Raw genomic sequence first — 126,022 nt, forward strand, 5'->3', positions numbered from 1 at the left:
CGGATGCACTATCGTTGATCCTAGTAGCAAATCCCAAAAACGCCCTGCATCAATGCCTGTTTGTCTTCCTGAATATGGTGATTAATTTATCTCAATATCACAGTATTTGAAATGATACAACTTGACATTCTCGATAGCACCCACTCCACACAGGGCACAAGTGTTTCGAATTCTCTTATCACAAATTTTAGGCTCCGTTTTCCAGTGCGTAAACGACGGTACTAATCACGTCAAAAGTGAGAAATATCTAATTGTCACGGGACTAGCTATACTACAAACTTGAACAAAATAAGACCATAGTTAAATATGCTTATAGCAACATGCCATACAAATTCGCCACGGGTTCCTCGAAACTGGTGTTCCAGGTGTTAATTGTATCACGTGGATTTTTGCGAAGAGTGCTTGTCAGTATTGTGCCATAAGAACTACAAACGAATGTAATGAAAGGAGGCAGCGAAATCTTTGCCAGTACCTAGCTTACTACTTTCGTCGAACACCGATGATGTCGCCAACTATAACATCCCAAGCCGCTTAGTGGATCTCCATCAACAGAGTCACGTGGACAGGTTTGGAGTAACTAAGGACGACGGACTTTAGTTGTCTTGACACGAAAAGGTGGCGATAATATTATTTTACACCAGCAGCATTAATATCGATCGGACGTATGACTGAGGTATCAGTGTCTTGACGTTGTTGGATAACAATTTATGAATATTTTTTATTAAATAATGTTATATAACAGACAATACACACTAAACTAACTAAATGTTTCACAGAAATGAGATTACTGTCCACTCGGTTTTTTGTCCATCTTCTGCTGGGCAGCGACTCTGGTTCCTTCTATCGCCGCCGCCAGCGGAGACACGCGAGCTGATCTCGTCAGTGCTGCCAACCACAGGAACAGCCGGTTCTGCAGACTGCGGTGCCTTCTGCGGCCGCTCTCAGCCACCCTGTGGAAACGTGAACATCTCATCATGGACGAATAGCTCAGAAGAAACTGCAGGCTTTCTTGAAAACCTTTTTCTCCGGAATAAATCTTTCACTTCACACCTTGACGCAAGTTACTGACTTTTGAAAAATGTTTGCCGCACTTTGACACGATTCCAGACCGATGCTCTTACCAAGGAAATACCTCCATCAAATCTTGAGTCTACCAGTATTGGACTTGCACAAGGTCGTGGATCACTCCTAGGATATCCCACTGGATATTATTTTTTCTCATTTCCTTGTGTTGCTAAGATAGCTATAAATTTCAGTTGGAAATGGAAATGCCGTGTGGCTAGAGCCTCCTGTCGTGTAGACTGTTCGCCTGGTGCAAGCCTTTCGAGTTGACGCCACTTTGGCGACTTGCGTGTCGATAGCGATGAAACGATGATAAGGACAACACAACAGCCGTGAATCGAACCCGGGCCGTTAGGTATGACATTCCGTCGCGCTGACCACTCAGCTACCATGGGCGGACTAATTGGAGCTCTTCGATTGGCATTGTTTTGCTGAAGACATAGGTATTCTTGAGTGCTGTAGGTGGTGTCGTGAGATTTCCGACCTTGGACTTCGCGACCCATAACTTCAACATGGTGTTTACGATAACAGATACACTAGAGAAGAATTTTACGAATGGGACGTGAATCGGTAAATTTGGTATATATGTACGGACAAATGACTCATCACAATTTCGGAAAAGTTGGACGATTCATTCAAGAGATAGAGGTTCAGAAATTAAACAAGTTATTAAAGCGTTGGTCCAATTCTGACCATTCTACAAGCTGTTACTCGGCTTGGCATTGATTGATAGAGTTGCTGGTCATCGTCCTGAGTGATTTTGTGCCAAATTCTGCCCAACTGGAGCTTTAGATCGTCAACATCAAGAATTTGTTCAAATGGCTCTGAGCACTAAGGGACTAAACTTCTGAGGTCATCAGTCCCCTAGAACTTAGAACTACTTAAACCTAACTTACCTAAGGACACCACAGACATCCATGCCCGAGGCAGGATTCGAACCTGCGACCGTAGCGGTCGCGCGGTTCCAGACTGAAGTGCCTAGAACCGCTCGACCACATCGGCCGGCAATTGGTTTGGGGACCCTTCCCATAACGCTCCAAATGTTATTAATTGAGGGGAGATCCGGCTATCTTGTTGATCATGGTAGGGCTTGGTAAGCACGGAGATAAGAAGAAGAAACTCTCACCGTGTGCGAATGGACATTATCTTGCTGCAATGGAAGCCCAGGATGGCTTGCCATGAATGGCAAGAAACGGAGCGTAGAATATCGTTGACGTACCACTGCCTGTAAGTGTGTCACGGATACTGACGATCTAACGCGTCAGTGGGACAGAATTAGGCACCATATCGCTCAGGAGGGCATGCGACAACTATAATTCAACGTCAAGCCGAATAAGAGCCAGAGGTAGACCAACGCGTTATTAAATTGCTCGATTTGTGAAACTCTTTCTCTTTAATACAGCATCCAATTTTTCTGAAATTGTAATCATATGTATGTATTTACATCTATGTCACAATTATCAATTTCCGTCCCATTCGGATAATTCCTTCGCGGTGGTGCTTTCTTTTTTCTTAGATTGTATTTTAGCCGTGGGTTTTCCGCCGTCAAAGGAAGCAACAACAGTGGGGCAGACTCTGCAGACTGTCGAGTAAAAAGAATATCGCTTCACATTTAACCAGCCGTAGGACTGGCTAAGCACACAGTACATAGGCATGTTTAATTTATATATTTTTTTAATTTTAACATTTTATTTTTAATATTTACCTTTTTTCTACAGCGGTAGTGTAACAAATGATGAAACTTCTTATTTTATGAATTTTAATTTCGCACGCAATTCTGTAAGAAAGCTAAAGATTTAAATGAGCATCGTGATTCCCCGAGACGCTGTATATTGTTATAACACCTTTTAACCCTTTGTCAACATCTGTGTCATTTTTCTTCTTTTTTTAAGAGACAGGGCGATAGAATCTTTTTTAATTTAAAATATAGCATTTACTGCCTACTCCTCCAGCTTATCAGAAAATATATATTCCGATTTCTTTGATTTATTGGGGAATTTAGTATCCCACGCCAGCCTTAGATAACATTCGTGTTCCTGTGCCGATGGTTAAAAATATTCTATTGTCATATGGTATATAAGGATGCTCCAACCATTGATTTAGTATATAGTCTATGAATTTCATGACCCCGCCTCCACTGGGCAATTCCTCCATTATTACTATCCACGTTTCATGGTCACTGGTGGAAGATGTGCCACTGCAACAGGTATGCGGCGCAGCAACTCGACTACTACTCTATCCCTGTATTCCTCTGTTAAGCAAAGTTCTCACTTTTTCTTCCAAAAAAAACATTGATTGATGTGAAAACTGCAACCAAATGGGATCTTTCGGGGAATGTTGTTCTCAAACCTTTAATTGTACTCATTTCAAAGTCTAGCACTGCAGTTTTCGGTGACGACCTAGGCATCTTACTTTTCAATCCAGAAAGAAGTATTTCATATGTATTTTGACTTCTGTCTGGGAGCAAAGCAAATAAAACAGGAACTAACATCGTCTCTTCCTGCGTTGTTCTGATGTCAGCGTGTGTGGTATACAGTTGTTTGAAGTGTTTCGAACTACTGTCAGATTTCCCGTCCATGAGAACCGTTCCTGTTTCTCCGCTTTTTTCAGAATCGAACACCAGGATTCTTTTGTCAGGAACAGAACCGTTGTCGATTTTCAAGAAGCTATTGCCTTCAATTAACTTCAAACGGTCTACGCCAAAGTTCTGGGTCATCTAATAGCTTCCTTCTTGCTGTACACATTGCAGTCTTGAAGTTATCACAATTTGGAATATCTGCTAAGAAATCTTAACCTTTATCTTTAAAAATCTTGAAACTGCTCTTTAAAACTCTAGAAAACGTGCTCTGTTTTTTCTTCGTGAACTCTCTTTCTGCAGTTATGAATTTGTTTCTTTTTCTGCGTGTCTCCTTCGTCAGGTGGGCGAGAAAGTTTCTGTTCAGTTATGATTCTGCCATTTGCAGTTTTTAAACGGCGTCAGCATTTATTCCTTTCGGAATTCACACACAGCCAGTCCGTGTACTCGTCACTTTTTCTGTCCACCTGGTATCGGTGACTATCCTTGGGATGATACTCGTTCCCTTTCGTTGTTGTAATTGGTTCCGTTACTCAAAGTGTATGGAACTCAAGTGGCTTAGGCCTAGATACTGTACGAAATTAAGGCTGTCGACGAGGGCACTGCCTGATTGAAAGTAAGACCACATCCGCTGCTGATGAACGAATGGCATAAATCAGCAGTGGGGCAGACTGTGGTCGGAAAACCCACTGGGCAAACTGGTTGGCCGGAAGTCCCACGGTACCTGCGGCACCTACGAAAGGGTGGGAAACACCGCCGTCGGAAACCCACGTAGCCTTGTAGGCTACCAAACTGATGCCCGTAACTAGACATCATGTTTCTCTGTCGTTTTTATAGTAGTGGCGCTGGTTTTGGGGGGGGGGGACGAGGGGGAAGAGTGTAGATCAGTGGAAGACGTATCAAAGGCTCCATTTCATCATTTCTAAATATTCCACTCACGAGACTACATCCACGTTGCTTTGTTGCCAACTGAGTGTATTGCTCATGTATTCTTAAATGTAGAGATTGGTTTTAATTAAACTTTCGCTAGTTGAGAGGTCCCCATGACAGACTAGTGGTCACAGTTAATAAAACTTGGTGGAAACATTTGTAAGGACATGCAAAAGAGATAACGAATAAACTACTGAAAGAAACACATTTTAATTTACACAGGAGAAGATAACATTGTCAAACACGTACCATGTTTACTATCCACGTTACAAAAGTTGCTCAATGTTACTACGATTTGTGTCCATGGCAGCCTGGAACCAGACTAGAGATTGTTCTGCAGCTGCTCGGAATAACGGTGGACAATGGAATGTTTAGCTGTCGTCACAGAGTTCGTGCACTGCTTGAACATCGCATATTGCTTCCAGCATACTCAGCCATGCCAACAATAATTTCAACTCGTGGTGCAATTGACCGTCAGCCTCTCGCAGGAGGAATTCGCAAATCTGTTAAGTCGAACTTTCGAACCATGTTCTTCCACCCTGGAGTGGATATAGGACCTCTCCCTATTCCTTTAGTGCGTGGATAGTCGTGAAGAGCAGCAGCACTTTGGCTATTGTGTTGAGGAAACAGCTCTACGAGTAAAGCCCTGCCCACATTGTCCAGACTACGTTTGTCTGCAACTGTAATACACACCGATGCTTGTGTTTCGACCCTACGCCACCTACCAGTATTGGCGCCTGATGGTAGGCCACGACACTAGCATTGCTAACAGTGCAAAGCCTGTAGCACACCCTCTGAAATTCATTCCTATAAAGCTGACTGCCCGTACTGCAAATAGTTTTCCGTCTACTCTGGATCAAGTAGTGAACGTTCCCTGCACTCGTACCCTACCTGATGTGTTGGTCTCTCGTTAGCTTCAAGTGTCCAACGGCGACGTTCCAGCTCCCTTGTTAATCTGCGTGCAGTGCGACATGTAGTGGGGAAAGGTAGAGCTCGCCAAAATAACGCCGCATCGGCATAGAAGCCATTCTCGTCTCTAGTGTTGAGCGATTCCAGCCCGTTGTTCTGGTGCGGAGACTGTCTCAGTTGATTGTCGCTTGCCGATCTGCGCACATCAAGCGCTCTCGTTGCTATATCTTTACTAGATACCATAGTACCACGGTCTTCGAGCACCATAGATGCAGTGACATTCTTCATCATCAATCATGTGTGACTATATGCAATAGCATTAATTTTTTGTAGGAAAAGGCAAACGTGGAAATAAGTCTCAAAAATGTTCAAATGTGTGTGAAATCTTATGGGACTTAACTGCTAGGTCATCAGTCCATAAGCTTACACACTACTTAACCTAAATTATCCTAAGGACAAACACACACACCCATACCCGAGGCAGGACTGGAACCTCCGTCGGGATCAGCGGCACAGTCCATGACTGCCGCGCCTCAGACCGCTCGGCTAATCCCGCGAAGCGTAAACAAGTCTCACTAAGAACTGTGCTTTAGAGGCCTACAGAAACAGTTAGCTCCTCCAATCGCTCAGTAAAAAGAATAAAGCAGGAGGTGTGAAAAATAGCTACAAGTACTTTCCAAGGTTTCACTATTTCAGAACAATGTAGAAGGAGAATTTTTTTAGATAATATAGCTAATCAGTCTATAAGAGAACTTTATCTTACTTTGTTAGTACGTAACAAGCAATATTGTCCGCTAAGCTACATATTTTATCCCCTTGTTTGGTGAAATTTCGTTCTAGTAGCACATAGTCTATCTTGTTTTGCTCTGGCTGATCTGTCGTTTATTCTTTTTCGGAACTCTATGCAGAAAATATTAACTTCAAATGTTTATATTTGTCCAGTTATTGGTGGTACTGACATAACCTGTTCATACCTGTAATACCTTACAAATTTTACGAAATATACATTTGTGCCAAAATAGATAGAAATCTAACGTTTGTGCATAGGCTTTGGGTGCAGAACAGCACCTTCAATACCATGTTGTGGACGCTCACAACAGAAGCCTCACCACACTACCGCACCGTCTCCACAGCTATGCGGCAAGATATTTTGAGCACCCTGTATGTGTGGGGCCTTAGCGTGTGCATCCCACAAGAACCATGTGGTTCTGCTCGGTGTTACTGTTCACCGTTTATTATTTTCCAAAGTCGATTTGCGACACAGTGTTACGACTGTTCGTTGTTACAATCCACTATATGCGATGGTGGCCTTTGTCATCAACATGTTTCTGGTTCCAGATGGCAGCGCCTTTCCCTGAACGAAGGTACTCTCTGTATGCCGTTGTCATGGTGGTACGCGATAAGCCCATTTCCGGTACGACCTCTGAGACTGTCTCTTGCATCGGGCATACAAGTTGTGGCAGCGTTCGTATGCACTGAAGTCATTCACATTGTTCATCCCGTGCTTGAACGTCCCATCGACGGCCAGTACAAGCTCTGGTGTGTTCTTAGTCTTTTGCCTCTCCCGCTCCTTCTATGGGGTCGACATTGTTGCATGGGCTGAGGCGGTACGTGACCAGATGCCGTTCCCGAAGCCATCATTTCCTCCTGGAAAAAATTTGTGTTCACCGTATGTCTTTGTCTAGAGTAAACATTTTTCACGTGTAAGAACATTTTCTAAATGTATGGGTAGCTTTTGTCTGAAGCGGGGCGTGGATCCCAGCCCGGTATTTGCCTACATGGATTTGTGAAACCGCCTAAAATCTACAGACAGGCTCGGTACAAAGTATGAAACGTAGAGTAACTTGCAAGTATCTCACAAGGGGAGGTCACGACATTAGAAACACGGATTTACTGCAAACGTCGCACACTCGTAGTACTCCATGAGGACAACAAAATGTGTAAGCAGTAGCGCGTACTTCTCAAGTGTTATTGAGAAAATCACAAGATAATTTCGGTCGTCAAATATATACCTGTGCGTGGCCATTTTACCATGAAGCTGCGGCAGCCGAGTGGTTAGCATTCAAGCCCGGTAATCGCTGGACCGATGAGTCGAGTCCCGTTCGTAAGTTTTTTTTTTATTTCTAACACCGTAATTTTCTTTACTATTTATATTACAATTGATATAATGGGAAAAATACGTGTAATCGGATGACCTCTTATTACATTTACAGTGTTATTTGGCAGTCTACAAATTTTTATTACCACAAATAATATAGTCTGACTTCGGCGGTGCTACGGCACGGACGTCTGTTTACGTCCCTGCCGGAGAAGTTCGCGCTCGCGCAGTTGTTTACCTCTTCGGCGTACTAGTGCGTTTAGACGACTCGATATAGAAAGGCACATGCATACCGAAAGTCGACTCTCAAGATTAGTTTTTCGAATGAATATGCGAGACCGAAAGCCTACGAAATAGAAAGGTTCCTACGAGACGAAGTTAAACTTGACTACAACGAACTTATCGGAATCCACCTCTCCATAGTGAGCAGTGTCGTTTACGTCAAGCTGATTAACGATGCAGTATGTGACAGAATCATCCGAGATACTAAACATGGACTCAAATTTCGTCACTCTGATGGACATGTTGGAGAAGTAACTATTGATCATGCAGGACTGGGCTTACGAAACATACGTATTTTCGAACTTCCCTTCGAGGTTCCGTCTGACTTGGTCGTTGACGCCTTACGCCCGTATGGAAGAGTGCTTAGCCACGTTGAGGAAAAATGGTCCAATTTCACGACTTACCCCGTTCTCAGTGGGGTGCGTCAAATCAGAATAGAACTGACGCAACATGTACCCTCGTACTTGTTCATCGGCGGATGCAGAGCTATAGTCATCTACGATGGACAAGCCAAAACATGCTCAGGCTGCGGGAAAGAGGGCCATGTCCGTTCCGAATGTATGCAGCGGAGGATAGTGCAAGTTCCAAACGGCGAATTATTTGGCAGTCTACAAATTTTTATTATCACAAATAATATAATATTCATAATTATCGACTAGTAAACGACCAAACGCATAAAGTGATACTGAAAATGTATGCTTGTCCGTGTCTTCAAAATTGCTCGTATTTAATCGAAAGAGAACCAGAAATTGCTTCTCGTCAAGGCGCTATGAAAATACAGTCGATACTGCATGACCAATTATCAGCGCCGATATTTAAGGAAACGCTGCGTTATGCATTGTTTACTTCCAGATTATCGTCTGAAAGAGATATTTTGAAAATGTTAGCGAGGTTTGTTTTTCCAAGGAAAACCTCAAAAGACCTTGCGTACGTGGAAAAATATAATTTATTCAGCTGGTGTCGTTTAACTTTGTTTTCCATGTTTTTACGAAAAATACCATCCTGAAACTTGTACTCGTAACGTCGAAAGCGACGATTAATTGTACATCTTTCGAAAGCAGTCTGTGCCGGTCAAAACTTGGAGGTAACAAGTCGTTTAGGGCTCCTTCCAGGTATAAGGGATTTCTCAAATCACGGACAGGCATACATTTTCAGTATCACTTTATGCGTTTGGTCGTTTACTAGTCGATAGTTATGAATATTATATTATTTGTGACGATAAAAATTTTTAGACTGCCAAATAAAATTGTAAATTTAATAAAAGTTTATCCGATTACACGTATTTTTCCCATTATATCAATTGTAATATAAATAGTAAAGAAAATTACTGTGTTAGAAATTTAAAAAAAGCTGACGAACGGGATTGGATCCATCACTCCAGTGACTACGGGGCTTGAACGCTAACCACTTTTTTTTTTCGTTATGGTTCGTTGTATTTGATCGTAGCGGACGTCACATGACATCCGTTGAAGTTCGTTGTTGATCCTTTCACTCAGTTTTTTTTTTTTTTTTTTTTTTTTTTTTTTTTTTTTTTTTTTTTTTTTTTTTTACAGAGGCGTGTTAGCTCTCTGACTGAACACGCTGAGCTACCGTGCCGGCGTGATTATGAAATGATGATGAAAGACACACAACACCCAGTCATCTCGAGGCAGAGAAAAAAATTAACTAGTGAAGGAATGTGATCACTATATGAATAAGGCGGTGGCGTACTACTAAGGAGTGGGTTGGGTTGTTTGGGGAAGGAGACCAGACAGCGAGGTCATCGGTCTCACCGGATTAGGGAAGAAAGTCGGCCGTGCCCTTTGAAAGGAACCATCGCAGCATTCACCTGGAGCGATTTAGGGAAATAACGGGATACCTAAATCAGGATGGCCGGTCGCGGGATTGAACCGTCGTCGTCCCGAATGCGAGTCCAGTGTCTAGACTCTGCGCCACCTCGCTCGGTGACCACTCGGCTGCCGCCGCTTCGTGGTAAAAATGGCAACGTACAGGTATATATTTGACGACCGAGATTATCTTGCGATTTCCTCAATAACGCTTGAGAAGTACGCGCTGCTGCTTACACATTATGTTGTCCTCATGGAGTACTACGAGTGTGCGAAGTTTGCAGTAAATCCGCGTTCCAGACGTCGTGACCTCCTCTTGTCAGATCTTCAACTAAATTACCACTTTGATAAACTGTTGCAGAGTAGTGCAGACAAAGTATGTTCTTCGGCAAAAGACATCTACTGATATCAAATACAGGCCACAATTTGAGAAACATGGATGATAACGTACGTTCATGGTACGCCATTGTATGGACGTGAGTCTGAACAGTGGGAAAAACGGAAAAGTAGAGAATTGAAGAAGCAGAGATGTTTTACAGGCAGATGCTGAAAATGAACCATACTGACAAGAAATGAGGACGTTATCCACAGAATCGGAGAGGAAAAAAATGTATTGAAAACACCTCTTTCATGGCACTAGAGAGCATAGAAGGCCAAAAATTGTAGGAGGAAACTCATTGGAATATATATAAAAATATTTCGTTGTAATTGCTTCTCTGAAATTCTGAAATGTTGAGACATGTCACAAGAGAGGAAACTGGTGGGATGAATCAAACCAGTCAAGGACTGATGATCTCCTCCATTCTCTGCCCCCCCCCCCCCCCCCACACACACACACACACAAAAGTTGCATGATTATTTGGTGTGCCGCCATACCATGGAACTATGTGGGAAAGGAGAAAGCAGTTGGCTGTTCAAAAGGCCAGATTGGTGTGCGCTAATTCATTTCTGCTCTGGCTAATAAGAAAATAGTCTTGTCTTACGAAATCTGTTTTGAATTTTTTTCACTGGTATTCAGTCATCTTTACAAAAACTCATTCTACAGAATTTCAGCCGCCGTTCTGAACCGTAAGTAACTCAAAATTAATTATGAAGTACGACATTTTTCAATGGGTTTCCGCGCATGAAATTACCTGGCATGAAGCCTGAATTCTCCCGTTGCACGGACGGGGTACTCTCGTGTCGGTGTTGCCAAGCGATGCGTGCGCTTAATCATCGATTGAAAGCGATAGAAACTTAATTCGACACTCATTGGGAAATACAGAGTATGTTTTATCCATAGCGTTCTCTTCAATTTGTTGTGGAATATACACAAATGACTGTAGTATCTCCTACACGTCAAAATTAATTTTATATGTCGTAAATAGGGATAAAAGTAGGTCTGTGTAGCAATCCCGTGACTGGACTATTGGCTGGCTACAGGTGGAGTGCAACCTTGCTTCGCCAGGGCGCTAAGAGGGGGAGCGTGTCGAGACCATAGTCCCAGCCGTCTTTTACCCCCAGGAAAAATTCCCGGTACTCATTTGAATGCAAGATGTCTGGACCTGGAGGGAGCTGGAACGAAGAAAAATGTCCACTCCTATCCAGGATTAAACGTGGTTCTTCCAGGGCCAGAGTCTACTGCTTTACCAGCTCGACCAACACGCCCAGATTTCTTGTAATTATCGCAAGGAAATTAAATATTGATACAATGCTCCAACCGTATATTACTCGTACTCCACAAATACAAATTAATGAGGATATTAACTGCCCTTCGTTCATTCAATACCCCAGCGCTCTTTCTTAGATAAGAAAATATTAGTTCATTATTTTCTTTCGGAGAGAGCTGTACGTCAAATGTGTCACTGTCAGTAGCAAATTTTTCATGAAAATAATTATCTTCAGTTCCTTACGGCAGTGAACTTGCACTCTGTCTTATCGAGTTTTTAAGTCATTACTAACCACCTACTTAAACTATTTAAACGTTCGTTTAAAAACTCAACTAGAATTTCACACGTCACAATCTTCTCGACTGTTTCCTGTTGACGGAATCAGTTGGTATCTGTTGTACTCTTCCACAGCAAGTAGCTAAACATTTATGTGATTCCCCCTGGCCTTTGCGGTGGAACAGAATGTATAGAATAATTTTTGGAACCCGAATTACGTTTATAACGATGTGTTCGCAAACTTTTACCAGAAAGTAAACGAAAGAGCTGCAAAAAATTAATGTTAACTTCTGTTTTTAACAAAGCCTTGATTAAAAACTTCAATTGTCGCTGCACCATGACAAAACGGCCATATTTCCCCAATCATGGGCGCTATGCTATGTACAGGGTGCGTCAAAAAAAATGTATACACACTTTGAACTATCACAGACAATTTATTTCCCGTTCTACAAGGTTAAATATCTGTGAGGAAGTAATGTTATGTTTCTTCAACAAGTGGCACCAGTGACAAGGAAGTAACTGCAACATGGCGGACGTGCGTTTGAGCTTTGAAGCGCGGAAGCAGATAATTAAGTGGTACTGGAAGTTTGAGAATGTAGCTGCGGTTCGAAGACAGTGGAGAAGTGAGTATGGTACAGAACCACCTTCAAGGTTAACAATTACACGTCTACGAGACAAATTCGAAATTCATGGAACAGTGTGTGCTGTTCATAAAGGTCAATCAGGGCGACCTCGTACAGCTACAAGTGATGATTCCACAATTGCGGTCTTGGAACTGTTTCAGCGTTCGCCTCAAAAATCTTCAAGGCAAGCGGCACGTGAGAGTAATGTAAGTGCTAGTAGTGTGCTACGCATTCTGAAGAAAGGCAAGTTTCGTGTGTACATTCCAAGGCTGGTGCAACAGCTAAGTGACGACGATCCAGATCGAAGGTTAGAATTTTGTGAATGGGTTCAGGAGATGGTGAGACGTGAATCGGGATTTATGGGTAGCATAATTTGGTCGGATGAAGCCCAGTTCAAACTCCATGGAACTGTCAATAGGAACAATTGTATGTACTAGGCTGAAGATAATCCTCACATTACAGTTGAAAAGGCTGTGAATTTGCGCCGGCCGGAGTGACCGTGCGGTTCTAGGCGCTACAGTCTGGAGCCGAGCCACCGCTACGGTCGCAGGTTCGAATCCTGCCTCGGGCATGGATGTGTGTGATGTCCTTAGGTTAGTTAGGTTTAATTAGTTCTAAGTTCTAGGCGACTAATGACCTCAGAAGTTAAGTCGCATAGTGCTCAGAGCCATTTTTGTGAATTTGCCTGGTGTAAATGTGTGGTGTGGTTTGTCTGCAAGGGGACTCATTGGGTCTTTCCGCTTTGAAGGTACTGTTACTGGAGAAACGTATCTAACAATGCTTGCTGACTCCATATTCTTTGCCATTCGTGGATTATACGGTAATGATGAGTTTTGTTTACAACAAGATGGCGCCCCGCCGCACTATCATAGGGACGTATAAGCATACCTGGATCACAATGTGCCAGGTCAGTAGATAGGACGCAGGGGATCAATCGAGTTTCCTGCACGCTCTCCAGAAGTCACGCCACTGGATTTCTTCTTATGGGCACAGTAAAAGATGAGGTGTACAAACGTAAACCACGTAACCTGGACACACTTTGGAATCAGATTCAGGCTGCGTGCGCAGAAATCTCATTGAACACTTTGGTACTATGTACGGGACCAGTGGTGACTCGTACTCAGAAATGTATTGATGCTGAAGGCCACCAGTTTGAACACTAATCACATTTACAAAGTACATTTATTTTTCGAATTGGACTTTAAGCTTTCCATTTACAGAAATTTAACATTGTAGAACGGGAAATAAATTTTCTATGACGCTTCAAATTGCGTATACATTTTTTGACGCACCCTGTGTAAAAACGAATAGTGAATCCAGGGGTATCCACCTTTAGTTACAACCACCAAGCCAGGAATATGCGATCTTGTGATGTTTTTAGCCGACTTCCGGGATGTATCGGCAGCTGAAATTTGGCATGGGGATTTTAAGTGACGCTAACTACGAGTCGTAAAAAAATCATGGCGAATTTCGACGTGATAAGTCCTATAGTCTCCTGGTACGTAAGGTACCCCATCTGAAGCCCTAGGGCTACAGACGTCACACTATATGAGCGAGTCTGTAACTTCGCTATGTGCAATAACCATCTTGTCTAGTGGAAGGATTCACTGCGAATCGCTAACCTGCGCAGCACGACGCTGCTCTCGTGTTCCCTGGCGTGGGACCGCAGCACGGCGTCGATGACCGCAGCCGCTGTGAAGACGTCCAGCGTGTCTGCTGCGGCTGCCCCCTTCACAGACGCCAGGGCGTCCCTCAGCGCTTCCTCCGGCATCTGCAACAGCCAGCAGACACCACGAGGAACTCCCCTGCACGACGTTTCCCTTGGGCTTTATTCTAAAATTTTCATTGTCTCAATTAGGTTTTTGCCTTGCTGTAAATATCTGACTTATATTAAGCCAATTTACGAGAGCAACTATTTGACCCAGTCGACCACTACTGGCACTTGTGTCTAGTGCAGCGCCCCTAGCGTATTATTCCTGTACTGCAAGGGGAGCTTACGAACTGCTCTTCCCTCTTCATACTAAAACAGTACGATGCAGATCTCATAAAAACTCAAAAATCTTCCTTGAAAGTTAGAAAACTTCCGTGACTCGTGAAGTACAAAATATTACGAGAGTGGTCAGTACGCAGCTATGTCCACCCTCACCCCCCACCCCCAGCTGGAAATCTTTTAAATTCTTTTTATCATCACGTTCTTATTTGGTCTTTTTCTCGTCTGGCTGTCTGTTCAGTAGAAATTCTGCAGTTGATTTTAGCCTTCATAGTGAGCTAGAGACTTGAAATTTTTTTAAAAAGTCAGAATTAGATTACAATGCAATATTAACTCCCTTCCTGTGTGGTGTGTGGTGGAGGGTGGTGTGTGTACCAATTCCACTTCCCTCTTTTCCTGTTCCAGTCGTGAATGAGTCATGGGAAGAACGACTACCGTGTGAGCTCGAATGTCACTCATTTTTACCTTCACGGTCTTTTCGCAAGATATACGTAGAAGGAAGCAAAATATTAGCTGTGTCATGTGAAGTGAACTCCGCTGTTATCTCATCAAGATGTTTGAAATCGATTGAAAAATTTCACGCACGAGACTAATAATCAGAAAATAATTATTGAAATTAAAATGAATTTTAATATACCAAGTTTTTAAGCCCCATACAGATTCCTAATCCCACTGTAGGTGGCCCTGAAAATTTGTGATCATGAATTTTTAGTAGTCAAGAAAATATTTTTTAAATTTAAAACGAAAAACATGGGGGACATGTATCTTAACTTATGCCTGAATAGTCCACTTCCTTATTAATACACTACTTAACTACTAATGCATCAATAGTTCCTCTCCTTACTATTCTCTGTTGCATGTCACCACGTTTTTCGTTTTAAATATTAGAAATATTTCCATAGCTGTTAAAATCACTATTATAAATTTATATGGGGACACCAGTCTGTATGGTGCTAGGAGAAATTATTTTGTACCAATCAACCCAATTTAAAAATTGGTAAATTAAAAATCAATGTATTTAAAACTTACATTTATTTTTAAACAGAAATGTTAACAAATATTGATTTATATTTTAGTACAATTGTCAATACAATAATATTAAATAAAATACCTTTTTATTTCTACTGATTTAACTGTATTAGTATGTATATATTTTTTTAATAATAAGGCATTTTTCATGTTTGTGTCAAATTTTAATTTACTTTCATCTAATTGGTAATTAAAAATAGAAACCATATCACCTTTTATTAAAAAGTATGGTACCATATCATTTAACTGACATTAAAATTTGATAATAAATATAAAATTTAAATAAAAGTTTAAAAAACTGGCACTTACAAGAACTGAACCGGAGACCTTGTGATAATCAGACACTGACACTAGGTGACCCTTGTAATCATATAGAAAAATTTTGTACTTACCAACACTCTGAAATTTTCTTTTCTCCAAAAACGACGTTTTTCTGGTTAGTGTTTTATTCAAATGGCAAGTCCGTAAGATACCCTTGTGAAACTGGCTTGCCACAAGTGTATGTTATCACAAGACGGCGCTAAAATCGCATGTCTGCAGAGAGTGCGAGCTGTGCGATTTGGCACCCACATTTTTTAGTGAAGAACGGTTCATATTGGACGTCGGTAGAAAGAAAGGGAACGACACCGTCAGATGGTGTTTTGCTCACACTAGACAAAACGTCAATATAACGTTACATCACTTAGTCCGGTACTGAATGGTGAAAGGAAAGGTTATGGGGGTCTGTCCGCCTTACTAAAAGCCGGAATACAAAATGGTTCAAATGGCTCTGAGCACTATGGGACTCAACATCTGAGGTCATCAGTCCCCTAGAACTTAGAACTACTTAAACCTATCTAACCTAAGGACATCACCCACATCCAGGCCCGAGGCAGGATTCGAACCTGCGACCGTAGCGGTCGCGCGGTTCCAGACTGATGCGTCTTAGAACCGCTTGGACGCAGGGGCCATGCAATCGTCATCCCCGAATTGCTCTTCAACAGTAGGAAGCAAGAAGGTGCTTAAAACATCAGTGTAGGTCTGTGCTGTGATATTGCAACGCAGAACAAGGGGTGGAAGCTCCCTCCATGAAAAACACGACCACACCATAACACCACCGCCTCCGAATTTTATCGTTGGCACTACACACTCTGGCAGATGGCGTTCATCGGGAATTCACCATATCCACACCCTGTCATCGGATCGCCACATTGTGTACCGTGATTCGTCACTCCACACAACATTTTTCCACTGTTCAATCGTGCAATATTCACGCTGCTTCCACCTAGCGAGGCGTCGTTTGGCATTTACCGGCGTGATGTGTGGCTTATGAGCAGCCGCTTGACCATGAAATCCAAGTTTTCTCACTTCCTGCTAAACTGTCACAGTACTTGCAGTGGATCCTGATGCAGTGTGCAATTCCTGTGTGATGGTCCGGATAGATGTCTGCCCCTTACACATTATGAACCTCTTCAACTGTCGGCGGTCTCTGTCAGTCAACAGACGTGGTCGGCCTGTACGCTTTTGTGCGGTACGTGTCCCTTCACGTTTCCACTTCAGTATCACATCGAAAACAGTGGGCCTAGGGATGTTTAGAAGTGTGGAAATCTCGCGTACAGACGTATGACACAAGTGACATCCAATCACCTGACCACGTTCGAAGTCCGTGAGTTCGGCGGAGCGCCCCATTCTGCTCTCTCTTGATGTCTAATGACTACTGAGGTCGCTGATATGGAGTACCTGGCAGCAGGTGGCAGCACAATGCACCTAATATGAAAAACGTATGTTTTTCGGAGTGGCCGGATACTTTTGAACACATAGTGCAGGTCTGGTGCCGCAGAGTGCAGTTTATCAACAGTTGTGTAAAAACTGTTTTAAACAACTGTTGACAAACTGCAATTTGCGGTGTCAAACCTAAAGACGTTCTGCAACGGAGATTGAAGTCGGTAGTCTAAAAATAAAAAGTTGTGATCCAGACGATTTTTGTTTATTATAAGAAGTTACTAGTTCATGTCGGCAGTTATGAAATTTTCAGTAATTACTTTTCTCCGTTACTACGTACATGGTCAGAATTATATCTAATTTACGGTAACCTTTTTTTTTGCAAACAAAGTGATTTTTAACATGTCTGCACAACTGTCAAATTTTAACCACCGTGATGGCTCATTTTTGGCCCTCTCCATCGCCACTCCGTCCTACATTTGTAGCGTAAAGGTGTTATAATCTGTATTCACAGTTCGGTCGTCATCACTGCGAATCCTCTGCCCACTAATAGACGAAGCGATGTGGTCACGGTTCCTCCTGTGTATCTCGACTCCTAATCTGTTTTGGCCTTAGTTGACCTAGGAGGCACACAAGACGAATCAACACCACAGAAGTCTCCTCGACATGTATTATTTACTCCACAACAGAACGTGTGTACACCTGGTGGGAGTTTGCGAGTATTACCCGGTGCAGAGTACTTTGGTCAACACTTACCTTGCTGGCGACTTCGCGCAGGCGCGCCGTGTCGCTTGCTGAGAACCTCTGGCGGCGGGCCAGCCATGCGTATCTCGGGTCCCGAGAACGGCGCACCATCGCCTCACCCTGCAAAAGGAGGACACTCAGAGCACCAACACGGTTCTGCACTGATAGTAATGGAAAGAATTACGCCAAGAAACACCAGTCCGATATCAAACCTTGTGGAGCTGTTCATTAAAAAAAACGAGTGCTAAATAATCTACCTTTTACCCCATTTTTAACTGATGTCCATTAGCATGACGTGTGACCCACCACGGGCATCAGTACGCTTTTATATTCGATGTGGCATGAAAGCAAACAGCCACCTTATGTGACCTTGAGGCCTGAAACATAGCTTCATTAAGATCGATGGCTGTAGGCTGGTATGAAAGTATACCTCTTCCCATTCTATGGCTGACATATGAGGGGGCTGGGTTTCATTCCTCAAGGCGCTAGTCATGCAAACTGTAGTGTAGCGGCTTGCATTACCCTGCTGGAATAGAAAAAAAAATGGCATCCTGGTCACGAAAGGTGTGACAGCAAAGTCTATCACTCTTGCCACATACTGGCGAGCGTTTAGCTTTCCTTCCAAAATTACCAGAGTATTTCCAATAGCTCCATATACAATGATTACAGGAGTTTTCGAGCTATGGATCACGAGAACTGCTGCTTCCTGAGATCTTCCACCTCATCGTCTGCGGATTTATTGACTTCGAACTGACGGCCACGATCAGAAGCGATATTCATCTGTGAACACTGCGTAATGCCATTCAGTATCCCAGTTCACTCTGGCTCTATGCCACGTAAGTCTCTGTTGACTACGGCGCTGTGTCAGCGGTAGATGACGCAGAGTATCTCGAAATATCCATGTAGTTTCCAGTAATCTGTTCCCTACGGATCGTGGTGACACCCGGCCTCTAACCTCAGCTCAGATTTCAACTGTCGCCATCCATATAGTCGTCAGAGCCGGTCGACCAATCCTACGGCTCCTGGAACGACCCGTTTGCAGTCTTCGCGCCACACTGTTGTCCTGATTTCATCTCGCCACAACTCGCTCTGCAGTCATTACACTGCAGCCAATGGTCTGTGTAGTCTTTCGGACTGATGCTTCCATGTCCCTCTTGCCAATGATTCGACGTTCGTTGAAGACAGAAGAATTTCTGTAAGCTGCTCGTACACCTACTTATAGGCGTGCTGTAATGCTACCACTGGTAAAGTCGCAATAACGTCAGACTTACCGAATGGCCATCACGTACTCACGCCATTATTCATGTGTAGGAATAACTTTTGTACCACTCAAAATAAACTCGTACAGGTATGAAATTTTAATCAACAGATCCCAAATGAATGTAGTAGACTGGCGTATCAGTTTTGTGGCGTTTGCTCAAGGTGTTAAACACGGCTACTTATCGTTGCGATAGAGGGAAGCTAGATTATAAGCCGTACAACCTGTGAGACTGTGAGCAAATCTCAAAAATACCATAACGAGCGATGAAATGATTAAATGGTAAAATCAGGGGCACATGAAGTGCCAAGAAGTTGGCAGACAGTTGTTATTGATGCCAACGACGTGTCGTTTGGTCAGATCGACTTAGGTCCTAAGAAACCACGTCTAGAGTTATGGACGGATTCTGTTAAGGTTATAGAACGCATTATGCACCAATTAATTAGAGATTGATTTTAGTTAGGCCATTCGTTAGGAACCAACTTAATGTCGATATCATTATCTGTTTACATACTAATAATAAAACTGTAAAACTTATGTCTGTATTTGTTGAACAAGCTGATCCGAAAAACCAAAAGACGTATTTTCATGGGATTTTCACAAGTAACTTGAGTGTAGCTTGGAGTAACGTTTCATCAAAATCGGGACACAGCAAAAAGATATCGAAATTTAAAGTTTTATCTGAAATCGTCTGGTCAGCTTACTAATTCGGATATTTAATCATCACAGTGTAGTGCACCAAAGAACCAACAGATGGCGCTGTTAGTTTAATTATCTCAGTCACAGACGTATTTTTTGAAGTTTACGTCAGCCACAGAACTAAGCGCCGCAATCCTTTTTTTATGAATGCAAACTAACAGCGAATTTACTTTGCTGTATTAAAAACTCATTGACATTGCTTTGTTTCTTTCGATAGGTTCGTTGCTAGGAAAAACGAATATTAAGTTTGCTTTGTGATTTTTGTGCCTCCTCATTACATTTTGAATTAGTTTCGTTTACGCATAAGAAGCTTACCTTTTTGAATAAATCATAACGGCTAAAAGGCTGAGGACTATACGCTTTTAAAAATCCATTGAATATCATGAGGCGAGACTTACTGTGGTTCGAGAACAACAGGCTGTAACTCGTTCTTTGGAAATTCCTTCGGAAAGGAAAGTGCGGCGTAACTCTGATCGAAAGCGTCGTATAGAAGCGGAAATTTTGCTTGCAAGTGTCACATGCCGGAGTGTTTTTATACCCTGAATACCACTTGTGCCTGACCATTTACCATTTCCCTTTAAACGCGCACAGTTCATGGTGAGCTTATGTTAGGCCTTGACCATAAACAAAGCACAAGACCAGACGCTGCATATTGCGGACGTGCGCCTCATCGTCAGTTGCTTTTCGCAGTCACCTCCACATTGCTCTCTCCCGTGTTAGCGAAGCAAACAAGCTCTTCACGGCCCCAATCATACTACTTCAAACGTTGTAAACAAACTAACTTTATAAGTCTATCGACAATACAACACTGCGCCGCGACAGTTCAAAGCATTCGAAGAGTGTATCTGGCGTTTTCAAGGCTCGATTCGTTTATGTATACCCGCAGAAGTGCCCCATGTGCCCGTTCAAGATGTAGACCGCATCCAACAGTTCTGCAGGTACTCCATAGACGACTACTCTTTGTGCCAGCCGAAAATTAGCCATTCTTCACGTCTGTATGCGGCGTGTTTTGTGGCGACATTTGAGTTTCGAATAATACAGGGCTCAATTGAAACAGAGAATTTATTCTCGCTGTGGACATCCAGCACAATACACTGAAGAGCCAAAGAAACTGGTAAACCTACTTAGTATCGTGTAGGGCCCCAGCGAGCACGCAGAATTCCCGCAACACGACGTGCCATGGACTCGACTAAGTCTGAAGTAGTGCTGGACGTAACTGACTTCAGGAATCCTGCAGGACTGTCCATAAATCCGTAAGAGTACAAGGGGTGGAGAACTCTTCTGAACAGCACGTTGCAAGGCATTCCAGATATCCTCAATAATGTTCATGTCTGGGGAGTTTGGTGGCCAGTGGAAGAGTTTAAACTCAGAAGAGTGTTCCTGGAGCCACTCTGTAGAAATTCTGGACATGTGGAATGTTACAATGTCCTGCTGGAATTGCCCAAGTTCGTCGAAATGCACATTGGACATGAATTGAGGCAGGTGATCAGACAGGATGCTTACGTACGTGTCACCTAGACGTATCAGAGGTCTCACATCACTCCAGCTGCACACGCCCCACACCATTGCAGAACCTCCACCAGCTTGAAGAGTCCCCTGATGACATATAGAGTCCACGGATTGATGAGGTTGTCTCCATACCCGTACACGTCCATTCGCTCGATACAATTTGAAATGAGATTTGTCCGATCACGCAACATATTTCCAGTCATCAGTATCGGTGTTGACGGGCCCAGGAGAGGGGTAAAGCTTTGTGTCGTGCAGGCATCAAGGGTACATCGATGATGTTTTGTTGAACGGTTCGCACACTGACATTTGTTGATGGCCCAGCATTGAAATCTGCAGGAATTTGCGGAAGGGCTGAACGATTCTCTTCAGTAGTCGTTGATCCCGTTCTTGCAATATTTTTTTCCGGCCGCAGCGATGTCGGAGATTTAATGTTTTACCGGATTCCTGATATTCATGGTGCATTCGTGAAATGGTCATACGGGAAAATCCCCACTTCATCGTTACCTCGCAGATGCTGTGACCCATAGCTCGTGCGCTAATTATGACACCACGTGATCTTGATAACCTGCCATTGTAGCACAGTAACTGATCTAACTGCGCCAGACACTTGTTATATAGGTGTTGCTGACTGCAGTGCCGTCTTCTACCTGTTTAAATATCTCTGTATTTGATCACGCGTGCCTATATGAGTTTCTTTGGCGCTTCAGTGTAGTTGCCTTTCACCTTTGGTGTTTAGTAATACGGCTACGTTTCATTTAAGTGGAAAAATGAAAAAAACATAACAGGGGGAACACAGCGGCCACATATCAATGTAAAACAAGAACCTCTCCAAAACTTCATGTGTTTTGCGCCGCTTCTCGTGGAACGTTTCCAGTCTATTCTATTTTGCGGAAAAGATGCTTACAAGATGGTTACAGGAATGGTATATGCACAAGTTCTGGCATCTTCTACAATTGTGGGAACATGTTGACAATTTTATTTTTCAGCAGGTCGGGGAACTACCGCAGTGACACCTACATGTAATAGCATTTCTTAACAACGAGCTGCTTCAACGGTGCATCGCCGGTAAGGTGTGTACAGATATCACATTCCACCATTGTCTTCCAGTGTCCCCTAATTTTACGATATAGGGTTTTTATGGACTCCCCTCCATCAGTTCTGAGTGCACTGCGGCGCTTCATAGGGTGGTTGTATAAAATCGCATGTAATCAGAGGAAGGAATCAATCTTGAGTTCCAAAATGCCACGAGCAGCCCAGCTAGCACAATGACTGTGCGTATGGAGTTAAAAAGAATGGCGTTCAGTGATCGAGAAGCTCCTCATAATCCTCACAAATGTCTCTAGTCAATGCTAAGCGACACTTGAGGTGGTGTAAAGAGCGAAGCGGCTGGACAGTTGATGACTGGGAACGCATGACTTGAAATGATTAACCACGCTATACGCTGTGGCAATCCGATGGAAGGGTTTGGGTTTGCCGATTTCCTGTAGTACATTACTTGCCACCATGTGTAATGCTGACATTGAAGTACAAGGGATGTGTTGGAGGGTGTTTTTCGTGGTTAGGGTGAGATCCCCTTAAAGCAGTTTATAAAACACAGCATTGTGTGGTTAGTTGGCTGGTTGATTTGGGGGAGTGTGTAACACTTATATCGTTTAGAAGTAGGTTTATGTTACGTAATTGTGTATCTGCAGTTTTGGAGTGTGTATTCTTTGTTATTTAAAGTCGTTGAGCTATGGCAAGAAAATTAGAGTTTTGTAACGCATATATGAAAAAAGCGAAAGGATATGTTAAAATGATAAATTATTATAATATGTGTATGTTCATAAAACGAAAATGTTTATTGAAAGCTGGTTCATACTTGTAACATGTAAAAGCTGTAGGGAAGACCCCTCCTCTCCCCTCTCCCCCTCCCCTCCCCACTCTCCGCTCCCCTCCCCCCCTCGCAATGGAAGTGGAATGGCGCGATGTTAAAGGTGGTTTTGGCGGTCGAACTCAGCGGCGCCTTTGTGTGAACGGTACACAGTGTGTGGCTAGCCGTAGTTCGGTACACTTCAACGGTGCTAAGAGAGGCAATTGGAAGCTGCTTTACAGAGGATTTGCCTCGGATGTGGATCTGGCTATTATTGGGTATTCTCGGCATAAAGGAATGGCTCTAATATGTTGAAAATCCGACCCCAAGAAGAGATTTTATAGAGCATTCGAACATCAAGAGCAGTGATTACAGTTAGCTTCCATGTCGCTTGCCACCAATCTTCGCCACTGCTTCACTAACTTCATACTTTCAGTAATGTATAAGTGAATGGACCAGTTAATTTGTGTGTGGTTTTAATAATAATAAAAACATTAAAAATTAAATTTTCTATCCTGATCACGAACCTATGCAGGGTCTTTACCTAAGTGCTACTAAAACCGTGTTTCCTGATTTAAATGAACAATTCTCGCATTCACGTGTTTAAAAGCGATTTTTTGGTCTAGTGTAAAAGGAGTAGTAGAAGTTAAAGTTAAAACCACAAAAGTGAAATTGGATAGGCTTTTGCTAAAGTATCCTTAGTTTATTACAAAATATTGTTTTGTAGAATTACTGTGCAAGATTTTGTAAATACTATTGTCTAGAATACCTGCTTCGCAGGTGATAAAAAGGCAAATAACTTAAGCTCGTTTTAAAAATAGTGTTGTTTTGATTTCTTTCATGAATGGTTCCTTTTCTGAAGTTAATTAAGCCCACTGCTGTATTTTATTGTCTCGCAAAATAAGTTATAGTCAGAGAGCGTTGACTAGTGAAACTATACTAGTTTCTGGGTCCCCATCATATTCTCCACTTTTTAGAAAGAAAATTGAACTATTACTGTTGCTAAGGAAAACTGACATATGTAGAGGAGCATAAACAGTGTATCTATGAGGTGACTCTTGAGTTTCTTCTGGCGTATTTGATAATCAAAATATCCACGGGTATGCTGCCGGTCTATAGTGTCCAACGGCCACAATATTTCGGCGATCATACATGTCGCCATTATCAGGTGAACTGACGGACTGAGCTCCTGTGAACGTGCCAGCACGGAGATCCGTACGCTATGGCTGCTCAGAGGGAACTGATTTCGGTCCAGCGTGGCTTCTTCGCGAAGAAACTTCAGTCTTCGAGTAAAGCGGAGTTCACAACATATACATGTTTTGCCTCCTATTTATTCTGGTGGTGCGTCTTCTAGAGGTGATTGGCTTCTGGTTGTTTCCACTCTGTCTTCTTCTTCAGTTACAGCCTATGCCGTAAGGAGCTGGGGCTAGCGTGTGTTGGCATTGCGCCGTATCTTCTGCCCCAGAGAGCGTATGTACCGGTTCTCGGATTGCCGCGCCTGTTCGTAGAAGCGGCGGGCAACCATACGGACGTGGTCCTTGACTTTGCGGACCTCAGCGAGGTCGTGCAGTGGTCCAGATGGGAAGTCCCGCGGCAGATGCAGTGCGAGGCGGAGAGCACTGTTCTGCAGAGATTGTAGTTTCTTCAGGTGGTCGTCTGCCGCATTCCCCCAGACGACAGCCGCGTAATCGAAGACAGGGCGGATTAGCGCCCTGTACAACGTGACGCCCAGTCGCGGAGGAAGAGTCGACGTCGGGTTGAGCAGGGGGTAGAGCTGGAGAAGTCGACCCCTTGCTTTGTTTACGACGCCCTTCACGTGTGGGCCCCAGGTGAGGCGGCGATCTATGGTGATCCCAAGATACTGCGCTGTCGGTCGCCAGTTGACAGGACTGCCTCCAACGACGAGTGGGGGCAGAGCGGCTGGGATGACACGACGGGTTGCAATGAAAAATTGCGTCTTGGCGCCATTGAACTGCAGTTTCTACTTGACGGCCCAATCGGCTAGGGTGTCGACAGCGTGCTGCAACCTCTGGCGAAGTGTGTCCGCGCGCATACTTCGAGAGTAGAGCGCAGTGTCGTCGGCGTACAGTGCTAGATGCACACGAGGGACCGTCGGCGTATCAGCCGTGTAGAGCGTGTACAGGATCGGCCCCAAGACCGACCCTTGTGGCACGCCTGCTCTGATGGGACGGACTGTCGACAGGCCAGTTTCTGCACGGACGTGAAAAGTCCGTCCATCGAGGAAGGACCGTAGCAGACGGATGTGGGATCCAGGGACCCCCATTTCGAGAAGTTTGAAGAGCAGCCCATCGTGCCAGACGCTGTCAAAAGCGCGCGAGACATCAAGGAAGACTGCTCCGAAGTATTCGCGCCTCTCCAGGGAATCGAAGGCTTCTTCCACGAGTCGGAGAAGTTGGTGCTCCGTAGAGTGGCCCTTACGGAAGCCGAACTGGGCATCTGGGAGTAGAGCTTCGGCGGTGACGTGTTGCTGTAGCCTCTTCAGGTAGATGCGCTCGAAAACTTTCGAGATGGCAGGCAGCAGACTAATTGGGCGATAGCTCTTCGGCTGCCGGAGATCTTTTCCCATCTTAGGAATAGCCACAATCTCAGCATGCTTCCACTGCAGGGGAAAGTGACCGGTGCGAAAGATCTTGTTGAAGATTGCAGCCAGGTGAGTAGAGGCGTCCTCAGGCAGTTGTTTCAGCATGGCAGTGGAGACGTCGTCAGGGCCTGCAGCTCTCTTTGGATTGAGGGCCTTCAGAGCCGCCGAGACTTCTTCAGGAGTTGTGGCCTCAATGTCATCATCGTCCTCCGTTTCCAGATAGCGAGGGAGCCGGTCAGCGACCATCTCTTCATGTTCTGCGTCCAGTGGATCCTCTACAGGCTTGAAGTTCTCTTCAAAAACGTCGGCGAGGGCATCAGCCTTCGCGTTTGGTTCACAGACAGTTCCGGTTGCAGTTCGGAGAGGCGGCATACGCTGCGTTCGCCGTAGGAAGTGTTTCGCGGTCCTCCAGGCAGACCCGTCGTCAAGCTGAAGAGTCGCCACACGGCTAGCCCACTCCCGGTTGCGGTGATTGTTCACAGCCACCGTGATTTCGCGCCGCATACGGTTGAGTTGCCGTTTGGTGGCGGGGCTCCGTGTACGCTGCCATTCGCGGTACACTCTGTTCTTCTCGGCAATTTGTGCAAGGAGATCGGGGGGCAGCTGTCGAGAGTGGTCCTGGCGCTCGCGTCTGGGCGGAGCCGCTTCAGTGACTGCGGCGAGGGCGGCGTCCGTGAAGTGGAGGAGGGAATCTTCAGCTTCCGCGTCGTCTACAGGTGGCATCCCAGCTAGGGACTCGGTCAGGGTGTGGCGAAAGAGATCCCAGTTGACTCCAGAGAGTGACACCCCACGCCTGGGTAACTGCAGTGGGTCGAGGTCGACGTCAAAAACAACTGGCACATGGTCAGAGGAGAGAACATTCCGTGTCGAGGCGAGGATGCGGTGCGGAATGCCTTTCACGACCGCGAAGTCGACGATGTCCGGTTGTCCATTAGCGGGGAAGATGGTGGGATCATAGGGACCCACTACCACGGCGTCATTGCGATCCACGATTCGGAGGACGCGGCGTCCGTCTCTGTTGGTGAGTCGTGAACGCCGAGCGACGTGCTTGGAGTTATAGTCTCCAGCGATGAACAGCTTGCCTCCGATGGAGAGAAGAGATTCTAAGTCCGCATCTACCCATGGATGCGACGGTGGTTTGTAGATGGCAATGAAGGTTATGGCTCCCGCTGACGTGTGCGCGACAACTCCAATCGCCTCCAGAGTCACGAGCGGCGGCAGTTGAATCTGGTGGTGACGGATCCCATTCCGTATGTAGATGGCCATTCCTCCGCCGGCAGTTGGCCTGTCAGCACGGTAACAGGAGTAGTTCGGCGCTTTGACTGCAATGCCTGGTTTAAGGCGGGTTTCGCTGAGCAGACAGATGTCCACGGCTTCATCACGAAGAAATTGACGAAATTCGCCAGCTTGTGTGCGTAGACAGAGGGTGTTCCACGCGACGACCGTGAGCCCTCTAACACTTCCCATAATGAGTAGTGGAGGAGCGTCTGGTGGCTGCTGGAGCGGCAATCTTCTGTGCAGCGGTCAGGTGCTGCGTGAGGACATCAAGCAGTTTTGTTGTGCTCGCCACAAGTGCGGTGAGTTGAGTAATCAGACTGGCGATGTCCGTGGCGGAGGCGGCAGGAGCCGTATCTTCTCTGGCGCCGATGGAAGTGGCCACCTCTTCGCCATTGTATGTGGCTTCTTCTGGGGCGTTGGTTGTGCGACCCCCCGTCTTGCGCCGGCCGCCGCGGCGTTGGGGGCTTGCACCAGACGTCACGGGTAGAGCAGCAGAGGAGGCGCCCGATTCCGGGTCCGACGAATTCTGCACAGGTGGAGTGGCGCAGTTTAGTAGTGGATGTCGTGCCCCTGCGTCTTCAAAAACGTCGCGGGTGTGGGAGTCTTCATTGCGGCGACGGGCCTGTGGGCCTGCATGGTCGGCGTCATCGCTGTTGGGTCGGCGGGGCGCCAGTCCTCTGGCGACAACCGTGGCGTGGGAGATTGTAGGTTCAGCCTTGGCAGGCTTCTTCTGTTTCGCGGCGACTGGCTGGCCTCGCTGACGAGCACTGGCGCGTCTCCAAGCTTCACAGCCGCGGTAGCTGGCAACGTGAGCGCCCCCACAGAGAGCGCACGTTGGCGGCTGCTTCCGAGGGATGGGGCAGTCCTTCGCCGGGTGTGCACCGGCGCACTTCACACATTTTTCAGGCATGGAGCAATGCCGGGCGACATGGTTGATGCCCTGGCACCGGTAGCACTGAACAGGGCCTCTCTTGGTGCGCAAGTCTTCTGTGGTCACCAAGACGTTGGCGAGTCGGGTGAGCTGGTAGAGCTTCCTGTTCTCGATTGTATCGGTTGCGATGACGAGAAACAGGGGCATGTAGTCACGTGATTTGGGCTGCTTCATCTTGACCACAGTTCTGACACTGAAGTCGAGCTCTTCGAGTTCTTCTTTAATGTGATCCGGCTCCATGTTGAAGGGCAGATGCCGGATGACAATCTTCAGGACGCGGTCCGGTGTGGTGGCGTGAGTGAAGAAAGGAATTGCCCTTTCAGACGCCTCCTGCGTCACGCGTCGGTAGTCGTCTGCTGAGCGCAGCGTAATCTTGTACATGTCTCGTCCGGCGACCTTCACATTTTAGACTGCCGTCGTCCAGCCATTGAGAAGCTGTTGCAGCTGCCAGAAGGTCCCTTCGTATTTCAGAACGATCGGCGGAAGTGGCGCATCCCTCCTTGGCGCCGTGGAAGGGCGCGGTGGTTCCTCTGGGGCATCCTCAAGGGCAGCAAAAGTGTTGGCAGTGGATGCCGGCTCGTGGGTGGACAGCACCCGTCGTCGCGCTGTATGGCGTCGCTTCGGGCGAGTGAATCCGTCAGCATCGTCAGCAGGCGTTCGTTTCGATCGCTTCTCAGCCGGGGAGCTGCGCCCGCCGGTAGGGGCCGTATCGTCTTCTCTTCTGCTTTTGCCGGATTGCCGACGAGGTGGTGGTACGGCAGACGGCTCGTCTTCTTCCGACTCCGGAAGCGGAACTGTAAGCGCATCCATAGCGATATCCATCATGTCCTCATTCGTTGCGTGGTCCGTCATAAGTGGGGGGCCAGATGGGGCCGCCGACGTTGCAAGCTCCGCCGGACGGCGATCTGCCACACCCTTCGCAGTACGTAGCTCCGTTCGCTTCGACATCTCTCGCGCGAAACTTTTGATTTCGGTCGCGGCGGCGGCCGATTTAAATACCCTCCGCACGCGGCGCGCTCCCTCCGCCGTCCGCGCCCCGCGCCACGGTCGCGCGGTGGAACAGATTGCGACGGCGTCTGAGATGACGTCGGTGTGATGGCTCTGTCCGCCGTGGCCGTCACAACTATACGTTTGCTCGATTTACTCTTGATTAATCCGATCGCTGGTTCCCAAGCCTTGCTAAGATTATAGCCACAGTCACGGTTTATGAGGTCGTCATTGGTGCGAATTTCGATGGCCTCTCTAACAACGCTGTCCCTGTATCTCGACGTCTGTACCAGAATCCTCGTGCGGTCATACTCCATGGCGTGATTTTCCGACAAACAATGTTCAGCGACCGCCGACTTGCTCGGATACATCAGTCGAGTGTGCCTCTGGTGTTCACGGCATCGATCCTCGACGGTACGCATCGTCTGACCAATATACGACTTGCCACATTGACACGGAATCTGGTACACGCCGGCCTTCCTCAAACCCAGGTCATCTTTGGCGCTCCCCACCAGTGCACGAGTTTTATTTGGAGGACAAAACACAGTTCCGACCCGTTGTTTCTTCAGAATGCGGGCGATTTTCCCAGAGAGTGCGCCTGTGTATGGGATAAATGCACTGCCTACCTCCTCCCTCGTGACTTCATCCATCTCAACAGGTTGTGCTGCAGTGGTTGGGCGGAGAGCACGTTGAATCTGCCACTCTGAGTACTCATTTTTTCGAAATACAGTTCTCAGATGTTCCAATTCCTGGGGTAGACACTCTGCGTCAGAGATAGTGCGCGCCCTATGTACTAGAGTTTTAGGTACCCCATTCCTCTGTGAAAGGTGGTGGCAGCTGTCTGCGTGCAAATACAGATCAGTGTGCGTAGTCTTCCGATACACCACATGACCTAGGGTGCCGTCAGCCCTTCTCTTGACTAAGACGTCAAGGAAAGGTAATGTACCCTCCGTTTCAGTCTCCATAGTGAATTTGATGTTGGGGTGTATGGAGTTTAGATGTGTAAGGAAGTCAAGGAGTTTATCCACACCATGTGGCCAGATGACGAACGTGTCGTCCACGTAACGTCGTCTTCCCGAATGCAAGTCCAGTGCGCCACCTCGCCCGGTAGTTACGTGCGCTACTTTCAGTGGACGAACAGTTCGGAGATATGGCAATGCATCTTACGATAAAGTGGTATTTGTGAGGCAATGGTCTGTAGACAGTAACATTCCTGAAACGGACTGGTATATCCAGAGTCCCGAGTTGAACCCAATGGAACACCTTTTGGACTACTTAGAACGTAGATTTCACACCAGACCTCTACGTCCAACATCAGTACCTCCTCTGGTTTTGTCCACCAGTAGACATCTCATTGAAATTGCCCCCAGCAAAGACCAAGGCATCATGAGGGCGAAGGGTGGACAGAACACACATTAATGCCCCTCTTAGGCGTCCAAATACTTTTGATCAAGTAGTGTATACATACGCAAGCAACTCCAGACTGTTGACATTACTGTGGATGTGTTTGATGTCAGGTATTACTGTGCCCTTACACTGTGATATTTTTCGCATAATCTATCAACTCAGGACCAGTGATCGAGCAGTTTACTACAGACGCATTCATGCATGCCACAGTGGAAATGTAACCGATGCTACAGGTTTGTGGAGTTATCAGTTCTGGTTAATTAGTTGTTGTCATCTTCGAAGTAGGACTGCTTTGAGTTCACACACATCTATATTCGTACATTTCCCCCCCCCCCCCCCCCCCCCACCCTCCCCACCTCCAACAACTCGACACAGATACGTGTTCCGTTTTCATGAGACTGTGCAGGAGCTCCACTGTTTTTGCCTTCTCACAAAGTGCAAGAGATTTCCACCGAAGGGAGGACGACTAGGCTGTCGGAGACAGATTGATGCCTCTGGTTAGAGAAGGATAAGAAAGAAACTGGACTAGTCATTTTGGAATGAACAATGGCGGAATTTATCTTAAGCGATTTAGGAAGAACTATGGAAAAGCAAGGTCTGCCGTCGGAACAAACGAGATTCAAATCCTCGTTAGGGCTATCCTTTAGGACAGTTGGGATGAATGGCAGGATGGTAACCTAAAGGAAGCAATGGTCGGTAGTCTTCCCAAATCAGCCTTGCCCAAATCAGATCCTGGACTCATATCCAATGTACAACTTATCGAATTTGAGAAGACACTGTAAGCAGCCTGTTTGTATGTTGGCAGCGATATTGACATTGTTAATATCGCTGACAGCGCTCTGCGCCATCAGCAAAAGATTCTGTGGTTGGACGGACTAGCGGTTAGCGAGTGGATAGGGAAGTGTATGGACATGACATTCATAGTGGAGACTCTATGTTGGTAGGACATGCATTGTAAAGTGAGACGAAATGATGTGATTATAAGAAAATACGCAAGAAAATGTATGATGATGTATGTTTGTTTGATAATGTTTGGGCAATGGAATTATTGACTACTACATAATTTTTGGAACCGGATGTCACATGAATAAGGTAAAATTCTCTAAATGAATTGTCTGCTCTTCAACAAAATCTTACCGAGCGAGGTGGCGCAGTGGTTAGACACTGGACTCGCATTCGGGAGGACGACGGTTCAATCCGGCGTCCAGCCATCCTGATTTGGGTTTTCCGTGATTTCCCTAAATCACTCCAGGCAAATGCCGGGACGGTTCCTCTGGAAGGGCACGGCCGACTTCCTTCCCCATCCTTCCCCAATCCGATGAGACCGATGACCACGCTGTCTGGTCTCCTTCCCCAAACCAACCAACCAACCAACAAAATCTTTCTTTCGCAAACCATAAGCCTCCTAGTAGTTGGAGTCCATAGTACTTAGAATCTTTTTATTTAGCTGGCTGTAGGTGCTACTTGCTGTAATTACTGTAATTCTTGTTATGAGGATTTTATGTGAGATAAGTAACTTATGAAAAAGAAACGGGTTTGCACTATTGGGATTCGTGATTGAAATGAGTTTAGTTAATTAACAGAGCTGGAGGTAGTTTCATATTTCTCTCATTTCATATGTTTTGGATTTGTATTATTGTTAAGATTTCTTGCAATTCACGGGCATTCTGTTGTGATAATTATTGGAAGTCATGTTGTTAATGTATAGCAGTCAGACTGCGTTGAACTTGTATATTGTGGTTAATAAATGAATAGGTTAAGTCTGAGTTGTCCTTGTTAGGGAAAATTCTGCAGGTCAGTGTTTAATAAAAAAAATAATAAAACAGGTAGTTTTAACATACAATTATAATCTTCTCCATTTTTCTGTTTCCTGTTGGAATATGACAGTGCCTACAATGAGAACACCCATGAACTAATTTTCCCATCCAAGCTCTACAAATTGAAGACATTAATTGGTGAAATCTTTGCTGAATATCCCGCATTAAACTAAAAACATTTCCTCCTGATGAAGTTTCAGATATACTAAACTATGATAAGTGGATCCATAACAAAAAGAGAAAGATAACAGGTGCTTTCATAATAACTTATTGCTGTCCTATGTGACATGACGGATGATGATAATGAAGGCAAATGCTCTCAGACGAGAACAACCACATGAGACTATACGGATAACAAATGATGAATAGAGAATCAAAAACTTGTTGTTTTCACAAAATAATTGTTCTGTCAATAGCTCATGAGCCACCACCAGCCAGTGAGCAAATGACGGATTGAAATCAAAAAGCCACTGTTTGCATGACCTCTGAATTGCTTGGTTTTTAAGTGTAGGCTACACTAGAGTCTAGGGACAACCAACACATCTGTCACATTAACTCTAAAAAATGCAGACAAGGTCGTATAAACGCGGACAGCAACTTGTAATGAAAATAGTGTTCACTACTCGTTTTAAATTTTAACAAAACTGAGTTTATTTCAAAGTAGAACTTATCATGGTTAATAATTGTTCATCACTGAAATGATGATGATCTGAGTGAGGATTTAAATGAAACAGGACAGCACCTCACGTTTGCATAAACTACAGGAAAAATCATGGAAAAATAATCTTTCAGCAAAGTCTATAATTAAAGCTCTATAATTGCAAAATAACTAAACTCCAAGCACAGATCACACTAAAAATGACCGCAGTAATGTTTTTCAAAATTGACACTAGATCATCTAACGTGAAATATTCTATAGCACCCCATGGATAGTTTTCACAACAAAATATAAAATACACAAACTATGTGGATTTTAGTTAAAACTAAAATATTATTCTGATACTAGAAACAGTGATGAAATCTGTATTTATGTAGGTTCAGTAAATATTTCGTTCGTTACTGCTAAAGACTATGACAAGAATGTATATAGAAGAAGCCAACATGTAATCGCTGGCTGTTATCATTTCATATATATATATAATCATGCGATAAGATTATCGCTCGCGGTTCTGTTCGTTTTTCGCTCTCTTTGCTATTGTCTTGTGTTCGCTCGCTACCGATCTGATGCACTCGATGTGAGTAATAGCGAATTGCTGTACTTACGTTTGTTGTTCTTAAATTTGATTTATTCTGAAACAGACTTAGCAGTAATTGAGGTTACATGTTTTCATTTACGCAAATGTAATTACAATTTGCCTCATTCTTTAGTTTTCCGCATTTTTAGCACACGCTGCTGCGGAGACAACATTGGTATGTCCTTGTTGTCCGCCATTACGGGGCAATTTTAATTTTCAGTAATTATTTATGAAATGGCGCAACCTAAAGCACACATATAGTTATATTATTATTCCACAAGAGTTATGAGATCAGACTTTCTACAGAAGGTATATCTGTAAGTAAAAAGTTCATAATCAGTAACGGTCTGGCTCAAGGCTTAAGGTACCGTAAAATAATTAATTCTCAGTTTATGCTGATATAAAAGTGAAAGATATTAAACCTTGACAACATTACTGACTTACGGGGGTTATTTTCCAGTATTTAAATAGTATTTTTAGGGTGTTTAATTTATACATTATACGCACGCAAGTACAGACGTTTAACGTTGCGAGACTGTTTTTCTTGCATACACAGACTAAATTATTTTCACTTGTACCGGAATACTTTAAAAGACTTAAGCTCCAATTACTTTCAGTATGTAAAGTACTGAGTACAAAAGTGGATAGATATTATTTCTGTACGTACTAACAAGAACCCACGCAATTACTTTCACGTTTATAGACGAAGTATTAAACTTTCTGATCTTAAATACTGTACAGCCTTTAAACATTTTGACGTACACCGCTTGTAAAAACACATTGTGTTCATAACAATAATAATTTCTTCTTACAAAAGACACTAGCTAACTAAAAAATAGTAATATTTTCGAATAAGATATTAAAATTCGAAGATCACACGTTGAAAATATTTTAGAGTATTCTCCAGCTTTTGAGTCCACGACTAAGCCAGTTCACCTGATGCAAAATGTTCTAAGTCCCAAGTTGAAAATATTTCAGAGTGTTCACTATCGACTCACACGAATATCATAAGTCCATTCGACTCACTCAAGCACAATCTACTGTCACTCATACAAACATTCTGTTCCGGATCTCAAAACCAACGACCACGCGAACGAAATGTAAAGTCTTCCTCAGCCAGAAAGCCTCTCGCAAAGATGGCAGCTAGTATTTAAACCCTCGCATCGACGTGAATGAACCACACACAATTTCGACTTCCTTAACATACTGTAACGTTCCCTGGCAAACTCACACATTAACAAACTGAAATTTATTTGTACCATATACGCCACTCTGAGCAATTTGTATATAATGTAATTATTTAACAAAAAATATTATTGAATTTTGTGTAAAAGACATTTGTTATTATTGTAATATTTTTTGTAGTAATATTCTCTCTGTATTTAGGATGGTAATATTTCTATATTAAATATGTAATTGCGAAATGTGTCAATATCTGAGATAACAGAGATGTGAAATTCAGCCAGAGGGAAATAATGTCGTGAAATTACAAAGAAATGTTAATAGTCAGCAATACTATAAAAGCACAATGCACTATGTATTCTTTGGTCTTCCTCGTTTAGAGCTGAAAGCGGTAGGAAGCTGTATCGATGTATTTGGTGAATGGGTAGACGTCATTTGTCTGTATCTAGATTTAGCCGCCATTGAAGGAGAAATTACGAACTAATGTGAGTTGAATTATTGCTTGATCTAAATGTATCAGAATTTATAAAAAGTGTGTATTATTAATGTAAATTAGCTTGCCCATGTCATCTATAATATTTCTTTAAAGAGTTTTCAGCATTTTTTAGCGGTGTTGCTGGGCTGTGCCGCGACCGATCGATTTGCAGCGGCGGCACATTTAAAAAATTGTTCCGCTAAAGGAAAAATCAACCAAACCCGTAAATCGGGAACAGATAGATAAACATTAACAGTGAACTAAGAGAATGTTCTTCTTTTACAGCGATCCAGAGACTGACTGAGATTTAAAAAAAAAAAAAAAATAGTTACACATTTGTGCATTCTTAGACGGATAGTTAACATTGAAATTTAACAATTTTGGTTCTTTCAAATAACTTTAATGTATAGCGAAGTAGGTTTGATCAGTGATAATTAAATGTCAGCTTGGTAATAATTAACCATTTTCTGCTAATAGTGATAATCTTGTGTTCAAAAGCTAACGCCGTGAAAGAATTCAGTAAAAATATTTAACAAAAAATCCACTGCATTTAGAAAATGTGTGCTAAGGCCGAAAGATGTGAAAAATTTAATTTTCAACCAAATATTCTTAATCAGTTAATATGAGTTCGCGTAATTTTTAAATGTACGTAATTCTTTTGAAAGTGAAAATTTTTATTACCACACGTAAATAAGAGAGAGGTTCTACAACGAAGTTCGCACGCAAAGAAAGTAAGGTAAAGAAAATTAACTTAAAAGCAAACAAAATTCTTTAACGAAATTTACACAGCAATTTCGTTAAAATACTTAAAACTATAAGTTTAATGTTAAACACATGTATCATATATGAATTTGCACGTAAATTTCCTTAGCTTTCTAAAGATGTTCTTAGTTTTTCTCTAACTTAAATAGTTTGTTCGCAAATAATTATTCTGCCCATGCAAACTTTCCTTAGAGTTATGTTACTAATAAATACAAATAACTAAGACTAAGTACACTCGTACATCGCTAACTATGCTTAGTAATATTGCCGCTACATTCGAAGTCTCATTTATGCCAAAATTCAGGTATTTACGAGCGGAATGTACATTACGGTCTCTAATTCAAAATGGGTAATGTTTATAAAGAAATCTATAACAGTCCAATAGTATTCAATGAGGCCTATGCGTAGACATTGCATTTGAAAAATCTCTTGGGATCTTGTCGAGATATTAACTCTTTCAAGTTCATTTTATACATAAAAAATTTACCGAGAAGCCACTTAAAAGCTACTTTTCGTATCTAGGGATTGTCTTCACCCCCGTACTCGTCTTAATTTTGCCTTTGTAATCATGTTACTGGGTCCTCCGCTACTATTTGGGTCTAGTTTTTATTATATTTAGTCTTATTTGGTAATCGTTCCGGACAGTCAAGTCTGCCTTGGCGGTTGCCCCACCACGTTGCACGCCAATGGCCTGGTTTTCCTGACCACACGGCCAGAGCCTGCGTTTATCTGACCTGCTGACTAAAATTCTCATACTCACGAGAAGAACATGACAGGCAGCATAACGAGACTTCCCAGAAACTTCGCTCAGTGGAAGGCGAGACAAGATAAGTGAAAACGCGGCTCCACTTATTCCTAGATATTCGACCGTTTTTGAGAAAGCGACTTTCAAAGTTTTCGAGGTAATTTATGTGCGTCATAGTCCATAAGCAGTCCAACCGAAGTGGTAGCTAGCTCGAATCGCGAGTTCACAATTTTGTGCTCCATATTCTAAACCCCGTTATTTTTATTTTCGTTTTTCATTTATCCACCCATGTCCATAGACGGTTACCACAAAAATATTTTCCAACATATATTTAAATAACTTCTTCCTTGTTCGTCTACCACTTCTACGTCTGATGAATGAATTTAAAAAATGAAAGAAAAACAAGAAATGAGTGAAAAAGCTGTTTGAAATTGTTTTCTGTGAATTTCCTATAATGTATCTTGATTTATAATCAACTGTAAGCCCTAGTTTTCGGAAAAGTGATTCGTTAAGTGTGGTTTGCCCTGAAATTATTGCCAACGTGTGAAATCTTCAGTAATGTCAATGACGTTCCTTTCCCGAGTGAGATTCATACGGAGAAATGTTGCTGTGGCAAACACGCCTTCGCGTGATGACGATTGGCATCATCCAAGGAAATGCACCAAATCTTCCTGAAGAATAAACGTAAGACTAAAACATAAGAATGAAGAATTGATATAAGAATGAAATTTAAGAATATGAGAATTTAAAACGATTTTAACCTCAAAATACCATAAAAATACATTATATAAATATATGACACTTACTGTAAAAACCAGTTGTAATTTTACAGTTAATATAAGGTCCTTGTATCCCCTAACCAGATAAACATTTGTGTAGTAACCTTCTATGGACATGGGTAGATAAATGAAAATAAAGGTTTTGAACATAAGACGCAAAAATGAGGCACCGCGACGCTGGCCACTATGGAACCTACGTTAGACTCTACAAGGCCTCTAAATCGTGTTGAAAACTTTGACGTGCGTTTTCTCTGAAACTGTCGAGTATTTACAGACAAACCAAGATACGTTTTCGCTTATTTGGGCTCCTCTACGACTGAGTGAAGCTCCTGGGAAATTAGACTACGGCACTGGTTTTCCTCTTCAGAGCATAAGCCAATCACTGCTCCTCAAGGGTGCCACCATCTATTGATGACAGTCGTGAGTCTATGGCAGTCTCCACACCTCCACACCCTTCTGCGTGTCACGCATCTGTTAATGTTTCTCGCCACAGTACCGGTTTGTAGTGTCTCACACACTTTTACTCAGTATCATCATCATTGCTGTCAGAAAATATTTTTCTGTTTTTTGCCATGCAGAAGTATCAGAGTTTAAGTCAGAGATTATAAGTTCATTACGAAAGAACTAAAGTTTTTTAGTCATTTTAGAAGCCGTTGTCGTTAAATTTACTAAGAAGACATACCTCAGAGATAATGGCGTCGAAGATCTCCCGATGAGCAGCATCCCACACCATGACGGAGCCACAGCCTCCTAGAAACAGTTATCTGTACAATCCTCTTTCCTGACGGTCTGTGATGCCCTGAAAGAGGATCACACGTTATTTTCAGCGAATAGCTTTCACAGACGTTTCAAATGTTGCTGTCGCAGCAAGGAAAGGCGCAGTAACTTCAATCATTACTGATCGAAAATAATCTCGGAACTGTGATTTCTGCATACATTATCCAACAATGGTCGTTTCAGACGCTGACTTAATCTCAAATTGATATCTCGGTATGTTCTTAGAGTGTTTTATTAATGAAACACTAAACAGTCAGAAGTATCCAAGTTACTAAAAGATATGCTGCTACAGTTACTGGAAGACATCTGACTGGATATGAGGTAGTCCATGTGGTACCAGCATGACAAAGTGGAAATTTGTGGGAAGGACTATGGACCCAAATTACTGAGGCCAGCGGTCCCTAGGCTTACACACTAGTTAAACTAGCTGATGCTAAGGACAACACACACACCCATGCCCAAGGGCGGACTCGAACCTCCGACGGGGTGAACCAGCATGACTGATGTCTCACACTTTCTACACAGACAATAACTACAGACCTTAACAGAACAGTTGGAGATTGTTGAATCGGGCGTTCGGGAAACTCAGAATGGTGTTCACACTCAGAGGGCTTGGCACGTCTGGTCTTTTTATCTGTGCAGAAGATTTATATAAAAGGCCTAGGAGGAAACACCGACGATCCCCGAAGACATGGATTGCCGTATATCGCGGAACTGTTCTGCGATAAGCTCGGATGAAATTTAACGTACAGTGCTGTCAGTCTATAATTGGTTTATAGCATATACCAGGCTTCAAGATCAACATTTTGATCACTTGCTAATACAGTTATGATAATAAATACACGATTCGTACCTGAGTTTCGTGTTTACTGATAGCTGGTGTTGTAGATCAGCATCCAAGTTGCTGGTAATAATGTGTACAAAAGAATAGAAAATAAACCTGAGGATCTGTTAGAAGACAATCAGTTTGAAATAGGGAAGTAAGGGCAATAAAGTCCATTCTGATGTAATGGAAGCAATAGTGAAGAAAAAAATCAAGACACACTAATAGGGTTTCTCGACCTTGAAAAATGGTGCAAGATTTTCGATATTCTGAGACACATTGGAGTAAGCTATAGGGAAAGCCACGTTGTATACAATACGTATAAGAACCAACATGGAACAATGAAACTGGGAGACCAAGAACGAAGTGGGTTGCAGTCTTTTGCCCATACTGTTCAATCTATACCTCGAACAAGCAATGACAGAAATAAAAGAAAGGTTTAAGAATGGGATTAATATTCAGTGTGAAAGGATATCAATTATAAGATTCGTTGATGACGCTTCTGTCCTCTATGAACGTGAAGAAGAATTACACTATCTGCAGAATGGAATGAACAGTCTAATGAGTACAGAGTATGTACAGAGTAGATCGAAGAAAGTAATGAGAAGCAGCAGAAATAAGGGAAGCAAGAAACTTATCAGAATTGAGGATCACGAAGTAGACGAAGTTAACGAATTCTGCCACCTAGAAAGTAAAATAATCCATCATGGCTGGAGCAAGGAGTACATAAAAAGCAGAGTGCCTCAGAAAAAGAGGGCATCCCTGGCAAAGAGAAGTCTGCTGGCACCAAACACAGGCCTTCACCTGAGGAAGAAATTTCTGAAAACCTGCGTTTGGAGCATAGTATTGTATAGACGTGAATCACTGACAGTGGGAAAAACAGATGAGAATCGAAGTGTTTGAGATGTGGTGAGAAGAACGGTGAAAATCAGGTGGACTGATAAGGAATGACGAGATTCTCCGCAGAATCGCCGAATAAAGGAACAGGATGATAATATATATGTTACGACTTCAGGAAATAACCTTCATGATACCAGAGGAAGCTGTAGAGCATAAAAACTGTAGAGAAAGACAGAGATTGCAATACATCCAACAAATACCTGAGGACGTAACGTTAAAGTGCTACTCGCAGATGAAGAGGTTGGCTCAGGAAAAGAATTTGTGTCGGGTGGCATCAAACCAGACAGAAGACTGATGGAAAGAAAGTTCCACCCGCATTATGTCTGAAGTCTCTAGAACGGGCTCTTTCCAATCTCCCAGAAAAATTAGAGTGTTCCATTAAAAAATGCCGGTGTCATAATTAGGTAGCTACACACGTTAAAAATTACTTGCATACGTCAGAAAATTTGACATATTGTCCACTATAAGTTGAGATATCCGTGCTACTCATCCTGGATATTTTGCGTGTGGCTTGTCTTAGCTGCTCACCCTGTAGATACAGTCTACTATGCTGTGTAGAATGAAACACGAATTCGTACCATTTTAATTTTCAGCAGTTCGCCTCGGCTGCGTAAAATCATAGCGAACGTATCTACTGCTTGCAAACAAACGACTTATGTAGCTTACAACGAAAAGCTGATGAACTTTTGACACCATAAGTGAAAGGCCCCGGGAATAGACAACATTCCATTAGAACTACTGATAGCCTTGGGAGATCCAGCCCTGACAAAACTCTACAATCTGGTGAGCAAGATGTATGAGACAGGCGAAATACCCTCAGACTTTAAGAAGAATATAATAATTCCAATTCCAAAGAAAGCAGGTGTTGACAGATGTAAAAATTACCGAACTATCAGTTTAATAAGTCACGGCTGCAAAATACTAACACGATTTCCTTACAGACGAATGGAAAAACTGTTAGAAGCCGACCTCGGGGAAGATCAGTTTGGATTCCGTAGAAATGTTGGAACGCGTGAGGCAATACTGACCCTACGACTTACCTTAGAAGACAGACTAAGGAAAGGCAAACCTACGTTTCTAGCATTTGTAGACTTAGAGAAAGCTTTTGACAATGTTGACTGCAATACTCTCTTTCAAATTCTGAAGGTGGCAGGGGTAAAATACAGGGGACGAAAGGCTATTTACAATTTGTACAGAAATCAGATGGCAGATATAAGAGTCGAGGGGGATGAAAGGGAAGCGGTGGTTGGGAAGGGAGTGAGACAGGTTGTAGCCTATCCCCGATGTTATTCAATCAGTACATTGAGCAAGCAGTTAAGGAAACAAAAGAAAAATTCGGAGTAGGAATTAAAATCCATGGAGAAGAAATAAAAACTTTGAGGTTCGCCGATGACATTGTAATTCCGTCAGAGACAGCAAGGGACTTGGAAGAGCAGTTGAACGGAATAGGCAGTGTCTTGAATGAAGGATATAAGATGAACATCAACAAAAGCAAAACGAGGATAATGGAATGTAGTCGAATTAAGTCGGGTGATGCCGAGGGAATTAGATTACGAAATGAGACACTTAAATTAGCAGATGAGTTTTACTATAGGGGAGCAAAATAAGTGATGATGATCAAAGTAGAGAGGATATAAAATGTAGACTGGCAATGGCAAGGAAAGCGTTTTTGAAGAAGAGAAATTTGTTTACATCAAGTATAGATTTGTCAGGAAGTCGTTTCTGAAAGTATTTGTATGGAGTGTAGCCATGTATGTAAGTGAAATATGTTTAGACATAGATTAGACAAGACGAGAATAGAAGCTTTCGAAATGTGGTGCTACAAAAGAATGCTGAAGATTAGATGGGTAGATCGCATAACTAATGAGGAGGTACTGAATATAATTGGGGAGAAGAGAAATTTGTGGCACAACTTGACCAGAAGAAGGGATCGGTTGGTAGCACATGTTCTGAGGCATCAAGGGATCACCAGTTTAATACCGGAGGGCAGCGTGGTGGGTAAAAATCGTAGAGGGATACCAAGAGATGAATACACTAAGCAGATTCAGAAGGATGTAGGTTGCAGTAGGCAGTAGGTACTGGGAGATGAAGAAGCTTGCACAGGATAGAGTAGCATGAAGAGCTGCATCAAACCAGTCTCTTGACTGAAGACCAAAACAACAAGTTGAAAACACCTCTCCCTCCCTCCCCCCTCCACCGAGAAGAAGGTTGCTTTGTGACTATTGTAACATGAACGAACTGGTGTGCCATTTACTCGTATATTATTAAACGGCTAACCCAATTTACGCACCAAACTAAGGTTGCCTATCTAATGGCTTCCAGGGCAACAAAAATTTTATTTTCAGTATTTCATATATTACTGACTGGATTTAAAAATTTAAAATGCTATTACAATCTACTCATTAACAGTATAATCTTATGTTTAAGGTTAACACGGTAAGAAAAGTATTACAGTTATACAGGGTGTTACAAAAAGGTACGGCCAAACTTTCAGGGAACATTCCTCACACACAAAGAAAGAAAATATGTTATGTGGACATGTGTCCGGAAACGCTTACTTTCCATGTTAGAGCTCATTTTATTACTTCTCTTCAAATAACATTAATCATGGAATGGAAACACACAGCAACAGAACGTACCAGCGTGACGTCAAACACTTTGTTACAGGAAATGTTCAAAATGTCCTCCGTTAGCGACGATACATGCATCCACCCTCCGACGCATGGAATCGCTGATGCGCTGATGCAGCCCTGGAGAATGGCGTATTGTATCACAGCCGTCCACAATACGAGCACGAAGAGTCTCTACATTTGGTACCGGGGTTGCGTAGACAAGAGCTTTCAAATGCCCCCATAAATGAAAGTCAAGAGGGTTGAGGTCAGGAGAGCGTGGAGGCCATGGAATTGGTCCGCCTCTACCAATCCATCGGTCACCGAATCTGTTGTTGAGAAGCGTACGAACACTTCCACTGAAATGTGCAGGAGCTACATCGTGCATGAACCACATGTTGTGTCGTACTTGTAAAGGCACATGTTCTAGCAGCACAAGTAGAGTATCCCGTATGAAATCATGATAACGTGCTCCATTGAGCATAGGTGGGAGAACATGGGGCCCAATCAAGACATCACCAACAATGCCTGCCCAAACGTTCACAGAAAATCTGTGTTGATGACGTGAAGTCAACATTACCTTCCTTCAATTGGGCCAACTGGCGGTGAATCGAGGAAGTACAGTACATACTGACGAAACTAAAATGAGCTGTAACATGGAAATTAAGCGTTTCCGGACATATTTCCACATAACAGCTTTTCTTTATTTGTGTGCGAGGAATGTTTCCTGAAAGTTTGGCCACACTCTTTTGTAACACCCTGTATATTGTGCATACCGTATTTTATGGACTATAAGACGCACTTTTTCTTCGAAAAATTGCCTCCAAAATTCAGGTGCTTTTTGTACTCTAGTGAAAAATGTCCATTGTTTGATTAAAATTCCCGGCAGTTTTAAAAATGGCTATATATTCGATGCCGCGGGAGATCTTTCTCTATGTGGCAACATAGGGTTCGACTGGCAGCAGCAGTGCACCGATGTGACGATCATGAATTTCGGGGACTTACAAGCTTACTAACATTGTCTCCCTCCCGCCCCGCCATCACAAACCCAGAACACTGTCTAACCTACGAGGCGCCATTGCAGTCTACGGCGCCAGTGAACTTTAACTGAAAGTGATTTGTGTCATCGGTAAGAGTACAATACTTTCCTTACGACTAGTAGCTAATTTCGTAATGGAAAAAAATAAGAGGTATCCATACGATGCGGGCTATAAGTTGAAAGTAATAGCATGTGCAGAAGAACATGGAAACAGAGTAGCTGAGCAGCATTTCGGCCCTCCACCAACACGTGCGGTTCTAGGCGCTACAGTCTGGAACCGAGCGACCGCTACGGCCGCAGGTTCGAATCCTGCCTCGGGCATGGATGTGTTTGATGTCCTTAGATTAGTTAGGTTTAAATAGTTCTAAGCTCTAGGCGACTGATTACCTCAGAAGTTAAGTCGCATAGTGCTCACAGCCATTTGAACCCTCCAGCAACAGAAAAAACCATTCGCGATTGGCTGCCTAGTAAAGAAGAACTGAAGAAAATAAGGGAAACTAAACGTGCAGTTAGAGCGCTGAATGCTAAACGGCCAAAAGTAGAAGATGACGTATTGAAGTGAATTCAAGGGCACTGTCAAATACACGCTCATAAGCTAGCGCTGCTGTGGAAATTTATAAAGCGTCATGGACTTAACATGCGAACCAAAACCAAAATCTCAGAAAATGCTACAAGTACATGAAGAGAAAATATCTTTCCATCGCTTTGTCATCCATCATCGAAAGGAAACCAGTGTGGAACTAAGCCAAATAGCGAATATGGACGAAACTCTCTGACATTTGATGTGCCGCATTATAGAACTGTTGCCATGAAAGGTGCTAAGACAGTGACTGTAAAAAGAAGTGGACATGGAAAAATGCATTACACTGTTGTCCTGTCAAGTTGAGCTGAAGGTACCAAACTTAATCCAATGATCATTTTCAAGCGCAAAACAGTGTCAAAACCTTCTGAAGTATCGCCTGTTGATGGTGTTCACGTACATGACAACGGTTGGAAGGACGAGGTTGGTATGAAGTTGTGGATTAACATAGTGCGAGAAAGAAGGAAAAGTGCTTTATTGAAGAAGAGCTCTCTTGTGGTACAACAATTTAGTAGTCAACAGTATCTCGTCTCCTACCTTCCAAACTTTACAGAAGCTCTCCTGCGAACCTTGCAGAACTAGCAGTCCTTGATATTGCGATAGTGCGGAGACAATCCTTTCTTTCAGAAGTGCTAGTTCTGCAAGGTTCGCAGGAGAGCTGCTGTAAAGTTTGGAAGGTAGGAGACGAGATACTGGCAGAAATGAAGCTGTGAAGACGGGGCGTGAGTCGTGCTTGGGTAGCTCAGATGGTGGAGCACTTGCCCGCGAAAGGTAAAGGTCCCGAGTTCGAGTTTCGGTCCGGCACACAGTTTTAAATGGTTCAAATGGCTCTGGTCACTAGGGGAATTAACTTTTGAGGTGATCAGTCCCTTAGAACTTAGAACTACTTAAACCTAACCAACCTAAGGACATCACACACATCCATGCCCGAGGCGGGATTCGAACCCGCGACCGTAGCGGTCGCGCGGTTCCAGACTGAAGCGCCTAGAACCTCTCGGCCTCTCTGGCCGGCCACACTTTTAATCTGTCAGGAAGTTTCATATCAGCGCACACTCCGCTGCAGAGTGAAAATCTCATTCTGGGATTTAGTAGTTTGATAAATGCTGTGAAAGATAAATTGAGACCGGGAAATACAGGGCCTGCTGTTATTCTGGGATGACTTACTTCAAAATTACAACCTCTTGATGTCTCGATAAATAAATTATTTAAAGTTTATGAGGGAAGAATAGAACAAATGCATGATGGATGAAACCCAACATGAAGTCATGCCGAAACGATCTTTAAATCAACTTACAACGAAGTGTGTCAGTGGATAAAACTGTCGTGGTCTAGAGTGAGAGAAGATATTACCGTTAAATCGTTCAAGAAGTGCGGAGTAAGAAACGCTCTCGATGGCAGTTAAGTTCATCTTATATATGAAGAGACAATGATGATGACGAAGAAGAAGAAGAAAGTTAAAGTTCAGACGACGATTTTCAGGGATTTTAAAGGTTAGTGCGGTTTTATATACCAATAATTTTCTTTGGTCTGGCTTTTCAGTCTAATAATAAAAATGGTAAAAATGTAATTTTTTAAAATGCCTATAAATTAAGGTGTGTCTTATAGTCCGTAGCGTCTTATAGTCAATAAACTACGTTATGTATTGAGGCGGAATAACTCACAGTGCACAATTTACTCAAAGTATGATCATCGAGTACTTGAGAATGTGAGCACTTAGCTACTTCTATCATACTCTAAACACAACCGTAAACCTTTTCGAAAATTAAATGAAAGGAAAAAAGTTTATCGTTTGCGCATTTTCACTGCTCATGCAGTAAGACTTCAGCATCAACTATGACGTTTTAACTTACATTTATTCACTACTAACTCTACTGGCAACGCTTCTTGTACACAGTATCCACATATACCACTGAATGTACCAGCAAAATTATATCATTGTGCGACATATAGTTCGGGAAGTATGGGTCATAAACACTGAGATGCGTGAAAAACTAGCTTTTGCTTAAAACGGAGCTCAAATTACCCAGATTGTACTCAGCCTCTGTTTGATAATGAGGGAACTTTGCGACTTCCACAAACTTTCAACAATATTTCAAGCCTTTTCTAAACTTTTTCCTCTTTCGTGCTTAACGATAAATGTTTAATGCAGAAACTGATTTGTAATGAGACGTTTGAAGCTTTGTACATGAGAGTTCGATTCTTTAAAAAATCGACTTTGGGAATTATGCGGGTAGTTTAAGGAGCAAGTAAAGAACCGAAGCTAGTAGTAGCGATATAGCAGTACGCAACGAGCAACACCGATATGATTTCGTTATTTTTTATGTGGCTGACTGTGCTTGGACAATCTTTTTCTCTTTAAGCACATTTACACAGCTTCTTATTATTTCACGAATGACACTGTCAACCACAAAAAACTGCTGAAAGGATACTTTCTCACTATCGGGACGAGTTTCGATCAAAAGATCATCTTCAGTCGACCTAAACATAAACACAAATTGTAAGTTAATCTTACCTGAAGGCTCTAAAAATAATTTTTGAAAGTAAAGAATACTTACGGATATTATTGTTGCAACAGACTCTCACAAGAAATGTTCTTTAGAGTCAAAAATCATGAAAAACATACTCTGTGAACACGAAACCTTGTCATATCTTATGTTATAGGTTTCCCTCATAGCGTCAGCAGTTGCAAACGTCATCACATTAATAAATGTGTTAAGTGTGTACTGACACTAGCCGCTGTCACAAGGAAACTAACGACTCGATCAGATGATCTCAGTTTACACAATACATCCAGCGATAATCATTCAGGGATGTCAAAGAAATCAGGTAATCGATCATAACGGAAGATGGAAGTCAGCGCAAACACATACATGTTACATCTGTGTACGATATTGTAGATATTTAGCAGAATTCTTGTAAATTGCTGTATTCCCATATGGGTCTTTAAAAACTGTGCGTAATAATCAAGGTCACTTGTCAGAGCATATTAGCTGAAAAATAATTTATAAAAGTGAAACTTTTTACGCGTTTTAATACAAATGAGAATTTGCATGTACCGTCTTTTAGATAACGCAGTAGCTCTCTGGAGGTTCATAATGAGATTTTAAATGAATGGACCGATAGGCCTATCTCAAAATATCGAGACATACAAAGATGGACCACATAATTCCTGACGTTTCATAAATGGATCGACGGTTACAAATGACACTACAGTCAAATGGAAAATGTGAATAAAATGACGGAAGTCTTACCATTCGTAACTTTTTACCTGTGATGATTAAAGCAGTTATGCGTGAAACATAAAACAACTTAATTCCTCAATGGTATTTGATAATTTCTGAAAGAAAAGGCACAGAGATAGCACACTGGTGGAAATCATGCCAGATATATGTAAAGTATCTCCTAAAGCATCGGAAAGTGTCCTTAACAGCGGTACTGTCGTACTGTGTTATCTGTTATTTCTGACTGTAGCATGCATACAAAAGTTTGAAACTCCAATTCTGTAGATTTCGACATCACCTAGCGACGATATCTATTTAGTTAACAAGAAAGTTTTGTCGGGCTAAGGAATTTGGCGTGTAACCATTTCCATCTACAGGGCTTTTCATTCAGTCCACTCCGTAACGTTTAACAATGTTTCCCATAAAGACAACAATCTTTTTTTCACAAGATACAGTGGCCACTCTAGGGTTTGGTGAATGATAAGTTTACGTTATGGCTTGGTATCTCTAACGACTGGTTTCTGCCACACGCATGTTGAAGCGACCCTCTACCTATTAGAGGTCCCAAGTTAAGAATGCAGTAATTACTTCATCAACCAAATATCTGTCAGAAATTTCCTATCACTGAATACATGTTCCTTTGGAGTAGGGGTAGTGTGGGACTTTAAACATCACGTGTCACACTGTTACATAATCATCCAAGAAAAAAATTGTGTGTATACAAGAAAATTGACTATCGTACAACTGATGGGCAATGTCCCACTAGACAGTTGGTTTTATGCAAGGCCTGAATTTGTACTTCAATCTACTTATGACGTGATGGTGTTGGTTAAAATTCTATAAAAATCTGAAAAGTGTTCTACCTCCATAACAGGTTCATTACACGGAGTCTAGTGTTGTAACAACGACCTGTAGATGCCTGGTTCGAATTGATATGGACTAAATTTTTGTTTCCAGTATTTTCATAGCAAGGGAGAAGAAGTAGTAGCGTTATATTCCTTATCATTAGAAAGGCCAACAATGTCCCGCCTTAAATCGCAAAACTGTGCCACACAGTGATGACGTGCGACATTGTCGGTAGTAGGATTGGGTGTCCTTAGTTGTAGCCGAGAAGAATGAACTGTGTATCGGACCCGATTTTTGCCCTCTCACTTCTTTCCCTGTCACAAGCATTAGTAACAGTGCAAACTCAAGACAACATTTCACAAGAACTCATCATTCACACGACACAGATGGACACTTATCACAGTAAGCTGACAAGGGAATATGGACTCTAGCTCAATGTTTCACTGTGACACTAAAACACTCGTGAAAATAGATGAACGCGTTCGGGTTCTAACTAATGACATTCCATTGAGGTCAGAAATACAGAAATACTTACGCAATGTGTACCGATGATGTGGAATTTTATTTCTCAGAACCGTGGTCCCTGGAGCGAAGAGCCAGAAATAGAATCAGTTTGAAGCGGACTACTTTACATGATATAGGATAGACCTATCAACGTAAGTGCATATCGGTGCCGAATGTCAGAACACTTGGGGCACAAATACTATCAACGCAAGGTCTCCACGTTGTACACTAGTTGGAAAGAAAGAAGGCTGTTTGCCTTAGGACTCGCTTTACCGCCGTCCTCTGCTCTAGCCACGCGGGAAACTACACGCGCGCGACCCATCTGATCCCGAATCTCCGCTGCCCGATGCCCATGACCGCTCAATTTAATCACAACGGCGCCTTCCCCTCTTCTGCTCCCCCTCTTTCCGGCAGAGCCATATGGCACCAGTCGATATATTGCTTTAATTTACACATCTAGTTCATCCGCGTATTTGTTCAGCTAGAGATAACTGCGTTTGTCAATGCACCCGTCAGAGAACAAAATTAAAGTCTGATTGAGTCGTCGAAATGCGGAAATGAGTACTGTGACGTTTCAGTTGTGTACCATATTCTACAACACCGTCAAAAATAAAAGCTTTTACTTGTAAGATCGTGGCGATATTGAGAGGTAATAGCATTATCGAAAATACACTACTGGCCATTAAAATTGCTACTCCAAGAAGAAATGCAGATGAGAAACGGGTATTCATTGGACAAATATGTTATACTAGAACTGACATGTGATTACATTTTCACGCAATTTGGATGCATAGATGCTGAGAAATGAGTACCCAGAACAACCACCTGTGGCTGTAATAACGGCCTTGATACGCCTGGGCATTGAGTCAAACAGTGCTTGGATGGCGTGTACAGGTACAGCTGCCCATGTAGCTTCAACACGATACCACAGTTCATCAAGAGTAGTGACTGGAGTATTGTGACGAGCCAGTTGCTCGGCCACCATTGACCAGAAGTTTTCAATTGGTGAGAGATCTGGAGAACGTGCTGGCCAGGGCAGCAGTCGAACATTTTCGGTATCCACAAAGGCCCGTACAGGACCTGCAATATGCGGTCGTGCATTGTCCTGATGAATTGTATGGTTTCGCAGGGATCGAATGAACGGTAGAGCCACGGGTCGGAACACATCTGAAATGTAACGTCCACTATTCAAAATGTCGTCAATGCGAACAAGAGGTGACCGAGATGTGTAACCAATGGCACCCCATACCATCACGCCGGGTGATACGCCAGTATGGCGATGACGAATACACGCTTCCAATGTGCGTTCACCGCGTTGTCGCCAAACACGGTTGCGACCATCTTGATGCTGTAAACAGAACCTGGATTCATCCGAATGACGTTTTGCCATTCGTGCACCCAGGTTCGTCGTTGAGTACACCATCGCAGGCTCTCCTGTCTGTGATGCAGCGTGAAGGGTAACCACAGCCATGGTCCTCCGAGCTGATAGTCCATGCTGCTGCAAACGTCGTCGAACTGTTGGTGCAGATGGTTGTTGTCTTGCAAACGTCCCCATCTGTTGACTCAGGGATCGAGACGTGACTGCACGATCCGTTACAGCCATGCGGATAAGATGCCTGTCATCTCGACTGCTAGTGATACTAGGCTATTGGGATCCAGCACGGCGTTACATATTACCCTCCTGAGCACACCGATTCCATATTCTGCTAACAGTCATTGGATCTCGACCAACGCGAGCAGCAATGTCGCGATACAATAAACCGCTATCGCGATAGACTACAATCCGACCTTTATCAAAGTCGGAAACGTGATGGTTCGTATTTCTCCTTCTTACACGGGGCATCACGACAACAATTCACCAGGCAACGCCGGTCAACTGGTGTTTGTGTATGAGAAATCGGTTGGAAACTTTCCTCGTGTCAGCACGTTGTAGGTGTCGCCACCTGCGCCAACCTTGTGTGAATGCCCTGAAAAGCTAATCATTTGCATATCACAGCATCTTCTTCCTGTCGGTTAAATTTCGAGTCTGCAGCACGTAATCTTCGTGGTGTAGCAATTATACTGGCCAGTAGTGTATAAGAAACCTTCCAAAAGATAAAAATCGAAGTAGTTGATAGGTTAAATCCAGTCACCAGAAGAGGTTACTAGTAGGTTGAGTTATAAACGCGAGATGTGGCTATAATATAACTAAACTGTTGCTATAAAACATTTTATCTCAATATTTAGTTATTCACCCTCAGTATACTCACCTCCTCTGTTCCTACAACGCTCCGTGCGAGTTTACCATTAATGGAAACAGTGCTGGAACTCATGTGTGAGCTGCTTGATGATGAGAGCTGCTTTTTCTTTGACTGCCTCAACAGATCGTAAACTTGTTCCTTTTAGTGCAAATTTGACCTTGGGTAACAGACAAGAGTCACATGGTGCTACAGGTCAGGCGAATAAGGTGGCTAATCTAACACTGGGATGCTGTACTTCACCAGAAACCTGTATCACACATTGCAGTATCAGCCGGGGCGTAATCTTTGTGCAGAATCCATGACTTGTTCTTCCACAATTCATGTCTTTGCTTTTTCTTGTTTTCTCACACTTTTGAGCAAGAACCACAATGTAATAACGGTGCTTAATAGTCTGGCCTTCAGGAACCCAGTGAAGATACACAGTTTCACGAATACTGAAAACGACGATCATGATTATAGTCTGGCCTTCAGGAACCCAGTGAAGATACACAGTTTCACGAATACTGAAAACGAGGATCATGATTTTGAATCTTGATTTGCTCGTTGGAGCTTTTTTCGCTCTTGGAGAACTTCGGCCATTCCAAAGCATTGATTGCTGCTTAGTTTCTGGATCAGAAGTGAAAAAGCAAGATTCATCACATTTTACCATGCTTTTAGTAGTATTCGAAATGTCAGTACAAACATTTTCACGAACTTCTTTTTATTCGTGAGGATTTTCGGCACCAGTTTCGTACACACTTTCGTTAAATCGGGAGTGTAAAATTAGCCTCAAGCATTCTTTGTAAATTTCTATTGTTTCAGGAATTGACCTGATACTCAACCGATGGTCAGACCGAATCAGATTACCTACTCTTTCGATATCTTCATCCAATTTTTGTGTCGAAGGGTGTCGCGGGTGTGAGTCATCTTCAACGTCATCTTCTGGAGCATCTCTGACACACTTGAACCACTCAAAAACTCGCGTACGTGATAAACTGTCTTCGCCATTCACTTCTTTTATTAACAGATAGGTTTCAGCAGCAGTTTTTCCAAGTTTCATGACGAACTTCACAACAATTCGTCGCTCCATCATTTTTCCGAGAAAACAAAGTAACAGCTCTCACACAAACTAAGGCCAAGGCCACACTGATTTGTCTGCAGACACCAGAGACGCCATATACGAGTGAGAAGGCTTCACACTTAACGCAGTTGGTCGTTCATCTTTGCTCCATGCGTACTTACTCTGTGACAGCACCAGTTTTATAGCCACATCTCGTATCTCAGATTAGTACAGCACAGGAACACACTTCATTTCCTGGTATAATTTATGACTTCTCGAGATAAAACCACCCCAACCGTGGAAAGAATTATAAATCAGATCAGCTGCCACTTCCACTACCGTGGATTTTATCCTCCTGTTAATGAATAATCCACCACAATATCTCATACTTTGACACTAAACTTACCCGCATCCTAGCACTTACCAAAAACAAGATCGTCTGCAACAGACTGAAACTACTACCTGACTGAACTTGAGAATTACGTTAGTTCATCACCTATAGCTGTAAAACCATAAACTATTTTGTTCACATTTTTGTCAACGTCAGCAGGACATCTACAGTAAATCTATAAATTTCATCTCAAATTTGAATGTTTAACATTATGTTCTGTTTTCTGCGTGCAGTTACTCACTGCAACACGAGGCCACCGGCAGCTCATCAGATTCCTCCGTCTCCTCACCCACGTGGCACGCGTATGTGTTTACCTTACTATTCGGCTTCCTAAAGCTTAATCCTAGTACTTAGCTGCACTGTATCACCACAACCCTCCCACTAGCATCCTCACAATCCCCATACTTTCTACCAATAAAACTACCACCTTCCACGAACACAGCACACTAAATGTCACGACATTTACTCATACTACCAGATATAACGGAACCTCCATTCCTTTTTCCTCATTATGACAGACACCGCTTCTCTCTTTACAAATGCCATTGCTGAACTTTGTGTCACTGCAGAACTATCCAATCCCATACATACGTAACCCTGCGTAGCATCCACACCTCCATCCGATACACTCACTCTACTTTTATTCCATACCTTAGCCTCCAAATTATTGTAAACTATCTCTCTGGTGCCGACTGTCCATATAAAAAGGAAAGGAGCTCCTTTCCTGACTGCAGGTGGGAGGCAGCCGCGGTACTAGGAGGGGGAAGGGGACGAACCGATCGCTCCCGCCGCCTTTTACCCTCGGGAAAAATCCCCAGTACTCAATGCTATAGCAAGACAAGTGGACCTGGGGCCGCCCTGGAGGGACTGTAACGAGGAAAATTGCACGTTCCTTCCTGGGACTGAACCAGGTATCTCCAGAGCATGGGTCTAACGCTCTACCTGCTAGTACACCACGGCCACGGGTTTTCCATATAATAACAAAAAGCCCCGGATAAGTGAGAGTAAGTTTCGTGCACCAAGGGTTCTTTACAAAGTTCATTATGTGTGTATATAGTTCACCCAGACCGGGAATCGAGAATTTCAACTTTTGCGTGTTATCGAAATCAGTATTGGCAAGATATCAAAATATGTGACGTAAATGGGCGTATCTTTTGATTTCGTTGATATAGAAGCTTATATGTTTTACATCGTCAAGAGATGGTGGACTTTAGTGACATAAATTTCAACTTGATACGTCCACCCAATCCTGCGAAAAGGGGGCTTCAATAGACAGACAGGTTCTTGTTGTTGTTGTGGTCTTCAGTCCTGAGACTGGTTTGATGCTGCTCTCCATGCTACTCTATCCTGTGCAAGCTTCTTCATCTCCCAGTACCTACTGCCTACTGCAACCTACATCCTTCTGAATCTTCTTAGTGTATTCACCTCTTGGTCTCCCTCTACGATTTTTACCCTCCATGCTGCCCTCCAGTACTAAATTTGTGATCCCTTGATGCCTCAGAACATGTCCTACCAATCGATCCCTTCTTCTTGTCAAGATGTGCTACAAACTCCTCTTCTCCCCAATTCTATTCAATACCTCCTCATTAGTTATGTGATCTGCCCACCTAATCTTCAGCATTCTTCTGTAGCACCACATTTCGAAAGCTTCTATTCTCTTCTTGTCTAAGCTATTTATCGTCCATGTTTCACTTCCATACATGGCTTGAATTCTAGTCAAGTTGTGCTACAAACTCCTCTTCTCCCCAATTCTATTCAATACCTCCTCATTCGTTATGTGATCTAACCCATCTAATCTTCAGCATTCTTCTGTAGCACCACATTTCGAAAGCTTCTATTCTCTTCTTGCCTAAGCTATTTATCGTCTATGTTTCACTTCCATACATGGCTACACTCCATACAAATACTTTCAGAAACGACTTCCTGACACTTAAATCAATACTCGATGTTAACAAATTTCTCTTCTTCAGAAACGCTTTCCTTACCATTGCCAGTCTACATTTTATATCCTCTCTACTTCGACCATCATCAGTTATTTTGCTCCCCAAATAGCAAAACTCCGTTACTACTTTAAGTGTCTCATTTCCTAATCTAATTCCCGCGTCATCACCCGACTTAATTCGACTACTTTCCATTATCCTCGTTTTGCTTTTGTTGAATTTCATCTTATATCCTCCTTTCAAGACACTGTCCATTTCGTTCAACTGCTCCTCCAAGTCCTTTGCTGTCTCTGACAGAATTACAATGTCATCGGCGAAACTCAAAGTTTTTATTTCTTCTCCATGGATTTTAATACCTACTCCAAATATTTCTTTCGTTTCCTTTACTGCTTGCTCAATATACAGATTGAATAGCATCGGGGAGAGGCTACAACCCTGTCTCACTCCCTTCCCAACCACTGCTTCCCTTTCATGTCTCTCGACTCTTATAACTGCCATTTGCTTTCTTTACAAATTGTAAATAGCCTTCCGCTCCCTGTATTTTACCCCTGCCACCTTCAGAATTTGAAAGAGAGTATTCCAGTCAACATTGTCAAAAGCGTTCTCTAAGTCTACAAATGCTAGAAACGTAGGTTTGCCTTTCCTTAATCTTTCTTCTAAGATAAGTCGTAAGGTCAGTATTGCCTCACGCGTTCCAACATTTCTACGGAATCCAAACTGATCTTCCCCGAGGTCGGCTTCTACCAGTTTTTCCATTCGTCTGTAAAGAATTCGCGTTAGTATTTTGCAGCCGTGACTTATTAAACTGATAGTTCGGTAATTTTCACATCTGTCAACACCTGCTTTCTTTGGGATTGAAATTATTATATTCTTCTTGAAGTCTGAGGGAATTTCGCCTGTCTCATACATCTTGCTCACCAGATTGTAGAGTTTTTTCAGGACTGGCTCTCCCAAGGCTGTCAGTAGTGCTAATGGAATGTTGTCTACTCTCGGGGCCTTGTTTCGACTTAGGTCTTTCAGTGCTCTGTCAAACTCTTCACGCAGTATCAAATCTCCCATTTCATCTTCATCTACCTCCTGTCTTACAGACAGGTTGTAAGACGGATAAAATGACAAAAAATGATACAATTAAAAATTAACAAATTTCTGGTTTTTTTCTTTACTTACGCTCTAAAGCCTTGTTTCTTCCCCGATTTTACGATTCTGGTTCAACGGGAAGTGTCCTGTAGGTTTTGATGACTGAGTTTACAGGTGTCAAAATATGTGACGTAAACTATCGTATCTTTCGACAACATTGACGCAGAAGCTTAAAATTTTACATCGCAAACGGACCGTAGACGTTAGTCTGTGACATAAATTTCAGTTTGATACGTCTATCCGTTCCTGAGAAAGATTGTTCTTAACAGTCTAACAGATGGATAGACGACAACAAATGATTCTATAAGAGTTCCTTTTTTACGTACTGACGTACGGAAACCTAAAAAGGAGACATTTCCTTCTTTTTCTGCGGATCAGATATCAAGGAAGTGTTTACTTTTTTGTTATTATTATCATATCCTGCCAGAAACTAATGTAGAATTCAGCTGATTTTCCATACAAAACAAACAAATCAACGAATCAAGTCTTAATTCTACACAGAAGTATGATAACTACCATCTTCTAATAATATAGCCCTTCAAGTAAATGTTTTCATCTGACATTTAAATAAGACGTACATAATTAATTGTGTTTACATTATTAAAAAGACGTACAGTGAAAAATTTTAAATTTTTAGCACTTTTATGTTTTTGGTAAAACGCTTTAGTCAAAATCCGGTGTCATATTATCACTAACACGTCTATTTTACTCAAATACCAGCCCATATTGGTTTGGACACTTATCTTCTTAGGCTTCGTTTACGGCATCGAATTGCGGATACAACACACTGTAGATATTATGAAGATGAGACTGCTTGAATTGGAGCGCTAGAGGAGAAATCTCAAAACTCTTATAGGCCAGGTATCCGTTTACAGAAACTAACATCAGGTTTCATCGCCAAAAATTTGTAACACTGCAGCCAGAGAGCAATCATGCGAGTAGAATTCTAGTGAAATCACACTACTGATAAGGTCTTGACAGATCTTAACAGATTACAAATTATGACAAACTACATTAGAATCCGATTGATTCTATGCCACGGAGACCGTGGGAATCTTAGTATTCACATGTACAGAATTTATTCATTGATGAAGATAAATCCTCAAACCCTACTATGAACCTTGCTGAGGTGAGGTGGCTCGCGTGCATTAACGATACATGTAGCTGTACCGCTGGTGCAACCACACTGGAGAGATCAGACAAACCTGTGGTTCCTGAGTTGGAGCAGCAGCCTTTTCAGTAGTTGCAGGAGCAATAGGGAGGGTGACGATTCTTTCATTTGTCCTTGTACTATAGCTTTTCCTATGTTTGTACTGTAAATGGCTGGAAGCAGGTGCAAACTGTATTCATTCTATTTCCTGATGACTTGTAACGCTACTGTATGGGTTAAAGATGAAGAAATCCTCTTGAGCGCAGAATGTTAGATGTTTTAATCGGGTAGGTAGATCAGAGAATTTAAAGAGGGAAGTGGAAAGGTTGTAGTTAGATGTAGAAGGAATTAGTGAAGTGTGGTGGAAGGAAGAACAGGACTTCTGTTCAAGTCAGCACAGGGTTATTAACACAAAATCGATCAGGGACAATGCAAAATTGATTCTAATAATGAATTAGGAAATAGGAGGGCTGGTAAGTCACCATGAACAGCACAGGGAACGCATTATCGTTTCCAGGATAGACATGAAGCAAACACTCACCACAGCAGCACAAGTTTATACACTGTCGGCAAGTGATGAAGAGAAAAATATGTGATGACATAAACTATTAAAATACTAAGGGAGACGGAAATTTCATTGTGATAGTGAGCTGGAACGCGATAATAGGGAAACGAAGAGACCAAAATGTAGGAGGAGAACCTGAACCGCGGGAAAGGAATAAAAAGGGAAGCTGTGTGCTAGAACTTCGCACTAATCGTAGTTTAATCGTTGCTATTACTTGGTTTAAGAATCATGAAAGCAGGATGTTTACGTCGAAGAGATCTGGAGACAACTGCAAGCTTCAAAGATATTATACAGGACGCTTGAATATTTTCGGTACAAAGGAAAAAAGCGAGTGGAGAACAATGAAACAAGCAAAGAATCTTAAAAAACATTGCCCCGGAAGCCAATCGTTTCCCCGATACGACGTATTACGACTGAGCACATGGACACCTTGTAACAGAGTTCCCTAGGATCAAAAGTGCAGATATGCACCTGAGGACAAATACATTACAACAAATTCAAAAATGGTTCAAATGGCTCTGAGCACTATGGGACTTAACATCAGAGGTCATCAGTCCCCTAGAACTTAGAACCACTTAAACCTAACTAACCTAAAGACATCACACGCATCCATGCCCGAGGCAGGATTCGAACCTGCGACCGTAGCGGTCGCGCGGTTCCAGACTGAAGCGCCTAGAACCGTTCGGCCACTCTGGCCGGCCATTACAACAAATGTTCCACATGCCACTGTTCATGTGAAAGCTGATTTCAGTACGTTTCCTCATCGATACTTGCACACGTTCAAGAAACTCAATCCGGTTCTGAATGCTTTGACAGCCATCCGCACATCCGCAGTGTGTTTCCGGAGTTCATCGACCCTTTCATCAGGGCTGGAAAACACACAAACTTTTAAATATTCTCACAAAGAAAAACTCCAACAGTTCAAGTCCAGTGTCCTGGGAAGCTATGCTGTTGGCGATCCACGACCGATTCACTTGTCGAAGATTCGTGCTACATATTCCAGAACAGCTACATTAAATTGTGCCTATGCATCATCATGCATGTCCAACATAAGAATCCTTCCACCACAAGGAACGTCATCCAGAACGTGGCCTCAGACATTAACAGTGTTGTAACTTTGATATGACTGCACTTGTGTATACTTCGTGTCAGGAAAAGCATTGGACCCGGACCTACGTTTAATAGGATTATTTGTTCGTTTCATTGTCCTTTACCGCCCCCTTTCGTTTGTTCCTATAATAACTGTAACATATAAAACATTTAGAGGGACAGAAATGGGTTCTCTCTATTATTTAGTGGTTATAAACTGCAGATCAGAATTCAAGAAATTGCAGAAAGGTTGGAAACTGAGGCGATGGGATCCGGATGAATTTAGAGAACCAGAGGTTGTTGAGAGTTTCAAATGGAAAACCAGGCAACAATAAATTAAAATGGAGGAAAGGAATACAATAGGAGAGGAATGGGTGGCCGGCCGATGTGGCCGAGCGGTTCTAGGCGCTTCAGTCTGGATCCGCGCGGCCTTTACGGTCGCAGGTTCGAATCCTGCCTCGGGCATGGATGTGTGTGATGTCCTTAAGTTAGTTAGGTTTAAGTAGTTCTAAGTTCTAGGGGACTGATGAAAAATGGTTCAAATGGCTCTGAGCACTATGCGACTTAACTTCTGAGGTCATCAGTCGCCTAGAACTTAGAACTGATTAAACCTAACTAACCTAAGGACATCACACACATCCATGCCCGAGGCAGGATTCGAACCTGCGACCGTAGCGGTCGCTCGGTTCCAGACTGTAGCGCTCAGAACCGCTCGGCCACTCTGGCCGGCGGGACTGATGACCTCAGATGTTAAGTCCCATAGTGCTCACAGCCATTTGAACGAATGGGTGACTTTCAGAGATGAAATAGAGAAAGCTGCAGAGGATCCAAGAGGCAAAAAGTTTATGAACACCATAAATCTATGGATAACGCACCGTGAGAGGTGGCGCAGTGGTTAACACACTGGACTTGCATTCAGGAGGACGACGCTTCAAACCCATGTCCGGACATCCGGATTTAAGTTTTCCATGATTTCCCTAAATCGCTTAAGGCAAATGTTGGGATGGTTCCTTCGAAAGGACTCCGCCGCTTACCCTCTCCATTCTTCCCTAATCCGAGCTTGTGCTCCGTCTCTAATGACTTCGTCGTCGACGAGGCGTTAACCTTTAATCCCGTCCTCCTTTTCCTCCTTTGGATAACATGCAACGTACTAATGAAACGATAAAATACAAAAATTCAGCAAATGTAGCAGGCAAAAGAGAATTCAAACGCGTAAAAAAATGAGAATGACAGAAAGTGAAAAATTAGAGAGCACTAACACACTAGAAGCATGGATGGCTAGGGGAAAAGAAGATGCCGCATAGAGAAAAATTAAAGAGACCTTAGAGAAAAGTGAAGTAACTGAATATCGAATTCAGATGGCAAGCCAGTACTAAGCAAGAAGGTAAAGTTGAGAGATTGGGGGAAATATATACAAGGAAATGAACACGAACAGTGTTATAGCAACTAAAGATAAGACGAAAAGTATGATACTGCGAGGAGAACTTGACAGATCACAGAACGACGTAAGTCGAAACAAAGTCCCTAGAATAGACGACATTCCCTCAAAATTACTGAGATTCAAGGGAGAGCCAGCCATGACCAAACTATTGCAAGATACATGAAATAGGTGACTTCAGACTTCAACAATGGTGCCAGAATTACAATGCCAAAGAGTTAGGTTCTGAAAGGAGTGAATATTACCTAGCAGATCAATAAGTCATGAATGCAAAACACTGGCAAGAAATGCGTCCAGAAGAATGGAAGAATAGTAGAGGACAACCTCGGGGAAGATCAGATTGGATTCTAGAGGAATGTAGCGACGCTACGACATACATAAGAAGATTAACTAAAGAAAGGTAAAGCTACGTTTGAAATATTGGAGACTTAGAGAAAGCTGTTGAGAAGGTTGCCTAGGATACGCTCTTCGAAATTCTCTGTTAGAGATTAAAAAAGAACAGATAAAGATTATTCACAATTTGTACAGAAACGAGACTGCAGTTACACTTATAAAGAGTCGAACATCATACTACGAATTGTTCTATACGAACAGGAAGTGTGGTCGTTAAGCGTTTCACAGTATGAAGATGTACACACGACGATCTGTATACTGCAAAGATCTACGTCATTTTTAACCTGCACGAAGATTTTATACTTGACGGATCCGTTGTTTGATATAGACACTCGCAGTGTATGCCACCGATGGTGGACTATATGATCGAATACCTGTCTGTCAAATAAACACTTTTGAAGTGCAGCTAATGATGTGCATCCAGATTTCCATTATCAAGTACGCTAAAGTAATATTATTTGTACTTGTAGTGGTAATTTGGTAAGCAACACAGTAAAATTTTTCACAAAGTAGACCAAACACATGAAGTCACAAACCATGTTTTTTCGCATGTCATGTGGAGCTGTGTTTAACTCTTGGACGAATTAACTGTACACCAAGGCTCAGGGATGACCCACAACCTATGTTTAAGCGTGTAAAATGTTCATGTCATAAAAGATAAGTCAGTACTGTACAACACTGGAACCACGCGATATTTCGTTAGGAGTCGCGAATGCAGGGTGATCAGAAACAGTCTGAAAAGCTTCTAAGGGTGTTGCAGGATAGGATGTGTTGGAAATAATTTTAAGAAATAAATTCGATACTTTGCTCCGTTTCCGAGACTGTTGATACTGAAGTTAGCCGATGAGGCCGTTGCGCGAGCAAATTCAAGTGGCTCACCTGACACATTAGTGTCAGTCGGTCTCAGTAGCGTAGATGATGGCGTACGAAGCTACTTAACCTCTGGCTTGGGTTCAGTCCTTGCTCCTCTCCCATATCCAATTGTTGCATCTCTCTGTAGTTCGGTTTTAGAAAGCCAAACGAAGAACACGTTTAGCGACACCGTCTCAGGCGTGCCGCTTGAATTTGCGAGCACAACGGTCTGATTGGCTAACTTCTACATCTACATCTACATTTATACTCCGCAAGCCACCCAACGGCATGTGGCGGAGGGCACTTAACGTGCCACTATCATTACCTCCCTTTCCTGTTCCAGTCGCGTATGGTTCGCGGGAAGAACGACTGCTGGAAAGCCTCCGTGCGCGCTCGAATCTCTCTAATTTTACATTCGTGATCTCCTCGGGAGGTATAAGGAGGGGGAAGCAATATATTCGATACCTCATCCAGAAATGCACCCTCAACTTCAATGCTAATTAACTCGGATATTGCGCAACGTATTGAATTTTTCCTTAATAATTGTTTCTCAACTCAACCAACCCTGCAACACACTTACAAGCTTTTTAGACTGTTTCTGACCACTCTGTATTTCTAGTTAGTTCGCAATATCTGTTTATATAATACAGGCCATCGTACAAGCATAAATGGAGGATTATTAGGAAGTGTGAAAAGGGGATAACAGTTAACAGAAATGTCTGCAACCAGTTGTCCTTTATATTGGTAAAAAACTTTTATTTTGTCATTATCGGCTTCGAATGGCTTAGCGAGTCATCGTTATCAGGTGATACACAGTTCTTAATGGTTGTAGCATTGCAGAGGTCGATATGTGGCTGTGGCAAGACACAAAAATTGAAACAAGTAAGCACTGAATGTGGTGAATTTTCTATAATTATTTACAGAATAATGTCGACTTTGTGGTATCGCTTACAGTTATTCGAAGTTGTATAAGAAGCTGTATAAGAAGGAAGTTAATGAAGGAACTCTTCCAAACTCGATTTCGCTGCCTCGCTCTACTGCTCGACAGAGCGGCTTGAGAAAGCGTGCTGACCGCCTTGTGGAGTAGCCAGTGACGTCAGCAAGTAGTCCACATTCCTCGTCTCGTGGTCACCGCTGGGACGGTTGCTGTTTCATGGCACCGATGACTGCCAGCCGTGATAGTCTAGTGGTTAGGACATTGCGTTGTGGCCGCAAGAACCCAGGTTCGAATCCTGGTCACGGCAAACAGGCTGATTTTTTTTATTCCACAAAAATCTTTGTTGATCATCCTCTTATACGAATTCTTGAATATGACAGTGATTTATCTTCTTCCCAGTACTGAAACTTTTATCTAAATCAACGGAGTAAGAGCAGCAATTTAATGCATTATTTTATCGTAAACAGCACATAAAATGGAGTCCCTCGAAGGTGTTCGGAAAAATAAATTTCTTTATATGGGGGCATACCTAACGTTGGGAAAAGGCTTATTATTATTATAATATCTATAATCCATTGTAAAACTTGTCTAATAATTTCTAACTTGTTTTTACCAGAGCGTCATAAAATTTTCCTACTGTGTATGGTAAGATTGCTATGGAAAGTCCGCCTCCATCTATGGGCCGGCTCGATTTCTCTGTGGATATTTACGATAGATGCGTTCTTGCGAGCACTGAGTGTACCCCATGTTGCCAAAAATTCGCCATCTTAGTTGTGAGCTATTCCACGAAGGCACAAAGTAACAGTGAAAAAAATCTGGCTAGTATTAATGATTGAAACGTCGAAGTAATACTGTAATAGTGATTAAATTTCTGGAGCTGTCATTGGAAAGTACAAGCAATCCACACCATTTTGTTTTAGTTGCAATAAAAGGTTACCTGCTGTGAGCGGAGACTAAGTGTTGTTAAACGATGCGGTCCAAGTTGCCTTAAACGAGCCACCTCGAATTTTGTCTCATCTTAGGCCTAAGTGGACCACAGTGTACAAAATTTAAGTAATAATTTTCCTTATATGTTTTCTAATAATTCGCGTTTTGTTAATCAGTCGATGTTTTTCCTTTATGCCGTTTCAGATGCCATTAGAAAACTCCTAAAACTAAAAAATATGCAATGTATTGACACTTATGTAGATGTTTGTAGTACAGTGTGATTATAATTTAAACTTTCGCTGTCTGCGAGTTCCCCCATGAAAACCGAGTGATCGTAAGACAATGAAACTTTGTGTAAACATTTGCAAGGAAATGAGGAAGAGAAATAACGAATAAACCGCTGAATAAAACAAAATGTTATTTTCCATCTGAGAGGGTAACATTCGTTGATCGCGTATCACGCTAACGTTCAACGTTACAAACGTCGCTCAATGTGGCGACTGTCTGCACCCGCGACAGCCCGGAAGTTTGTACGGCTTTTCACAATTATTGTTCACACCACTTTTCTAACGGTACACCATCGAACGTTCATTTGTCGAGACACCGCCCGTGTACTGCTTGAAGATCACACATTGTGTCCAGCATTCTCAACCATGGCAACAGTGACTTCTTCAACAATTTGTGGCGCAATTGAACGTCGACATCTAAGAGGAGCCATTCCCAAATCGCCAGACAATTCGAAGTTCCTAATCATGTTCTTCGAGCCCGTGTGGAAGGAGCACCTCTTCATATTATCTTAATCCGTCAATACTCGCAAAGAGCAGTAGCCCCAATGTTGTTTTGATATGAGAGCTTTACGTGTAAAGCACTGCGCACCTCGCTCAAACCCATGTTGACTGTCAGCAATCGTATTGGATATGGATGCCTGTGTGTGTGTGTGTGTGTGTGTGTGTGTGTGTGTGTGTGTGTGTGTGTGTGTGAATTCCTAAGGAACCAAATTGCTTAGGTCATCGGTCCCTAGAGGTAATGGTAGTGGTAGTGGAAAAGATGCACAGAACTGCCGCAACGAGCCACACGTACCAAGAGTTTTATGACACATTTCTGGAGAGCTACTGATCTCAGCAGACACAAGAACAAACAAAATACGAGATGAGCGCCACAAAAGATTATTAAGGATCGATATTCAAGAGCCTAGTAAAATTTTTAGAGAACGTTATCGAGAAAAATCAGTTTCTGGACAAACCATGCATGCAAGGGGAGATAATTAGGCACTGCTACACGAAACTGCTGCCTCACTACCAACAGATATTAGCAGGAAGATGCAATGAGGATATCAGTACTTTCCGAAATACGCTCCACAAACTGGAGTTTGCGTTTAATGTGTGGCACAGCTGCGTAGGGAGTCATGAACACAAACGACACTTTGGCTTACTGTCGCATCGTGGAAAGCATGAAAGTTACAGTAGAAATGGACATTCAGGAAATGTGTACCATTCGTCGAATATATCAGGAGTAATGATTTTAGAAACAATCATGGACCAAATAATGGAGACTGAAGTGGGGGAGAGTGAAATAGTCACGGTCCTCGAAATGGAAGATGTAACAACCAAAAAAATTACAAAAAAGGACCACAAAGCGGTTGATTCCACAATTCAGGGGATATTCAGCATGGAGAATCTGTCAGAGCTGACGAATGAGGTGATGAAGTGAACCAAGACAGGGCTGAGATCGTGGAAATCCGTAAGCCAGATCCACAACCCCATCAGTGCAGACATAGCCCTCCTCGGCTTCGACGTTCAGAAGGCAGGATGGAAGCACGTATAAGACTTGCGTCATCAGTCAGATCCAGTCTCATCAATGTTATTCAGAATGACGACATTTTAGAAGCCTTATTTGATGAAAAGGAACCTAGTACGACAAGGGACATCCATCCAGTAATAAATATCGTGGAAAAATTCGGAATAGTGGAAGCAAAATTTTGGCGGTAGCAGAAACAGCATTCAACAGGTGAAGAATAGACATACTTGGCCTGAGCTGTCATTAAGAAATTTTAGGATTAAGGGTGCAATCACCGGAGAAATCGCTGATGTATACAGACAAGTGAGATTTGGATTAGTATGTCAAAACACATGTTAATAGGAAACTCCCTGGTAGTTCAAAAATTGGCAGCTGATATTATAATAGGGGTGGACCTACTGAGTGACTACGGCGCCATGAAAAGAGAACAAAAGATGCAACTTACATTTGAGGATCAAGTAATTTGGGCGCAGATACTGGAGAGCTGCTTGTGAGTGTATGTGGACCACGAAAATAGGCAAAATGAGAATGAAGATGGTGATGATTCTCAAGAAATAAATAAGAGGAAGGAGGAGGTAGTCAACAAGGAGTGTGGGAATACCATGTGGGACAAAAGGTTCTGGTCAAGTCTTTCAGTCTGTCCAATAATCAGAAGAAACTGTCCACAAGCTCTTTTCTGTCTATAATGGACCGTTGTATATACACAGGACTGCACATACAAATGCACATGAATTGAAAACTACAAAGTCCAAAAAGTTGATCGGTGTGCGTAAATCTGCCAAATCAAACCCTTCATTGAATAAGCATTCCAGATCGTTGTAGCGAAAGCGAGAATGGAACTGTGGACCGGGGATAGGAAACCATGTAGTAGGGGTACACGCTATACAAGAAGAACTACTCATAAAACATCAGCAGCCATCACAGAAAAGGGAATCCATCAGTGCATGGTGGAGGTAATGGTGATAATCACAAGTACAAACAGTGTACATTACAGAGGAAGTGGTCAGTCACGAAATGCATTATACGTCTGGAATATGACAGCGTTGGATGGGTGTTGTGGGGTATGTAACACTGGGACCGTTCCTCTTGTGGAGCACAAATTTTTCTGGGGTCATTAATATCTTCTAGTTGTCAGTTTATTGCTGTGGCAGTTGTGCTCTTGTTTATCCTGTCACTGCAGACCCGTGTCATAGACAACGATTATTCCATTTATTGTAGTTCTCAAAGTAATGTGACTCGGCACATTTGCAGATGTTTGTACGTTATATTGGCTTGATGTCAGGGACTTATCCTTTCTTAATTTGAACAGCAATTGACAAACTTTTGTCGCCTACAGCAGCGCAGTGTGCTAAATTCACATAATAATCAAGATTGTTGAAGATATTCTGGTTGAGGATTTTAAAACTGGTCAATACTTGAAATTAAATTCACCTTAAATTTCCTTTGTCTGATTAAGCAATTCCATCATAGAAAACATTGAGGAAAACATTTATTAACATGTATAAGATAATAAGACACTCCACGTATTGAGCCCATGTTGCAAAGAATTGTGCAGGATCACATAGTGATGAGAAGCAGGGACACTTGCATTGTGGCGTCTGCTGGCAGCGCAACACAACTAAAGGGGGAAGGTAATGACACCACAAATAGCAGCAGGAAAGCTGGGGTCACAGCCGGGTGATATGTGTCGCGGCCAACGTCAGCCGGTTCCAGCTGCCGTGCATTCTACAGCGGGGCCCTGAAACGAACGAGCTAGCGCAAAGCCCAATGGAGCAATCACTTAGAACGCACTGGCGACCAGCTGGTGTCGGACATGGCTGCTGAGTCAAACACAGGTTTGCTATGGCGGAGTGTGTTGTCGAATGGGCGCAACCTGCAAGAGCTGTTGTGACTAGTTTTCTGGTACATTGACACACACGACCCTTCTACAGTCAGCAATTCATAACAGAACGAGGCAGCTACAACTTGATATCCTAAATATCCGTTTCTCCTGGTGAAACTCAGTCTCGTGTAGCCAAATGGCACCACCAAACATTTTTGTGCTAGCCACCTTCGATCAATATAACCTCGATTCGCATGCAGAGAACTTCCTATCTGCTATCTGCCACAGCTAATGGTACAGATTACCTTATCCTGTTTTCATAACAAAAGCTTTTGGCTAGTGGGTTGTCAGCCAGCTAGTCCATAAAATTCCTGTTGTGCTCGGGCGAGCACAATCATCTCTGTGAAAGCATAGCTGAAGCGAAATCAGCGACTGATACCAGTTGCATCCGCACGCACCTTGGAGACACTGATGACTGCTGTTCCGGATCACACGCTTGTGACCCAGAAACTATGATACTGGAAAACGTTAGCCATGATCAGTCGCACACGGAGGTGTCACTGTACAACACTCATCCCTCTGAATTTTCAAGGACGAGCAGGAGGCCCACGTGCTGTCCTCTGCCATGCCTGTCCCAGTATAGCGAGATGCACTTACTGCAAAGGTTCGTGAGGAGGCTGCATTCGACTATTCTGTGTACTCTATCCGAATTCTGAGTAAATTAAGTGACTACCACAATGCTCGTGTGTCTGTGAGCCAGTGGACAAGTGACGTTTAACGAATTTTTTTTTATTCTAAAAAGGCAGATCAGGCCCACTTTTTTAATTGAATACTTGTAAATAAATTTTCATTTTGCTTATTCACCTTGTTTTGTTACGAACTTCATGTATTGATTCTGCCCAACTACACCGTCTGCAGCTCGTGGTCGTGCGGTAGCGATCTCGATTCCCACGCCCGGGTTCCCGGGTTCGATTCCCGGCGGGGTCAGGGATTTTCTCTGCCTCGTGATGACTGGGTGTTGTGTGATATCCTTAGGTTAATTAGGTTTAAGTAATTCTAAGTTCTAGGGGACTGATGACCATAGATGTTAAGTCCCATAGTGCTCAGAGCCATTTGAACCATTTTGAACTTAAGAATACCATCAAAACACGACCTTGATTATATTTGTGCTGTTGTTGTAACTGTTACAAATACTCACCATTTTTTCACACACTATGTAGATAAAGTATACCTAATAGATAGGATGCACTGCATACGGTACTCACAGAATTATTTAAGAGCCCGCATCTCGTGGTCGTGCGGTAGCGTTCTCGCTTCCCACGCCCAGGTTCCCGGGTTCGATTCCCGGCGGGGTCAGGGATTTTCTCTGCCTCGTGATGGCTGGGTGTTGTGTGCTGTCCTTAGGTTAGTTAGGTTTAAGTAATTCTAAGTTCTAGGGGACTGATGACCATAGATGTTAAGTCCCATAGTGCTCAGAGCCATTTGAACCAATTATTTAAGAAATCTGGAAACATGGATAGTTATAAGAAACTGCTCTGACGATTTATTAATAATTTTTCAATGTTTAACAAGCCTAAAGTCATATTGTTCGAATTTGGTTTTCTTTGTTTTACACTGATGGTAAAAAATTGCAACATCAAAAAATAATTAATGTAGCGCAACGAAATTTTCGAAATACATTTTTCTAGGTTACTATATTTAGATGATTAACATCGCAAGATCACAGGTTAAAGTAAGTGTGCGATAAGCCATTGACCATTTGAAATGATGGTACATTAATAACCGGTCTTTCCGGCATACTGTTGAATGCTAACATACAAATGTGCATGTATTGTGTTGTACAGGTAGTGGGTGTCAGTTTGTGGGCTGGAGTTCCATGCCTGTTGCGCTTGGTTGATCAATGCAAGAACGGTTAATGCTGTTCGTGGATGACGCTGGAGATGTCGTCCGATGATGCCCCACACGTGCTGGGCTGGAGACGACTCTGGTGATCGAGCAAGCCAAGAAAGCATGTCGACACTCTGTAGAGCATGATGGGTTACAGCAGTGGCACGTGGGCAAGCGTTATCCTGTCGGAAAACACCCCTTGGAATGCTATTCGTGTACGGCAGCACAAAAACTTTAATCAACAGATTGACGTACAATTTTGCAATCATAATGCATGAGACAAGCACGAGTGTGCTCTTGCTGTTGTACAAAATCGCACCCCAAACCATAACTCCAGGTGTAGGTCCAGTGTGTCTAGCACGCATACAGGTAGTTTGCAGGCCCTCAACTGGCCTCCTTGTAACCAACGCACGGCCATCTCTGGCAGATGGAAACCACAGTAGCAAATGGCGGTGGCTTGGGGTCTGTTTAATGCGCACTACAGGGCGTCTGGCTCAGAACTATCCTTGAAGTAACCGATATGTAACAGTTCGTTGTGTCACTGTGGTGCCAACTGATGCTGATATTGCTACCGCAGATGCAGTATCGTGTATTAGAGCCGTACGCCGAACAAGATGGTCTTCCCTCTCGGTAGTGTCACGTGGCTGTCTGAGGCGCTGTCTTATTGCGACCGAACATTCTCGTGACCACCGCCGCCAGCAATCGTGAACAGTGGCTACATTCCTGCCAAGTATTTCTACAGTATCGCAGAAGGTACATCCAGCATCTCAAAGTCCTATTACACGGCCTCGTCCAAACTCAGTGAGGTTTTCATAATGGCTTCATCTTCGTTTTGAAGGCATTCTTGACCATCATAAACTCATCGTATCCAGTCGAAAAGATAACTAACACTCACATCCGTTACGGCATGCATTTAAAGGAAACCTTATTTGCTTACAAGTACGCTACTAACGCCACTCTTATGCAATTGGAGCGAAATCAGAAGAGACATTATCTTACAGATGTAGAAACACGCCTACCAAATTTTGTTTATGTCGAACAACTTCTTCTTGCTGTTACCATTTTTTCATCAGCGTATTTTTGATCAGTGTCACGATAAATTAAACCACATCTAAGGTGCTAATGTTCAGTTTTTCATTTAAGATGTTATCAGTGTCAATCCAGAAATTACAATTTACACACTACACTTTCTTAGATAAGTATCAATGACCTTTAGTCAGATGATCTTGTAATGTTAATGGCAAGGAGCCAATGTAAATGTCACGAAGAGTAAATTTTCGCAATATAATGTTCAAAGTAATATTAACTCTCACCTGTAAGTTGAAATTTGATTTGCGTTTGCCTGCTGGACCATCTGCCTTCCTTTGTTAGGATGGCATCATCTCGAATGACGTGACTTCTGCACACAGTTCAATAATAAATATAAGTTTGGGAGGTCTCCTTGGATTTGAGTCTGACTGAGTGAGTGTGGTACTAGTAATGGCGATACACTAAGGATAGAAGCGTATATTGAAACTTCATAATCTGGACTGTCCTTCAGACAGACCAGAGGTTGAACAAAATAGTCGATATATTGACACACAGTTAACGGCTATGAGGATGAACAGACACATTTTTATGCATATACAGCTAGTAGTAATAATGGTACTGAAAACTGATATTCAAGGGAAGGCAAGATTCGCTTACGATTGTAGAAGGGGCCGTAATGAGTTACTATTGATTGCCTTTTACAGTTACACACGTTTATTTTTGAAACAGTAATTCCAGACTCAACAATAAATAAAAAAAATACTACACATTATTAATGAAGAAAGAAACAACCATGTAAATAGTAGTGTTTTCATGCGTTACAATTTAACAAATCACCATAAATTACAGATACAGATAACGTTTAAAAAAAAGAAGAAGAAAAGCCACTTCGAACACGGTTCAAGTTATTACACGCCCAGAATCGCAATAAGCCGGCCGCGGTGGTCTCGCGGTTAAGGCGCTCAGTCCGGAACCGCGCGACTGCTACGGTCGCAGGTTCGAATCCTGCCTCGGGCATGGATGTGTGTGCTGTCCTTAGGTTAGTTAGGTTTAAGTAGTTCTAAGTTCTAGGGGACTGATGACCACAGCTGTTAAGTCCCATAGTGCTCAGAGCCATTTGAACCATTTTTTTTTGAATCGCAATAAATTAAGAATGTTTAAGAACTCGCTGCAATTACAACTTACAGGTATTGAAATATTAAAAGTCAAGTGGTCACAAACACAGCAGAAGGTATCAGACGCCAGGAATGGCAGTCAATAAGGTTTTAAGGCTTACTGATAAAATACAAATATCGAATTATTTTTCAAAATGGTTCAAATGGCTCTGAGCACTATGCGACTTAACTTCTGAGGTCATCAGTCGCCTAGAACTTAGAACTAATTAAACCTAACTAACCTACGGACATCACACACATCCATGCCCGAGGCAGGATTCGAACCTGCGACCGTAGCGGTCACGCGGTTCCAGACTGAAGCGCCTTTAATATTTTTCAAAGCAAATGACCACAATCACGGCCGAAGGCCTTACACGCCAGGAACGGCAATTATATAAAAAATTTAAAAACCTGCTGTAAAACAACAAACACAAGCAAAGGTTAATTAAAAGAAACAAGCAACTGCCCACCAAATGGGTGAAATAAGATGATGGTAACCTTTTAACAAAACCCTTACATTGCTAGATTTATTCCAGAAGGCAACCGGAATTATTAACTAGATATACATAACCTTTAATGTAGGCATTACGAGGTATGGTAATACATAATACAATAATAAAACACAAGGACCAGTCACAGACGGAACTCCAGGAATCGACCTCTGAGAAGGTCCGGCAACAAACACTTTCACGAGCGATGAGATAGGCAGCCAAGAGTTGCATTCACTTCCAAGATGGTAACTCAGACTAGTGGCAGTCTAACGAATGACTAATGATAATCTTGCTGAAGCTACCTGACGTCCAATAAACCAAATTCAAGAATAGAACAACTCGTCGAAGCCGGAACCGGCGGACTGCACTACGCCCCCAGCATACTATGCTTAGAACGCCCGCAACGATAAAGGAATCACTACCATCAGAGTAGAAGAATCACAAACGGCCTACAATCAAGAAAGCTGTCAAAACTACACACCTTCCCGGACAGCAGTGGCAAGGCGAGGAAACGTACTCTGCCATTACATACACTAACCCCAGGGCAGGTAACTGGGGCGTTAGCGGCCACCAGGTGGGAAAAATACTGCTGGTTGAACTTAACAAATTGTAACAAGCTGAACGCAGTAAATAGTAATAAGAAGTCGAGGAAAGCTAATCAGATCGCCTTCCCCAAGCACTTCACTCGCTGCTCTTCGCCTCGGCGACACTACGGGCAACAACACGAACCCAAACCACTGGTGAATCGTGAGATGTCACGTCACAATGATAGAGGTTTCTCAACTTGAATTGAAATGCACTCATCTTAAAGCCTGCAAGATTTGGTTTACGACGACTTCGTGCACCCTCGTGACCACAGCACTGCCATCCGGCAGTCCATGCGCGCCACCAGTAGTCCCAGCGTGTTATCGCATTGCGTGGACCTGGCTCCTCTTGAGTTCCCAACCGAACTTCCACGCTCACACGACACGGAAAAACAACCACGTCGCCCCAAAGATAGCGCAACAGTTACTACATATCGATAACTGCCGCTGCTGCCACTAGCGGACAGGCAACGCTTGTGAAAAGAGTGTCGCCAGTCAAGATGAGGAGAAGACAAACAACAGCAACAGTGTCAACTAAAGGATACGGTCTGGACTCTAACGGAGGGCGGAAACCTACAAACAGCACCAACGCGAGCTGCAGCACGGCTCGGGTACATTGTACATCTGGTAACTGGTACGATAATTACACATTTCCGTAGCTGAGACGGTTTTTGGACCCGATGACGGTCTGATCTTAGAACGAAATCGATCGTCTGTAACAAAACATACTGCAAGAACTGTGTATTGCATAATGCTGTTCTTGAGATAATATTCTTAGGACACATCATCAACGTGGACGGCCTCTGTCCGTGAAGTATGAAATTTACGAGCAATCGAGGAATTTCCTAGGCCGAAAACTTGGAAGATTTGAAGGCCACGTGCGGTCTCTTTGGTATCTATAGGCGTTTCGTATCCTCAAGGCCTTCAAAAATCCACATCGGAGCCAATTGCTCAAGAAAAACGCGGTATGGTTAGGGACTGAGGAATGGGAAGTGGCGTTCCGAAAACTCAAACCCCACTGTTCAATAGAAAATTTCGTACCCTCCCAGCTTCACGAAGCCTTCGTGCATATCCTCGGATGCGCGTTTCTTTGGAACTGGAGTAGAAATCTTCCAATTGCAAGTTTCGGAAGGAAAGGATGAACATCACACGGTGTCGTTTGCACATTAGAACATCGTCGGCGGCCGATCGGAATTGCTGCGTCATCACTATCCATTGAGTATGCATTTCAAAAGTTTCCTCTTTGGGAATCATACTGTGGTCGTTAACTGATCGTAAGGTGGTAACCTGTATGAAGGGGCCCCACCTTAGACATCCTAGATTAGCTCGGTGGGCCATGTACTATATCTTCAACATTTCGACGTAGCGGTCAGATACATCAGAGGACGGGATAATATTGTTGCCAATGCTTCATCCAGACTACATACAGAGGGAAAGCAAGGAAAGACAGGGAAAATTTCAGAAAGGATACGGATGTTCTTCATGAAAGATACCAAAATCGAGGCAGCAATTCGGCGAATATGACGTGAAATGAGTCACGGGCAAAAGAGAGATGATCACCTGACAAACTTATAGCAGATTTTGGGGTCGCGTAAACACCATAAAGTGGAAGTGTACTATAAGATCCATCAAGGTGTACCATTTTTCAGAAAGATGAAGGACAGGGAATATGGAAATTGTGCTTTCCCACTCAGGAATTAGACACCCTGATGGATCTAATCTACGACAGCTATGATCATTATGGCACATGCGCTCAGACTACATCGATTTTGCTCCTAAAACTTATAGAATTCGACTGTATATTCTCGTGGAATCATGAATGTTTATTATTATCGTCGCAATTGTATGTTTAAAAATATGTGTTACTTCAAGTCCTGCATTATTTCATACTTCATAACCTATAATTATAAAGTAGACACCACTTGAATTATAGCATGTTATGGAATCTAGAAATGATAATGTTGTTCCCGACATGTGAGTAGATTGGATGATTGAGTGAGGCCCTCCAGTCAGCGGCGGCGGCCTCAATACATGCTGTCGAGAGAGCGTTGCCAGCATGTTGCTCGTGCATTTGTGTCTGGCCTCTCTCGTGATGGCCGCGCTTGAGCCAGCACCTATTAATCGATCTTTGCGCTACGTTTTTGCCCACCGGTGTGCTGTGTGCTGGCGACAGCTTACACCAGCACACGGTGAACCTACTGTTGTGGGTAGTTAAGATGACGGACGTCGTCATCAAGTTTGTGACGTAATGACAATTCCTTTCTTTCACCTCCATGTACACCACGATACAACAACAACGTTGCATAACCTGAATACCAATGTATTAATTCGTCTAAAAATTCTCAACCTCATAACAATAACTAAACTAACTTTCTTTCAAAAATTAACCATCTTTCCCTTTAAACAAAAGCCTGGAGATAACTTCTCTCCTTTGTAACTTAACAGATGAAATAATTTCTCTTTGGAAATTGACAAATCTGAACTAATACTCCTATTTCTTTGGGAATTAATATCTTTGCTTTTTATAACATCGCACAGTTTTTCGTTATCTAATTTTTGACTTCGTCCTACCACTTTTTTTAACGACATTTGCAAATTGTTCATTAGGTACAAAATTGAATTTTACTTCTTAAATATCTTTGAATATTAAATATAGTGCAAATAAGACTCGGGACACTATATTTATTTTTAAAACAGAAACTGTTCTGTCTTTACTGACTGTTTTCTTTCATGTACAGGTACAAGTCAGCTTTGATTTTTCGAGTGCTGGCGAATCAAACAAACTCCTCTAAGTGGAAAAGTGGAAAATAATTAAACAAATAACCTGGGTGTCATTGGCACTTTTTACACTGTTTGAAATTTGAAATAGATACGGAATAATCCACTTTCCGCGCACCCGTTACTATCGAAGTTATTTAAAACACAGCACTCTCACTACAGGAGATACAAGTAGCGTGTCCTCAGTAGCAGTGGTTCTTGCTTTGTCGTTTAGCATTTTATAGGAAAAGCTACTAAATTCGAGACTGCGCGTGCAAATCTCCTAGTAACTTATACTGCTTCTCACCATATCACATACAAGCTTAGGACGTCCATTCTGCTAATTACACTCACGTTCAGAAAAACAGAACACCTTGAACTAATAGTGATAGGACGTTCATATTCACAGGACAAATACATCAGTAAGTTCGCCGGCCGCGGTGGTCTAGCGGTTCTAGGAGCTCAGTCCGGAACCGCGCGACTGCTACGGTCGCAGGTTCGAATCCTGCCTCGGGCATGGATATGTGTGATATCCTTAGGTTAGTTAGATTTCAGTAGCTCTAAGTTCTAGGGGACTGATGACCACAGATGTTAAGTCCCATAGTGCTCAGAGCCATTTGAACCATCAGTAAGTTCTGCGGAAATGATTAGCATCTCAACTGAGTCAGCCCGCGTGTTCAATGTCAACATTAATGTCGCTGCACAACAGCACCTACTGGTAAAATCTGCCAGCGACTCTCTTTGGCGCTAGAAACCGAATGTAATTGACCAGTGTGACTTGAGCAGAGGTGCAGGATGCCTCACACACGAATGCGCGAACCGCACCGTCAAATCAGCGAGGACGCCTTGTTGGCATGGGAGAATGTGATGCATCCATCCGGGAAATTGCTGCTCATGTGGGACGAGCTGTTTCGGCGGTGCAACGAGTGTGTGCAGAATGGTTCACGGAAGACCGTAGAACACGACGAGATGAGTCGCACGACCCCGCGAGGAGACCGACACCTCATCCGAATGGGATTGCAGGACAGATCTGCTTCCTCCTCGGCTCTGGCGCAATAGAGGAATACTGTAACAGATCATACACTATCAGGAGTGACAGTCCCTCGCCGTTTATTGCGGCGTAAGTTACGTGCATGTCTTTCACTTCTCCGCCTACCTTTGACGAATGTGCAGGAACACGCTAGACGGCTGTTGTGTAAGGAACGACATCAAGGAGGACAGGAATGGCATCAGGTTGTGTTTTCGCAGGAATCCAGATTCTGTTTTTTGAAAATGATGGCCACATTTTGGTCCGCCGCAGACAGGGGAAATAGCATCACACTGACTGATCCGCACAAGACATACAGCGACAGCTCAAATGCCTTATGGTGTGGGGTGCTCCTGGGTACAACCACAAACCACAGCTGGTGCGTGTCCAGCGCACTGTGATCAGTGAGACCTACGTAAATGACACCTTGCGACCCGTAGCCGCAACATTTTTGCGCAACACCCCAGACGATATTTTTCGGCCAGCCATACCGAGCGAGGTGGCGCAGTGGTTAGCACACTGGACTCGCATTCGGGAGGACGACGGTTCAATCCCGTCTCCGGCCATCCTGATTTAGGTTTTCCGTGATTTCCCTAAATCGTTTCAGGCAAATGCCGGGATGGTTTCTTTGAAAGGGCACGGCCGATTTCCTTCTCAATCCTTCCCTAACCCGAGCTTGCGCTCCGTCTCTAATGACATCGTTGTCGACGGGACGTTAAACACTAACCACCACCACCACCATCGGTAAGCCATGCAAGGCCACTTGTTGCTGCACAAACATGTTCCTTCTTGGTACCACAGGATGTCAACCTTTTGTCCTGGCATGCCAGAACACCAATCGAAAATTTGTGTTATATGGTGAAACAACGGGTGCAGCGCTGTGACCCAATGCCAACCACCACAGATGAACTTTGGAACCTGGTGAATACAGCATGGCTGGCTATACCACAGGCAACCATTCGCGCCTTCCACGCGTCGATGCCACCGAGCATGGAACAAGTTATCAGAGCCCATGGCGGACACTGCCTACTAGGCAACAGGACACGTGCTGAACTGAGGTGAGTGTAATGCTAACCATTTCTGCAGAATACACTACTGTACATGATCTGTGAATATGAACGTCCGATTTCTAGTCGTTCAAGGCATTCTGTTTTTCCTGAGCATAAACGTAAAAAGGTAATACAGTCCATGCATCTATATAGTGACTTCCAAACATTAACTACAATACATTAGGCTGAAGTCACAAAATAATCCCTTACACAATATCGCAAAGGCGCCATTTCCTAAGTGCTTGCTTTCACCTTAAAATCCATCAGTATACTAACGCAGAGGCACTATTTCCTTAGTGCGTGCTTTCTCCATCTTCAAATAAAGACTTCACGTGATATATTTACTTATCTTCTACAACATAATGCAAAGTCTACAATCTATCCGAAATACGTATCGCCTACAAACGAGTGGCTTTCAAGCTAAAGCTCATTCAGTAACTGATTTGGGATAAACTCACCAACCACTGAAACCAATCCTGAACTACAATATACCGTGGCCGTTACTGCTATCATACACAAAATTCTAAGTTCCCACACAAGTCAGTCACTTGGTCACTTACACCCTTACAGGGTGAGATCAAAATTATCATAGATCGGTGCAAATATATTTCAAACAAACCTATAACAATCTCAGGGGATTCTCTTAAACGACTATGGCATTTGACTCAAGCACTCCCCAGTTTAGCCCCGATTAGGACAGACCTTAAGCCGGCTACCAACCAACAACGACTAACTGAATTTCTCATGGGACAAACCAAGAACCATTTACAACGAACAAGCATAGCACGTTAATTCTCCCTTTTAACAATAACTGGTGTTTCTCTGCGGCTGTCGTTGTGTAAGTACGCTGTTTAGGTTTTTTTATTGGTAACGCCACGTAGCGCTCTGTATGAAAATCACTGGCTGTGCTGTGTGCAGTCTGTGGCTGGGTAGCATTGCTGTAATATTCGCTATTGTAGTGTTGGGCTGTTAACAGCGCGTAGCGTTGCGCAGTTGGGGTGAGCCGCCAGCAGTGGTGGATGTGGGGAGAGAAATGGCGGAGTTTTGAAATTTGTAAGACTGGATGTCATGAACTGCTATGTATATTATGATTTTTCAACACTATTAAGGTAAATACATTGTTTGTTCTCTATTAAAATCTTTCATTTGCTAACTATGCCTATCAGTAGTTAGTGCATTCCGTAGTTTGAATCTTTTATTGAGCTGGCAGTAGTGGCGCTCGCTATATTGCAGTAGTTCGAGTAACGAAGATTTTGTGAGGTAAGTGATTTGCGAAAGGTATAGGTTATTGTTAGTCAGAGCCATTCATTTGTAGGGATTATTGAAAGTCAGATTGCGTTGCGCTAAAAACATTGTGTGTCAGTTTAAGCCCAGTCACGTATATAATTGTTCTAAGGGGACGTTTCATATGTCGACCCTTAGCCGAGGATACCTCACTGGAATCTTCTGATTTTTTTCTTGTAGTTTGTGTAATTAGTGTAGCCTTTGTTTATTGCTAGCGCGTAATCATAGAGAGAATTTCCTTTGTAATTGTAATTTTTCATTGTTGTACAGTAAAACAGTTGTGACATGCATGTAGATTTGCACCAAGTATTTCGCAGCTGCGCTTGCAATTAAGTAGACATTATTTCCATTGCTATGTTATCTTATTTTGCTCCTCAAATTGTGCTTTTCTGTGTTATCGTGTGAAATATTGTGACAATTATGGCGTGTGAAAAACGTAATACTAGGCTCCAAAGTAAACTGAGAAATGACAGTGAAGACGAAAGCAGTGTGTTAGCACCACTGCGTAATGAATTAACTAATGTTCAACACAGTAATTTGGTAATTGTGCATAGGGAAATGGAACAGGCGGCAAACAATGGCGTAGGCAGTGAAACAATTAGTGAACAGGGAAGCATTATCGATCGATCGCTCGGCAACAGCTCGCCTCAGGAATCCGAAATGACAGGACACAATTTTGCAAATACTGTAGATTCAGGTTTTGCGTCCTCACCGTTTTCTCAAATAAGTCAAGACACATTTTCTGCTTGTCAAAATGTGAATGTTGCTGGTGCAAATGCACTGCCGAAAAGCGTAGAGGAACAGGTTCCAGACACTAATGCATTATTATTACAGCTAATGCAACAAATGGAACAAAATCAGAGACAAACACAGCAAAAGCTTCAAGAATTAGACACCACACTCGAACAAACACGTGAAGATTTAACTACTGAGTTACATAACATTGAATCGAAATGTCAAAAAGTCTGTAATGACGTAAAAACACAAATTTGTGAGCATTTTGAACCTATTTTTTCGCGGCATGAAAATGCATTACAGAATCACGAAGCAGCCATAAAAGAACTGCAAACTATTGTTCATGAAAATCATGAGACCTTGCAAGCTAAAATTGACTCAGTTGCATCTACCGATTCGGTTACGCAACTTGCAAAAACTCAGGAAAACTTAAAGGACACAGTAGATACTCTGAAACTTGGTTCAGAAAAACACACTGAGGAAATAAGTACACTATCGGAGAAAGTAGCCAAACTTTCTGATCAGTTCACTAACTTATCTACAAAGGTAGATGATGATCTGAATGACACAAGATCTGTAGCCATCACAGACACAGAAGAGTATGAACAAATTAAGAAATTCAAAAAAAAATCAGAATCAAATTAATACGCAACACAAAAGAGAAATCCGGGAAGTACAAGATCAGTTGGCACAAGTAATACAAAAATTACATATTTCAGAGGACACTCGCGCTCCAACACGGGAAGACGGACTTAGAAATACAGAACAACCACAAAATAATAACACAGGACACATCGGAAATTATGAAAGAAATTGGCAAGGCACACCGAATTTTGAGATGGAACTGCCGAAATGACGTAACAATGACCGACATGTGACTCGCCGACATGATGATTTTGACTATAAGCTGTTGACTATTACACGTAAATTCAAAACATTTAAGAATTTTGGCAACGGCATTCATCCACAGTCATGGCTCCATCAATTCTCTCATTGTTTTCCTCCCAACTGGTCGTTAGAACACAGATTAGAATTTATGTGTGGCTACTTAGAGAATGAACCAGCTGTAAGAATGCGATCGGTCATTCACGATTGTCACAGTGAAGGAGAATTTTATCATGCCTTCCTCTCAGCATATTGGTCTCAGGCTACACAAGACCGAGTAAAACATAGCATCATAATGATGAAACATTTCGAACAATCTAAATTTTCCAGTCTTGTAAAATATTTTGAAGACATGTTGCATTAGAATCAGTATCTTTCAAACCCATACAGCCCCTCAGAACTCATCCGCATTTGCTTAATCAAATTGCCTGAACATTTATGACATATTATTTTGGCAGGACGTTGCAAAGACGACATTGAAGCTTTTCAGGGACTGTTACAAGAATTGGAAATTGACACTGACAATCGCGGGACGCGAAAGCAGGAGCACAACAATTACAGGTCACATTCGTCACAATTCTGCGATGAAAGAAATAATAACTGTACACGACAAGGCTATTCTTACAATGTAAATCGTGACCAAAACAGACACCACCCATAAGACAACCACTGGCACAGCAATAGTTACAGAGAAAGATCGCATTTCCGTAGTAATGAATATAACAGAGACAACCATAGAAACAGACAATATGGTAACCAAAACAATTATTATCATGGGAGACAGAATAACTTCAGGCAGAGCAGTTCAGAGCGCAGTTACGATTCAGGGAAATATTCTAGACCATGTGACCAACAAGGAAGGAATTACGGAATCTACTGTTATGACGACAGACGATATAATCGTAACAACAGGCCAGAATTTAATCAGAACTGGCGGGTTTCAAACAGGGCAGGGCTTCCTCGACAAGGTGAATTTGTAGAAGTTAGACCTCCAAATTCCAGTAACGACGCGCGGCAACAAAAAGACAGACTGAGTCGCACCGCAGGCAGACACGTGCGCCGGCTGGCTCCGAGAAAAATGGCGTAGACGCTAACCTTGGGAAAAATTTTAGCATTCTTTACCGATGTACCATATACCACATGATAATTCCACTGAAGCTGAAACTCTGCGTACTAGGAAGAGTAAAGGTTTACACCACATTTCACATGTAAAACCGTTTATTGAAAGATAATCTGCTTTTTAACTTTGTCTTTGCCATAAAACTTTTCACTTCACATTTCTAGTATGGATTGTCAGACTTAGAAACTGTTACCATGCAACAATGTTTGAAGTTAAATATCCAATTAAGAACCAATAGAACTTATTTAAACAGAAATTACGAACGCATTGTTATTGTGAACAGACGACACAGTGTTATTGTGTGTGTACATTCTTGCTTGTTAGTTGCACGATTACTTAATGACTATAAGGCTCACATACTTAGAACATTTACCGGTACTGCTAATGAGATTTTAATGCAACATTTTGGTTTACTTGAAAATACATTCTGGATTTTAAGTACTTTCTGAGAGATATCAGATAACAATGTGTTTAGTTTATTTGACAGCTACACAATTATATCACGACGCTACTAATGAGTGACACAATTTATATTATTGCTTTTGCGCTGTATCTGTTTTATATCTGCACAGTTTTTCAGTATTATTCTGGAAGGTAAAACATGTTTTAGTAGTAACTTTAGTGGTATAGCTACAATGAGACAGCCTTTTTCGTAGTACAACAATACGTTACATTATAGTACTTTCTTGATCACGGTAAGGTACGTAATAACTACGGTATCTATACGCAAAGCATTTCACTTTCGTTTATGATGAGGTAAGTACATTGACTTCAGCAGAACTTTGCTTACAGAGGACGATAACTACGACAGTTCCACAGAATTATCTTATGGCAAGACGCACATTTAGCGCTACAGGACACGCATTTGAGTGATTAATTTTGTACTTAAACCATTTATTTTTCAAGATTCTTGAATGACAATGGAAGTTTTCCATGATACATTTCATTCCATTGCTGTAATCTGTAACACCTGAGGGTATAATTACATTAATCCTCAGGGGGTACACGCTTACTTTGTGTACCATGTGTGTGGCACGCACAAGGAGCCCTAGCTAATATGGTATTTGCTTATACAACTTTACACATTGGTACCATATTTGTCCAACACAGAATTACACAGCTACCTCATTATTTAACAGAGAAACAAACATTTTTTTACTACATCAGTGACACATGTTTATGCAATTACACATTTGGATAATTTCATACTTATGAAATTGTATTTTGTCTGTACTTTGTGAACTGTTCATATTTTTTCGGAACCATTGTGATACTATGACAGCTTTGAATGATATATTTGATATGGGATCATGATTTTTATAGTACGTTTGAAGCAGATGACACTTTTGACATGAGCAGAGAATTTTTTTAGGTTTTGAAATTATTGGAGGAAGCTACGACGATTTTGAGAGTTGACTGAGGTGTTATGATGATATTATTACGATGACTATGTGTATTATGCTGTTGCGGTATGTTTATGATCAATAAGCTGATGCTATATGAGTTATTTGATTATGCTACATATCTGTTATGATGAAATATTGAAGAAGTGTCGACGAATAAGGTAAGGAATAATGAGTAGCGGTTAGGGACTCTGGTTTGTGAAGAAGGTTGTTGGAAACCAAGAATAGTACTTTAAGAGTTATGAAATGTATGTAAATGTGTGAATGTATTACAATGCCGACGAAAATTTTTTGGACACTGTTATATCAATAGGATTTTGTTTCCACAGATCTGTAACGCAAATTCTTGACCTGTGAAATATTTTTATATGAGACTGTCACTGCAGCACAAACTGCTGTCGTAAATATTTCGGTAAGGAAGCTAAGTGACCCAGGTGGCGCCCAGGTGAGCCAGTCGCCTGGAGAAAAAGCCATTAGTGTGTGCCTTTCAGAGGCACAGGTGGAGAAAAAAAGGAAGTCATTATCCTAGCTATTGACATTCCTTTGTAGAAAGCATCGCAAATACGACACGCTCATTACTTGGAAAGATACTTACATCTGCGCACCCGATTATGACAAGCGTCTTACTACGAGAGTTGAGAGAATTTCTACTAACTTATGAAATGTCACATGACTATTGAATGATATTTTTATGCTTTGCTTTTCATAGTTGCTTATTTCATTTGATATCTAGTTTCCAGCTGTGTTGCAGCATTGGTTTTATAAAATAAACTTAAATGCATTTGCTAATGTGAACACTTTCTGGCAACAGATCTATTAAATAATTATGTTCTGATCCACATTCTTTGAAAAAGGAGCTCTTGGAATGGAAAGAACAATAAGAAGGGACTAATAACAGTAACTGCATAAATAACTTTCTTTTCAAGTACTTGGTAATTTTTTGCAGAATTACTTTTTGTGGTGCACCATTTTGATTATGTAGACATTAACATGTGATTATTCATTTCCCTTATCTGCATTGTTGTCTTTAGTGTGCTATTTTTTCTGCTTGAGCTTTGTCATGTTTAGGTATAAGTTATTTCATTTGCTGCTGCTGTTTGCCAGGCATAATGTTACTGAATTTGACTTTGTATTACTCTATTAAGCCAGTTTTACTACGGATTTATTTTTCTTGTTTGCTGCACATTGCCTTATATTAGTTATAATATTGCAATTGCTTTGCTAATTTTTATATACTGCAGCTTGCTTTGCCAATTTGAATTCTTTGTCATTGCTGTTTGTGTTAATTGTTTTGTGCTGCTGCATTGCCTCATCCCTTAGTATATATAGCTGAGCTCAGTAGATTTAAGTTAGCTTAAGATGGGGTAGTCTATATAAGAAAGCGAGTTGTGATGAATTGGAAGAAATGCATCGAGAAGCTATAAGAAAATGGTTTTGGCCAAAAAAGTATTTTGAAAGAATATATGAACAAAAAAGTAGGGTTTAGGGACAGCAGGTTTAGGTAGGATTTTCTTGGAAATAAATGATGAGATAAGATAACGGAAAATAAATAATGAGGTAAGAAATATGTGAACATATAAATACAGAAAGCATGGTTGGATAGAATTTTTTTGGGGGAAACAAATGTTGAAGTAAGAGTAAAGATATATGGAATGAAGTTTTTCGGTGGACTGCAGTACCAAATGTCACACTGAAAACAAACCCTGTCCCGTATTTTTGTGTTATTGCACTATGTGAATTTGTGTTTTTCCTGTCTTAATGTGTTTAGCTAATAAGAGTTATGTTGTAGAATTGTTTTGATAATATGTTATTTTCTTTGTAAAGATGTTTAGACATTATTTATTCTGTTCTGTTTTAATGCTCATGTGTGAAGTTGATGTTTCGAAAGTTATTCTGATCTTTTATGTATGTACTCATGTCATAATTCCTGTAACACTGATGTATATGTTTATTTCTATTCTTTTCTAAATCCTGTGTTACTACAAATGTTATCTGTATTGTTATGTTCTTTAAGGATGTATTTTGTACCTTTGTAATTGTATTCTTATGTTACAAATTGTAATTGACACCAGTTCATCATATTATTAACTTGTAAGTTCCATTTCACTGCATACGTTTCTGTTGGTCATAGTATATGGACAATATGTGAGAAGTAGGGACTGTTAGTGTTTGCACATGTGTTAATAATTCAGCAAGGGACTGGATAACAATATTGCTGGTTCTAAGGACAATTCCAAAAACTTTGTGAGTACACAAGTTGTGGTGTCACCGCCAGACACCACACTTGCTAGGTGGTAGCCTTTAAATCGGCCGCGGTCCGTTAGTATACGTCGGACCCGCGTGTCGCCACTGTCAGTGATTGCAGACCGAGCGCCGCCACACGTCAGGTCTAGAGAGACTTCCTAGCACTCGCCCCAGTTGTACAGCCGACTTTGCTAGCGATGGTTCACTGACAAATTACGCTCTCATTTGCCGAGACGATAGTTAGCATAGCCTTCAGCTACGTCATTTGCTACGACCTAGCAAGGCGCCATTATCGTTTGCTGTTAATCTTGTGATGCATGTACAGTCAGACCGATGTTCACCAATTATGGATTGAAGTTAAGTATTCCTGAAGCTACGTACTTTTCTTGATAGTATAATTACTTTACCAGTTCCAGACCTCATGCCAGCCTGCGTGAGCTTAAATGCGTGCCTATCGACTTCCTCCAAACCCCGTGAATTGGTTCCTGCCAATTCACAACACAAGTGGTGGTTATGGACTTGTCCGCAAGACTCTTCGATGGTGATTGTGCACCTGCACAGTCGCAGTAGATGGCTGCTGGCCATCTCTACAAGGACTACAGTGGGTCTGCATCTTTGATGACCCACCATTATTTCTACAAGGACTGCAGTGGGTCTGTACCTCTGGTGGCCCACCAACACCGTAATCTCTACCAGGACTACAGTGGGTCTGCTCTGTGATGACCTACCTACCTATATTCTTCAAAATGTCGAATGACTCTGCTGTGGGTTTGCTCTGTTGTGGCCCATTACCTGTCAGCATTTCAAGAGTCAGCACTGTCTTTCCGTTGGAAGGACTACACTACTTCTTCAAGACTGCATGGAAATCCACTACTTCCGTGTGCATTGTCTTCTACTGCTCAGACTTTGAGAAAAGAAACGGCAGTTTTACTGCGATGAATGATCAGGACTGTCTTTATGGACTGTGAGAAAATTTTAGCTTATGACCAACATTGTATTAATAAGTGTGTGCATTTGATATCTTTCTTACTGTAATTATGAAAAAATTTTTCAAATCTGTATTGGCCAGGGCCCAAAACAATTTGTAAAATTTTTTGTGCGGAGCATGGGGGCTATGTAAGTACGCTGTTTAGGTTTTTATATTGGTAACACCACGTAGCGCTCTGTATGAAAATCACTGGCTGTGCTGTGTGCAGTCTGTGGCTGGGTGGCATTGTTGTAATATTCGCTATTGTAGTGTTGGGCTGTTAACAGCGCGTAGCGTTGCGCAGTTGGAGGTGAGCTGCCAGCAGTGGTGGATGTGGGGAGAGAAATGGCGGAGTTTTTAAATTTGTTAAGACTGGATGTCATGAACTGCTATGTATATTATGATTTTTCAACACTATTAAGGTAAATACATTGTTTGTTCTCTATTAAAACCTATCATTTGCTAACTATGCCTATCAGTAGTTAGTGCCTTCCGTAGTTTGAATCTTTTATTTAGCTGGCAGTAGTGGCGCTCGCTATATTGCAGTAGTTCGAGTAACGAAGATTTTGTGAGGTAAGTGATTTGTGAAAGGTATAGGTTAATGTTAGTCAGGGCCATTCTTTTGTAGGGATTATTGAAAGTCAGATTGCGTTGTGCTACAAACATTGTGTGTCAGTTTAAGCCCATTCACGTACATAATTTTTCTAAGGGGACGTTTCATAGTTGGAGTCTTGCGGTGGCCAACTGCCTCGTAGATGTTATTCTCGCCGCAGGCCGCAACTCTGCAGTCATCCATGCTTCGTAAACTCGTTGACTTTGACGGGATTCTACTGCTCAGGTATTTTCAGGCGACATTCCCTGCATCATTTAAAAAAAACGCATATAATAATAACATTTTCCAATTAACTCATTACAACCTCGTTTCTTTTCATGCCAGCAAATTCTGTTAATAATATTAGGTGACACCTACTAGTAATGCTGATTTAACGCTATACAAATTTTGGCGCATTACTCGGTACACTATGTAATTCTTATACAGTGCAGGAACGCGTAAAGGCAGGGCAGAGTCGTACATGAAGAGTATTAACGAATTTTGTCGTTATATATGGTTTAATTAAATAAATAAATAAAAAATAAAATATTTATTTATTTATTATGTAAAAATGAATGAAAATAAATTTGAAAATGGGGAGAAGAAAATGTCGCTTTAAATATTTTTGATATTTGCTCTTTCAGTACGAACTTTGTTGTAGAACCCCTTATTTACGTGTGGTAATAAAAACTCATTTAGACAGAATTAAGCACATTTAAAATTACGTGAACCTTAGCAACCCTCTCATGCTGATAAATTCATATTACCTGATTAAAAACATTTAGTTGAAAATTGTATAAATTAAATTTTTTTTACGTATTTCGGCCTTGGCACACATTTTCTAAATGCAGTGGTTTTTTAAATATTTGCTGAATTCTTTCCCGGCGTTAGCTATGGAACACAAGACTGTCTCTGTTAGCAGAAAATGGTTAAATATTGCCAAGCCGACCTGAACGTTTAATTATCATTGACAAAACACACTTCACTATACGTTTAAGTTATTTGCTTTAGAAATTGAAAGAACCAACAGATTAACAACTTCAACGTTAATTATCCGCCTATGAATGCACAAATGTAAAACCAGTAATAAATTCCGTCAGCCTCAGGATCGCTGTAAAAGAAAAATATTTTGTAATTCACTGCTAATTTCATCTGCTCCCGATTTACGGGTTTGGTTAATGTTTTTAGCGGAACAATTTTTTAAATGTGCCGCCGCTGCAAATCGTTCGGTCGCGGCACAGCCCAGCAACACCAACGATAATCGCTAAAAATGCTGAAAATTCTTTAAAGAAGTATTATAGATGACATGGGCAAGCTAATTTACGTTAGTAATACACAATTTTGATAAATTATAGTGTATTTAGACCACAACAATAATTAAACTTACATTACTTTGTAATTTCTCCTCTAATGGCGGCTAAAGATAGATACAGACAAAAGAAGTCTACTCATTCATAAAATGCTACGTCGCAGGTTCCTCTCTCTCTCAGCTCTCGAGGAAGACGACAAAGAATGCATGTTATGTATCCCCATTTATACTATTGCTGCTTGTTAATTTCTCTTTGTAATCTTACAACATTATTTTCCTCTGTGGCTGTATTTTATATTTTTTTTATCGCAGATATTAACATATTTCGTAATTACTATATGAGTATTCAAATATAACAATCATAAATACATCGAGAATATTATTACAGAAAATATTACAATAATAACGAATGTCCTTTATACAAAATTAAATAATATTTTTTTTGTTAAACAATTACAGTACATACGAATTGCTTCATAGTGGCGTACATAGTACAATTAAATATCATTTGATTTTATTAATAGTGTGTGTGCTGCCAGGGAACGTGGTCATGATTCCTACACAAAAATGTACGTATTTGTTCTGTAAACGTTTCACCTACCTTTGTTTTATTACGGCACTTGAGATTAGTCACAAGTACCGAAACGTATGGACTGTAAAAAATAAACTAATGAACAGGAATATAGGGAACTTGTTTCCTAATGATGAGCCTATTGCGTTAGTGAGTTTGTGACGAAAATATGGGACAGTGATGAACACATATCGAAATCAGTTATAACACAGTCATCCTTTCACTGTGTTAGGATGTGTTGAGGTGGATTATAAAACTAAACTATTAACGCACTGCACTATTCCGCTCCTCCTGTGGGTGCCTGTGACGAGTTATGTAATGGAAAAGGAAGCTTTATTTCTTGTATTTTTGTTGTTGTGACCGTGTGTCACCTAGCCACAGGTGGCTATCGTGGTTTAATCAGGAATTAAGTGAATCCGCATCAGTCTTCATTCATTTGAAATCTTCTTCTATTAAATACTATTCTTCAATAGCTTAACCTTCTTGTCAACAAAACGGAAACCCAGGGATTATATTGGACGTAGAATATTGAAATTCGTCGTGAGAAAAGTTTATAAATCTTGTGAAACAAACGAAGTGTCAATACATCAGTGTCCCAACAGTTCGATAATCTCTGCTGTCACTGTCTTCTTTCATATACCTTTATAACAAAAGTATCTTACGATAAGTTTTTCTTGAATACATAAGCATTTGAATCACTCCTTTGATTGATATCACTAGCTCCACTTCGTTGCCGGACGCTTTGGCCGAGCGGTTCTAGGCCCTTCAGTCCAGAACAGCGCTGCTGCTGCGGTCGCAGGTTCGAATCCTGCTTCGGGCATGGATTTGTGTAATGTCCTTAGGTTAGTTAGGTTTAAGTAGTTATAACTCTAGGGGACTAATGCCCTCAGATGTTAAGTCCCATAGTGCTTAGAGCCATTTGAACATCCACTTCGTTATCATAGTTTAAATGTCAATATTCACGTCAGCTATGAATCGCAGTCAGAGATTAACGCTCTCACCAAGAATCAGAATAAGGTGTGACAAAATATCACTCCGATATTCGTTACAACGGACATGTAAGACACGAGTAAATATATAATAGTCCATACTGGATCGTATAAGTTTTTTGAAAAATCCTAACTGACGTTAATAGATCTGTTTAGCTCATTTGGCGTAGCTCAGATGCACTGAATTCGCTACCTCTCGTAATGTAGTTCATTGATTTCTATTCAACTATCAAATCATTATCTGTGCTGGTTAAAAGAGCACTAACATTTCGCAAAGCTTCATCAAAGATCACTGCTTGTCTGAATAGTGAAATGCAAAATAAAATCAGTCAGAATCTTCTCAATATTAACCGTCAGAGATATTCTTGTACTTCCGATCCTACACATTACAGAAGAACATTTACTGCCCTTTAAACTTCCATTAACTATCTGAGCAATGAGAATTTCCATTAACATTGCTAGCGCATCTTCCTGCAACTCGAAGCTCTCAAGATGAAACATCTTCTTATTATTTCTCCCAGCTCTGCTATCGTAATATTTCTTCCGGTTACTTCTTATATATGATGAGTCGCCAACAGACACATACATCTACATCTACATCTACATTTATACTCCGCAAGCCACCCAACGGTGTGTGGCGGAGGGCACTTTACGTGCCACTGTCATTACCTCCCTTTCCTGTTCCAATCGCGTATGGTTCGCGGGAAGAACGACTGTCTGAAAGCCTCCGTGCGCGCTCTAATCTCTCTAATTTTACATTCGTGATCTCCTCGGGAGGTGTAAGTAGGGGGAAGCAATATATTCGATACCTCATCCAGAAACGCACCCTCTCGAAACCTGGCGAGCAAGCTACACCGCGATGCAGAGCGCCTCTCTTGCAGAGTCTGCCACTTGAGTTTATTAAACATCTCCGTAACGCTATCACAGTTACCAAATAACCCTGTGACGAAACGCGCCGCTCTTCTTTGGATCTTCTCTATCTCCTCCGTCAGACCGATCTGGTACGGATCCCACACTGATGAGCAATACTCAAGTATAGGTCGAACGAGTGTTTTGTAAGCCACCTCCTTTGTTGATGGACTACATTTTCTAAGCACTCTCCCAATGAATCTCAACCTGGTACCCGCCTTACCAACAATTAATTTTATATGATCATTCCACTTCAAATCGTTCCGCACGCGTACTCCCAGATATTTTACAGAAGTAACTGCTACCAGTCTTTGTTCCGCTATCATATAATCATACAATAAAGGATCCTTCTTTCTACGTATGTTAAGGGTCAGTTGCCACTCCCTGCACCAAGTGCTTATCCGCTGCAGATCTTCCTGCAGTTCGCTACAATTTTCTAATGCTGCAACTTCTCTGTATACTACAGCATCATCCGCGAAAAGCCGCATGGAACTTCCGACACTATCTACTAGGTCATTTATATATATTGTGAAAAGCAATGGTCTCATAACACTCCCCTGTGGCACGCCAGAGGTTACTTTAACGTCTGTAGACGTCTCTCCATTGATAACAACATACTGTGTTCTGTTTGCTAAAAACTCTTCGATCCAGCCACATAGCTGGTCTGATATTCCGTAGGCTCTTACTTTGTTTATCAGGCGACAGTGCGGAACTGTATCGAACGCCTTCCGGAAGTCAAGAAAAATAGCATCTACCTGGGAGCCTGTATCTAATATTTTCTGGGTCTCATGAACAAATAAAGCGAGTTGGGTCTCACACGATCGCTGTTTCCGGAATCCATGTTGATTCCTACATAGTAGATTCTGGGTTTCCAAAAACGACATGATACTCGAGCAAAAAACATGTTCTAAAATTCTACAACATATCGACGTCAGAGATATAGGTCTATAGTTTTGCGCATCTGCTCGACGACCCTTCTTGAAGACTGGGACTATCTGTGCTCTTTTCCAATCATTTGGAACCCTCCGTTCCTCTAGCGACTTGCGGTACACGGCTGTTAGAAGGGGGGCAAGTTCTTTCGCGTACTCTGTGTAGAATCGAATTGGTATCCCGTCAGGTCCAGTGGACTTTCCTCTGTTGAGTGATTCCACTTGCTTTTCTATTCCTTGGACACTTATTTCGATGTCAGCCATTTTTTCGTTTGTGCGAGGATTTAGAGAAGGAACTGCAGTGCGGTCTTCCTCTGTGAAACAGCTTTGGAAAAAGGTGTTTAGTATTTCAGCTTTACGCGTGTCATCCTCTGTTTCAATGCCATCATCATCCCGTAGTGTCTGGATATGCTGTTTCGAGCCACTTACTGATTTAACGTAAGACCAGAACTTCCTAGTATTTTCTGTCAAGTCGGTACATAGAATTTTACTTTCGAATTCACTGAACGCTTCACGCATAGCCCTCCTTACGCTAACTTTGACATCGTTTAGCTTCTGTTTGTCTGAGGGGTTTTGGCTGCGTTTAAACTTGGAGTGGAGCTCTCTTTGCTTTCGCAGTAGTTTCCTAACTTTGTTGTTGTACCACAGTGGGTTTTTCCCGTCCCTCACAGTTTTACTCGGCACGTACCTGTCTAAAACGCATTTTACGATTGCCTTGAACTTTTTCCATAAACACTCAACATTGTCAGTGTCGGAACAGAAATTTTCGTTTTGATCTGTTAGGAAGTCTGAAATCTGCCTTCTATTACTCTTGCTAAACAGATAAACCTTCCTCCCTTTTTTTATATTCCTATTAACTTCCATATTCAGGGATGCTGCAACGGCCTTATGATCACTGATTCCCTGTTCTGTACATACAGAGTCGAAAAGTTCGGGTCTGTTTGTTATCAGTAGGTCCAAGATGTTATCTCCACGAGTCGGTTCTCTGTTTAATTGCTCGAGGTAATTTTCGGATAGTGCACTCAGTATAATGTCACTCGATGCTCTGTCCCTACCACCGGTCCTAAACATCTGAGTGTCCCAGTCTATATCTGGTAAATTGAAATCTCCACCTAAGATTATAACATGCTGAGAAAATTTATGTGAAATGTATTCCAAATTTTCTCTCAGTTGTTCTGCCACTAATGCTGCTGAGTCGGGAGGTCGGTAAAAGGAGCCAATTATTAACCTAGTTCGGTTATTGAGTGTAACCTCCACCCATAATAATTCACAGGAACTATCCACTTCTACTTCACTACAGGATAAACTACTACTAACAGCGACGAACACTCCACCACCGGTTGCATGCAATCTATCCTTTCTAAACACCGTCTGTACCTTTGTAAATATTTCGGCAGAATTTATCTCTGGCTTAAGCCAGCTTTCTGTACCTATAACGATTTCAGCTTCGGTGCTTTCTATCAGCGCTTGAAGTTCTGGTACTTTACCAACGCAGCTTCGACAGTTGACAATTACAATACCGATTGCTGCTTGGTCCCCGCATGTCCTGACTTTGCCCCGCACCCGTTGAGGCTGTTGCCCTTTCTGTACTTGCCCAAGGCCATCTAACCTAAAAAACCGCCCAGCCCACGCCACACAACCCCTGCTACCCGTGTAGCCGCTTGTTGCGTGTAGTGGACTCCTGACCTATCCAGCGGAACCCGAAACCCCACCACCCTATGGCGCAAGTCGATACAACACAACTTTTAATGTTCAAAAACGAACATCAGATACAATAGTGTTACAATTCATCATTCCACTTTTTACAAAACATTTTTAATAACTAAAAGTTAGTCTCGACAATGTCCTCCAGGTCGTCTACCACCCACTAGCAATCGGTTGGATTCCACAGCGCCCAGTATACCTGCCGCCACATCGTCAGAACAGCACTGGAACACGTTGCCTGGACTTGTTCATGGTCAAGGAACAAATAATAAACAAATATTTTTAGTACATCAGTTCACATAAAATCTATATTTCAAAATTATAACACCTATTTATACTTTCCTGCCGTCGCTCAGCGGAATCTATCAGTGTCTGCCACGATTTATCGTAAACATTACATATTCCTGTCAGTAACTGAGCGACTCCAGTGTTAAACTAAACAGCAATTAACAGTTTATGTTGGCTGCTCAAGCATTTTGTTCCGTTTTATGAATTGATTTGACTGCACAGGTTATGTCATCTTGTATGTTACATCCATTTGGTTCAGTCTATCTTAACCATTTTAGTTTATCCAACAATGGTCCTTTCAGTTCTACACTCATACATAAAGTTATACCACTGGTGTTCATGGCATTTATCTCCATATGGCTATCATTTCATTGTTATATTAACTAAAATTCTATTTTAGGCACTGATTTTAATAAAAGGTTTTTCACAAGTAGCTTATTCACATATACCTTCTTAATTAAACTGACCATGTTACTTTTATTTGAATCAGCTGTATTATATTTTGCTACCTCATTATCATTAAGGCAGATTATAGCTTTGAGCTATATTAGTATGCATTTTCATATCACTTTCTCTACAGTACTATAGATAGTTACGATCTATGCTGACTTATGAACTATGCAAGCACTCATGATAATAAATCTAGGTTCGTAATTTTCTTTTTGTTTTTGATAAAAAAAGTGGCATCTAAGATATCGTTCCTAAATTTACAAACTTATCAAATTTTAGCGGTCTTCACACTGATTGAAGTTCCCTCGAAAACAATCTGTCTTCTTAGTGGGTATGTATTACATGGTTACTGCACATTTTCATTTTCTTCTAGTCAGAGATCATCTTATACCTCTAGAAGTAGGTGGTGAAACAGTTGACTTGATATATTATCTATTACGTGACTATATTTCTTACTGTTTTAGACAGCTTGAATTAAATAACTTTAACTTAACAAGTATCACAAAGTGCAGTTAAACATTTTTTTGTTTTTTCAGGATCAAAATTTAAATTTCAACCTTTCTTATAAACAGGTATTTACTGGTGTACTGTTATTGTCAATAACCGTATGCTACCACTTTCATTGGAAGAATCTCTCCCGAGCAATGCTATTACTTCCAAACTGAGAAATAACGTTGTGACCTCACTTGCCTTTTCCTGAGAAGATGCAGAAGACATTACTTCCCCTCGTATGGTCTGCCTCAAACTATTACTTCAACATTTATCCCCTTCATGTTAGTAGTGCTCTATTTCTTGTCGAATGCTGGGTACATTGGATCTTTCAATAAGACATGCTGTGGGATATGCGACCTCTTTGAAGTGTATTACTAACACTTCTATGTGAGCATAAGGGCCCACTGGCAACACTACATAAGTGCATGTGCCAGTCAGGGTCTGTTTACTATATAACCCTGGGCACTAAGTACCTAAATTCAGAGACAACAATTCATTTAGATCAGTAACACTGTGCCACCCATGGGGTAATAGAATGCTTTTAGATCACTTCCCTGTACCATTTAATTTGACAAATACTTATTAATGGACTACTTAACATAAGAGTGCTACTAATCTAAGATTATTGATTTCTGTGTCTTTCTCCCTATTACTATGGATGCTCATAACATCACTATATTTTTATTATTGATGACATCTATTAATGATTATTATCTCTATGCTTATGATCTTACTCTTATTTACAATTTCTTGTTTCTCTTTAGATTTCTCCTTGATTCCTTAATCATTATGTACTGGCTAGTTCACCATATTGTGCACAGGTAAATCTACTACGTCTCTATTTATCTTTCCCTCCTCATTAGCTACCTCTAGTACCATCTGATTTTAAGGCAGTTAGATTAGGTTATTGTTTCCTCAAGGCAAACATTAATTATTGCTCACTGCAATATTTATGTACCTGTGATATATTACACAGACCATTAATTATGCCACTGGTTGGATACCACAGCACTACAGTTTTGGGATGGGGTATTTCTGACACCTCCTATGGCCCTTGGAGAAATGAAAAGAACTTCCCAATTTCTTTACGAAAATAGAAACCTTATCCACGAGTTTCAACCATTACTTTATCTTCTGCTTTAAAACTAACACTAATGCTATTTCATTAGTTTTCTTAATTGCTGAACAGCACTACACTTCAACTTATTCTCTGGCATCACTGAACTTACATTCGCTAAGGCTATTTGCGCCCCCAGGCCAGTCCAACAAAGACCACAATTGTTCTCCAATCGGCCGGCCGGTGTGGCCGTGCGGTTCTAAGCGTGTCAGTTTGGAACCGCGTGACCGCTACGGTCGCAGGTTCGAATCCTGCCTCGGGCATGGATGTGTGTGATGTCCTTAGGTTCGTTAGGTTTAAGTAGTTCTAAGTTCTAGGGGACTGATGACCTCAGTAGTTAAGTCCCATAGTGCTCAGAGCCATTTGAACCATTTGTTCTCCAATCAGTTCCTCTTCTATAATGTCCATTGGTACTAACCCTGTACTGATGAGGTATGTCATTTAATAAAATCTCCAACTTAGCGACAAAATCTTCCCATTGTGAGCAATACATCCTACAAAGCCATCCCAACTCTCACATAATACATTTGTGGGATTACTTTGTGTGTAACATTTGGAAATTATTGATATCATAATTTTCCAACAATAAGAGTCCTTAAATAACAAACTGACTACATTAGCAGGCAAAATTCGTTTGGAGACTCCTACATGAATTAAGTAATCCTTTTCTATACATTATCCGCACTTTTGGCGGGAGCTACTTTTAACGGATATAACCACATATATTTAGACCAACATTCACTCCATGACAAACATATATTGTAGTTCTCTTTTTATCTTTTAAATTGGTCCAAAGAAACAGACACCAGTTCGTGTAGCCCTTTAGATATGGAAGAATACATTTCACTCATTATTGGTGATACAGTTTCCTTCACTCACTGGCAGACTGGGCATGACCTAATAACTTTCTGTACTCACTTACTCATCTTCTTGAAATAATAATGTTTAATTATATGTTGGAGACATTTCCAAACACCAAAAAGACCATAATCTTGCCAAATATATTATATTATCTTAACAACAGGAGAACAGTATGGATAGCCTCCAGTTCACTCTATTTTCATTAGAACAACATAAAATGTTGTTGTGCCAAAACCAATTATTTTTCTCATCTTCTGTAGCATCAGTGGTCTAAGAAAGGCTATGATCTTATCCAAAACCAGATTCCATATATTTTGCTTCATAATCATCTGGACTGATTTCTTAATACCTTTGTTGTATGCACTGACCTTCAAAAAGTATACCATAAATTTAATTCTAGTTCCTAGTGAACTGTATTCTCTATTGTAGCATAGTGATAATCCAGATAGTACATCTGGTACTACATTTTCTATTCCTATTTATCTTACTTCAAAAACAAATTCTTGTGAATATAGCATCCATCTCATAGCCTATGAGGCGTGGGTTTTCTGTTCATAAGGAACATTATTAATCACTGATCTGTGCAGACTTTGGTTTTGTTACCAGATAATAAATAGCAAAAACGTTTAAAACTCCATGTAACTTCCAATCCCTTTTCCATTTTTGAATAGTTTTGTTCAGAGATTTTCTACCAGCAAATGCCAAACTTTAATGGTTGTCAGTTTCAACAGTTAAATCCCATTGGAAACTTCACATAATCCATACTTGAATGCATGTGGTGATAACTTAAAGATGTATTTAAAGTTTGTGTGGTACAACTGTTTAGCTTGTGTACTAAATCACCTTTAATTTTATCTAACAGTACATGATCTTTTTCTCCTCGTTTTTAAGATGACTTTTGTTTTAGAAAATACAGCAGTATTGTTGACATTGTCTTCATAAAAAATTCACCATTCAGAAAAAGGATTTCAATTGTTTCTTACTCACTGGATATGGAGAGTTAGTGATAGCCTCCACCCATTGGGAACCTGGTCATCGACTGTTAGGGGTTAACAATATGCCCCAGGAAAGTGTCGTCTTTCTTACGAAAAGAAGACTTAGACGACTTCACTGTGATACCCCTCTGCCCAATTTTTTTTTGAATACTTACTTCCTCTAATTCTAATAATTGGTCTGTCCATACCTTCAAAATATTGAGAATGCCACTCACATACAAGATGATCTTATTCAGTTGTTCACTGCCCAAAGCCATGTCTAAAGCATGAATAAATACAGATACTGATATCTTCAAACCAAACAGTAACACTCGGAACTGAAATGATAGTCCCTCAAATAGAAATGCAGTATATTTATGAGCTTTTGAATTAAGGCGTACATGCCAGTGGCCAGCAGTCTGGTCCACACTGCTTGTATACTCAATATCATTACATTTAGCCAGTTTTCTTCCATGGGAATATGCGATCCCTTTCCATTTCTATAGTTTGATTGAGGGTTCTGGCATCCAGAACCAAACCGACCCCACCATGACGTTTTTTGACGATGAGAACTGGATTATTGGGCACTTTCCTATCTTTCAATAACATTTTGCTCTGAATCTCAACAGTAGTGGCAGGCTTTAAAGCTAAAGGTATTGGATAAGATCTCTTGAAGAACGGCTTATCTGTTTCAATTTTAAGCTCATAATCTTTAATGCGACCTGGTTTTTCAAAAAATATATATTATATTTAGTTACTAACATTATTAATTGACCTCTTTCTTTCGAAAATAGGCAATCGTTTTCGTTGATTTCAGTCTCTACTTGCTCTATACTACTCCCAACCCTTAGTTCGTTTTCATCATTTCCATATTCCTTAAGATTATTCTGGAGAGCATACGAGTGTACTACTTGCAGTTTGCCTACCTTATTTACCTCTTGGTTCACAAAAGGAACGTTTATTAGTAGTTGACGAATTTCACATAACGACCTGTTTGAGTTTGAGAATTATTTACAGGCTTATGTCTAGTTCACTATTCCAGTCTTAACAATAAGGATATACTCATGTGAGGCACAGCCAGAAACTATGTTTAACAAATACAGTAGCGAAGGTAAAGGTTAAGAGCACTTCTTCCTGAACAATCTTTCCTTTGCAACCTGTAATACCCCCAGTTTGTACTTCAGTTATTGGTAGTACAGAATACATTCCTTTTTCTTGTAAATTTCCAAAATAACATCGGTTGACCGCCGAAATCTCGCTTCCTGAGTTTAAAATAATATTAGTTAGTTCCCCTTCAATCGTTCCTTGTATTATAGGCCTTATTATACTTCGTTCCACTGAGAATGTCGGCTCCTCTAACAGTTCCTCTCTCAATGAACAGCCTTCCTGTATATTAATTACACGTAATGCTTTGGACTAGATAATGGTCCATCGCTGAGGGACATTTCTAATAATTGAAATTTAGTCTCGACAACGTCATCCAGGTCGTCCGCCGCCCGCTAGCCGCCAGTTGGACTCCAATAGCAACCAGTGTACCCACTGCTGCATCATCAGAACAAGATTGGACACTTTTTCTGGACTCGTTCATGGATCATGAAGCAAATAACGTAGAACCATTTTAGTTCATCAGTTCATATAAAATCTATAATTCTAAATTATAACACCTATGTATTCGTGCCTTGCATTTTTCAGTGGTACCTATCAGTGATTGCCTCTACTTATGGTATACACTACAGCCTACTTTATGACGAAGTTGCAGCTACCGGGATGAACTCAGCAAAAGCACGTCTGCTCCTGGTGCAGTGTGGAATGATTGTGATGCTATCCAGGTGTGAGATGCAGTGTCTGATCCCACACTTCACAAACATTCACAATAAAGACTAAATAGTTTTAATGTGTAAGAGTCAATGAGCCACTACCATGCTGTAACAGTCTGCAATTCAGCGTGCCGTCATTATTGAATTTAGCTATGTGTTTAAGGAACAATAAAATTTTCCCAGCACAGACACTACAAATTTTGCATTTTGTGGATATTGATTGAATAACTGGTTCTGGCTCTATGAACTTTTTCATCACGAATTTCAGCGTGTGTTGGATAATGAATGATGCTTTATAAATGAAATTGGAAAAGTTCCTACGTTCCCCATGCTGAACATAGAGCCATCTAGCATGTTAAAGATATGTTTTACTCTTTATTACTATGTAAAAAATTTATTTGTGACCTAGCAAGAAGTTCTTTCAGTGTAGTTTGCATAGGTCATACTCTGCATAGTACACTACTGGACATTAAGATTGCTACACCAAGAAGAAATGCAGATGATAAATGGGTATTCATTGGACAAATATATTATACTAGAACTGACATGTGATTACGTTTTCAGGCAATTTGGATGCATAGATGCTGAGAAATCAGTGCCCAGAACAATCACCTCTGGCCGTTATTACGGCCAGAGGTGATTGTTCTGGGGCATTGAGTCAAACAGAGATTGGATGGCGTGTACAGGTACAGCTGCCCATGCAGCTTCAACACAATACCACAGTTCATCAAGAGTAGTGATTGGCGTACTGTGACGAGCCAGTTGCTCGGCTACCACTGACCAGACGTTTTCAATTAGTGAGAGGTCTGGAGAATGTGCTGGCCAGAGCAGCAGTCGAACATTTTCTGAATCCAGAAAGACCCGTACAGGACCTGCAATATACGGCCGTTCATTATCCTGCTGAAATATAGGGTTTCGCAGGGATCGAATGAAGGGTAGAGCCACGGGTTGTAACAAATCTGAAATGTAACGTCCACTGTTCAAAGTGCCGTCAATGCGAACAAGAGGTGACCGAGACCTGTAACCAATGGCACCTCGTACCATCACGCCGGGTGATACGCCAGTATGGAGATGACAAATACACAAATTCGTGCACCCAGGTTCGTCGTTGAGTACACCATCACAGGCGCTCCTGTCTGTGATGCAGCGTCAAGGGTAACCGCTGCCATGGTCTCCGAGCTGATAGTCCATGCTGCTGCAAACGTCGTCGAACTGTTCGTGCAGATGGTTATGTCTTGCAAACGTCCCCATCTGTTGACTCAGGGATCGAGACGTGGCTGCACGATCCGTTACAGCGATGCGGATAAGAAGCCTGTCATCTCCACTGCTAGTGATACGAGGCCGTTTGGATCCAGCACGGCGTTCCGTATTACCCTCCTGAACCCACCGATTCCATATTCTGCTAACAGTCATTGGATCTCGACCAACGTGAGCAGCAATGTCGCGATACGATAAACCGTAATTGCGATAGGCTACAATTCGACCTCCTTACACGAGGCATCACAACAACGTTTCACCAAGCAACGCCGATCAACTGCTGTGTGTGTATGAGAAATCGGTTGGAAACTTTCCTCACGTCAGCACGTTGTAGGTGTCGCCACCGGCGCCAACCTTGTGTGAATGCTCTGAAAAGCTAATCATTTGCATATCACAGCATCTTCTTCCTGTCGGTTAAATTTCGCGTCTGTAGCATATCATCTTCGTGGTGTATCAATTTTAATGCTCAGTAGCGTAATAGTTCTGTTGTACAACTGTTTCACGTACCTGACAATGCTGAACAGTCTGAGATACATGGAGAACTGAGCGGATAGCTCCACCTACCGTTATGATTGATGATCTTCCAATCGAGAAGTCGATCATTAACTTTGGTTTTACCACAGCCAACGATGTTACCTGAAACACATTCTGGGTTCCACCACACCTGATCATTGTCTACCACAAGTATTACAATTAAGGCTCTGATAAACTGCGCTTTACATTGTTCATGAAACAGAAATGAAACTTTTCTCTTATTGTGACCATTTTGTATGTAATACCATATTGACAACATGTTGTCTGCAGAAATAAGTAACTAGAAAACATGCGTGTAGATGGCAATTCATATAAAGCATTTGTACTGAAAGAACTCCTAAACTACTAAAGTCAAATGCAATGAATTGTATCCATAAGTGGAATGTGAACTACAACTACTTGTCTTTTCACACACACATATACACACACACACACACACACACACACACACACACATATATATATATATATATATATATATATATATATATATATATATATATATATATATATATATATACTCTCGCTACATGAAGTGTAAAACATTATTTCATTCTTAAAATGTAAAGTCATTTCTGTTACTCATAATGTAAATGTTAGTATGGGCAAATCTTTATTGAATAGTCCTGAGCCTCTTAATTTAAATTCCAACTGTTCATAAAGTAATTATACCTCATGTTTTACTGACAGAATGCTACCAAATATGTAATGCTCATTTGATTAAACAGATGTCATAGTAAGAAGGTTGCAGTATGTGAACTAACGGTCTAATACTGATCATAAGACATCCCAAATACCTGTTAAACTGATTTCAAACAGATTCTATGTAATGGCGAAATCACTGCAGAACTGTTACTACATCTGATGACCCATGAAAACACTTTGCCTACAAACATTAAAACCCTTTTAGCAACAGAAGGCACATGAAATGCATGACGTCCTACACGATTTTATAACAGAGGCTCAAATAAAAATATAGGCAAAGAGAATTTTTATTATACAAGTAAAATAGTAAATACGTTTATTCAATTAGATTATTTACTTTCGTTCAGTTTAAATGGATGTAACAGGTAACTATTGTGGCCTGAGGCTGGTTATATGGGAGCTGTCCAAAAGCTATTAATAAATTTAAAAAAGTCTGTATGAGAAGTCAAAGCTCCAGCTATACCCCACTTAAAATCGTTGGAGTAATTTCGTTCTTCATCTTAATAATTGTGGCAAGTATAGCCTCCTCTCTATGATCTTTCCTTCTTCCATCCACCTTCATGTAAAGATGCATTTCTTTGTCATTAATAACTTTATGAATAATGATGATAATACTTAAATCCATTTATACTTTTATTTAACAATAATCAAGTAGAAATCCGTTTCCTAATGATCTCTTCAGAATGTGTGGCTTTTTGGTTTTTTAAATAACTTTCGGAAGTTGATGACATGTTGATAGCACACCATCCACGCACCATTACATGCACTTTTGCATCTTCCATAAGTCGAACTTTCCAATCTAAATTTCTTGTGGCAAAGACTGACTACTGGTTATCTTCGTGTATTAAACGTTATTTCATTGCATTATACGTCATATTATCATGATCCAATGTCACCAATTTTTTCTGCACCCCAACAACATCTCTACACCTGAAGTAATTAAAACCAAAAAATATAATTCGAAGTTTTATTTTGACCAAGCAGGAGGTATGAATTTAATCAACATTGAACTCCTCATGATAAATCTTTCCTTACTATACTCTTGCTGTTGTCCATATGATATACCCTGCTTTTGAACAATCAGCTTCCGTAAGAATTAAGTACAAGCATTAACAATTCGTTTCCTCCCTCTCTTTATTTTTATAAGGCATATATTACAGAGTACACAGCATCGGAAGATGGGTCTGTGTTGTAACTGAGTCACTTACCTCTGCTTGACCATCACTTACAGTCTGTAATATATTAAAAAAATAATATTTAATTAAAAAATTATATAAAAGGAAAGGAATGAAAGAAATTGATTGGTAACTGTCCTTTCGCTTTTAATTAAGGTAGAATATTAGTACAATTGCATTATAATGAAATGTTCTGTATGTACATAATTGTGCTATAGTTCATCACATTACCTTGCGTCATTTCTTTTTCTGTGTCGATCCCATGCATATATTAACTATATTTTCCGTCTTCTGAAAGCTTTTACGAAAATATGAGTGTGGACTTCTTTTCCTCCATTTCAATCGTAGATGGAGGCAGCCGACTCCAGGAAACACCAGTGACTCCCAAGATGATGCAAAATATGAAGAAATTTTTCATGACTTGGTTCTATTTCACTGTAATAAAATGCTTAACGCTGTTATTAAGTCTTCACTTATTCAGAAACACATATGATACAAGAGACTCGTAGCCCATCATACTCCTAGCAGTACAGCATAACAAAAACTTCTACATATGAGAGAGACTGACTGAGACTGTCTAAAACATAAAATCATATACAAATGATTGAATGAAAGTCCCATCATTTATCTGCACCCTACTGCGCATTCACAATTAGCGTCTTTGCCAATGCTTATGATCGATCGGTGTTTCAATTTTTTTTAAAATAAATATTAACTTAGCTGCATCCTGGGGGCCTTTCATCATGTACCTACACAAGTCCCAAGCGTTTTTTCCAAATTATATATTGCACATGTGAGTTTTGGCTGATTATTACTCTTGGTGTAAACCAACGTACGTGCAATGGTGAAACAATTTATCCATAAAGTTTAGTGTAGGGGAGGTTTCATTCTAATTAACCTTAAAATATTAAGACCTATCAGTTTCACAACCAATGGGATGTAAACAATATCAATTTTCGAAGAAGCTGACAGTGTGATTGTACAATAGGGCTCAGTTTCTGGTTGGGGGGGGGGGGGGGGTAGGGAGCAGGGTGCTACCCAAAGGAGGTGTCAGTTTCTGGGGTTGTCAGCTGATGGGACTGTCCTCCATGCTACAAGATTGAAAAGTTGCCCTCCATATTACAGGAGAACAGTAACAAATAGCCATCCATTTTAACAGTAAAATTGTAATAAGTTGCCAACTATGGTACAGCCAACCTGTAACGAGTTCCCATGTTACAGTAAAACAGTAATGTGTAGTCCCAGTGTTACATAAAAAGCATAATAAGTTGCCCACAAGTTACAGTACATGTGTAACAAGTTGCTCTTCATGTTACATTGAAACTGTTACAAGTTGTCCCCTTTGTTGCAGTGAAACTGTAACACGTTTTCCTCTACATTACAGTGAAACTATAATATACTGCCCACATTTCAGAAAAATTGTAACAAGTTGCTCTTCGTATTACAGCAAAACTGTAATAACTTGTCCCAGGACTGTAACAAATTACCCTCCATTCTTATGGCAGTTTTAACAACAAGTAGCCATCATTGTAACAGTGTAGTAAATTGTCTTCTTCATTCAAGAAAAAAAAGGAACAGAATGGAATGGAACAGAATGAAATGGAACGAACTGAAACAAATGAGAATTTCGTTCAAAGAAAGTAATGGAACAGATTTCAGTCCTACAGACTGTTAAAGAAATGGGGTACCATTACCCCAAAGCAGTTTGGGGTAATAATGCTCAGTTGATAAGGTGACAGTCATTACCACCAGATATTACTAGGTGGAGCAGTGTTAGTCAGTAGACAAGTTGACTGCCATTAGCCCTCACACACATTTATCTCGACTCAGTGAAATATGAGATGCTTGGAGATTGCATTAACGTAGATGTGCAGTCATGAGCATGTCTAATTGTGATGTCAACAAAGCAAATTAAGACTTATACTGGCAAGTGGTGACTTTTTCCAACAATCAAAGACATTAGCCAGCAAGCTGAAACTTATTATTCCAGCATAAGATTTTCCAACAAGCAAAACTCTTAGTCACATTATGGACTCCGTCATCTTCCATTGTCATGCCATGTAGTAAAGTTCTGTGACCCACATGTGACATCATGACACTGTCATAGTAAAGAGGCTGTGGCTGTGACACTGTGAATAGGATAGTGGCCTGTAGACATGTCATTTATCTAAGCATCTAAGCACTTTGTTTCTTGGAACAATTCTTGACTTGCTGATATGGATAAGCCTCAGCTTCCTGATGAACCACGTCTGATGTTGGAACAAGTCACAACAAGCCAGAACAAGTCTCAACTTGCTTAGTCAACATCCTGATTAGACTTGATAACGTCAGATCGTACGCATTGTCTCACTCTCCATGCATGTCATATTTCGCTGAGTCAAGATAAATGCAAGTGCTGGTTAATGCCAACACTTTTTATGTGTTTAGGAGGTGGAGATATCATTACAATATTTGACATAAACATAGTGTGTGTTGCTGATATATATATATATATACCCACACCCCCATACACAAGGTGTGGAAATAATGTTGTGTTGTTGGCATATTTCTTCAGACTTTTAGTTCACGAATTAACACTGTGATCTTGAAGAGCTTCATAAAACACTTTATATGGGAAAATATTTAATTTGAGTTACCCCATGTGAAGGTATAAAACTGGAAATAATAACTAGCAATAATTCAGAAAGCATATTTGTATGCCTGCTGGCCTGCTTAGATATAGTATTTTAACAAACATATCTTTTGTGTAGTTTAGGCCAAATCAGGTTTGTTTTAGTCATTGCCTGCTTTAGCCTTGAACATGAAATGTCAGCTGTTTGTTTAGTTTGTTGCTTTTTAGCTATTTCTGTTTTGTAATTATTTAGGTATGAAAATAGCTTGGGCACACTTAATTTGATAGTTCACAATCATGTTTTTGGCAGCAATTTTGACAGATATGTCAGTATGTTTGTATGGATAACATTATGCCACTTGACAGAAACATTGCAGTTTTGTGTTGCTGGTGTATTTTTGTAGACATTTTAGATATTTAATTAACTTTGTGATACTTAAGAAGCATCACAGAACAATTTAGATATGGAAAATATTTAATCTGAGAGTCCATTGTGCCTTGATTGATTTGATTTGAAAAGGGATATGATAACAACAGCGGCCTCCCCATTAGACTGAAGTTAAATTTTTATGACTGAATAATATCTTTTTACTTGAATGGAAGGTTTTGGAAGAGAGAAGTCGCTTCACCATTATTTTAATACAAATATCTCCCACTCTCAGAGGTATAAGTTTTATTCCTATTTGAATTCTCAACTTTCTAAGACAAAATGATTAGACAGGTACAATTCATAATCATACTCTGTCTGCCTCTCGATGCCGAAGTCAGCACCTAGAATAAAATTTCTGTGGCTCTGCAGAATTCCGGCAATCGTCGAATCTGAAAACTCTTAAAATACTCCAAGGCACAATCGTACACTATTGAGAAGCCGTCTTGGATGCTATGACATACTCACTCTGCAGCAAGGGAATCAGCGTCCACATTCTGCCTTAATTTAAGACAAGAGTCCACAAATTAATCTCTCAAAATTGAGCATAAACGACCGTGGTGCAGGCTTTATTGATTTCCCAGAATACAAAGTTCCCTACGAGTTACAACACACCAAATAACGTTCCGAGCCACAGACAAGGGGAAGTAAAAATAACCAAAAAACTAATTGTACCTCTTCTATTCACAAAATTATATTTTTCCATAAATGATCTTCATAGCTACATTTCAGGGTAAGTCATCCGCTTGTATGAGATGAAATGTTATCATAATTAATCAAATTACACCCAGTAATCAAAATGGCAGCTTACAATAATGCCGCCGCTAACAACGGTTCTGCTGCGATCACACTCTTCGCAGTTGGTAAATCAGAAGTTAAGTAAGTCCATAGTATGTAATGTTCCACATTCTATCCACAGCGTTTTTATATAATGAGTCAGAGGTAATCTCTTTCTCTATCGCAGTCGTATCGCAGTAGATCACTTGCACAGTTACACATAAGCATTTGCTCTAGCGGAGAAAAAGTGACAGAAAAAGTGGGATACTACAAATGCCCCTCGTCGTCGCAACGAACTTTAAATGCTAATTAAATTTGGTTGCCGCCAATTAAAAAGGGACTGTCCAATATTGTTAATGTACTGAGAATGGATTACTATTAACCGTGTTCATTTGCAAACAGACGAAAATTTGGTATCTTGACCATTTTTTACAAAATTTCCGTACATTCTTTTTAGGTTAGCACAGGTTTACAAAAGGATACTTCATTTGGTACAAGGTTGCTTACTTTCACATGCAGAGGGGCGTATATTTCAGTCTACCACACAACCATGGAAGATCACAATAAATTCATGTCTACCCATTAGGGAGCTGTATTCCAGAGGAAAACCATGGAAAACCCCAGAATATAGACCCGCAACCTTGACCATTCACAATATATAGATAAGATGTATATTAAAATTTTGAAAATTACACACAGAAAGGAGAAAACTAAAATAGCATGTACAAATCACATTGGATATTTTAAAACGTTAACTAATTTCATTGTGGCACAACTTGACTAGAAGAAGGGATCGCTTGGTAGGACATATTCTGAGGCATCAAGGGATCACCAATTTAGTGTTGGAGGGCAGCGTGGAGGGTAAAAATCGTAGAGGGAGACCCAGAGATGAATACACTAAACAGATTCAGAAGGCTGTAGGTTGCAGTAGGTACTGGGAGATGAAGAAGCTTGTACAGGATAGAGTAGCATGCAGAGCTGCCTCAAACCAGTTTCTGGACTGAAGACCACAACAACAACAAACTAATTTCATTTGGTAAAGCGTTTCAATGTTCATATTACCAACAGGGTGTAAATACAGTTGGTGTGTTTAAAACAGTTCAGTGACCAAATGCAAAATAACAATCTGTTGATTTGAACAGACGGATTCGATGAAGGTTGATGGAGCTGGATGGATTTGATCGGCAGATAGATAGTTGGATGGTGGAGGCTGACTGTAACTGTTTGAGGCTGATGTAGGACGAATCTTGTGGGAACCAGGAACAAGGTTGCAGGAAAGTGGGATGATCTTGAACCTCACGGAATCAGACAGGACCAACGGAACATGAAATAATTTCTAACATTGGATCAGATATCTTTTATTTTAGACACCACAAAAGACTGGGTTGGTAGGACATTTCTCCGTCGTATCCTTCATGAATTCAGTAGATTCGGAAGAAGTATGATTCACTGAGGTATCCACTGCAATAGCAATCGATTTTATCTATTTTAAATAAGTCTTTCCGAAGTAAACCACTGCTCAAGATCATTTCATGATATTTGGGTATTTGTGGACTATATGAAGCCGGCAGATCATCCAATACTTTTTCTAACTTATACCACGTTACTTAACATACACGAATTTTTCGTATGAGCCGATATTCAAGAAAGATCATCCTGCATTTTAGGAATCCTTCTATCTGGCCATCAATATCACATTATCATCATTCATAGTTAGATGAAACAAATTTTTGTATGACCAAACTGAATATTCCACCTGGTAAATACCTTCCATGAAGCTATGCTTTCATCATAATTTTTTCTCTTAAACTGCTATGCCTTTTTAATTTCTTTTCAGATCTACATCTACATCTACATCTATACTCCGCGAGCCACCTTACGGTGTGTGGCGGAGGGTACTTATTGTACCACTATCTGATCCCCCCTTCCCTGTTCCATTCACGAATTGTGCGTGGGAAGAACGACTGCTTGTAAGTCTCCGTATTTGCTCTAATTTCTCGGATCTTTTCGTTGTGATCATTACGCGAGATATATGTGGGCGGTAGTAATATGTTGCCCATCTCTTCCCGGAATGTGCTCTCTCGTAATTTCGATAATAAACCTCTCCGTATTGCGTAACGCCTTTCTTGAAGTGTCCGCCACTGGAGCTTGTTCAGCATCTCCGTAACGCTCTCGCGCTGACTAAATGTCCCCATGACGAATCGCGCTGCTTTTCGCTGGATCATGTCTATCTCTTCTATTAATCCAACCTGGTAAGGGTCCCATACTGATGAGCAATACTCAAGAATCGGACGAACAAGCGTTTTATAAGCTACTTCTTTCGTCGATGAGTCACATTTTCTTAGAATTCTTCCTATGAATCTCAACCTGGCGCCTGCTTTTCCCACTATTTGTTTTATGTGATCATTCCACTTCAGATCGCTCCGGATAGTAACTCCTAAGTATTTTACGGTCGTTACCGCTTCCAATGATTTACCACCTATGGCATAATCGTACTGGAATGGATTTCTGCCCCTATGTATGCGCATTATATTACATTTATCTACGTTTAGGGAAAGCTGACAGCTGTCGCATCATGCATTAATCCTCTGCAGGTCCTCCTGGAGTACGTACGAGTCTTCTGATGTTGCTACTTTCTTGTAGACAACCGTGTCATCTGCAAATAGCCTCACGGAGCTACCGATGTTGTCAACTAAGTCATTTATGTATATTGTAAACAATAAAGGTCCTATCACGCTTCCCTGCGGTACTCCCGAAATTACCTCTACATCTGCAGATTTTGAACCGTTAAGAATGACATGTTGTGTTCTTTCTTCTAGGAAATCCTGAATCCAATCACAAACCTGGTCCGATATTCCGTAAGCTTATATTTTTTTCACTAAACGTAAGTGCGGAACCGTATCAAATGCCTTCCTGAAGTCCAGGAATACGGCATCAATCTGCTCGCCAGTGTCTACGGCACTGTGAATTTCTTGGGCAAATAGGGCGAGCTGAGTTTCACATGATCTCTGTTTGCGGAATCCATGTTGGTTATGATGAAGGAGATTTGTATTATCTAAGAACGTCATAATACGAGAACACAAAACATGTTCCATTATTCTACAACAGATTGACATAAGCGAAATAGGCCTATAATTATTCGCATCTGATTTATGACCCTTCTTGAAAATGGGAACGACCTGCGCTTTCTTCCAGTCTTCACGTCTGAATTAATCCTCTACATTCATGAAATTTTGAAATGAAATAAATCACACAAACATAGAAGGGATTTCATCTTCCTGAAAGTAAAATTCATCAGGGTCAGGAACCATCAAACCAATCCCAATCTACACGTTATATACCAACCAACTTGTAACTACACTAATTGGGAAGAATGTAGCAAAAATTAACTGTTCACTATCGATGATTCCTGCAAGTCTCCAAAATATCACCGCATTATCAATCAGAATACCTCCTTTGGCTAAGTTAAATCAGTTCAGATACATTTTCTCTCACACATAACACTAACTTCCAATGCGTGAGCCTGAATGGACAAAACACATAAACACATCCTAAATTTAAACTTAAATAATTAGTATTGAAGATCACACGGCCATACAAAAAACAAAGAATTAACTTGGTCACCAATAAAAAATTAATTACTTACTTACTACTCGTAAATAAACGCTATCATTACTTTTTCTAAACTACTCACTATATTGTACATACTCTATTATTAGTAACTACAATTTCACTATGAGAGCACCATAGTCCAACACTAAACGCAATTACTATAAATTTAACCATAGTCCATCACTCCTCACTATGTAATTCCTAATCACTACGAATTCAGTTATCTTAGCCCTTTTCACGCGGTTAATCACTTCGCATGATATTTCTTAATATCCTGACGGGGATACTGTCCTCTGATTCTTAAAATTTCTGGATACGCAAGTAAATACGCACAAGGACTTGGCATCTTCGCATCTACGAACAGTCTAGTATATAATAATTGCCACTTCCTATTCTTTTTGGAAAAAAATGATACCTATTCGCCAATCCTGAATGTCTGCATCCGTTTGAGTTTGCTGTCATAATCCTTTTTTTATGATACTGTTCTTCTCGGTGAGATGAAGCAGAGCTTGTCTAATTTTTTCTTCCCAAGGTATGTCGGAATATTATCTACCCATTCATTTCTTTCCTTTCTTGTAAACATCAGTTCATCAGGCTTCAATTCGGTTGAGGCGCGAAAAAAATTCTTCATAATTTCCTGAAATTCCTTAAGACGCCAGGGAATCTGATAGAAGCTATGACAGTATGTTCTATGTGGCTTAACATCAAGATGACACGCATATCCTTTGCTTTTTCCGGGTTTTTCTTCAAAAACACCCGAATGAGATAATCGTTGGCTTGACATCAGTAAGGTGCTTAGGTTCCTTTAGTTTCTCGAGTACTTGATCTGAAAATGTAGATACTCTCATTGTATTTAGGGAAAGCAATTTGCGGCTTTTATTATTTGTGATGATCAAGCTTATGCGGGCGGTACAGCAGTACCGCTCATGTACTCCTACTTTCCATATTAAGTCAACCTCTACTAAAGCACCGTCGATCCAAAATTTCGCTTTCCCCGCTGAGAAGTCGATGCTTCTGTCCTTCTCTCGTATGCTACTAATGCCCGGGATACAACCCCTGATCAATTTTTCAACAACCAGGAATGCGCATACAATTGCTGCATTTCCCAATTTCAGTTGTGTCTGTTTCCTGACGCTTGTCAATCGTGTGCTTAAGGCTCCTATAATTCTGCAGTTCTCCAATTGCAAAATTGGTAGTCTTGCTTTTCGCGATAGCTTTTGAAACAAAGGCTTCGATATAATATTAGCCGAAGCTCCCGTGTCTAATGTTACAGTGACTGGAATCCCTTCGATTGCAGCAAGGATTTCTGACATTGGCACGAAAGGATAAACCTTGTCACACTGATAAATATTCTTATACAATTCCTCCGTTAATTCCTTTCCATCGTTATACTGTAGCATCTGCAATTGCTGGTCGTAGCCCCTATTCGAATCCCTGACCACATTTCTGGGGCTCGAGGCGGTCAAGATTAGTTTGTTGGACTCGCGTCACTGCCACTACTTGCGTCGTCTGTTACCTCCGTAATAGTTAGTGTCTGCATATTCCAATCTCCTGGCACAGACTGCGGCTGATTCTGTTTTATTGTTCCAAAACTGACTAGTTGACGGTCGCCGGTTATTAAATTCAACTGGACTCTACCTCCGATGGCCTCCGTTTTTTGTCGTTCGGAAGCCACTACCATTTCTACTGTTGTTCTTCCAACTATTGTTTGGATTACCATTTGGTACATTGCTTGGATTTACTTTATCTATTTGGTTGGTCCTTTCTGCATTGCTACCATTTGTAGCATTACTACCATTTCTAGAATTACTACCTTTCCACCGCCACTTGATGAGAAATAGACACCAGTGTACGCATTATTATACCCGTTATTCGTTCCTGATGTAGTCAAATTAAATCGGGTGATGCTGAGGAGATTAGATTAGGAAATGAGACACTTAAAGTAGTAAAGGAGTTTTGCTATTTAGGGAGTAAAATAACTGATGATGGTCGAAGTAGAGAGGATATAAAATGTAGACTGGCAATGGCAAGGAAATCGTTTCTGAAGAAGAGAAATTTGTTAACATCGAGTATAGATTTAAGTGTCAGGAAGTCGTTTCTGAAAGTATTTGTATGGAGTGTAGCCATGTATGGAAGTGAAACATGGACGATAACCAGTTTGGACAAGAAGAGAATAGAAGCTTTCGAAATGTGGTGCTACAGAAGAATGCTGAAGATAAGGTGGGTAGATCACGTAACTAATGAGGAGGTATTGAATAGGCTTGGGGAGAAGAGAAGTTTGTGGCACAACTTGACTAGAAGAAGCGATCGGTTGGTAGGACATGTTTTGAGGCATCAATGGATCACAAATTTAGCATTGGAGGGCAGCGTGGAGGGTAAAAATCGTAGAGGGAGACCAAGAGATGAATACACTAAGCAGATTCAGAAGGATGTAGGTTGCAGTAGGTACTGGGAGATGAAGAAGCTTGCACAGGATAGAGTAGCATGGAGAGCTGCATCAAACCAGTCTCAGGACTGAAGACCACAACAACAACAACATTCGTTCCTGACGTGGACTTCAGGTCTTCTTGAATCCGGTCGATTGAATCTAACACAGATGAAAATTCCTCTTAATTTTCGTCTGACACGTTAAGTAGCTGATTTTTGACACTGGCCGGTAATCTAGCTTTTAAAATTCTCAATATATCCTGTTGGGACATTTATTACGATATGTTTCGAAGTTCTTTTTTAACGTTCCTTGCTTGAATGAGAACTGTTCAGGGTAAAATACTTCTTCGCGGAACCTTTGTTGAATTCCACGCGACAAGTATTTTGCTAAGAACGTCTGTTCAGTTTCATCGTAATTCTGACAAGATTCGCATGGTCGGTTGTCCAGAGTGCAACTTCTCCTTGAATATAACCTGATACATAGCTTACCTTCTGTGCATCAGTCCAGTACCTTGGCAACGCTCCCCTGAAGCTTCGCACGAACACTACGGAATTTACCGCCCTCTTATAGGAATTAAATATCTGAAATCACCGATACTTGAGTATTTCCCATTCGATATTAGGTATAGAATACATGTACTTGCCCGCAGCGGCTCCTTGTTGACTGGCAGACTATAATATGGCGACTACAGGTTTGGATTTCCGTAACTGGATGTGTCGCCCCGAAGTTTGTTGTCGTGGAACTTGATACACCTTGCTACCACTGTTCACCGCCCCTCGAAACTCTTCCAGCTTTCCTTTGGTCATTTTAATAGATTTCACGACTTCCTCCTTCCATCTCACAAAATCGGAGCCTAGCTGAGTCTTAACTTCATCTAATCCTTTCTTAAAGAAATACTCTTCTGGGAATTCATCCGGGCATAAGGATGAGACAATAGATTTTACACCACTTGTTATCGCCTGATTCAGCTACTGTTCCTTCGCCTTTGCCATGTTATCGATCTTCTCCGAAAAGTAACGCTTTTGTACCTCAAAATTTTCTTTGATTTTAACTTTGTGTCCTGAGAGAATATTTTGCCCTGTTTTCCTGAGGTTAGCAATCGTCTCTTCTAGATGATTCTGTCGCTTCTTAATTTCATTGATAGTATCAGCAACCTTTTCATTCTCTATCGGAAATTTGTCTTGAGCCTGTAGCGATTCTTGTAACTCATTCGAAATGGCCTCATGCTTTTTGATAAGATCAGCTAGCGCCTCTTGTATTTCGTTTTGATTTTGCACGATCAGCGGAATTAAGTCAACCTGCTTTTGGATTTCAGACTACGCTTGTGGCATGGTTGACTGGGCTTGTGCCATGGTTGACTGCGATTGTGCCATCTGACTGCATTTTCATATCTTTTTGCGTTTGTATTAACAAAGAGCAAACTAAACTTTTGCATAATTTCGTTGAGGGGATCAATCGCGGGTGCTGACAATCTAGCGGATCCTGCGCCGCAGCTATGGGATCGTATACAGGGTGAGTCACCTAACATTACCGATGGATGTATTTCGTAAACCACATCAAATACTGACGAATCGATTCCACAGACCGAACGTGAGGAGAGGGGCTAGTGTAATTGGATAATACAAACCATAAAAAAATGCACGGAAGTATGTTTTTTAACACAAACTTACGTTTTTTTAAATGGAACACCGTTAGTTTTGTTAACACGTCTGAACATATAAACAAATACGTAATCAGTGCCGTTTGTTGCATTGTAAAATGTTAATTACATCCGGAGATAATATAACCTAAAGTTGACGCTTGAGTACCACTCCTCTGCTGTTCGATCGAGTGTATCGGAGAGCACCGAATTACGTAGGGATCCAAAGGGAACGGTGATGGACCTTAGGTACAGAAGAGACTGGAACAGCACATTATGTCCACATGCTAACACCTTTTTATTGGTCTTTTTCACTAACGCACATATACATTACCATGAGGGGTGAGGTACACGTACACACGTGGTTTCCGTTTTCAGTTACGGAAGGGAATAGAGTGTGTCCCGACATGTCAGGCCAATAGATGTTCAATGTGGTGGCCATCATTTGCTGCACGCAATTGCAATCTCTGGCGTAATGAATGTCGTACACTACGCAGTACATCTGGTGTAATGTCGCCGAAGGCTGCCACAATACGTTGTTTCATATCCTCTGGGGTTGTAGGTACATCACGGTACACATTCTCCTTTAACGTACCCCACAGAAAGAAGTCCAGAGGTGTAAGATCAGGAGAACTGGCTGGCCAATTTATGCGTCCTCCACGTCCTATGAAACACCCGTCGAACATCCTGTCAAGGGTCAATCTAGTGTTAATTGCGGAATGTGCAGGTGCACCATCATGCTGATATCACATACGTCGACGCGTTTCCAGTGGGACATTTTCGAGCAACGTTGGCAGATCATTCTGTAGAAACGCGATGTATGTTGCAGCTGTTTGGGCCCCTGCAATGAAGTGAGGACCAATGAGGTGGTCGCCAATGATTCCGCACCATACGTTTACAGTCCACGGTCGCTGTCGCTCTACCTGTCTGAGCCAGCGAGGATTGTCCACGGACCAGTAATGCATGTTCCGTAGATTCACTCCCCCGTGGTTTGTGAAATCCGCTTCATCGGTAAACAGGTAGAACTGCAACGCATCCTCTGTTAATGCCCATTGACAGAATTGCACTCGATGATTAAAGTCATCACCATGTAATTGCTGATGTAGCGACACATGAAACGGGTGAAAGCGGTGACGATGCAGTATGCGCATGACACTACTTTGACTCAGTCCACTGGCTCTCGCAATGTCCCGTGTACTCATGTGTGGGTTCATGGCAACAGCAGCTAACACACCAACTGCACCCGCTTCTCCTGTGACGGGCTTGTTACGGACCCGTTTGCGTGCTACGACCATACCTGTTGCATACAGTTGGCGGTAGATGTTTTGCCATGTGCGGCACGTTGGATGCTCTCTGTCCGGGTACCGTTCTGCATACACCCTGCCGGCTTCAGCTGCATTTCGTCGACACTCGCCATACATGAGTATCATCTCCGCCTTTTCAGAGTTCGAATACACCATGGTCACAGTTCCTACAACACTACACTATCACATACGTCTGGTAACACGGTGTACTACAGTTGGTCTGCGTGCGGAGACGAATGCAGAATAACAATATCAGCAAGCGCTACATGCGGACACTGAGACAGCTAGACCAAACCACAACAGTGCACTACAGCCACAATCGTAAACACGGTCGTCATCGTAAACATGTCCCTGAAGATGCTGCTCGCCGACCGTGGCCCGTGTTTGTTACAACACGCAACTGAACGTCGGAGGTTTCAAGCGTCAACTTTAGGTTACAATATCTCCGGATGTAATTAACATTTTACAATGCAACAAACGGCACTGATTACGTATTTGTTTATATGTTCAGATGTGCTAACAAAACTAACGTGGTTCCATTTAAAAAAACGTAGGTTTGTGTTAAAAAACATACTTCCGTGCATTTTTGTATGGTTTGTATTAACCAATTACAGTAGCCCCTCTCCTCTCGTTCGGTCTGTGGAATCGGTTCGTCAGTATTTGATGTGGTTTACGAAATATATCCAGTGGTAACGTTAGGTGACTCACCCTGTATAGCGTTCGTTACGTTAGCTGGCTCCAATTCGCTTCCTTGTTCAGCTTGCATTTTAAACTGCTAGCAAGTTAAAACTACGAAATGTTGCCAACAGTTCCATGAACTCTATTTTTCTGAGTAACACACATAATAAACTGAGTATCTGTTTCACACGCAATTAAAATCTCGTAGCACTTCACCAACTACAGCACCGCTACAGAAGTTTCTCTAGAGAATGTTATCGAAAATGGAAAACCATTCTTTACATAGAACAGCAACAGTCTTTGCCACTTTCACTCACTACAAGAACCAAGTTAGTGTCATAAAAGATGCAGGAAGATAATTGGTTAGAGGTCTTCCTTTATATGTTGTCTTCCGTCGAGTTTCTCGTCTGAAACTCGCATGTCACGGACCTGCGTAGCCTGCAGCCAATGTCGTAGCAGCTGTACTCGTTGGCATGAAACAGATACACGTACATATTAAAGGATCGCCAGTTTAAGTTCTCTCTCCATTAATCTCTAAAATAGAGCATAAACAACCGTGGTGCAGGATTTACTGATTTCCCATGATAGAAAATTCCCTACGAGCTAGGACACACCAAATAATGTTCCGAGCCACAGGCAAGGGAGAAGTTAAAGTAAGCAAAGAATTAAACATACCTTTTGCATTCAAGAAATTATGTTTTTCCATCAGTGATCTTCGTAGGTGCATTTCAGGATACATCATCCTCTTGTATGAGATGAAATGTTATCATAATTAATCAAATTACATTCAGTGTTCAAAATGGCAGCTTCGAACAATGCCTCTAATTACAGTTGAGCTGCGATCGTACTATCCGCAGTAACTAAATCAGAAGTTAAGTAAGTTCCACATTCTATCCACAGTGTTTTTATATCACGAGTCAGAGATAATCTCTTTCTCTATAGAAGTTGTAAGAAGTTTTTGATCCATTTAGATCAGTTGCGCATAAACATTAGCGGTAGAAGACAAGTGACGGAAAAAGGATGAAACTGCACTGTGATACTTAACAGCGTCAGAGAACAATTTACATATGGAAAATATTTAATCTGAGAGTCATTGCGCCTTGATTGATTTGAAAAGAGAGAAAAGCAACAGCGGCCTCAGTCCAGTGGTGATTGCACTAAAACAGGGATTATTGTGCGGTTTCACTCCCTGTGATTCTAGTAAAGCAAGTAGGTACCGTTAAATAGCAGTGGGAACCCCTTCACTAGTTCTTTACTAGTCACAATTCCTTCAGGACTTGGTGATCCGGATATTCTGTGTCTTTTGATGTACAATGCTTCGCAATGGAAGGTTAGGTGTGGTCTGGTTTCATTACTCTCATGACACAGACTACATCGAGGGACTTCTTTCAACATACCATGGTGTGTCTGTGTTTCTGAAAGATTCCATGGTCCGTCATTAGCCCCACCATGAGTTTAGCCTGTATGACAAAACTTCTCTTAAAACATGGTTTTGGCGTAATTAGGTTGCCATATTTCTGTTTTTGGATTATAGTCCAATATTCTACATGCTTCCTCCTGCTCCAGTTTTGCAGTTTTGATTTAGCTATCGCCTTGTGTTGCATAGGATATGTAACGGTCTAGTAGTCATCGCACGTACCCTTGTCGGCCTTCTGATGGTTCATTGGCACTGATTCCTGACTGACCAGAGACCCACAGCAAGTTTACCCCGTTGCTTTACCCTAGTCTCCCAAGGGAGTCTTTGAATTCTGCAACGCTCTTTGACGTCGTTGCAGTGACTGACAGAGATTTCAAAGCTGCTTGGCTGTCTGAATAAATGTAGGTTCTGCGATCTTTATAGTGTCAACACAGTCTTCTCCGCACACACCCTGATAGCGGATATTTCCAGCATGAATAACGTGGCCACGTTTCCTAGAGAGATTGCGCTCTCTAGTCTAGGCTGTACTCCGTATAGCACAGTCCCAGCACCTTCATTTGTTTTCGACCCACCAGTAAACGAGACTGTCTCCTGCTCGGAGTCATTGTTATTACTTTCACTGCTGTCTACTTCCAGCTGTTATATTGAAACGTTTATTGAAGCAGGTGGAAATTATTGTACATTTAGCCAGCATTTTCTCCGCCATTCCTATATTTACCATATTCTCAATTTTGCTGTGAGATTCTGGAATCCTAAAGGTATCCAGTTATTTCCAGTTTCTAGCCTGAATGCTCCTGCCGCTACCTAAATTTTGACCCAACGGTATAATGGGCACATGACCAGCGTGGTCTCCATCCCAGCAATAGGTGTGCTACTAATTCCGCCTGCTATGGCTAAGCAGGACATCTCTGCAAATTGCAAAGCTCCTTAGCAGCTATCTTCTATTCTACTTTGTTCCATCATACTGTAGGCCCATAAATTATCATTTGTCTTATTACAGTGGTGTCATCCAGAACATAAAATGGTGCAAATGGCTCTGAGCACTATGGGACTTAACATCTGAGGTCATCAGTCCCCTAGAACTTAGAACTACTTAAACCTAACTAACTTAAGGACATCACACACATCCATGTCCGAGGCAGGATTCGAACCTGCGACCGTAGCGGTCGCGTGGTTCCAGCCTGAAGCGCCTCGAACCGCTCGGCCACTTCGGCCGGCTATCTAGCACATATTCTTGGGGTTTAGACCCCCAGGTTTTTCCACAGGATCTTCAAGTGCTATAAGAGAACCTTTCGACTTGGATCACCTATTCCTTATTCGTGGGTCCATGACAGTTTCGCATCTAGGTCTACCTATACACGCCTCACTGACCCCTATGCAGATAGAGGGTCATTGAGAAGCTTACGATTCCAGTGTAGGTCCTAGATGTTCTTCCTCGTAAATGGTACTACATTAGTTTTCCTGGGGCTTAACCTTAGATCCTGCTTTCAATGTTCAGTGCACATTGTGATATAGTTCTAACAGAACTAGCAAATATGCCAAGTACTGGTATGACTAAGTCATGTACATATCACTAGCAAATGCAGCCTCTGGTTTTTAGCTCTTCGAAGCATTCATTCACCACTATTTTCCACAGCAGTGGTGACTGGCTCTAAATGGTTCAAATGGCTCTGAGCACTATGGGACATAACTTCTGAGGTCATCATTCCCCTAGAACTTAGAACTACTTAAACCTAACTAACCTAAGGACATCACACACATCCATGCCCGAGGCAGGATTCGAACCTGAGGCCGCAGCGGTCGTGCAGTTCCAGATTGTAGCGCCTAGAACCGCTCGGCCACCCCGGCCGGCCGCATTGGTGACTAAGCCCCTCCTTGCGGATACTCTCTGGTGGTGTTGATCACTATTTTTCATTCAACATATTGGCTTCTAGCTTTCTCTTCCTTAACATGGTCTTCATCCTCTTACATATGGTGATTTTAGTGTCATGCTCTCCTGCAGCTTTGACCATTGATTCGAAGGTCGAATTGCTAAATGCCCACTTGAGATGCAGGAATATACAGAGAGCAATATCCTGAAAGTGTAGTGCTTTCTCCACCTTATCAACCAGTTGGTGAAGAGCTCTTTCACATTATTTGCCTGGATGATATACGTTTTGGTTTAGATGTAGAGGTACCTCAGTTAACCGCTTTTTCGTAACCTGCACGTAAACCAGTTTTTCTAACGTCTTGGGAAGAAGAGGCACAGATTGACCAGTCTCATATGCTTGACCTTGGCATGATCAGTTCTCCCTGGCTTCGGAACGAAAACAACCCTTCCTGTCCTCCAGCCATTAGGATCAACTAATTCCCTCGTAGATTCCCAATTATCCCTTCGAATGCCTTCATTGTGCCTTGCGCCAAGTATGGTACAAGGATCGAACTTCGGATGTCCCAAAGTGCTGCTTAACTTGTAAATTCATGGCCTGTGTGTGTGTGTGTGTGTGTGTGTGTGTGTGTGTTGCTGGCGTATTTTTTGCGGAAATACTGCATGTTATAACCTTTACGTGATTTTGTAGATAAAAGCTTTTGAACATGGCGCAAAACAGTCGTATCAGCCAACTGTTTTTGATCATAGTGGCTACATACTGCTTGACCCGCTTCGTTTTAATGGCCAGTAAATTACTGCACTTCGACTGTTGTTTTGTGGTAAAATAATGCATTGCGACTGGAGGAGAGCGGTGTGGCTTCCTGCAATCTTGGTTTGTGACATCACAGATAACATGGCTTGTTATGTGATTGATAATGGGGGAGTTGCTCGCTAATATCTCGGATTTTTGAATTTTGTAATCGCTCTTAAGAGAGTGGTTATACAGAAATGAGTATTAGATTCAATTCTGTAATACGAAATGACCTAAGAGCCAAAAAACGGTAGTAGTATTTCGAAGTAATAGTTAGTTAAAATTTTACAGAGAGTAGATATTCGAAATAGAGTAACGCAAAGTAGTACAAAGGGAATCCAAGGAAGACATAACAGAGCTGCGTTTTGTTTTGAATGTAATATATAAACCAATGCGCAGCATTGTTAGGTCTATTGAGTTTTTGTTTTCAGCGGTGGTGAGTGTGTTCGCAGTTCTTCCGTTGTAGTCGGAATTTTGGGATTAGAAGCCTAATTAAACTGCATTGTTAGAACTGGACTAGACATTGGACTGGTGGAGAATAGATTATTTTGCGATAAATTCAGAGACGGGGTCAATTAGAGGTGATTGGGTGTACGAAAATTGATAACCAAGTGAATGGTGATTGTACGTGTTAAATGAAATGCTACGATGGTGCACATAAGATTGTGAAGAGATTTAACACTACGGAAAATTTTATGTTGAATTAGGACTTTATTCGCTGTATGCGAATTATTAGACTACTGGGACCGAAAATAGTTTGGACCTTATCACACTAGTATCTTTGCCGCTCGTTGTCAAGGTGGTTCCGCTAATAAACGAGAAGTGAAAAATAGTGTCCCTTAAAAGAGTACATTTGTGCTGAACAGACATTGAAGGGATTCGAACCCATAATTAATATCGTGTCGTGAGAATTGAGGGATAGCATTCATCTCACGCTAGGTGAAGAGAACCCAACATCATAGTGACGTAACGTTAGTCATCGAGATGTAAATAAACCTAAATAGACTGCATGAGTACGTATATCGATCTTTGAAGTTGAGCCACAGAAGTTGCACGTTAACGTGAAAGCTAATTGTAAATACATGTGTAGAAACGTTTTGTTGTATGTTCAGCCTAGTTAAATTAGTTATTAAGCTGGAATCCTAACAATTTTGGATGTTATTCTGTGTTTCTCGAACATAATGAATGTCTGAACGAAGGAACCATAACGAAAGTAAAAAAGAAACGCTTGCAGTCACTATTTTTTTAAATCCGATGAATCGTCCATAAATCATGCGGAGAGAAATATGAAATAATTACTTATTAAGCTGTAATCCAAAGAAATTGGGATGTTATTGGGTATTTCATGAATATAACGAAAGTCAAAAAAAGCTTGTAGTCATTTTTAAAAAAATCCCGTGAATCGTGCATGATTGTGTCGACAGAAACGTGAAATAATTATTAAGCTCTAATCCCAAGAATGTGGGATGTTATTGTGTTCCAGTAACATAACAAATATCTGAACGAAGGAACCATAACCACAACGAAAGTCAAAAAAGCGAGTAGTCATTTTTTTTAAAAAAATCTGATTAATTGCGCATAAATTATGTGGACAGAAACGTTAAATAGGGAGAAATTTGTGTTTCGTATTTTTATAACAGCCAATGGATTGTACATAATTTTTCTGGACAGAAACATTAAACCGAGAAATTAATGTGGTTTCAAAGATAATTCCGAATGTCACTGAAATTTTAATTTTGCCTTCATGTTGCAGATCAACTCAGAAAGTTTTGCTCTTCAGAAATAAATTATTACTGATGATTATAACGTATAATGTAACCTGTTTATAACACATGTCATTATTTTTCTTTATACGCTGTATACTGTGAAAAAACAATAATATTTCCTCTATAATTGTTACTCATATTTAAGCAGTATCAAGTATAAAAAAGTAAGTTTCCTAGTACTTACCAAATGATGTTGAACACTGACTGTCACAATGAGTGAGCTTTTTGAAAAAAATAACCTCAAGAGCCCACAGTTTTTAGCAACACGAAGTGACGTTTCATATGCGATGGTGGAATACTGTTTGTTTATTCTCTCAATAGACATGGTATAAATTTTAAGAGGGTTTGGCATGATTAGTATAGCTATTTCCGTATTACCTAAGAATCATACAAAAAGTAGCTGAAAGTAGCAACAGCATTCACTGCTTTCAGTTGCTTAAAATGCTGGTAAATGTTACTTGCATGTCATTGTTTTTTCACAGTATACAACGTATGAAGATAAATGACGTGTGTTATGACAGGTCAGTACATTATAATCATCAGCAATAATTTATTTCTGAAGAGCAAAAGTTTCTGTGCTGATCTACAGCATGAAGGCAAAATTAAAATTCCAGCAACATTCAGAATTGTCTTTGGAACCACATTAATTTCTCAGTTTAACGTTTCTGCCCAGAAGAATTATGTACAATCCATTGGCTTTTATAAAAATACGAAACACTTCCACATGATTTATGCACAATTAATTGTATTTTTTTAAAAATGACTAGACGTTATTTTTGATTCTCGTTATTGTTATGGTTCCTTCGTTCAGACATTCATTACATCAAGAAACACACAATAACACCCAAAATTGTTGAGATTGCAGCTTAATAAGTAATTCAACTGGAATGAGCATACCATACAACTGCTGTAACTTCGTTTGTACACGTCTATTTACATTCAGCCTTCACGTTATCTGTGGTACAACTGCGAAGATCGATACACGTACTCATGTAGTCGATTTAGGTTATTTACGTCACGATGACGTAGCGTTACGTCACTATGACGTAGGGTTCTCCTTACCTGCCGTGAGATGACTGTTAGCCAAGAATTGAGAACCTTAGACATTGTAAGGCCCAGAGACATATTTATAATTCACCGGACATTAATGGCAAAGGACAGTGTCATGGGAAAGCATAGCTTTGGTGATACGTACACGAACGAATAAATGTAGTACTGACTGACTGTTATCATACGGAAACAATACACACTAGGATCAACTCTCCTTTCATTGATCCCCCAGGGCCATCTCTCATTAATTTAAGAACTTAATTGAGTCAAAAAAACAGAAATATACGAGACATTCCCAGTGTTTACTAAATCCCATAATCAGCTAGTACATAGACAATATTATCTGTGAACATTCAAGGGTTATTGAAGGAAGCTGATAAAACTTTATACAAACAGATTTAACAGGATTCAACGAATGCATACTGACTGCTAAAGTAACTAAATCAAATTACTCAGGGAAACAAATTAGTAAAAATAGACTGGAACTCAATTGATATCTTACTCCACAGTAATAAAAATAAAAACAAACCGGCCTTTGGATCCGTCTTGGTTGAAAGTGTATGAAATATCTCTGGAAAAAAGTGATCAGTTTTCAACTGCTAGTCCACACGACTAGACTCACAACGTGATTGAGAGATGTTTTATGCCCGACCCACACGGCAGGGAACGGTTCTTAACTGGCCGGTACAATATATACACAAACTTTTGAGGTCAGCTCTGCTGCCGGGGTGGGGTGGGGGAACGGCAAAGCGATATCTGTGCTGTTGCGACGACGGTGGGTGTGGGGGCATAATTTCATGCCAGCACCAGCGATCGCAACGCTAGCTTGCGGCAGAAACTTGAACTATTAGTCAAAGTAGTCGTAGATATACACTATTTCTCCTAGCGTTTATTGTGTGTGAATTAATGATTCATTATCAAGCTAAAGGGATAGGTTGAACTCTTGATATCAATAAATTACGTTCTGTTTAATCCAGGCACCTTATTTAAGATCTTCCGATGCAATGACGCTCCTGACCAGTGGTATAAGAGTAGTGATTGCTGGTGTACTTCCCCAGACCTGATCCTGCAACAGGGTCCACAGCGTTTCAGGAAATACAAGTAAGATGTGGTAGTGTGTAGCTATAAAAAAAAACATTGACAGATGAGGACGTCAGCTAGCATCTCCATTGATGTCACCCCATACTCCAAAGCAGAAGCTGAAACTGTTTTAGTCAAAGATGTTGCAGAACCCATCTGGATAGCCAAGCGTATTGCGCGCTGCTTCTGGGGATCGAGGAGGCGAGCCTGCCACTGGTAGACTTCGTCTCGTGGAGTATTGACAAGGGCTGGCAAGCCGGCTTGCTGGATGTAGTTTTTAGGTGGTTACTCACATCCAGCTAGATACTAGGTAAATACCAGATGGTAGCCAGGTTCGGCCTCAGAAAGATGCTACACAGATCGTTAGAAAATTTTATCTCACTTGAGCATCATTTTACATCTACATCTACATTTATACTCTGCAAGCCACTCAACGGTGTGTGGCGGAGGGCACTTTACGTGCCACTGTCATTACCTCCTTTTCTGCTCCAGTCGCGTATGGTTCGCGGGAAGAACGACTGCCGGAAAGCCTCCGTGCGCGCTCGAATCTCTCTAATTTTACATTCTTGATCTCCTCGGAAGGTATAAGTAGGGGGAAGCATTATATTCGATACCTCATCCAGAAACGAACCCTCTCGAAACCTGGACAGCAAGTTACACCGTGATGCAGAGCGCCTCTCTTGGAGAGTCTGCCACTTGAGTTTGTTAAACATATCCGTAACGCTATCACGCTCACCAAATAACCCTGCGACGAAACGCGCCGCTCTTCTTTCGATCTTCTCTATCTCCTCCGTCAACCCGATCTGGTACGGATCCCACACTGATGACCAATACTCAAGTATAGGTCGGACGAGTGTTTTGTAAGCCACCTCCTTTGTTGATGGACTACATTTTCTAAGGACCCTCCCAATGAATCTCAACTTGGTACCCGCCTTACCAACAATTAATTTTATATGATCATTCCACTTCAAATCGTTCCGCACGCATAGGCCTACTCCCAGATATTTTACAGAAGTAACTGCTACCAGTGTTTGTTCCACTATCATATAATCATACAATAAAGGATCCTTCTTTCTATGTATTCGCAATACGTTACATTTGTCTATGTTAAGGGTCAGTTGCCACTCCCTCCACCAAGTACCTATCCGCTGCAGATCTTCCTGCATTTCGCTACAATTTTCTAATGCTGCAACTTCTCTGTATACTACAGCATCATCCGCGAGAAACCGCATGGAACTTCCGACACTATATACTAGCTCATTTATATATATTGTGAAAAGCAATGCCGGCCGCGAGGGCCGTGCGGTTCTAGGCGCTCCAGTCCGGAGCCGCGCTGCTGCTACGGTCGCAGGTTCGAATCCTGCCTCGGGCATGGGTGTGTGTGATGTCCTTAGGTTAGTTAGGTTTAAGTAGTTCTAAGTTCTAGGGGACTGATGACCACAGCAGTTGAGTCCCATTGTGCTCAGAGTCATTTGAACCATTTGAAAAGCAATGGTCCCATAACACTCCCCTGTGGCACGCCAGAGGTTACTTTAACGTCTGTAGACGTCTCTCCATTGAGAACAACATGCTGTGTTCTGTTTGCTAAAAACTCTTCAATCCAGTCACACAGCTGGTCTGATATTCCGTAGGCTCTTACTTTGTTTATCAGGCGACAGTGCGGAACTATACCGAACACCTTCCGGAAGTCAAGGAAAATGGCATCTTCCTGGGAGCCTGTATCTGATATTTTCTGGGTCTCATGAACAAATAAAGCGAGTTGGGTCTCACAGGATCGCCGTTTCCGGAATCCATGTTGATTCCTACAGAGTAGATTCTGGATTTCCAGAAACGACATGATAAGCGAGCAAAAAACATGTTCTAAAATTCTACAACATATCGACGTCAGAGATATAGGCCTATAGTTTTGCGCATCTGCTCGACGACCCTTCTTGAAGACCGGGACTACCTGTGCTCTTTTCCAATCATTTGGAACCTTCTGTTCCTCTAGAGACTTGCGGTACACGGCTGTTAGAAGGGGGGCAAGTTCTTTCGCGTACTCTGTGTAGAATCGAATTGGTATCCCGTCAGGTCCAGTGGACTTTCCTCTGTTGAGTGATTCCAGTTGCTTTTCTATTCCTTGGACACTTATTTCGATGTCAGCCATTTTTTTCGTTTGTGCGAGGATTTAGAGAAGGAACTGCAGTGCTGTCTTCCTCTGTGAAACAGCTTTGGAAAAAGGTGTTTAGTATTTCAGCTTTACACGTGTCATCCTCTGTTTCAATGCCATCATCATCCCGGAGTGTCTGGATATGCTGTTTCGAGCCACTTACTGATTTGACGTAAGACCAGAACTTCCTAGTATTTTCTGTCAAGTCGGTACATAGAATTTTACTTTCGAATTCACTGAACGCTTCACGCATAGCCCTCCTTACGCTAACTTTGGCATCGTTTAGCTTCTGCTTGTCTGAGAGGTTTTGGCTGCGTTTAAACTTGCAGTGAATCTCTCTTTGCTTTCGCAATAGTTTCCTAACTTTGTTATTGAACCACGGTGGGTTTTTCCCGTCCCTCACAGTTTTACTCGGCACGTACTTGTCTAAAACTACTATTGTACTATATCATGTACGATTATTTGACAAACTTTAGAAATGTTTATGAGTTGTACATTCTTACGTTGAAATGTAAGGAATTAGGCGCGCAAGTGACGGGCCGGGGGTGAGGCCGGTATTACACTATCAAATTTCTTTGTCCAATATCTTTGTCCAATATCTTTGTCAAAGATATTTGATAGTGTAATAGGGACTTTGTCAAATGTCGTCCAATATTTGATCAAATCTAGGGCCTCGCTGTATATTTGATCAAAGAAACCGCTTGTCTTCTGTTCACTGCAATGTGACATGTCACCACATGGAGCGCTAGCATCGCTGCAGTGTTCTGTCGTTTGTAGTGTTTTTATAACCATTGCCGGTAAATACAATTGGTGTGTGCCGACAACTACAAAATTAATAGAGATGTCTGAAGCTGATGAGGCGCTTTACAACGTGAGGCACCCTGAATACAAAAATAGATTAAGAAGATTG

General features: G+C 41.6%; 1 protein-coding gene and 1 non-coding gene across 2 annotated transcripts; one reads left to right on the forward strand and one right to left on the reverse strand.

Moving 5' to 3' along the window:
• Positions 1 to 742: 742 nt before the first annotated feature.
• On the reverse strand, positions 743 to 48,833 carry LOC126455554 (uncharacterized). Its single transcript, XM_050091310.1, has 5 exons — positions 48,540 to 48,833; positions 37,892 to 38,008; positions 17,707 to 17,814; positions 13,853 to 14,001; positions 743 to 950 (listed from the first exon to the last, which is right to left on the reverse strand). Exons 2-5 carry the CDS (start codon positions 37,940 to 37,942, stop codon positions 785 to 787), a joined length of 474 nt encoding a protein of 157 aa, XP_049947267.1. The 5' UTR covers positions 37,943 to 38,008; positions 48,540 to 48,833; the 3' UTR covers positions 743 to 784.
• Positions 48,834 to 61,914: 13,081 nt separating this feature from the next.
• Trnah-gug (transfer RNA histidin (anticodon GUG)) lies at positions 61,915 to 61,986 on the forward strand. Its single transcript has one exon. It is a non-coding gene; the product is annotated as a tRNA-His (tRNA).
• Positions 61,987 to 126,022: the final 64,036 nt, after the last annotated feature.

The sequence above is a fragment of the Schistocerca serialis genome, chromosome 2 (genome assembly GCF_023864345.2).
Source record: "Schistocerca serialis cubense isolate TAMUIC-IGC-003099 chromosome 2, iqSchSeri2.2, whole genome shotgun sequence".
Lineage (NCBI taxonomy): Eukaryota > Metazoa > Arthropoda > Insecta > Orthoptera > Acrididae > Schistocerca > Schistocerca serialis.

Excerpts from the sequence above, each read along its gene's own strand:
- LOC126455554 (XM_050091310.1), bottom strand. The coding sequence starts at position 37,942 with ATGGTGTGGGATGCTGCTCATCGGGAGATCTTCGACGCCATTATCTCT. Across the intron at positions 17,815-37,891 it reads TCGACGCCATTATCTCTGAG|GGTGAGGCGATGGTGCGCCG; the intron begins GTATGTCTTCTT and ends CTCCTTTTGCAG. Across the intron at positions 14,002-17,706 it reads TGCGCGAAGTCGCCAGCAAG|ATGCCGGAGGAAGCGCTGAG; the intron begins GTAAGTGTTGAC and ends TGGCTGTTGCAG.